The sequence below is a fragment of the Bidens hawaiensis genome, unplaced genomic scaffold (genome assembly GCF_021521415.1).
Source record: "Bidens hawaiensis isolate Kalapana, Puna unplaced genomic scaffold, B.hawaiensis_p1.1 tig00006258_1, whole genome shotgun sequence".
In the NCBI taxonomy this organism is placed as follows: domain Eukaryota; kingdom Viridiplantae; phylum Streptophyta; class Magnoliopsida; order Asterales; family Asteraceae; genus Bidens; species Bidens hawaiensis.
This window is the reverse complement of record NW_027491415.1, coordinates 602197-733664: the sequence shown is the minus strand read 5'-3', so window position 1 is coordinate 733664 and position 131468 is coordinate 602197. Positions and strand designations below refer to the sequence as shown.

The window sequence follows — 131468 nt, the reverse complement described above, 5'->3', positions numbered from 1 at the left end:
TTTTATTGTTTTAAAAGTAGTGATTTAATTATTATTTCACATTTCTGTTCACTGATTGGTTTGTATTTTATTTACTGGTTTAGGTTTAGGGTTTCTGCAAACAGAAAGAAAAAACCCTCTTAACTTGAAAATGTTTTGGAAACGAGGGTTTTCAAGAATCATGTATTTTTTAATTAATTTTTTTTAGTTTTATTGGAATTTAATATTGTTTATTAAACGTTTCCTCATATACATTATTAAATTATATTTTGATTGTTAAGTCTAACCATTTAGAATCCTTGAATCTTCAAGCCGACATATATAAAATCACGTTTAAGTGTTTTAACTTATATTTGGAGTAAAATAGTTTATTAATGTGTTTGAATTGTCTTTGTTAATGTTGTATATGTTGGTGTCAAGATTTTTATGACTTAGAATATAATTTATATTGATTTGTGTCCCTCCATTTGAATTGACATTAATAATACTAATGAAAAAAATGGCACAGTTAATTTATTATAAGTTTCTTTTTCTTTTTTATTTTATAAAAAATCTTGACACCAACATATTTCATTAACAAAGACAATTCAAACACATGAATAAACTATTTATTTACTCCAAATATAAGTTAAACGTCCTGTTATATATGTTGGCTTGAAGATTAAATATAACTAGCATACATGATAATCCTGTTTCATGCAATGGTTTAAGTTACCATTACAGTAAAGCTGTTTGATTAGCTCAGCTAAGTGAATAGTATTTTAATTTGATTGGTAATTTGGAGGTTTATGAATTACTTAATTAATTAGATTGATTTAGAATATTTGGTCACATTCAATTTTCTTATGTAGTCAATTTTGGGATTGATAATAGAGAGCTTTCTTCAGTCCATTCAAAGGTAGGTAGAGGGTACGGATTTGCTGTCGGCTCATTCATCCAAACACGATAGACGTGCTGTCGTTTGAACTATTGTGGCTGTATCAATGATTCGAGAGATAATCTTATCCTTTTCTATATGTGGTTGGACTGAAGGGAGCTCCCTTCTTAATAATATCCAAAGGAACATTACTTGAAAAAGAGATGTTTTTCTATAACTGAATTCCTTTTGAACATCAAGTTTGCATTTTGAACATCAAGAACGTCATTTCAAGTATTAATCTCTACCTTTTGCCGTCTAACTAAAAAGTATGTTTGTTCTTGACCGTCTAAAGAGTATTCACATCCCTTCCATCTTTTTCTATCCTATAATTTAACTAAAAATAAATCAAACTCTTCAAAATATCTCTCATTTAAATTTTTTTCCATATCTTAGTCACCATTTTTATCTTTATTTTATTTATTTTACTCATAAACACTTTTATTATATTTCTTATTTTTACCTCTCATATATGAAAAGCTACTATATCAACTTTTTATAATTTAGGGTTAGAGAAATGAAACGGTGAAAGATACAGAGTGTACTGCTTAATTTTAGAAGATTTTTTATATACTTTAAAGATTTTGGAGGGTTTGATGGGTGGGCTGTGAATCTTGTTGTATTGTTTTCTTATCTCTCCTTTGGTTTGTGAATTGTGAAAACTCTTCTGAGTTGTATTTGAAAAATGGTGTTATATATATTACCGCACCACTTATAGAAGTTTTCGATCAGTATATGCATACTCACAGGTAGTGAAGAGGCTATAGATTTGTTGTGGGCTCATTCATGGAACTCAACTTAAGCATCATGGTTTGAACAAAAGTGGCAGTATGAATAGTCTTGTTTTTATACGTTTCTAAGTAGCATCATAGTTTTATAATAAGAGATGATAGTTTTGAACCTCGTGCTTGTTGTGCGCGCATATAATGTATATATGTATGAACCCTCGGGTGGGCAAAAGTGAAATTGCATTAATTTTGACGTTATTTTACTAATCTCGTGAAAATAATATTAAAAGTGGCGGAATGTTAATCATGCATCATGTGGTGGCGTTGATAGCCGAAAGACAAGGGTACATACACCAATCGGTGGTGTCCCGATGGTTGAGTGTTATGCGTCTTATGTCCAAGGCTTGATGCAAAACTACTATCGAGCTGGGGTCTTACCGGAAGCAGTCTCTCTATTCCTAAAGGGTAAAGGTAAGACTGTCTACATTTTACTTATCTCAGACCCTACCATAGCTTTGATATTGGTGAGATATACTGAGTTCGATGATGATGAATGAGAAGTGACTTTGATTTTTTCTTGTTTTATATATAATAGAAAGATGATTGCTTTTGAATAAAATACATGTACTTCATCAATCTGCATTTCTTTTCTTCCTTTTAATTAGTCATTTTTCTTTACTTTGCATGGTTTGAATATTCTGTTCTTGAATGCTCCTTGCTGTTTGTTTGTGAAAGCTCTTAAAATTCTATTTATTTGAAAATAGGGTTACGTATTATATTTTATTTGAAAATGAAATAACAGGAAAACTTCTACATCATTAGGTAATTTCTTGCATCCAAATGCATTAGTAAGATATGTTTATTCAATTATTCCTCATGAACACATTTGACACTTGGTAACATGACAACATGCACAGCTTAATATGGCACTCCTAATTTTGTTCCATACATGGTTTTTGTACCTCAAAACATAGTAGACTCGAAACTAATCAATGAAAGTTTGGATCTAAAACATGTGAAAACAAAACCTCTTTATTGTACAAAACGTATGTTTAATTTCACAAACACGGTAGCACAAATTCATGAAAAATAGTTCATGTTTCTGCTTCAAAGTGTATTCTCGTCTTCAACTTCCATCATATACTCATATATTCCTAATTATTTGTCAATAATAACGCAAGTGTCTATATATTCGGTTTGTACGCTCTAATAAAAGCTCAACCATGCAATCCCACAAAATAATCATAGTTGATATCATTGAAATATAGTCAAAATCAAACTCAAATGCAGATAGTAGATTCACATTTGAATTCAGATGCTTAAAATGAAATCCGTAGCAAAAGGACCAATGACTAATATAAGAAGAAACTTAAAACAGGTATAGTATTGCTAAGCATGAATTTCTGTATAGAGATCATCATTATTATTATTATTATTATTATTATTATTACAAGATATGGTATGCTTACATCTCACCATTTCAATAGCTTTATTATGGGTGAAATTTCATTAGGTTTGATTGATTGATATTTTTATGATTACGAACATTTTGTCATAAATGTTTACAAAATTATATATGGTACGCGACCAATTGATGATTGTGTAATTACCCTTGATTGTGAATCCTAGTTTTGGCTTTGTGTAATTGGTTAACAGGTGCTTGTGTGATTTGTGTACAACGTCATGCTATGATAAACTACAAATTTGTTGCGTAATTACTCGTTTGTGCTTCGGTAATTAATACATATATATGTTGAGCAATTCCAGTTAGACAATAATCACACATGTTTCAGGTTTGCTGAATTCCATTTTTACATGTATCATAAAAATTACGCGTGTTGAATTTGTGTTAGAGAAATGGGATTTGGTTAGATCTTGAACTATAAATGAGGAGTTCACCTAGCAATCTATGTGAAACAATCAATGTATTGATTGGAGAACAAACAACTTGTGTTAGAGAAATGGGATTTGGTTCAATCTTGAACCCTGGATATAGAAAACATTCCAATAGGTTTAGGTTATTGGTTGCTTGTGAACTACAATCATCATCTTAAGGGGTATTTTTAAAATGTAATACATCTCAACAATTCACTTGATATATCACATAGGCCATTGGGTCAGATAGAAAATGTTGTTTTACACAATATCATCCGTGCTACTAGTCTACTATAGGTTACATAAAAACTCATATCATCATTTTCTTCTCAAATGTTATATGATATATTCATACTGTACTAAAATACTTTTTTGTTATGCAAAAGAAATTGAAAAAATAGGTGATTTGTATATAACGTCTCTTATTAATAAGAAAAACTATTTAGACGTTTATATACTTATATTAGGAAAAAAATTGACGTCCATTGGTGAAGCCAAATCCAGTGGTTAATTAAATATGGGCTAGCTTGTACTTTGCGTTATAGATCGATGCAGATTCTAAAGTGGCCATCAAATCAAGTTGTGCCTTTGTTCCGATCGAGATCCCAAAGTACATGTTTTATGGGTTTTTTATATTTCTCCATATGTCAATGTCTTTAAAGTGTACACGCATACACACACACACACACATATATATATATATATAGAGAGAGAAGGGAAAGGGGGGGGGGGATGAGAAAACCACAAAGTTATGAGAAAAATAAGGTTAGTACAATAAAAAAAATAGTAGCGTGCAAAGTTACAAATATGTAGCTTATGAGTTATATGAATCTCTTTAATTACACCTAATTTTATATTTAAAATTTTTTGACAAAAATTAAAAGTGGCTTTCTTAAAGTTTGCTCGTATCTTATAAGTTTTCTCATAATCCATTTAGTGTGTGTAGTTTAATTGTGTTGTAAACGTAATAATTATTACAACAAAATTTAGTAGACTGATAACAATTACGCTAATTATTATTTTGTTGTGGTGCGATAATTAGAGAAATCTGCATTTTGTCTTCCTGGTTTATAGTCACATTCGATGGGTTTACCCCTGATAAAGAATTTGCGAAGTTTGGGCCCTGTGTTTCTCTAGCGGGTTCCTCTGACTCCTACCGTCAGTTGACCCGTCGTTGACCGTTAATATCGAAGGGTAATATAGTCTATTCCCTATTTACACATCCCTGATTCAATAAAACCCCCGATTTAGGGTTTTTTCCCCAAACACCTAAATACAAACCAACCGTTCGAACATTGAACCCCTAATTTTCCGATCACCGTTAAAATCAAACGTCAACTGCACACATCGCAATGTCGACCTCGTATTCTATTAGGCCGGACAGTGAGTATTGTGACCCGTACGATCTATATGGTAAGGTGTTACTGTGTGTTCAAAATTTTTGTTTTATTTACTTGTCTGTTGTTAACGGGTTGAATGTACTGTTGTTATAGGTGAAAATTATTCAAATGCGTTTACCATAAAACTTTTCCATGGAGGGTCTTTCGCTACCGAGGGGCAGCGAAGATACGAAGGGGGGAAGATCACTTACGTTGATGAAGTTCAAGTTTCTGAATTTTGTAAAAGTATGTTGCTTGGAATACTTTGTAAGTTACAATATGGTTGTGGTACAACTTGTTGTTTTCATTACAAACATCCGTGTATTAGTCTGGACTTGGATTTAAAGCCGTTGGTTGAAGATTATCATTTTCAAGATATTTGTAATATGATTAGAGGTAGTGGTATTATAGGTACTCACATTGTTGAGATTTTTGTAGAACATGGCAGGACTAGTGGTACTAAAATTGTGGTGTATGAATCTGGATTTGTACATGGTTTTGGTTTTGAAAGTGTTCATGAAGTGAGTGGTCAAAGTGTCCATGAAGTGAGTGGTGAAAGTGTCCATGAAGTGGGTGGTGAAAGTGTTGATGAAGAGAGTGCTGAAAGTGTTGATGAAGAGAGTGCTGAAAATAGTTATAGTGAGGAAGATGATGACAATTATGATAGTGATCGATCACATGAAAGTGATCCTGAGTATACGGCTGCCTTTCAAACACCCTTGGAGGATGTAGAAGTTGACATGAGGTTGTATAAAGCTATTGTAGATTTTGATGTGGTAGAAGCAGCAACTGATCATATTAGTGATGATGATGGTTTAAATCCTTGCATGGATACCTATGAGAGCTCTGATGATGAGCGCTTGAGTGTCTTGAATAGTATGCTAAGAAAGTTCAAGGGTAAGGAAAGGAATGATGATGATGAGTGTCCATTTTATGTTGGTCGGTTAATACCATTAAAGAAAACATTGAATGAAATGGTTAAGAGTTATGCTATTCATGCTAGAAGAGATTTGTATATCAAGAAGAATGATCCTTTAAGGTTTAGGGTGATTTGTTTGGGGACCAATCCTAATTTGGTTGCTGGTGAGGGGTCAAATGTGTCAAGTCAGGAAAAGTTGAAGGTAAAAAAAAGGGAAATGAAACCCACTTGCCCTTGGACGCTGCACATTTCTAGACAAAATGTTGAGGATAATTGGTGTGTGAAGGTCATTCCCAGAAAACACGAATGTCTAAGAAGTACAACAATTGGTTTGTACATGATGTCTACTATTGCCAAAGAGATTGAGGTTGAGCTACAAACCACCCCCAACTTATCTGCCAAAGAATTGAAGGCCAAATTCCAGCAGATGCATCAAGTACAACTTTCTAAATCCAAGATGAGAAGAACAAAGACAATAGCCTTGCAAAGGAAGGACGGTGACCACACCAAACAATACACCCACCTCAGATCCTATATTGATGAGCTTCTTAAAGCAAACCCAGGTAGTACCATTAAATTAGATGTTGAACCATGTGCTAACCCTAACCTTAAAACAAGGCAATTTAGAAGGATATATGTGTGTTATGCGGCTTTGGTTAAAGGATTTAAATTGCTTGGTAGAGAACTTCTTGGGTTGGATGGTTGTTTTTATGAAAGGGAAATACCCCGGATAGATTTTGACTGCTGTCGGGACGGACGGTAACAATTGCTTGTATCCTGTTGCCTTTGCAATAGTGGAAGCCGAATGCACAGACTCATGGAAATGGTTCTTAGATCTCCTTGGAGATGATCTTGACTTGCCTCATGATGCCAATTTTACTTTCATAAGTGACCGAAAAAAGGTATGTACACGTAGGATATATTTGTAATAGGCTAACTCATGTACACTAATTATGGTGATTTGACTGTTGTAGGGACTTATTCAAGCAGTTGAGAGTCTTTTCCCTAGGGCAGAGCATCGGTTTTGTTGTAGACACATCCATGAGAACTTGAGGCAAACCTGGAGGGGAGATTTGTATAAAGGTTTGTTTTATAGGGCAGCATCGGCCACTTCTGTCCCCTACTTCAACATGGCAATGGAGGAGATTAAGAAAACAAATCTTGATATGTTTCTCTGGCTTAGTGAGATCCCGGCAGCAAGATGGTCAAGATCACATTTTTCAGGAAGGGTAAAAAGTGATATGTTGCTGAACAACCTTTGTGAATCTTTCAACAAGCAACTTGTTGGAGCAAGAGACAAGCCGATCATTATATGCTTGGAGTATATTAGAGAGTATATGACCATGAGGATTGTGGCTGTGAAGAAGATGCAAGCCACTGCAAGGGGCCCATTAACACCGCAAGCAACAAAAGCATGGGATGAAATCCAAACAGAAGCAAGCAAATTGTCGGTTATGATGGTTGATGATGTGACTTACTAGGTATGAAAGCAAATTGACTATGATATTACAATCAATCTTTTGTTAATATGCAAATATGTTCATAGGTTAAAAGTCTGAGAAGCCAATGTGTGGTGAATGTGGGGGATAGAACTTGCACGTGCAGGAGATGGGACTTGACAGGTATGCCATGCAAACATGCTGTGGCAGCCCTATATAACATGATAGAAAACAAGATGTATGTCGGTCCATTGGAGAAGTGGGTTTATGAAGCTTACTGGTTAGACACTTGGAAGAATGTGTATAATCACCAAATCAGGCCCATACTAGGCCCTGATATGTGGACACCATCAAATTGCCCAACAATACTAACTCCTCCAAAAACATCATACCCAGATTGGCAGACCGAAGAAGAGCAGGAAGAAGGCACTAGGTGAGAAGAAGAAATTGACAGCTAGCAAGAACAGGAAGAGGAAGATTGAAGAGGTTCAGAAAGTGTCTGCAGGAGGAAGACTTACCAGGTTGGGGCACGAAAAAAGTTGTGGAAGATGTGAAGGTTACAGACACATCAAAACTTGCAGGGCACCAATTCAACGATAATGATGTCATCCATAAAGTTGTGTTTGAGTTAGATTGATGGTGTGTGTTTGAGACTATTTAAGACTTTTGTTTTGAACTTTTTGGTACCATGTCATGGTTTGTGTTTGAAACAATCTAAGACTTGTAGCATGTGTGTTTGATTTGGGACATGATAGTTTGTATGCTATGTTTGACAGTATTTTGGTTAATGCTTTTAAAACTAGTAGCATGTAGGCAAATAATGCAAACATTACAATAGATTTAATCATGTCAAATTAAAGTACAATTCAAATGCAAACAATACTAGAAGCCAACTACAATGTTACTTCCAATGACAATTATCGTTTGACCAGTCAGAGTCCCACACTGGATCGTCTTCATATGGATCATGATAGTAATCTTCTTCCGGCTCACTGGTGTACTTGAAAGCTGCTTTCACAACCTCGGGGTCATAATCATCACCAGGATCCATTTCATGTTCTTCACTTATTCTAAATAAGTCATATTCTTGCACTAAATAAGCCACCAACTCATCTTCACCCAATTGATATTCCTTGTCTTCCATTTGACTTTTGTCTTGGTCAAACTGAACATTCTGATCATCCTTCCCTAACTCAACATTATGATCATCCTTCCCTAACTCAACATTCTCATCATCCTTCCCTAACTCAAACATTCTCAGTTTCATCATGGCTGCAACATGACTGATAATGTGGAACACAAATTTAAAGTAAATATATGAAACAAGAAACTCTAAACATTTAACAAAAACTACAATAACAACAACAAAGATTACATTATACAATACTAAAAATACAATGTTAACAACTAATCAATAAACCCAAACATAAACAAAGAACAAAAACCAACTAATTGCTAGCAACATCTTCAAGCTTGTTACTTCTTTGGTTTTCATTCTTGCAAAATCATCTTTCTTGGTCATCATCTTCACCATTGCTTGAATTACCTTTTCACAACTAGGGCATGTGGGATCATCAGCCCATTTTAGCCATCCACGACTCCCCTTCTGTAACGGACTAAATATATCAACAAACAAACAACCCTAATTACATTCACAATTCACAGATTACCAAATCATCATCATCATCGATTAACAGATTAACAAACAAACAACCCTAAAATTGACCTAAGCAACACAACATACCAAATCATCATCGATTAACATACTAGAACCCTAATTCGTGAGTTATTAAAGCTTACACAACACAAGAATCGACGCCCCGGGTTTGCATCGGTCCTGGATATCTGGTAACATGTCGCGGCACCACATGAACATCTCACACAAAGCTCATCTGCACGGCAAGGCTTGGAAGGTGAACCCGAGGAGAATTGACTTGACTTGGATTGAGACATCCGTCAATCGGGTCGCCGGATAATGCCGTTCAATTATAGGTTGAGAGAATCGCCGGAGATGGTAACGAATCAGGGAAAGACGGTAGCTCGAGTTGTTATAAACGAATCAGGGGTAATAAAGTAATTTCCTTTTTTTTAACGGGTCAACGACGGGTCAACTGACGGTAGGAGTCAGAGGAACCCGCCGGAGAAACACAGGGGCCCAAACTTCGCAAATTCTTTATCAGGGGTAAACCCATCGAATGTAACTATAAACCAGGGAGACAAAATGCAGATTTCTCCGATAATTATTACACTACAACAAAACCGTACTAGAGTAACAATAATAACACTACTTGTAAGTGTAATGTTAGAGTTACTACAAAAATGCCACTTCATTGACTTTCTTCACTTCGTATGTTTCACACATTTAAGGCTAGATATATACATATATGTTTTGTCATTTGTTATATATAATTTATTGAGTATTACTTAATGATTGTTTTGTCATTTGTTATGTATAATTTATTTAATCACGTACATATATGTAAAATGTTTATTACACATACCTAATTTGTTTACTCAGTAAACTTGTGATCACATATATGTAATCACTATATTAGATATACTAAATGAAAATGTGTGGCATGCAGAGTTTGACAGAATTGCATCGAAATAGGCTCTTGCTAGCCGACGGGTAATTTTGTCCAACCGTTTATTTTTAACTGTGGGATGGTGCAAGAATCAACATACCATTACCACCTTCTGATCTCGTGTATGTATGCAAAGACCATTAGATGGTAGATTTGTTTATGGTTAAATATTCATGTATCCCTTCATGCAAAGATTTGTTTTATGGTTTAACCAAAATTATGAATAGTAGTATTTTTAATTCTTACAACACATTAATTTAATTACTTCACATCCAAAACCCTACTAATTGCCTGTTTTTGCAACAATACAAGTTTCTGAGCTTTAATTTTCGTTAAAGAATGCCTTTCCTCCCCTCAAATATAGACCTTATTTTGTGACACAATCGATGGCTATACGAATATGAGAAAAAAAGACCCGGCCCGTTTAATTTACTGGGCTCCATCACTTTATTTATCATCAATGGCTATAACTCTATAAGAAGCCGTTCTGATGTCGTCACCAAGTTAATCAATCAATGGTGCTATTTTGCTGTGACCAGAGCTGCGCATATCGACCAGCATTCAACAAAAGAACTTCATGAGGACCTTGTTCTACAACCATTCCACCTTCCATAACTATAATCTAATAACCAACACAAATATTTATTTATAACTCCAACCGAAAACTTTACAAAATATATTTATATATAACTAATTTAACTGAGCCAAACAAAGAATCTATGGCTCTGTTAACAATTTTCAAAATATCTGAATTTGATGATTCAATTTCGGTTATGGTTTGTCAACTGAATAACCGAACAATATATTATGGTTTTGTTTGAATGTTTAATTTTGGTGTAAGCATTGTTGTTAAAAAAAATCTTTTTAACTAATGGTAAAGTCAGGCCTAAATATATGTTAAATTTATTTAAATCATTTATGTTCATAAAGCCAAATCTATATTAACCAACAAACCAAAAAATGGAGCCAATGGTCCACAATTTCACCTAATCAGTTTGCATATTAACCGATGCCTTATAACCGAAAAAGAAACTAAGTGAACCGACTTATAACCGAAACTGTTAGTCCGTAAGTAGTTTATCAATCTCAGGCTCGGCTCGGCTCGTTTATAATTTATTAATAACTATTTTAATCATATTTATACTTATTTTTATATATGTTTTAATTATAATTGTTATATATAAAATAATATATATTATATACTTATTTTTGTCATAATTTTATTATAGTATATATATATATTTAATATATTAAATAAAAATTATATAAACAATAGGCTCTTTTAGGCTCGCGAGCTGGCTCAAGCTCTACAAGTGAGGCTCGAGCTCTTTAAAGCTCACAGCTCAGATCGAGCTTTTAGTGAGCCGATCTGGAGTAGCTCAGGAGTGGCTTAGCTCGTGTGCATCCCCTGGCCATGAGGTAAAACTGAACCGCAATGTACGCACTCGTATCAATAGGAGAATATTAATATTTTAAGAGAAAAAGGGGCTTGCCTCATCACACTGCATTGCAGTTGTAAGTCTATGAGCAACAAAGACAGATGTTCTGTTATTAGCAAGTGACCTTAATGCACTTAGTATCTCTGCTTCTGTTGTGCTATCTAGAGCACTTGTTGCTTCATCACACAACCTGAAAGAAGTTGATGTTGCATGATCTAAACTTCAAAGCTTTTATAATTAGCATACTATAATCCACTTACAAAATTGGAGGTGCTTTCAAGAATGCGCGAGCTAATGCAACTCGTTGTTTTTCACCACCGCTAAGCTGCAATGAGTAAAAATAAATCAGGAAAATGAAGATAGTAAAAAAACAAAATAAAGAAAATAATAATTTATTCTTTAACCTTAAGGCCTCGCTCGCCTACAAGTGTGGAATACTGTTGAGGGAATTTCATAATAGTGTCATGAATTGCTGCTTTTCAGGCAGCATCATATACCTATAACAAACATATTAATTAGTGAAAAGAAGGCATTAAGTAATGTTAATATATATGTAAATCGCATATTGCAAATGAAAAAACCTCTTCAGGGGTAGATGAGAGACAACCATACTGAATGTTGTGGAATATTGTGTTGTTAAATAATACCTGCTCATAAACAACACTTTGCATAAATCATACAAATGCCACCTTAAAAGGGAGCATAAAATGGATAATATGAATAATATTTATAAAACTTACTGTATCTTGCGGAACAACACCTATATGTTTTCTAAGGCTTTCGAGTGTCACCTTGCGTATGTCCTGACCATCTATCCTCACCTACAACAATTAAGTGTTTGCAATCATATCTTCATAGCATACCAATTATTTATTTACCCAAATCAGAATCAGGTCAGAAATTAACAGATAATAGTTACCGTGCCAGATTGGGTGTCAAAGAATCTGAAGATCATCCTAAGGATTGTTGATTTCCCTGCGCGTAAAATTAATCTAACAAGAATTAGAACTCAAACTGTATGATCAGGAAATATGATATTATGGATTGAGTAGAATAGAAAGCTCACCACTGCCACTAGTTCCAACAATAGCCACACTTTTGCCAGCTGGCACAACAAAAGATATCCCATCCAGAATCTTTCGTTCTGTCAGATAACTAAACCCGAGCAACAAAATCAACAAAGCCATCGTATCTTATATTATACAATGATGCGAGTACTAGGGCAATTGATTTGGTCAGCGATCACAAACTCACAATTGAAATTTAACCAGCTTGATAAGTGAAAATTTCACCTGAAATGAACATTTTCAAATTCAATGCTGCCACCATCTAACTTCAGGGGCTTTGCATCATCTCCATCTTTAATTTCTGCTTTCTCCTGACAAAACAATAAAATAAAACACAAATTAACTAAAGTTAATAATTAGAGGCAGCACGATGAGGGTGTTCGGTAGCGGGTCAAAATAGGTTTGGCTTGCAACACACAATTTTCTTATAAATGTCAAAACGGGCCCACAAACACTTCTTGTCCATCTTTTACAAAAGTTAAATAAAGAAGGTGCTAACTATTATTACAAAAAGATAATTATACAATATTTGTGTAAAAAGTAGGCCAGTTAGCGAACCAAACTTTCAGTGAACCGTTCAACTGAACGGGAAGTTTGTATATGTTTGTTTACTTAATAAATGAACGAAACTGAACAATTTTTTTGTTCATTTAGTTTAATAAACGAACATGAACACATGCCTGGTTCTTCATTTATGTTTGTGAACATTCGTTAACTTTTGATCATTTACGTTGGTTTATATATTTACTTAATCTTTTAGAACCATTATAATTTAGTCTAATTTATGAACTTAAGATATCACCCATTACAGTTTAGTGAACTTTTATTAAATTTTGGACCCAGATGTTCAGTTTATTCTAACTGGTGTTTAACCAATTATGGGACCCAGATGTTCAGCTTATTCTAACTGGTGTTTAACCAATTATGTTCGTTCATCTATGTTCAGTTATGTTTGTTCGTTACGTTCGTGAACTGTTCACTTATCCTATTAACGAACAAAAATAAACAAATACGGACATGTTCATTTCTTAACAAACAAACACGAACAAGAAAACTCAGTTCGTTTAATGTCCGCGTTCGGCTAAAGTTAAATGAACGAACACAAACATGCTTCGTTCGTGTTCATTTGGTTCTTTTACAAGCCTAGTAATAAAATTATGTTGTCCAATAGATTTTTAAGCTACTTTCAACATGTTTGACCTGATCAACGTACTCCATTTTTAGCTAAATTTTCTATATAACCCATTTTGAGATGAAACACAACCGAATTCAACCCGCCCAAAAGTATATCAATTGAAATTGCCACCTCCTTTATATATTTCAACTATATTCCAAGCTTACCTCAAGCAGCTGAAACATCGATTTCATGTCGATAAGACTCTGAACAGTTTCACGATATACACTACAGAGGAAGTTGAGTGGAAGAGACAGCTGGAATAGGAGCCCATTAACCATAACCTGTAAATATCTTAAATAGCTTATATGACCATAATTAAATCATATATCTTTTATTAATGTAAGCTGCATATGAATATAAAGACGGTTTACCAAATCACCAACCGTCGCGACACCATTCATAATACCATTTGAACTCAATACCATTGCTGCTGTGAGAGCTACACTGAATATCAGAGATTGGCCAAAATTAAGTAATGCAAGACTGTGCTGTGTATTCAAGGCAGCATCTTCATAACCTGAGATCAAATGCTATTGAAGCTTATGTTTTATAGATAATTAATGTGCTAATTATGATTACAAATAAAGTATTATTACATTCATACCCTAAATCTCTGAATAAAATGATTAAGGAGGTTGTACGCTACGATAATAGAATTCAGAAGACTTTCAACGTGCTCAGTTCATTCCTAGGTGGCTAGGCCTGTAAATGAACCGAACAAACACGAAAGGGGCATGTTCGCGTTTGTTCATTTAACTTTAACTTAACAAATGATCGAAGGCCAACAGTTAAACGACTCAAGGTTTTCTTGTTCGTGTTCGTTCATTAAGAAACTGAACGTGGTCTGTGTTTGTTCGTTAATAGTATAAACAAGCGGCGATAACTTACATAGATGAACAAAGATAACATATTAAAAGTAAAGAGTGAACATCAATGAGCTAAAAAAGTTAATAAAACCAGACTTAATTTTATCAGGTGATATTAATTACATATAAAGAAGAGTAAGCTGTAATAGGCATAAAAAGTTAAATGAATATAAACAAACGAACTTAAACAAACGTAACTAATGAACGTAAATGAACGCAAATGAAGATATAAAGACGGTTTACCAAATCACCAACCGTCGCGACACCATTCATAATACCATTTGAACTCAATACCATTGCTGCTGTGAGAGCTACACTGAATATCAGAGATTGGCCAAAATTAAGTAATGCAAGACTGTGCTGTGTATTCAAGGCAGCATCTTCATAACCTGAGATCAAATGCTATTGAAGCTTATGTTTTATAGATAATTAATGTGCTAATTATGATTACAAATAAAGTATTATTACATTCATACCCTAAATCTCTGAATAAAATGATTAAGGAGGTTGTACGCTACGATAATAGAATTCAGAAGACTTTCAACGTGCTCAGTTCATTCCTAGGTGGCTAGGCCTGTAAATGAACCGAACAAACACGAAAGGGGCATGTTCGCGTTTGTTCATTTAACTTTAACTTAACAAATGATCGAAGGCCAACAGTTAAACGACTCAAGGTTTTCTTGTTCGTGTTCGTTCATTAAGAAACTGAACGTGGTCTGTGTTTGTTCGTTAATAGTATAAACAAGCGGCGATAACTTACATAGATGAACAAAGATAACATATTAAAAGTAAAGAGTGAACATCAATGAGCTAAAAAAGTTAATAAAACCAGACTTAATTTTATCAGGTGATATTAATTACATATAAAGAAGAGTAAGCTGTAATAGGCATAAAAAGTTAAATGAATATAAACAAACGAACTTAAACAAACGTAAACTAATGAACGTAAATGAACGCAAATGAAGATAAATGGAAAACCAAAAATTAGAAAAGAGATACGTTTCAAATATTTATCATACTCATCAACTTCGAACTGCTCATTATTGAAGTACTTTACGGTCTGGCAAAAAAAAGTTACAAAAGTCAGTGCAAAAAAGAAAAAGGTAAAACAAAAATAAGAAAAGAGAAGACGATTTTACTAATCATCATTACATATAGAAGCAAGATATACATATAACTGCATTAATAAAGTGCTGACTCCTTACCTCATAATTAATAAGTGAATCTATTGCCCGTGTACTCGCATCATTATCGGCTTTGTTCATATCTGTTCTAAATTTAGTCCTCCACTGCAAAAGACAAAATCAGAGTAAAGTATAAAAAGGGAAAACAGAACTGATTCATGGGAGAAAAATAAATAAATAGTTAACTAAAAGGAAAATAGGTACTTGTGTCACAGTCAACGTGAAGGCAACATAAGCAGCAACTGACAAAGAAGTAATCCATGCAAATGGTGCTCCAAAATTGTATGCAAGAATACCTGACACCAAAGAAATCTACAAGAGCACATGCTAAGTCAGCTGACTTGAAATATGCACACAGGATGAAAATAAGTGAAATTGCAATTATAAAAATTAGTAAGAGGACAAACTTTACCTCCAATATAGTTGGTACAACATTAAATACCATGGCTGAGAGGATGAAGTTAATAGCTCGGCTACCACGGTCAATAATTCGATTTAGAGCACCTGTTTCTCGGCTGCAAATAGAAAAGAAACAAAAGGAAATGAAATACGTGTGTTGATGGTTATAGAAACTATATGAAATGGCTGTTTTGATACAAGCAAGACAAAAAAAAGCACTAATTCCAATAACATGCTGACAGTGGATTAAGTAAATCAAGCAAATATGTTAACAATATAAATTATACTCCCACTAAACCTGAAGATAACAAATATACCTAAGATGATACCGCAGATCGAGCTGGTGCAAATGTGTAAACACCTGTATAACACACATAAACCATGAACTTTATGCTTTTCCAAGTTATACCAACATCTCAAATAAAAAAAAAGTAAGCTAAACTGGAAACAGATTTGTAACACTAAGACTTGATCATACCTTTCTTGAAACCGACCTAATAGTCCGCAACGCAACTGTGGAAAACAATGCAGTTCGCAACTCTATAACAACACAAATAAACACAATGAGTCCAACCGATTGTTCTTTCTTTGTGCGTTGGGGCCCGCATTGGCAATATTAGAGGCTAAAACTTGTGTCATTATAAAACTTGAATTCAAATACACAGTATCAAAACAAGCACCAGCAATTACTTCATAATGAAGTACCATTGAAAGCAGAAGCCCCTGTTCTTGCAACTCCATAACCAATCAACACAGCAGCAGGACTCACAAAAACAGCTAAAGCTATAGAATTAGCAGCTGCAAACTCAGAAAGTGAACTAGGGTTTCCTGTTGCTGTTGTTAACCAATCAACAGCTAGCTTGAACAAATATGGAACTTGAACATTCAATACCTGATACAAAGAAAACAACAACCTCTTTAAACATGTTACAAACATAACAGAAATCTTAATTTGAACATTCACTCACCTTGGCTCCAACCAAAAATCCCATAGCCGTGAGCACTCTTAATCTGAACTCAGTGTTATCTTTCATCCACAAGTACTTCGCTAGTGTACTGAGAATTTTAGCATCATTAATTTTCTCTCCTTTTGTAACAAGATTTGTTACCTCCTTTTCATTTATCTTCTTACCTTTTGCATCATTGGTACTGGATGTTGTCAATGAAGCATATCCATTAGGTATAGAACCCTGATTATTACAATCATATAAGCATATCATAAATGTATTGATTTGGAATCTCAATTGGCTGTCTAAACTTAAAGCAATCATACAAAGAAGCAACGGATAACTATAATCATATATGACATGCCATAAATGTATTGATTAACAAACTCAATCGCCTATCTAAACTTACAGTAATCATACAAAGATTAAAAGGATATTACAATCATATATGCCATGTCATAAATGTATCGATTAACAAACTCAATTGGCTGTCTAAACCTAAAGTAATCATATAAAGATGAGAAGGAATGAAGGATAATTACAATCATATAAACATGTCATAAAAGTACTGATTAACAAACTCGATAGTCTGTCTAAATTTGAAGCAATCACAGAAAGATGCAATGGATAATTACAATCATATAAACATATCATAAATGCATTAAATAACAAACTCAATGCTCTGTCTCAACTTACAGTGATCATACAAAGATGCAATGCATAATTACAATCATATAACATATCCTATCATTAATGTAATGATTAACAAACTCAATCATCTGTCTAAACTTGAAGCAATCATACAAAAATTCAATTGATAATTACAAATTTACAATCATATATGACATGTCATAAATGTATTGATTAGCAAACTCAATTGTCTGTCTAATGTCTAAACTTACAGTAATCATACAAAGATGCAATGGATAATTACAATCATATAAACATGTCACACATGTATTGATTAACAAACTCAATTGTCTGTCTCAACTTACAGTATATATACACAGATGCAATGCATAATTACAATCATATAAACATATCATAAATGTATTGATTAACAAACTCAATTGGCTGTCTAATGTCTAAACTTACAGTAATCATACAAAGATGCAATGGATAATTACAATCATATAAACATGTCACACATGTATTGATTAACAAACTCAATTGTCTGTCTCAACTTACAGTATATATACAAAGATGCAATGCATAATTACAATCATATAAACATATCATAAATGTATTGATTAACAAACTCAATTGGCTGTCTAATGTCTAAACTTACCGTAATCATATAAACATGTCACAAATGTATTGATTAACAAACTCAATTGGCTGTCTAAACTTACCGTAATTATAAAAACATGTCACAAATGTATTGATTAACAAACTCAAATGGCTGTCTAAACTTACCGTAATTATATAAACATGTCATAAATGTCATAAACAAACTCAATTGGCTGTCTAAACTTAAAGTAATCATACAAAGATGTCATAAAATGTATTGATTAACAAACTCAATTGGCTGTCTGAAGTCTAAACTTACAGCAATCACACAAATATGCAATGCATAATTACAATCATATATCACATTTCATTAATGCATTCAGTTATTCATTAACAAACTCAATCATCTGTCTAATTCTCTAAACCTAAAGCAATCACACAAACAAGCAACAGATTCAATAGCATCGTTAAACCTAACATGCACTTACAGGTCTATTAAGCGGAGTATTCGAGAAATCCGATACAAACGCATTCAATTGTCCGAAAAAACGCGTCGTAACATCCCACGGCATACGCCGACGACCGGAGAATTGGCGAGTAATAATATGACTACCGGAGCTGCGTGAAACTAACGGTTGAGAATAATAATAACTATAACACGCGATCGTTCGTCGGAGATGAATCTGAAGAGCATTACGGCACCGTGTGCCGATTATTGAATGCATGTTTGTTGCTGAATTTGAAGGCTTATATGAGTTATAGCATTGAAGTAATTGAGTAAGATGTGAAATGCTGTTGTTATTGTTGGTGTAATTTGGAGCCCTAATTGTGCGTAGGATAGAAGATCTGATGATAATAATAATAATAATAATCGGAGAATGTTAATTGTTAAAGAATGGAATGGTGAACACCGGCGAGCTAAAAGGTGTCGTTGTTGGATTTGTTTCTTCGTTGGGTCATGATATTCGATTGCTGGTTTGACTTTTTTTATGAACGATTGATTTTGACTTTTTTTATTATTTTCTTTTTGTTGGAAATTGTAAAACTTAAAACCCCGCGATGAAGTCGTTTATGAAGGTTATGTTGTAGAAGGTTAAGATGGAAAATGAATTCATATATACTTGGCCTAGACGTGCATAAATCGGGTTTTTCAAATACCCGGTTCCGGATATGGAACCAGGTATTGAAAAATCGGGTACTGGCAATAACCAAGTCAGGTTCAGGTCTGAGTTTGGGCATTGTCTTTAAAAACATTTTCCTATGCATCGGTTCGTGTCGGGTATAAACCAGATGTTATAAAACCGGGTATTTGAATACCCTAGCTTCGGGTATTGAAAAAACCTTATTTTTTGGGTTTTTCGATCTTATTCCGGGTATTTTTCAGATATAGATTGGGTTTTTTTTAAAAGGGTTGCACTTTTTAGGGGCATTTATGGGTCTTTTCAAGTATAGATAGGGTATTTGATCTACCCAGTTTCGTGTATGGTTCCGGTTTCTGGATACCAAATACAAATCGGGTCCGACTCCGGGGGGTTTTGGTACTAAAATGCATACCCTATCCGTACCCTACGGGTAGGGTCGGATACGGGTTCGGGTATTAAAAACCCGGATATAAAAAAACCGGTTCCAGGTTTTTTCCCGGGTCCGGTTCCGGAATTGGGTTTTTTTGCACATCTAATGTCTTGGCCTATATTGATTGGTTTACAAGTTTGTGAATCGAATGTTCAGGTAAATTTTTGACGTAAAGTTTGTTTATGTTTGTTCAATTGAATGATGAAGAAACATGAAGATAGAAGAAATAAGGTTTAAGGAAATTTAGCGGAGAAAGGATGCACACTACCACCTTAGAGATGGTTAGGGGGGAAAAATAAGGAAAAACTGATGTGGAGAAGAGAGAGTTCAATGATGGTTAGATAGATAATGTAGCTTTGATGTTGAGGAGAGACTCAACAAATGGAACAGAGAAAGAATGATGCCTCCGCACTAATTCACATACTTTCATTACTAGTTGATTAAACAATTAAGTGTTTAATCGATCCTAACAAGTGGTTTAAGTTTACGAATTAATTGACCTGACTAATGTAGCAAACATGCTATAATAAGTTAACGACATTCAAGCTAACATCTTATTAATATAGTTTTACATTCATTTACGGCTTATAAAACTCATCTAACCCGAAACTTCAAACTCGTTGCGGTGTCAAATTGTCCAATTACACATGGTCCCTAAATTCATATACAGATTATAGCACATGCTCTAAACCTTAATTAATTAGTTAAGACAAATCTACAAGATTTATCATATGCTTCTACAACATAACAGATAATACATGAAAAGTCGAAACTACCCTCGTCGGGTCACACGTTTGCCAATATCTACATCCATTAGCCTTGATGAGGGTCTTGGTGCAGATGATGATAATCCAACGGATTCGGGAATGTCAAGGTCGACTTTCATTGAAGGCCCTGCCATCGCACGCTTTATATCGGTGTCGTTTAGTCTTCTGACTTGAAATTTTGACTTTTCAATCTGTTCATGAAATTACAAAGTATAAATTATATTGGCTTTGCATAATATAAATAAGTATAATTAGTGTTGACTGTGTGATAGTAAAAGAATTAATAGCAAATATTGTTGGAAGGGATAAACTTACTAGTTCAACATGATGAGCGGATGCATAGGCTTTTGAAAGTCTTTTTTGCAATTCGTCCGCCTTTTTCTTCTCGTATTCCCGATTAGCTGTTTCGTTCGCCTTTTCATCTACTTGCTCATACAATGCTGCAAAGAATAATAATTAAAATATAGTAATATCAATGATAATAAAAAAAAACTGCATCAAAAGCTTGTGAAACATATAATAAATTAAAAAGAAAAAACTCAAAAAACGTTATATTACTGGAAACGGGCTTACATATCATTAAAATTACGAATCTATACTAAAACATTAGTAAAATTGCAAATCTACACCAAAAGTATAAGTATTTTATTAAATCATTTGTCATCTGGTTTTTAAATCAAGTCCGACCAGTCTGGTGGCAATTATTAAATACTCTAAAACAAAGAAATGTACCATAGTTGATAAAATCAATATGTTGTAACAATTTATATGAAAAATTATAATCATTTTAGATTAAGCTTTGCATTGTAACGATCTAGAGGTGGTAATTTAGACCCATTTACTTCCAAAGATCAAGATTATTGTTTTTATAATCATAATCGATAAATCAATTATAGATAGATACATTTTAAAATGAACAAAAATTGCCGTATCAATCCAGCCCGTAATTACACCTCTAAAACAAACAATACATACCGGTGAGGTTTGAAAGGACCCAAATCTGAGTTGGAATATCATAAAGCTTCTTTGCCAATGTTAGTGAAGACCTCAAGATCTCTCGGGCTTGACTCGTATCATGAAGAGCCAGTGCGAGGTTTCCAAGAACCGTTAGATATTGTGACACCAATTGCAGATTTCCTATAGTCGTGTGTGTCGTCTGCAACCCACTTGCCAATCGAACCCTGCGATTACACAATTCTAATAGTGATCTAAAACTTTTTAATTTGGTGATTTTATAGGGGTTTTATGCATTTAAATACACAGCGTGACTTTTAGCCCATTTAACGTGTATCTCCTTCAATTCTTTTAACTTAAAACTATTTCATCGGTTAAGAGATCAAATACAACCCAAATCAGCCTATTTATATATTAGGGCCAAAATCACAACCGTTGTTTCCAGTAAGGGCATTTATCGGTTCAGATGTTGGTTTATTCGGTTTTGAATTTTTTCTGGCCCTAACCGCAAACTAAACCGAATTAGAAATGTGTCTAAAACCGTTTTATTTGGTTCGGTTATCTGATTGAACCGGGTATTATTCGCTTTATATGATTTGAATTCGGGTTAGTTATCCAAATAAGCAAGATTTGTGGAGCTTATAACCAGACCAAAAAACCAAATTCACAACTCGATATGTTTTTTCTGTCTACAGATACGGTTCGGTTTTCACATCCCTACTTTCTAGGCTCATCTATCTTTAACAGGTCAAACAGCTTTAATGAAAAGATTAAACCCGACGGCTCTCATGGGTCGAGTGGGTAGACATTCGCGCAAAATGCATACATGATATAACATCCTAAATCATTATACTCAAACAAAAAGTAGATTATTAAATATATTTTTGTAATCATATTTGTCACACTAATCGTTTATAAGTTCACCAATTTTAGACAATTGTGTTTCGGGTCGACCAACCAAACTCTACCCACTTTAAACTACACCAAAATACCCATTTAGATCCATTAAAAATAATTAAACATTTGATTTTAAGTATCACTAACAATTAAAAACGAGATATTTACCGTGCTTCTTGTAGATTCTCCTGCCTCATTAAAAGAAACCCATACGCTAAAAGAGCAGACGTTTTCTCACGTACACCAACAAATGAATCAATTGTTCTGTAAATCGGTCCAACCAACTCCAAAACCTGCATTTGCAAGAAATTAGTCTAAGTCAAACAATATGTGAAGAAAATAATATAAGTCAAACAATAACAGAACACCATGTTGACCTTTGCATAGGAATCTGCATCACCAATGCATATGTAAGACACAGCTGCATAAATTTCACACATGGCTTGTGCTGATTTGCTCTCAGTTAACTGCAGGTAAATGATATTTATCATTAATAATACAAAAAAATATAAACATAACAAAATGTACAGTATAATGATTAGGTGTATGATACCTTCGATGCCTCAACAAAATGATAAGCAGCTTCACTGTAACAAGCAACACAGTGTGCATATTGCCCTCTTAGCATCTCTATAATGCTTTCGCATGCTTGTAAAATTGTGGGAAAACGGTTAAACCAACTCTTCATCTCCAATAACGCCTGTAAACAGACCCAACTTTTAGTAAACAGTTCGTGAACCGTTTGTTGATTCTCGTTCATTTACATCATGTATCTTCGTTTGTTTAGGTTCGTCCGTTTATGTTTGTTAATGTATTGATTTAATATTTTTTTCACCAATTAAAAATTAGTCAAGTTTTATAACCTATTAGATCCTAAGACATTACTTTTAACCTATTAGATCCTCATTTATATTCATTCATCTTATCATCTACGTTCATTTATGTTCGTTCGTTTAAGTTTGTAAACCGTTATTTTATACTGTCAATGAACGGACAAAAACGAACACAAACATATTTATTTTCTTAACGAATGTACACGATCAAGAAAACCCTGTGTTTAACTGTTCGTGTACGATCATTTGTTCGGTTAAAGTTAAACAAACAAACACGAACAAGAAAAACCATGGTCGTTCAACTGTTTGTGTTCGATTGTTTGTTCTGTTAAACTTAGGCGAACAAACACAAACAGAGTTTGGTTCAGTTTACAAGCCTGTATAATGTTAATGTTTCAGTTCCCAAATTCTTTCTCCCTACACACGCGCACACATGTATATAATGTGTTACAAAACAAACCTCTTGTGCTTCAACAAATTCTGAACGAGTGAGTTCCATGGCTACTTTATTCTCAAGAAACTGCATTAAGATCATCAGGTACACACCAGCCATCCAGATGGCAGAGTGCTGCAAATCCACTTCTGCTTGATATGAAAAAAAAAATCATGTTTAACTATTAATTGAATTTTAGATTGTTAAATTAAAAGAATAACCAAAATAAGGATATCTTGTTAATTACTTTACATTAAGACACATTTACAAAAGACTTACCTGATGTACCATCAGTTATTCCATATTTCACCAGCTCCGCTGCATGCAACAAGTACTTTATTCAGTTTTTAAAAAGGGCAAAACTGTAAGATAGTTTTTCATGTCAATACCAATTACACAGAAAAAATATATATATTTTACAAACATTCCATTTTTCTCTTAAGAGTATTTTAGTCATTTCACATGCATTTAACTGAAAAAAATAACACCCGTCCATTCTAAGGACCATACGTGTAATTTTCAAACTTAACGACCAAACTTGCAATATGATCATAATAACAATATAAACAAAAATAACTACCTCGAATAGTATTAACCCCAGTCTGAATTCTCTTTGCACAGTCTTTAAACAGTCCTTTTGGTCGTCCAAGAATAACAACCATAAGATCAACTAACGAATAAACCGCACTTTTCGGTAACCACTCACCATCAATCGGATGCGGTGCCAACTCAAGCCTATCTCCCAATTCACGTTTAACGTTACCAAAATAAGCGGGTTCCAACACTTCTTGACCCATTGACTCAGGGCCCACCAAACTACTGATTTCAACTTCAAGTTGAATTCGCCTAGTACTTAAAGTTTGTCTGTCTCTATGAGGTAGATCAGATTGTCTAAGACCTTCGTTGACTATGTTGAGTTCTTTTGCAAGCTCGCGCGCGTGTTGCAGTTTTTCTAAATCGGTTTTCATCGCGGCATCTAATTTGTCAATGTGTTGACCTGCGTTTTTGTACTCACATATACGCAGAAGGTAGAATATGTGGAGTAACTCATTGTAGAAGAATAAACCGACACACTGTTCTCTCTACATTTCACAAAAGTAAATGTTACAAAAGTTAATAAACGAATGAACATGATGAGAAGTTTTTGTTCATCTGATTGAACGAACGAACACACATGCCCTGTTTGTTCATTTATGTTCGTTAACGTTTAAAGTTTAAACATTCGTTTATATAAGATTGTTTGCATTTAATTATGTTTGTTACTTTACGTTTGTTTAAGTTCATCCATTAATATGCTCATTTAAATTATTTAGGGCCATTACAACTTAGTCTAGTTTTAATAATTTTTAGATCCAACACTCTACTGTTCACATTTACTTTTAATTGATTTTAGCTCAATTATGTTCGTTCTACATTCGTGAACCGTTCATTTATATTGAACAAACAAACACAAACGAACACAAGCATGTTCATTTCTTAACGAACAAACACAAACAAGAAAACCCTGTTTGTTTAGTTGTACGTGTTCGATCGCTTGTTCGGTTAAACTTAATACTTGTCAGAAGACATATTGTTCGCTTATGTGGTACTTTATGTCAAATTTAAACTTGTCTAAAGACATATTGTAATAAAGATACAAATACACTACGTCGTAAACAAGAACCCGACATTCAGTGAACCGTTTGGTGGAAAGTTCATTAATTCAAAAAATGAAGAAACATGAACAAAAATTTATGATCATTTAGTTAAGGGGTCTTTGGGATTTTGCTTATTTAAGTTAAAGAGAACTTTCTGTCAAATGAACTTAACAATTTATGACTTTTCTAAAAGAAGTTTCTAAAAAGTGTTTGGATAAGCTTTTGTGGTGGGGGAAAGCCAAATGACCAAAAAGAACATTCTTTTCTAAAAAGTAGTTGGGTTTTGAGGTTTGAGGGGTGTACTAGTGATTACCAGTAATAAGTTATAAGATGGTTCAAAAAGTCACCATCTCCTAACTTATCAAAATCAACTTATTTACACTTATTTCATAAGTTAAAATAAAAGGTAATTATGATTTTGCCAAAACACTTATCAGCTAAAAAGTTAATAAGTTATAATGAGGTAAAATAAGCAATCCCAAACATGAACACATGTAACGTTCATTCATTTATGTTCGTGAACGTTCATTTACGTTTGTTCATTATTTTTGTTTATGCTTGCTCATTTATATTCATTTGTGTTTGGTACTTTATGTGTGTTTAAGTTCGTTCCTTAATGTATTCATCTAAATATTTTTAGGCCCATTACAATTTAGTCTAATTTTAATAACTTTTAGGCCGAACACATTGCTGTTCACGTTAACTTTTAATTGATTTTAGCTCAGTATGTTCGTTCGTGGACCATTCGTTTATATTGTTAACAAATAAACATTAATGAAAACGAACATGTTCGTATTTTTACCAACAAACACAATAAGAAAACCTTGTTCTTTTAGTTGTTCGTATTCGGATGTTTGTCAGTTAAAAAAATGAACGAACACGAACATGCTCCATTCGTATTCATTTACATGCACTTACCCTGTCTAAGTCAATAGATTCCCAAACTTCATTGCATCTACTTACGGCACTTTCAACTAAGCTCCCATCATCCCACTGCATGAGATGTACATGCAATACTGAAGTTGCAAAAAACATCTGCCCACAAAACCATATAAATTACACAAATGCCACAGGAATCACAATACACTTTTGCCGCTGATTTGTAACCAAAATAACCAAACTGAACCAACAGGTTAGTTTTATGGTTTAGAAAAACTGTATTTACGGTTCGGATTCAGTTTTGTGTGTAATTAAAACGAAAACTGAACTGAATTTATAGATTTTCATATTTTGAACGTTAATTTATAAGAATTTAATACATGGTGTTACCCAAATACTTGAGCCCAAATGTATAACAATAAATTAATTACTAATAAACAAAAAGAATAGGCCCAGTTTCATTATTTGGTCCAATTTTTCTTACCCAAATGGTAAAACCCCAAAATCAAAACAAAAACGAACCGAAACCAAAACCCAAAAAAACTGAAAGTGGGCGGTTTTCAAAAACTTAAAAACCGAATTTGATAATTATGCTTTTTTCAATCCATTTCGATAATTATAAGCTTTCAGAAAGGCCTAATTTGACAATTATAGGATAAAAAGTTATAACCAGAAACAAAATACTTTACCAAACAGGGACAAGAAGCACTTTAATTGCCAAATTAGGCCATTTCAAAACTAATAATGACCAAAAACGGTCTGAAATATTAAAACAACCAAAAGGGACAAAACGAGTTGAAACTATATTGCCATTGTATGATAATTTCCCAAAGAATAAAGAGAATCAACTCTGAATTTTAGAACTTCATTGTGGATGCCAACAAATATTAAAAAATGAACAAAATATCAAATGTTCTGAATTCATAAATCATAATCATCAGTTGAAATGCGCACTTATTAGCTCACACAAACCTGTAACTCGGGATAATACATCTCACTAGCAGAAACATAACCCTGCTCCAAAGCAGAAACTGAACCCTGATAATCTCCTTCAATAATGAGAGCATTTGCAAGCTGCGAATTGAAGTTGCATGACCATAACTTACCAGAGAACCTTCCAATAAACAACAATAGCAATTAGTTCATACAAATTTACTGGATCCCTATCTTAAACAATGAGCAACAAAACTTTGAGCTAGAAAAAACAAGCATACTTATCCCCAAATGATGCAGTAAGTTCTAGACCCTTGTTTAATAGCTGTTTTTGAGAAGGAACAGCTCCAACAAGATGATAACATTGACTCAGTAAGCTGTAAGCTCTGCATTTCAACTCAAAGCATGAGGGAATTGACTTTAGAAGTAGTTGCTGCAAAAAAAAAAGTGATAATCTGTTTAGTGAACCCAATTTACATAGCTTAATCAATCAATCAATCATACCCAGTGAAGTCCCACCAACAGCAAAGCTATAAGTAGGGTCTGGGGAGGGTGGGATGTAGGCACACCCTCTATCCAAAGGGATAAAGAGGTGGCTTCCAGAGAGACCCTCAGCTCTAAAATACATATGTATGAGGCAATATAAAGAAAATCAAAGTTCAACAGTAATATAAATTTTTTTATAATAATATATATATGAAAAGAAAATACCATTATGGTGTGTAACCAAAATAAGATAAATAGAAGCCCTAAGATATTCCTTTCTCCCTAAAAATCCTTAACTTTAATTCTACTTCTCCAAAAATTCCTATCCTCAACCATGTCCTCGGAGAGGTTTAGGTCTATCAAATCATGCCTAATCCTCTCATCCCAAGTCAATTTAGGTCGTCCTCTACCCCCTCCTCTCCTCTATAGTAATGTTTTCTACGGATCTAACAGGATTCGTCGTCTGTCTTCTCTTCACATGTCCAAACCATCTCAATCTCCACTCTCTTATCTTGTCTGATATGTTAGCAACCCCTAATTTACATAGCTTAAGTCCCTCTTTAACATTATTGCCCAAAATTAGGCTTGTAACAGTTCGTGAAGCGTTCGACAGGAAGTTTGTTTATTTAATAAACAAAAGAACATGAACATAACATTTGTACATTTTGTTAAACAAACAAACATGAACACGTGTCTCATTCATTCATTCATGTCCGTGAGCGTTCGCTTAGGTTCTTCATTTAAGTTCATTTGTGCCCGTATATTCAATTGTGTTTGTTAGTTTACATGTGTTTAAGTTTATTCGTTTACATTCACTAATATATTCTTTCACATATTTTAGGCCTGTTATTATTTAGTGTAGTTTTAGAAAACAAAATATTACCTATTACAATTTAATATAGTGTTATAACTTTATTAATTTCTAAGGCCAAACATATTGTTATTCACATTTACCTCTCGTTCATGTTAGCTCAGTTATGTTCGTTCATTATAGAAAGTGGTTCAAAAATCTTGAATGGTATTTTTAAGCATAATAATACAAGCTCTTTTTTTTAAAAAAAAAGTTATTAATCGCAAAGTAGTTTATATGACTACATATATGCAGAATAATTTATTAAATGAGTGATCAGCTAAACTAATTTACCATCAATCACAGTTGTTGGTTTAAACCTACATGCTAACAATCTCACCGCATCAGACTTACACAACCAGATTTGAATTAGCTATTTAATGCATTATGTTGAACAATAACAACAGATTACTACAATTTCCAAAATATCCCTGTCTAAATTGTTCTCCATGCCAAACTTCATAAGGTAAACACAGCATAAGTGCATAATAAACAGTAACAAATTTGTGCATCTTCATCAGTTTTGTAAAATAGTAAGATTCGACTCGAATGAAATTGACACAAAAACGTATGAACCTCAACGAGCCTATTATTTATACAATTTTTATTCAATACATATTTTTTAAATAATTATTATATGTTTATATATACAAAAGTATGACAAAAATAACTAAATAATATATATTATGTTATATATAAAGTTATAACTGAAATATATGTATAAGAACTGACCGCATCAGAGTTACAGAACTAGATTTGACCTAGCTAATTAATGCATGATGTTAAATAATAACAAACAGTAACAAATCTGTGCATCTTCATCAGTTTCACAAACTTGTAAGACTCGATGACTTCGAGTAACAAATTTGTGCATATTCATCAATTTCATAATATTGCAAGACTCGGGTCAAACTGACGTAAAAAACATACCTAATTAAAGCTAAAGCAGTGCGTATTATATCAAATCAATCGAAAAAGGTAAACATCGATGATTTAGAGTAACAAATTTGTGCATCTTCATCAATTCCGTAAAAATTCAAGACTCGGATCAAAGTGACGACAGAAACGTAACTAGTTAAACATAAAGCCACTTGTGACTCGTGAGCAATTCGGGATCGGCTCGCTAAAAATTCAAATCAAGCCGAGCTTATCCAAGCTCAAGCTCGAGCCTAATATAAAGCCAGCACGCAAGCCTAAATTAGCCTATTATTTATATAAACTTTATTTAACAATATTGTAATTAATAAGTATTATATATATAAAATGCGATAAAAATAACTAAACATTATATAAATATAAAGTTACAATTAGAATATATGTATAGAAATTAACGACATCAGAGTTACAGAACTAGATTTTACCTAGCTCATTAATGCATTATGTGAAAAATAATAAAAACGGATTACTAAAAACAGTATAAGTGGACAACAAACAGTAACAAATCCGTGCATCTTCATCAATTTCATAAACCTCTAATACTCGAATCAAATTAACATCATAAACGTACTTAATTAAACCTAAACCAGTCATAATCATCAATTTCGTAACTCTCTAATACTCGTATCAAACTGACATCATAAACGTAACTACTTAAACCTAATTCAGCTAAAACAGTAACAATCGAATACTTACAGAGCGTTCGAGGTGAGATTTGGCGTGATTGACGATATTCGAATGCTTTAGAAGCAACGAAGCGATACGTAGACGAGTTTTGACTTCGATAACCGGAAGAAACGATACAGTGCTTTGACAAATGGCTTCGAGACACTTGACTGATTTGGCGATCTCGCCGTTCTTCTCGTGTAAATCGGCTAGCTCCCATAGTCCTTCAGCTACTCCGTCCATTGTTATTATTATTATTATTATTATCAGCAACTCCGGTGAGTTCGGTTAGGGTTTAGATCGTCCGTCATTCCAATTGCGTGTTTGCTTGCTTCGGTGTGGTTTCAGTTTCTGGTCAGAAGTCCAGTTTAGTCAATGAGTAATCAGCTCGTTGAATCGTTTCTTTCGGTAAGCCCATGGGCCTGTATGTGAGTGGGCCCACTTTAAGATAAAAAAATCTAACAGTCCACACTATACAGTATACACTAGATGATCAAGAAATGCGGGTCAGGTAGAAACCGGTTCCAAGTCAGGTCCGGAACTGAGTATTTTATGGACCTCTACTATACACACCACTAGCATGATATATGAGTTGTATGGTGTAAGAAAAATGTTCAAACGGGGTTGTATGCTAAACTAGTATATCATGCGAGTCATAATGTTTTATACGAGTCATATGTTTTATTCTACCCTCGGGCTCCGACCATAATATATTTAGAAAGACCCGCTTTGAAGATAAAATCGTCGAATTTGCTCTAGAAATATAGAATATTTTATGTCGTATTTTTTCCCGAACGTCGTTAAAATCACACATAAACCAAAATACCAGCTCTTCAAATGACAAATTTGATCTCAGAACAAAGATTTAGATTTTGAATCTTGGGGTGTATAAATATTAAAAATAAAGAAATCTTCGTATAATAAAGGATATTACCGCAGGTGAGAATATAATATTGGCTTTTCAAAGAGAAAACATCTTTGAAAACAGCATGGGTCCTGACAACTGAGCAAACCATATGACCTCACGTTTGCAACCTTGCATCCACGTAATCGAATTGAAAGACCGATTCTCCCCAATACGAATTAACATTAAGTCAATATTAACTGACAGAAAAATTGTCATTGAAACATAAAGTCGACTTCACTGTTGATTAGATTTTTCATGTCGTCGTATATGATCCATGTCTTTTGTAAAGAATTTAGGCATTTTAAGGTAAAGGGTCATACTAAATCAAACCCTAAAAAGGAATGTTAAACAAAATATTTCAAAACTTATGTGTATTATTCTTCACTTGTCTACTTGTCAATTACAAAAAAACTTTCATAACCGGATAATAACTAAATACTGATTGTATTTGGTGAGAGCTTTATTAATTTTTTTAGTCAAACCTGAGGGTGTTAATGAATATAAGATGTAATTAAAAAGGTGTTAAATTTTCTCTGTGACAAATAAATACAAAGATAGTTTAATAAATTGGTCCAACTGATGTAAATTTCATTTATGAATACTGTTGTAATCTTGTAATCTTTTTCGGCACGTCGCTTCTTTGTTTGTATATACAAAATCCGCCATTCAAACAAAAAAAGTAACCCACATAGGAAACAAAATATTTGCTTCGTTGTTGGTTTCAAAAAATCATGTTTGTTAATATGACTTTTACAACAAATAGTTTTAGTTCTGATTAAAAGATTATCAACTTTACTGTTAACCGCAGACAAAAATTGCATTATAAATTTTCAAACAACTTTGAATTATCTATCACATGTAATTACACACATAATTCATATATTGTATATTATTCTCTTATTGTTTTGTTAAATTGTCACAAATATACAATGGATTGGTTAAAAGGTGTTAATTGGACATGTTGAAAAGGTGTGGTACAATAAATATAAAGAGAATGAGAAACATGTTTAGCACATCTTTTAATTAAATATGGATTAAGCAGCCCAATTTAAAGATAACCTATAAGTATATTAGCTCAAATTGTTTTGCTTACACCATATGAAAGCTTTTAACACCACCAATGACATAAACAATTTATTGCATTGGAGCATGTTCCCCAGGCTCTTCTCCCATGCGATCCTTTACACAAACCCTCACAAATTCCATTATCACAATTAGGAGCACTCCAACCAACATACTCATCACATATGCGGATATTTATCTTCATCTCGTTCTCACCACCTTCACTAGTAAGCTCAGCACCTGAGAACCAATAACAATATTCCAAAATTTATATATGTAAACAATAAGAGCTTATAATATATTTAGAGATTGCAATTAATCTATGAAAACTTTTAAACAAAACATATATTTACTTGTTTGTGTTGGTACCATGATAACTAGTAAAAGGGCAAAAACCATGTTAATAGTAAGTTTCATAGCTTACACTGTTTTGCTTTAGATTATTAAAAAAATTAGCTTACATTGTTATGCTTTTATAGGATTTTTTTGAAGTTATATAACAGTAAATAAGGAGTTAACTACACGTTTAAATTATGGTTTGATCCTTAACTATGAGAAAGTATAGTAGTGCAATTAATGGACATTAACTTTTGATGTTATGTGAGTATGCATTGAACAAAATTAAAAGTTTTGACTCTAAACTCCTTTCGTATTTAATATATAGAATTAGTTATACAAATGATCCATGTTTGTTCATTTTGCATATTTAGTTAACTTCGAGAAATTACAGAGTTAATCAACTATTTAGAAGCGGGTAACACTTACATAGGTGGGATAGTTAACTTGCGAATAGTATATCTATCAAATTTTGTATGACGATTCTTTGTTATATGTTGCAAGCTTCTCGGTTTACAATCCCCATTGGTTAGGATTTGTTCTTTTTTTTCGATGATGAAATTTGAGTATTTTTTGTTTATACCCTATGATGCAATCTGAAATCAAGAAATTATAACTTATTGACTTTTGTAAGTTAAAAGAGTGTTTGGATAATGTGACTTTTTTAAGTTTTTAAAGAAGGAAAAATGAGTTTTGATAAGTTAGGATATTATAACTTATCAAAAACTCCTTAAATAAGTCAAAAGGAAGTGTAAATAAGGAATCCCAAACATGGCCGAATATTGAAAACAACTTTTGTATGATTCTTCCTTCTCGTCCAAATTTTCAAATCTTATAATTTTGCAACTTCTATTTTTTTTTATATGAACATTTTTTTTAACGACGAATTTCTTTTTTAGTTCTTGTCGTTTGTGAATCTTTTATTTCTTTTCCTTAAAAAGTTAAGACCACTTTAATGCTTTTTACTTAGTTCTGTTGTCTCATATTTAATTTTAAATTATTTAATAAAAAAATTAATTTTAATAATTCAAACTATTAACTATTAGATTAGTTATTACCAACAATTTAACTAGTGTCAAGCCTAACTTTTAATTTTGTTGTCAATAACACTCACAGATCGTTAACTCTGTTTATTTATGATGAGGTGACGTTTATTTCAGTTCTTTGGGTTAAACCCATTTAGGTGACATGTTGAGCGTAATATAAGTCAATACAAAAACTTAACCCACCCACTAACAATGTTTAAACCCTACCTCGAGTTATATTTAAAAACATTAAACTCGACTAGAAAAAGTTACAAACAACGTTAAACATTCTTACAACCTTAACATACAAAACGTCCTATCAAATTCTACAACACTCGTGTCAAAACCATATTATTTTCATACTTGAGCGATTGGTGGCAAGAAAGCCTCCCACCAGCCAAACTCATATTTGGGGTATGGAGCAACCCATTTATCGGGTTTCTCAAACTCCAAATCAACCGGATTAGAGGCCAATGCCTCTTCAACACTCTCGGCTTCAAAGCTTTCTTGTAAAACACGATCTAGTCTCAATTTCATAAACCTAGTTATAACATAAATATAGAATAAGATGTTATAATCAAATTATACATTCATATATATCCTTGCTTCGTATCTAGGCCTGTATACGAACCAAACGTTTCAGTGAACTGTATGTTTACATTCGTTTATTTAATAGTCGAACAAACATAAACAAACATCTTCTTTATTTAGTTAAATTAACATCTATGACTATGACCAAATATCTCATTCGTTCATTTATGTCTAGTTTACGTTTGTTTGTGTTCGTTCAATAATATTAACTAATAATTCATTTAAATTTTTAGACCAACTACATAAACATTTAGTTTAGTTTCATAACTATTTAGACCACTTATTGTTGTTCACATTTATACTATAAGTATTAAGGAACAAACATAAACAAACACGTTCAATTTCTTAACGAACGAACATGAACAAGAAAACCATGTTCGTCTAGTTGTTCGTGTTCGTTCAATTCGTTCACAGGCCTATTCAAATCAAACATTTTATAATTTGAGGATGTGGTGACGGGCTTACTTGATCCATGTGCCGTTAGTGGAAACCAAAGCAACCGCGGGTCTCTTGAGCCGCTTGGTGATGTCGGGAAACTTGTCCAAAAACTTGGGTTCGATCACAAGCCAAAAATCCTGTTCCATGTTTCGCTCTTTGAAAAGGCGGGCCCGTTCAAATAACTGTTCTTGAAAGTGTTCTTCATCATCCAACATGAATTTTGCATTTGCAACCACAAAATGGTATCTCTTGTTACTCTCTGTTTCCTGCATTTTGCAAAATGGTTTTTAATTTTTATTTTTTTTAATTCACATGTCACATATGGGCAATGACAAAATAGTTATGTGTACCCACATTTACTTAATTAGCCGCAAAATTAGGCCAATAAACAAACTGAATGTTCGATGTACAATTTTTGAACTGTTCGACAGCGAGTTTGTTTATGTTTGTTTATTCAATAAACAACGAACATAAAACAAAAATTGTGTTCATTTAGTTAAACAAACGAGCATTAGAATATGCTTCATTCGTTTGTTTATGTTTGTGAACTTATGTTTCCGTTCGTTCATTCAAAATTCGTTTATGTTCATTAGGCTAAGGGGTAAACACCCCTCAACATCATTCCCCTCATTCGTCACGTTTGTGCCACGTCAGCCTCCCTCCCATCATTCAACATCACTCTTCAACCAAGGAAATACATCATTCTCCACAATTCCATTATTTAATAATAAAAAGAAAAGAAAAATAAATAAATATAAGTTTGATTGGGTGACCATACTGAGCATGCTCACCAGAAAATTGTGTGTGTGGTGTGTGTGGGGGGGGGGGAGGGGGTGTGTTGTTCCAATGAGACCAGTAGTGTGAAGAGTGCCGTGTAGGCAGCCACCTAGGACTAGTGGGCATCCCCACCGGTGTATACCCATCAGCCTTGGTTTACGTTCGTTAATATATTAATTTATTTTTATGTCATTACAATATAGTTTTAATAACTCTTTAGGCCCCGCATACTTTTAACTCAGGGGAGGCTCGGAGGGTGTGCGAGCCGCACCATCGGCCGGGGCACATAAGTTTCGAGGGTACAAACTTTTTTATACATATTACATATATATGTTTTTCTGTGTTAAAAATAAGGTTCTTTGCAATGGTTTATGAGATGATTACATGCTCAGAATGGTTTCTGTTTATAACAAATCGGTCGATAAAAGTTTTATCCATGTACATTAGCGAATAAAATTTTCGATAAGACCTACGGGCATTTTTATTTTGGCTCGACCGAGGTATTAAAATTCTCGGAGACGGCCTATTTTAACTAATTTATGTAATGTGCGTTCATCTATGTTCAGTTTCTTAACCTTTTCAATTATTCGTGTTCGATCGTTTGTTCAGTTAAAAGATCAAATTATTGTTCTAATCTAATTACATTATCTATAAATTATCAATTACATTGAAAAATCTGTTCGAAATCGATCGAAAAACTCGAATTATAATCGAAACCAAACCTTTTCAACGGTTTCGGAAGAATCAACGGCGGCAATGGCGGTCCTGACGGAGGAGGTTGTTCTCCGGCTGACGGTGGCGGTGGTTAATTTGGGGAAATGATGTGGTGAAGATATGAATGTGAAGGAGTGTGTAGAGTGGTGGAGTTGGGTGGTGGTTACGGTGGCGGTAGGTACATTTACGACGGCGGAAGCACCGAGAGATTTCATCAGGCTCATGATTATTTGGTGTTTTGGATTAGAAACAGTTATGGAGGTTGAAGACAAGATGATCTTATTATATCTCGTATTGTTATCATCATGCAATCATAGAATCTTATCTAGTTGATATTGTAGTATGATGTTTTGTGAAGTCCCTTGTGTTTCGCTATTGTACAATTTTCACCCGGCCGATGGACTCGTCCATGTCATATTGGTCGTATGACATGTGAATAATGGTGAAGCTTGGAAGAAAACGACCGCTGGTCAGACTTAATACGTATAAAAAATTTCATGAAAACGAGTAAATTAACACTACATATAATGATTTTTAGACGAAAACGCATGAATTTACACTACTGAGAAAAAAAACGGGGGGTAACTGGAGCCATCCCGGGCCACAATACAAAATGCGTCAGTGGTTCGTGTGAGTGTTTGGATGAGGGGGTGTCTGTCATGTCACATGACTAGTATAATGTGTTTGACTGAAACTAAAATGAATTAAAATAGTTTATACCACTGGAAAAACTCATATCGTCTGTATGATACGGTTTGTATTATGATGTCATGAATGTCTGTGTAGCATCAACTGATGTATATATAGGTAATAGTAGGCCGTTACACCATGATAGTGGGTTATGGTTGTTGGTTTTAGAAAGTTAAATGACTAAATTACGATATTGGGAGAAATTTATATATGGGAAATGTGTAAGTTTATTTCCAATTCCAATAAAAAGTCGCAACAAGCATGGCAGATTCTAATAAATTATGTTAATGGGATTTGGTTGTAAGTAGAATTTATTTTCAAGATGGATCTAGGAGTCGTGAAGTTTATTAAACGATAGGATGGGCGGGCTTTGGTAAAGGGATGTGATATAAAGTTAAGATGAGAAATATATTTCCACAATCTCTTCAACAACAATATCGACTAGTATCACACTGGAAGAGGCGAGGAGAGCCTCTAGGAAGACGGGAAAGGCTTAGGCGGTTGGCCAGAACATCAAATTACAAACCTATTTTGATACTTTGGAATCCATTGTAAAACCTTTTGTTTTTACTAGCTTCTTGATTTAATCATAAAATTGAATTTAAGTTGGGGTTCAATTAGACTCAAAACTCACCAGTTACAGATGTTTTAACATCACACGCTGGAATATAGTATGCAAAATAAAACACAAAATATAAGACCACAATCTGGAAGTAGTAACTGAAGTTTTAACTTATGTTATTGATATGTTTCTTGACTAGTTAAAAGTGAGTTTTTTAAAATTACTATCCCATTTGTTTGCATTCCAACATTCCATTCTGTGTCTGTTGAAACTGTAATTAAAAATAATATAGTTGCTGAATGGAATAAAAAACTGCTGTAAAAGTAATTTAATAGAAGTTTACTGTGATTTCTTACTTGGCACTTGTTTTGTAAATGAAATCTACAGAAGTTAGTAAACAGAAAAAATAACCAGCACAGAACGTAAAAACCAAACCGTTTGGCCGCTACAACCAACCTAACCGGTTACAGTTGCTGCAAAAACCGAACCGTAACTGGTTATTAACAATAATCGGTTTTGATCATTTAGCCAATAACCAGTTAATCGGTATCCACTACAAGACATGTAGGGATAATTTGACACAAATAAAGGCTCATCCCGACTCAGCCACAAGGTCCGTGTCGAAGTGGACACAATGTGTTTAAATTTAGTTCTGAAAATACACTGCCCATAATGAAAATTCACATTTTAAACTCAATTAACTTCCTACAGTATATAAAAGTAAACCCAAAAAGTGGCATTCTGGTGAATGGGTAAACCGCTCAGCTTGAAACAAAAGAAAAAAATATTATAACCCACAAAAGGGCATTAAAATATCCAAAAATCCAATATTTCACCTCAAAAATTTGTGGGCATGAATAATAACAGATGGTCAACAAAAGTCAAAAGTCAAAACATGTCAACCAAAAGTCAAACCTCTTTATGTTAGTTCTTATGCACCAAATCCCGAGTCTCCAACTCCACACCAGCAAAATCATGTTTAGCTGTCGGGGGTGCATCCAAAGGCGACTTACACTTCTTCTGTAACTCCATAAATCTCCCAACATCAAAATTATGCTTTTTCATAAGTTTTCTTCTACGCGACAAAAACAATCTCTTCATGAAATCTTGATATGTCGGGTCCCGCGATGTAATAAGAAAATACGCGTACCCTACAATAATACCCGACGTCGTTGCAAAAAATGCAATGGGCTCCATAACATCCCAAGAGAACTCCCAAAAGGTTAAACGAAAGAAAAGCCCGATTTGAGCAAGTGAAAACCCGAGCCCGCTATAGAGGATCCACCGAACCTGCTTGTGGGCCAGCCTATCAATTTCTTCTTGTTTCACTTGTAAGGCTTTTAGTTCTTCTCGCCTAGGGTCATCTTCGGGTGTTAAGGCTAGTGGCACCGCCTTTCTAACCAAATCCACCACCTAAATAGTTTAATGTGCTAGCATTATTGTAGAAACAAATAATACAACAATAGTCTAGTCTACTTTTATAAATCACTTAGTATTTATAACACAATAGAACTTCTTGTATTCTATATAGCACAGTCATATTAACCTGACTCATAATTCCAATGTTGAAGATAATAAGCAACAAAAACAAAACTGTTTCAGTATGTGATTTCCAATATATAAATTGTTTTAGTTCTTAGTTTCTTACATACAGAGAATCCTGATTTGAAAAATTATTTGTGACACACACCATTCATGTTAAATGACTCAAGAATCAGTTTCGTGCTTGACAAACAAAACTGTCATGCAATTCGCATGTATCTTTCAAACTTAACCAAAAAATATCCAATGAAGCTATACACACTTAACATATCATACAGATATCAACAAAAAAAAACATGTTAGAAACAGAGTAAATAACTAAATATGCAGCTTGACTGCTTGAGTTAGTGACAAAGTAAAAACTCAATAGAAACTAAGAAGAATACAATCAATTAATCAAACAATAATCACAATCATCATGCAACTTAACATTATCAATAGATTAAAACCTAAAGAGGACTAACATCAGAAATATTCTTCCAATCAAATGCAAGTACCACCAGTTTTTTTTTTTTGAAAGGCCGATATCATTAAGACAACAAAAGAGGGCCACTTACAAAAAGCAAGAAGCCCGAAACATACAAAAACACAAACCGAACCTGAACCAACTTATAAAGGTAAACTCACAAAACTAAACTACACCATTTATCCCAATCCAAGGTCGAACGTTTGCTTCTATAAAATCTAGCTAAACTCAGAGCTAGAAATGAGAAATTTTACAATCATGATTTCTTTCACTTCTCAACCAAATTTGTTCTTTCTGATAAAAATAATATGAAATATTAATTATGTCCAAATCTAAGCAGTTAATGCGGAAAAATATCAAATATCGCTCAAGGACCAATATTTGAGATTCGGTTATCGCACTGGGATATCGATAATTTTAATATCATGCATAATTTATATATATGTGTGTGCGCGCGCGCGTGTGTGTAGCACTTTAACACTAACAATTCAATATATCTCCTAACAAACTATCCTTTTGCAACTTGCAAAAAACTAACAAATGTAGCAAGTAGTAGGAACTGATAACGAGAATCTCGATGAAATATTGGTCAATATCGCCAATGTTAACGGTACCGATATTCTGACCGCTATTTCACACGATGACAGACAACCGAGATCCACCAATATTGACTGCATATGTCCAAGTCTCTATTTCACATGCCCTAATCTATTTTAATCTAACTTAAACAAATAATGTGTCCCTAGCTAAGCAAAACTACAAATAAAATACATAAACATATAAATAAATATCATCAAATTATACCTTATCAGGATGAAGGTAAACCTTATCCCTAAAGATCAAAACAACTCCAGCTTCATCAAGCACACGCGCAAACGCCTTCGCCTCCTCGACCGATTTCGCAACGCCCGTACTCTCACACGCCTTCAACAATTCCGAATAACCTATCACCTCTTTTCCTTCCGTACCAAATTTCGTCTTCAACGCCTCCACATTCACCAACCTCATCAGCTTCTTCGTCTCCGCAATCGATATATCATCACCACCGTCACCGTCATCACCACTCCGCCGTACTCCTCCGCCGCCGGCCGTACTCAAAAACCTAAACCTAAATCCACCGCTTATGTAATCCGATGACCTAACAACTCGTTGTCGTAAGCCACACGTCACCGGTTTTGACCTAACAGTTCGTGACGATAATAATCCTTCTTTCAACAATAAAAACGATGATCTCCACATCATAAAATAATAATATGTATTGTATTAGTATGTATATTTGTGCATTACGCAGAGATCTGAATATGTAATGGTGATTAATAATATTATTATTATTATTGTTGTGTGTTAGTAACTGAAACATGAACGTTGCCGGAAGGCCGGTTTTAGAAAGAGAGGCATTGTAGAGAGAGAAGATGGGTGACGATCAGAATTTGACTGGCTAAATGGAGATTAATTTGATGGTTGAGATGGTGACACGTGGCGTGTAACGATGTTGGGATGCGTGTGTTGTTCACCGTGAGAATAGCGTTGTGCTTTTGATGAATTTTGATACACTGAATTTGATTAAAAAATTCAAAGATTTAGATATCATGTCGATTTTTAAAAACGCGTTGTAAGCTATGTAGTCTTCTAATTATATTATTACTGGTTTTTATTTCCTCGTACAGTGTTTTAAAAACCGATTGAACCGGATTTCACAATAGGCCGGTATTTTGAGTCCGATATTTTTGACCTGTTTGTTAGAACATTAGACCGGCGGTTTTTGTCTAATATACCGGTTTTACCGGCAAACCGGTTTTAAGCCCAAGAAATTTTTGATATTTGTGACCTATGTTTTTTCAAAATTACTTTTAACCCAACAATTAACATTCAAACGTGTAAACTTTATGACTATTTTTTTTTAAATTGAATGCTTTTGTATTATTTTTTAATATGAATTAACATTTGGATTACTTTTTGTTATAGAAATCATTTAGTTTTAGGTTATTTTAGGATTAAAGTTACATCTATAGACAATTATAAGGTAAACTATTCAACCGGTTGAACCTTCCGGTATAATCCGGTTCAACCGGTTGTACCATTTTTTAGTCCAATCCGGTACAAGTAAAATACCGGTTTTTAAAAAATTGCCCTCGTATTACGGGGATTGTTTTATATTATTTGTTTTTAATACTGTATTTAGTTATTTTTTGAATTTTAATATTTTTTATTGTATGAAAGTTAATTATATACTTATGGTTTGACGATAAATTATTTCACAAATAAATGAGATGTTATAACCCGGTTTAAAAGCTATATGGGTTTGATGAGACCCAAGACCCGTTTATTTTTTTACTATAAAATTTGACTTATTAATTATAAGTACTACATATCATTTTTAAATAAATCAGATATTAATTTTTAGTATATCCTTATTTTATATGATTTTTATATCAAATATTTAGTGTGATTAGTTTTTAATTTAAAGAGATATTATAACTCGTTTAAGAAATATTTAGGTTTGATGAGACCCATACTCGTGAATTCGGGTCAAATGCATGAGACACCTCCATTTAAAAATCAAGCAAATCCAGTGACTCTAAAAAAAGGGGGAGCGACCACATCGGGACACGTAGGATTTTTGAGTTCGTTTATATATTATAGATTTTTTAGAACAGTGGTTTTCTTGCATTTAGGCTACTACAATTTTTGAAATTGGAGAGCCCCGATGCCTCACTCTGGCCATACCATGTTGTCTTAATCGGGTTCACGCTGGCTTTAGAGTTTGGCTTTGGTGTTCCGCTAGGAAACTATACCGCCGACTGCATCTTCACAATCGTTGTGCCACCACAAGAGCATAACTATCTGGCGTAACACACGGTAGGATGAAAACTCAGGTGGGCTCTGGGTTCGAACTGACAACCTCTGCACAAGGCCTAACTCAAATTTTTCATTGTCAATATCCACCCAAATGTGACACATGTGGAATTCGAACTTGGGTCTCCACTGAAAATCCAAATTTCCTACCACTAGGCCACATGTGGGGGATTATTATTATTATTATTATTACCGCTACCACTACCATTGCCTCGTTATGTAGGATCTCGATAATTTGGCATAGTGGTACATGGTTTAAGTTATTCAATTGAGAGTCAAGTTCAATACCTACTTTTGTTAATTTTGATGTATTATGACAATGAATGATTTTTTGGTGGATTATGGTAATGAAGGATTTAAGCTATATTTTGTGAGGTTATCAGTTCGAATATCGAGCCCACCTGTGGAACGTCGAAGCCAAACTCCAAGGCCAGCGTGGGTCTCGGTTAAGACAACATAGTCTGGCTAGAGTAGAGCAACAAAACTATATAAATTTGGGGAGCGTGGTGAACTATCACACAAGAAAGTCAGCGTTCAAAAAAATATGGGATCTCTATGATGTTGTAGCCTTATATGGTGGTGTATTGGGTTGTGATGCGGGGTGACAATGATGATAGTTGTGTTTTGTTGAAAAAAAGCTTAACTTTTTTCTTATTTTTACTCGTGTTGGTTCTTTCTTTTATCTTTTGCATGCTAAAGAAGAAAAATAGCTCATAAAGACGTTTCCGTCACCATCTAAAACGCATAATTAACTTGATCTATGCTTGTAGCTCATTTATAACCTTTAATATATAATGTTTTATTTTTATAAGATTACAAATTAATATATTATAGACAGAATTACAAATTTTGTCCTTTAAACAAAGCCAATTTACGGTTTGTGTCCTTTTTTAGTTTCTTTGCAGGCGGTGTCCTTTAAACATTTTTTTCCTACACGTTATATCCTTTACGCTAACTGGGTTAGAAAAACTCAGTTAAATGCCCTAACGTGAGGCGCATGTGAGAGCGTTTTTGTCATTTCGTCTGTACCTACAAATTTATAACATCTTCCCCCTCCTTTTTCTTTTCTTTCTCTCTCTAAGCCACCACCATCACCATACCACAACCACTCCATTGCAGATTCCATTCCATTCAACCCACCAATCATCATCACTCCCAAATCCCTTGAAACCCTCACAAACGCCGCCGCCGTCAACCACCCATCTCCAACCGCCACCGTCAACCACCCATCTCCAACCGCCGCCGTCAACCACCCATCTCCAACCGCCGCCGTCCTCCTCCTCCCACTCCCCACCGCCGCCGTCCTCCTACTCCCACTCCCCACCGTCGCCGTCAACCACCCATCTCCAACCGTCGCCGTCCTCCTCCTCCCACTCCCCACCGTCGCCGTCAACCACCCATCTCCAACCGCCGCCGTCCTCCTCCCACTTCCGCTCACAAACGCAAACGATCCCCGCCACCGACCAAGATATACAAATAATGAGAGATCTTGTACCCGCGATGAGCACAATATCAAGGAACCTCAACACCGAAAGATTCGACGGAAAGGGTAAGGCTAATTCCACCGATTGAATGTCAATTTCGGTGACAAAATTGTTTATAGAACAAGTAATGTGAGACCAATTACATGGGTTCTGATCGGACAAATTCCAATTTGAGAAAGACGGGTGTGGTTGATTTGGGGTATTTGAGTAAACCCATTGTAACATCCTACTTTCGGTTATTATAATAAAAATAAATTTCGTTATTTCATAGTGGGTCGTTATCGGTGTAGATAAATAGAATACGAGTTAGGCCAGTGCTGGGTAAATGAATATGGGTTATGGACTTGGGTTAGGAAAGAAAGAAGGAAAGACCATGGGCTTAAGCCCATGATCCATAAATATATAAACCCTTAATATCCATTTAATCCTCATTCACACATATTCCATACACCACCCAAAACACACACTTAAGATTCCTCTCTAGTTCTTCCTTATCTCTAGCCGAAATCAAGAAGGAAACCGAGCACCTATCCGAGGTAACGATAGTTTAATATTGTATGAGCTTAACCCGTTAGATAAAGTTGCGAAACAACGAGCCGACACCGTTAAACCGTTTAAATCACGAGATCCGGGTGGAATCGGGTATAAACCGAACCTATGATGAGTTTAGGGATCACCCTAGCTCAAATCTGGATCGAACGGGGCGAAAAACGGTGAAAAACGAGTTAAAAATCGTTTTTCCGGTGAGTTCGCGTTTTTCCGGCGGCTTTCCGGCAATGACGGCGCCGGAAAAGTAATACGAGGTTAAGGGTATGTCCTGACCTAACCCTAGTTCACTAACGGGAATTTAGCGAATTAAGGGTGATTCGTTAAGTAGATTCGCTGAGGAAAGATAACGAACTAGCCTTAGTTCGTGTCCTGATTCGTTAAGGAAAAGATAACAAATTAGAAGGTCCAATTCGTTACTTGGACTAATTCGTTATATGGACTAATTCGTTATGTGGACTGATTCGCTAAGAGTTCAATTCGTCATAGGGTTCAATTCGCTAACTAGATCAAACGAATAAGGCATGATTCGTTATAAGGTAACGAATGGGTTCATTCGTTATGAACCCCATTCGTTAAAGGACTGGGACGAATTAGAAGTTTAACATAATGACAGAATGGTCCCTGAACTTAGAAAAGAATGATTTAATTACAAATAAGCCATTGAACTTTTAAGTAACATATTATTCAACGATCCAAAATTCTAATGGAAAATGTGTTAAGACAGTTAATGGAAATAACAGCTCGACCCCAGCCAGGGGCTCTGCCCCTTGGACCCTGCTAGGGGCTGCCGCCCCTATACCCCGCTGCCAGGGGCGCTGCCCCCGGACCCCCGTTCGTTGTGGGTAGTAGCTAAGACTAGAAAGATAATATGAGTGGTGATAGTTAATTGATACATGTAAATATTATACAGTTAGCCGTGCACAGCTCAAAAAGGGAATAACGATTAACGGAGAGCGTAACAGGATTCAGGTGAGTTTCTAGCCCCATTATGTGTTATGTTTTCGGGGCTATGTGCATACTCAATATGTTTGTTAATACGCTTATCCTAAGAGATAAGTGTATGCCTTATGTGAATAATGTGAATGTATGAATGATTGCTTGATGGTACGTGAACGATCTTCGAATATTGCACGTACTGTCAGGTTGTAACGCTATGTATAAGGTAAGTATGATACGTATGCTTATGTGTATGAACGTGATAAAGTTAGTAAAAGAAGGAAAGGAAGGTTGTATGGTTGTATGGTTACGAAAAGGGTACCGAGCCCTAATAATACTCGAGGTATGATGTATGGTTGTATGGTAACGAAGAGGGAATCGAACCCTACTAATATTCGAGGAAAGAGGGTGCCGAGCCCTAATAATACTCGAGGAAGGAGGGTACCGAGCCCTAATAATACTCGAGGAAGGAGGGTACCGAGCCCTAATAATACTCGAGGAAGGAGGGTACCGAGCCCTAATAATACTCGAGGAATGTAGGGCGTAATGCTCTTTATAACGTAAGATATGAAAGCAAGTTAGTACAAAAGAAAGTATGAAAGTATGAAAGTATGAATGAAAGAGTATAAGTTTGCGTGTATTGTATAATGTATGATTAACTAGAACTCACTCAGCGTAGCTGACTTTTAGTATGCACGCAGGTGAGTAGGATGAGGCAGCTCGCTTGAGGGGACGCGTGGCACTGAATAAGAGGCTGGCATCGGAAGACTCAAGACGTTTAAGTTTAATGTTTTGTTTATTTTGAAAGACAAGATGTTGCTTTAAGACAAGATGTGTTTTGCTATGAAATGTTTTACGAAAGCTTTTATATTCCGCGAATGTTTTAATTAACTCTGATATTTAGAACTGTGTTTATGAGTAAATCCAACACGAAAGTAGGGCTACCAGGAACGGGGCCTTACACCCATGAATACAATACACAGGTTTCATCGTTTGAACCATTAACGATGGAAATAATAATCGAAAACCTCAAAATTTTAGGGTTTGGAAACCATAATTCGGAAACTGGTGGTGAAAATTTTGGGGTTTTTGGTTTGGTCTGGGAGATGGAATTGGGTTTTGGAAGAGAAGTTGGTGGGCGGCGGCGGTGGTTGCTGGAGGTTGAATGGTGGTGTGAAAGTGGGTGTTGATGGTGGGTTTGGTGGTGGTGGATGAGTTCTGGAAGAAAGAGAGTGTTATTTAAACATTTTGCAGGTATAGACGAAAAGACAAAAATGCCCTCACATGCGCCTCACGTGAGGGTATTTAACTGAGTTTTTCTAACCCAGTTAGCGTAAAGGACTTAACGTGTAGGAAAAAAATGTTTAAAGGACACCGCCTGCAAAGAAACTAAAAAAAGGACACGAACCATAAATTGGCTTTGTTTAAAGGACAAAATTTGTAATTATGTCTATATTATATTGTAATATATTATATAATATTACATTATATTATATAATTGTAAATTATATAAATAATTAATCTATTATTAAACTAATAGACGAAAAGTTCTTAAAAGGAAAAGCCGACTCCATCACGCCTCCATTGAAGAGACATCAAACATTAATTTTATACGTATGTGATTTGATAATTAATTGGAATGATGTATCGCAATTTATTATAGTGGGTTTAAATTCATGCAAGTGGTAGCTCAAGGCTGGCCATGGCATATGGTAGGGTAGTCGACGGTCATAAGCGTGATTATGTAAGGCCCCGTTACCGGTAGCCCTATTTTAGCGTCGGATTTACTCATAAACACAGTTCTTGCAATCAGAGTTAATTAAAACTTTCGCGGAAATGTTTACTTGAAGCATTCGCTACAAAACATTCAATCTCTTTTCTGATACTATAAAACAAATCATTATATTTAAAACATATTTTCTTCCATCTTAAGATGCCAGCCGTTCAATCCATGCCATGTGCCATCCTCATGCTAGTTCTTTGGTCTGATCACCTGCGTGCATACTAAAAGTCAGCTACGCCGAGTGAGTTCTAGTTAATCAAGCAACTTATCATACAACCACTACATGCATCATATACGTATCCGCAGACACGTAGTCCACTATCTAACCTGCTTACCTCACCACTTAGCCTCTTATTTACACCTACCACCTTGCCACTTTGCCACTTTAATAACGTATAACGTTATGCCACTTTGCCACTTTGCCGCTTTAATAACGTAGTCACGTATAGGCTTACCCTACCACGTACTATCGTCGTGCCACTAACACTCTTACTACACTCTTGCCACTTCTAACACGCTCTACCTCTACTTGTCTACAACATGCTTCATATTATTTACATAATAAGCAAGTCACATCATAGCACTCATACACACTAATAACCACTTGGCAATCACTATCCTTGGCGATGCGTGCAATATCCGAAGATCGTTCACGCACCAACAAGTATTATATAATAGCTACCTCGTATAACATCTATAGCATACACTTACCACTTAAGGTAAGTGTGTTCACACTTCACATCGAGTATGCACACAGCCCCGAAAACATAACAAGGAAATGGGGCTAGAAACTCACCTGAACACGGTTACGTTCACCGTTAATCGTAATCCCTTTCTTCAGTTGTGCACGGCTGACTGTATAATAATTACACGTATCAATTAACTACTACTACTCATGTTGTATTTCTATCTTTATATGACCCACAACGAACGGGGGTCCGGGGGCAGCGCCCCTGGCAGCGGGGTCTAGGGGCGGCAGCCCCTAGCAGGGTCCAAGGGGCAGAGCCCCTGGCTGGGGTCGAGCTGCCAGGTTAGCTTGGAAAAATTTTATTTCCATTAACTGTCTTAACACATTTTTCATTAGGTTTTTAATTTATTTTCTAATCGAACTTAACTTTAGGCGAAGTTAAACCTTAGGCGAACTTAGCTTTAGGCGAAGTTAAACCTTAGGCGAACTTAGCTTTATGCGAAGTTAAACCTTAGGCGAACTTAGCTTTAGGCGAAGTTAAACCTTAAGCGAACTTAGCTTTAGGCGAAGTTGTCATCAGGCGAACTTAGCTTTAGGCGAAGTTCATCAGGCGAACTTAGCTTGCAGGCGAAGTTGTCGGCTGCAGCTACTGTTCGTCCTTAATCATCTTCGTTTCTTAACCAAATAACTCGATTTAGGTATCCACGGAATCGTCTGACCAGCGCCTACAAACCCCAACCATCAAATCGACCTAACATCGATGTTTAAAGGGTGCGATTTAGGCATATAGGTTACGGGTTCTTTTATCAATCGATTAACCCATCAAATCGTAACCATTTTCAGTAAGTTTAGCTTTGTTGGATTCGTTTTTACCATACAAACACAGATCTATCATTTCTATACTAATCCAAACCTAAACGAACAAGTTCTCGATATAAACGTACCGTAAATGAGTCGAACTACGAACACGAGCTGGTTTTGTTGCTTTGGTTCGTCACGACGATCTAGCACCAACGAGCTCGGGTCCTCGCCTTTGGATCTTGGTTCGGGTTGTGTGTTTTGGGGTGTGTAGAGATTAGGATGGATAAATGGATGGAATGGAAATGATTGGGGTTTAAGGGGGTATTTATACGCCCTTAAGCCCATGGACCGAAGGCCCATATTTCCTTTTGGTCCCTATCTAATCCCATCTAACTATCCTACTAAGTCTTCATATTTTGCTATTATTATTATTATCGTTCCACTAACTCGTTTATTTCACCCGACAAAATAATATATTAAATATTACTTTAGAAATTTCGGGATGTTACAGATTACCCGCTAGGCCTGGATATATATTCTTTTTTTAAATTATATGTATTTTGATGAAAAATTATATCTATACTTAATGTTTTAACACAATTATAAAAACAACTAACTTGATCTAGTGGGAAGGGGTATGACTCCCAACTAAAAGGTGGTGGGTTATAGCATAATTGGAAACATGTTTTAGCCTATATTTATACAAAAGTTTTTTAAACAACCCAAATAATAACCAAGGATGCTAATTTAACAATTAAATTGATTAAACCCAACAAAATACTCTTATTTACTTTAGGCCTAAAATATTTTTCGCCTTCGGCCCCAATTTTTTTTTCAATTCTCAAAGCCGGTCCTGTGGTAGCTAATGTGGAATTTTAGGTGTTCATAAAAAAGTTGTTATATAAAAGAAACTATCTAGTATGATCTATGATCATGGTACTTTGGTGGTCGCTTTTCAAAGATGATGATATCAAAAACGTTCTAAGACGAGTAATATGCAATCCGATATTTATCATTTAACTGGATTCATGAATCACTTGGGCTAGCTCAAGTGGCCAGCCAAATGATGGGTAAGAGTTTGATGCCGGTTGGCCTCTCAAGTTCGAATCTTGATGGCGACACGAGTTTTCTATTAGAGTGTCTCTTCCCAGAGAGCTTGTTCTTGTGGGCGGACAACTCCTGTCAAGTGGCAGGGGCCTTGAAATTTTCTCGTGGAACGCCTAGCCAAACTCGGATGCCAAGCGTGGGCTCGGTTAAGACAACATAGTCTTGGCCCGAGTGGGGCGGTTGGGGCTCTCTCCGAGAGCTGTGGCTGAATATTCAACCACTATGAAAGTCCACGTTCGAAAAAAAAAACTGGATTCATGACAAGTCGACAGATGTTCCAATGGGACCGGTTCAACATTGTTGTGTTGTGATTTGTGATGTTTGAAATTTGTTTGTGTTACGTGTGTGGTTTCTACTAGATCAATGTTGTTCTGTCCTTGTTATGGTTGGCTCTATACTGGTGAGTATTTTGTTTCATAGTGGGAGTGTTGGTCTTCTTGTTGGTTGGATGGTTTTAATTTTGCAATTTTATTCACTTTTAAATATTTTATATTGTTTGGTATTTTAAATACTTTAGTCCAAATCTACACATTTTTTTTACAACTACCAGACTTTAACCCTTATCTTGGGATGAGATCGATACCTTGTACTGATAAGAATTTATGCAAAAGTAGATACTGAATACCGTACCAATCTATCGGCATCGGTACTCATTACTAAATGTTCATCTCAATATGGTATTGGTAGTACCGAAGTTACCGATATCGAATTTATGGAAAAGTACCTAACACTTTTTTCATGTCAAGTATATGCATATTTGCACTAATTATTTTAAGAAAAAGTATTTTTCTAAATTACATCAACATACATGTTTAATGTTGAATCAATTTTAAGTGAAGAACAAGGAGAACTGTATAAACAATGACGCCTATGAAGTGAACTATAACCACTTATCTCGCAAATAAAGTCAACATTCTCTAATTGAAACTGTTTCTATATTAAATGACCTTACTTAACCAAATAAATTGGCAATGCCTTACGAAGTTAAGTAGGGTCGTTTAATACATCAAAACCGAAGCAATTAAGTAAGGTTTTGTTTCAATTTAATTATCCCTTTAACATTAAGATTAGTAACCATTTAACAATTTCTCTAACCCCAAATCATTCACTCTAGTATACTTCAACTTCTGTTACATTTCATTTTTACTAAAATACAATAACTGAAAAATAAGAATGAAACATAATCAACTACTATGATTATGCTCTTTCATGTTGGTTAGAGTTTTAACCATTCCTTTGGCAATCTTCCAAAACCAAAACAAGTTCATCAAAGCCAGCGCGGACGGTATCATTACCGTGCTGTAAAATCCCATCGGATAAATATGCTTAATCTGAAACAACACACATAAATTGTTGTCAGGGGCGGTGATGATGGAAGCAGTGATGGCGAGCCGTGGCTGCATCCCTATAATAATCAATGTGGGATTGAACAATCTACCTGATACATATGTGCATACATGTGGGAGAAAAAGAAAATAAACAAGAGGACCCTTGCAACCTGCAGGAACAACTAACAATCATATTACAATAATGATAATGATACAAGAAAGAAATTAAAAAAAAAAATTAATTATACAGTTGGTCCCGCAGTTTACCCTATTTAGGATTTGATACATTGTTTTTGAAATTACACGTGTAGTGTTCCGATTTTTGCTTATGTTAAGTGTGTGTAAAATGACCAAGTTACCCTTATGTTAAACAAACTATATTTGTTGGTCCCGCCTTATCTTAAAAAAATAATAATACTTAACCAAATCATTTAGTGGCCTATATCGGTGAGGGGGGGGGGGTGAGGTTTAGGTTTTCTAATGGGGCTACTAGACGATTTGGTTATGTATTAGTTTTATAATAATAAGTAGGTGGGGCCAGTTAAATATAGTTTTATTTGTTTATTTTATAACAGAAGAATATTTTGGTCATTTCACATACGCCTAACAGAAAAAGATAACCTACTTAAAGCAACGGACCGACCAATTTGACTTTGAGGAATTGACAAATTAATGATTTTAGACTTTTTGTAAATCAAAGCAACTATAACAATATTTAAGATTCGACAGACGTTACCAACCACCCGACAAACAATGCAACGCCATTTAACATATAAAGTGTCGAGTTCTTCTTCCCGGCAACATCAAGATACCTGCATATTCATATTTAGTTATTGACTCTTCCGGTTGACCGTGAAAAAATCAAGTTGTTGGATTGATATACCATCTTAAGTTCACCAAGGGTGTTGTGATCTCTGTGAAAAGTACAAAGAGGATGTAAAACTGAACAAGGCCACTTAAAAGGGATTGACCAATGGCTAACAAAGAGAGTCCATGGTGCAAAAACTGTCAAGGCAAAAGAGATCAAAATCAATAAACTTAGGCTATGTGTAGTGGAGGGGCTACAAAATGGGGCGTTTTGTGCCATGTGACGCCCAGTCAGCAAAGTATGGTTTTTATTTTAGGAGTGTAGTGGTGTTGTAACCCAATATACATATACATATATCACACACACACACAACAATAAAATAATACTCCCTCCGTCCCGTTATAAGTATCCATATTTCCTTTTTTATTGGTCTCATTACAAGTGTCCACTTCCAAAATTTATTAGCCAATTTCCAAATTTACCCTTAAACACACACAACTAACATTAATAAACAATATTGATTGACCCACTTTTTAAGGGCATTAATATTATTTGGTAAGAAAAAAAAATAATCATTTAGTCCACCTTAAACTTTGTGTTTTTCAAATATGGACACTTATAATGGGACAGAGAGAGTAATACTTTACAAACCCTCGCATGCGACAAATAACACTCCCCCCCCAAACCAATCGCCGGGGGGGGGGGGGGTGTTCCTCTCCAAAATCGCCCCTGTCGCCCCTTTTAATCGCCCCACTACGGATAGCCTTAGAGAAAATGTTTGGTCAAATTGTCAAAATGTAAAACAGGGTCCGGCCAACCAACACATCTTTGTCCATATTTTGAATTTTGTAAATTGTTTTTATATAATTAAAAAAAATATATTATTGGAGTAGCAGTCGAGTTTTTTTTAAAATAAAATGATTTAGGACGTCCTAAGCATTTGAATAAACATTTGGCGGCATCTGACCCGTTTAAACCCGTTTTGGTCATTTCACATACACCCAACAGAAGAGTATTTTAGTCATTTCACATAAACCTTAAACCCTTAAAAGAAACCCATAGGAAAGCGGGCAGCCCGAGGACTAAGAATACTTACATACTCGGAACCACCTAAAGTTGGATAGGTCCAAATAATCATCACCAAGTCTGTCAAGAAATAACCAACTGATATCTGCAACAATCCAAAACAAATACATACATATTAGCATATACCACTTTCACCATTCTTTATTGGCAAAAAGTCAAAAAAAAAAAAGTTTGGTTGATTGATAACAATATGATTATAAATTATTTACACATGTTTGCCACATTAACATTAAAATAAGCCCACAAGAACTTGTTTTCGCTTAAAGTTACATTGTGAAAAAAATAGTCATACCCCAAGTATAGCATCCGACAATGCAGATGTTCGGTTAATGATCCACTCTTCCCGTACATGTTCATCAAAAAGATCCGAAATCACTAAAAGATATGCAGCACCAATGGCTACAAAAATAGCATGGATTGTTGAAAAGCCCCTGCATTAGTTTATAAATACTACCTTAGCTATGATAATGAAATGATAAAATGTAAATTAATATTAAGAAGTTAGCTGATTGATAACCGGTTTTTCCATTCAAGTTTCTTCGCATTCTCGAGTTTTATAAAACCTTGGAAGATCAAAGGGCTACTTATTCCTGTCAATTCATAAACCTTCAAAAACAAAACATAACCATTGGAAGGAAAATTCAGATTACGGTCAAGTCTCGGATCGATAATCAAACACGATGTAAACAAATAACTCTTGTTTATTAATCAGAAAATATAACTCTAAAAACTGATTATAACTCTGTCAAACCCTAACTCGGTTTGACTCTTGATGAACCCTAACTCGGTTACATCTCGTGTGTGCCTCTTAGATGAACCCTAACTCGGTTGCATCTCACACCACCACCTATAATTTCTAACCATTACTTGGTTTATATAGATTAACCATAACTTGCTAGCCAAGACATTACCAAATATAATAAAACCTAGTTACAACCCCATAAACCCATTACATAATAATGAATCCCACGGGCCCAATAGGTCCAACTCGGTCACCTACACGTGACGGGGCTATTAAGTTGGAAATTACTTCCAACATACGGGCCTGGTAATGTAACTGTAAACCTTAAACTAAAAATAATATTGGCTCATAAGTCAATCAGAAACGAAAATATTCAGGTTATGGGTTAGCCGTTAGCGTGTCTAATTTCGTTAATAAGCAGGTCGTGTTTGGGTTGACATGTATAACAAATTTAGTTAAACCGTTTAAAACTAGAATAACTGATGAAAAATATATCTTTTATAAGGTACATTATTTTAATTTTATTCAGGTTATGATTCGTATTTGGCACAAATAAATATACGTGTCATGTTCCGGTTCATTCGTTAGGCACATTGGATATTATAACATGACTAGAATTCCACAGTTAAGCGCACTGATAGACAGAACAATCCCATAACTAGTAACCTTCTAAACGTCTCACCCGAGCCAAAAAAATAATTCATCATCTTCCTATGGATAAAACAGACAATATTACTTGTCACATGCCCATGTATTAAGAAGTAGCTAATTTCACCATATAATATAAGAACCATAGATAATAATATCATATTATCATATATGATACAAGAAGAGGAGTCAAAACTTACAATTTTACACATGAAAATGCCCCCAAATACTGAATACAACCACAAGCTTGGGTTGCTTGAACTTGCATGAGCAGCAATGGTGCTATATCCAGATGGAGCCATGAGTTTATTATTATTATTATTATTATTATTATTATTATTATTATTATTATTATTATTATTATTATTCAAACTGCAGCAAAAACTTAGCATAAATTATATTTAAAAAAAACAATTGTATAACTTACAACTTATTAACTTACTGGGTTTTATGAAATGTTATGGATAGATAGTTGGCTTATGTGTAGTTGGGGAATTGATTGCATTTGGAGATAACAATATTGTTTTTTTTGTGAGACAAATCCAGCCTGGTGACTATATATAGTGAAGAAGAGTACACAAGACTTTGTAATATTAAAAACTCCAACTAAAGTAGTTGTGTTTAATATTTATAAAAATCATGAGGTTAGATGACTGGTTTAAACAAATAATTAATTTTAATTGTGACAATAGTATAAAGATACATATGTTTACTATTTATATGGTGATACATAGAACCGGTATTGGAGGCGGAGTGGACCCGTGAAGAAGCCGAGGAAATGGTGAGAAAAACGGAGCCAGCCGGGAATACCATTCTCCCAGTTTGTCTTGGCTTTTCTTTCCACGGAAATCGTGGATTACTTCACGGTTTACCCGGATTCTATTTTTTAGGGATTTGGGGAAGAAATGAGAAAATGTGGGATGACATGTGATTTTTGGGAAAAAAATTAAAAGAAACCGGAAAACATGGAAAAAGTTGATGTAGCATGCGGGATAATATAGGAAAAATAGAATGAATGTGAGAGGACTCCTTTTGCATACCCATCTACTCATAATAACACAAGTAATATATCACATGCCAGAATTTGAACCATAGTCTTCTTCACAATAGACAAACCCAAGCTGAAATGACATGTACACGTATGTAAACGGTTATTTAGTTAACACTAGGATACCCATAGAGTATATTGTTTTCCATTAAGCATAGTATACATTATTTTACCTGTCACAGTCTCACTTAAATATGTACTTGTATTATATCCTATTAAATCATAAAAATAACTAGAAATACTTTATTATTAATTTCAGAATTTAATCGAAATAGTTGCAAAAACAAATTAACCGCACACATTTTTAACCGAGTGACCATAATCTACATGTATCTTATAAAATAATCTAAAATGTCGTAAGAGTCCATAATTCAGCTGTAAAGTTAATAAATAAAATCTCTTATTTACGTGTAAAAAAGGTAAAAGCCCGTAAGGCTACTTGTTGTGGTGGGACTTTAAAGTTTAAACATCAAATTAAAGCACCGCATCACTGTCATCAAATTAAAGTCTCGTTACCACGTTAAAATCCCACCATTTTCTTGTTAAAACATTTGAGCCTACATTTTTTCTCCATTGTCTCCTTTGTTGCCCCGTAATGTGCTAAAGCCCCACCCTTTGCCGCCCGGGCCTTAACACCCCAGCACGGTGTTTGCAGCGTTAAGGTCGGGCCACATCAACTTCTGGCGCCCCCTTAAAGCCCCGCAACTACTGGACTTAAGACAAATGGTTTTGAAGTTTGTTATACTTTGTGAAGTTTTATAAACTTTATAAAATCTAGTGATGATGCTTTCAAATAAACTTGTTTCTCAAAAAGAGAAAGTAGCACACATACGTTTACTTTCTTTTTTTTTTTATAAATAGTATAGGGTATTAAAAGAGATCGGAACGTTTGAAGACCTTGGTAGGGGACTCTAGTTTAAATATTGCACCTCTCACATCTAAATAAAAGAGTTTTTTTACTTTTTACTTGCCTTTTAGTCCATTAGCATGAGAATAATGATTAAAGTTTGAGTCTTAAGGTTTTAGGTTTAAAACCTGATTTAACGGGGCTTTCTCATAGTGATGGTGTTTCCCCTTGATGGTGCTCATAGGTGAGTCGGGTCTAGAACGTCAAAATCAATATTGACGATTGACATCATGTCTCAGGAAAACTCACTCATGTAATTGGGGTAGTTCCAGACGTGGTTAAAAAAACATTAGTTTTTTTAAGGGTTGTGGCTAAGGGTGAGAGGTTAGATGAGTCCCAATGGTCTAGGTTTGAGTTTGATTAGGCTATGTGTGGCCAATTCATGTTTTTTTCGGATGTTGATGTGTTGTTTTGTTATGGCTTCTTGTTAGTTCGGGTTTTTATTGAAATGTCGTCTGTCAACAAAAAAACAAAAGTTTTTTTATAGAAAAAACTAGAAGTTAAGTCTAAATAGTTATGTGGTCCATTTATGTATTTTCTGGATGTTGTGTTATAATAAAATGATATTTTCAATCAAAGGTTGTTTGTTCACATTGATATTACAAACAATATATACACATTTAGAATCCTATATTACGGAATGAGATTACAACAAAATAGGAATGATATCACAAAATGATTTTATCTATAAATAACAAACTCTAATATAAACTGAAGATATTATTCCTTTGGAGGGAAATCTCTAACATGGCCCCGCAAGATGGACGATCGAGAGAGTAGTCCAATGTTGGATAATAGACTGTGAAAACGTGGCTTTAGCAGCGGTTTAGTGAGAGCGTCAACGAGTTGATCATCACCGGAAATATGAGCTACATGTATCGTTCCTTGTTGGACCTTCTCTCGAACAAAATGGAAATCTAGAGCAAGATGCTTCATGCGTGAATGAAAAATCGGATTGGCTGAATAGTGTGTAGCACTTAAATTGTCACAATAAATAGCGGGTATATTAGTAGATCTATGTCCAGGTTCGGACAACAACGATATTATCCATTGAACTTCAGTGGTAGTGGATGCAATAGCTCGAAATTCTGCCTCAGTGGAAGACCTTGCTAAGGTTGGTTGTCGTTTGGAACTCCAAGCTACCGGGTTTGATCCGAGATAAACAATATAACCAGTGGTACTTCTATATGTTGACTTATCACTAGCCCAATCCGCATCAGTAAAGGCATGAAGATGAAGTGGAGAATTGTGTTTGAAAAGTAACCCGTGATGCAATGTGCCATGGAGGTAACGTAACAATCTTTTGAGAGCAGCCCAATGTAAGTTGGTTGGAGAATGCATGAACTGTGAGAGTTTGTTTACCGCAAAAGCAACATCGGGTCTCGTAAGAGAAAGGTATTGCAACGCCCCAACAAAGGCATGGTATTGAGTTGGGGATGAAAGAGGTGTGCCTTCTGTAACGGTAAGACGGTCTGAAAAAGACATGGGAGTGGACGCCGGCTTGCAATCACTCATGTGTGCTCTAGTTAGCAAATCAAGTATGTATTTGGATTGAGATAAAAAGAGACCATCGGTGTGAGGGATAACTTCAACACCTAAAAAGTAGGATAAAGAACCGAGATCTTTTAAGGAGAACCGAGAGGCAAAAGATGAGATGAAGTCGTTTACCAGTAAAGAGTCGGGACCGGTAAGAATAATGTCGTCTACATAGACGAGGAGATACATGGGGGATTTAGTGAGGTGATTTACAAAGAGAGAAGGATCAGAAATAGTCGGTTTGAAGCCAACCGAAATGAGGTATGATTTAAGTTCATCATACCATGCACGGGATGCTTGACGAAGGCCGTATATGGCCTTGTTTAATTTGCAAACATGATTTGGAAAGGATGGATCGACGAAACCGGGTGGTTGAGTCATGAAGACATCCTCGGCTAAAGTGCCTTGAAGAAAGGCATTATTGATGTCGAGTTGACAAAGACACCAATTTTGAGAGGTCGAAAGAGAAAGGATGAGGCATAGGGTGGCGGGTTTTATAACTGGGCTAAAAGTTTCAACATAGTCGAGGCCCGGACGTTGGTGGAAACCTTTAGCGACTAATCGAGCCTTGAGTCGATCGACTGTTCCATCTGGTTTAAATTTGGTTCGGAAAACCCACTTGCAACCAATAAGATTGGGTGCGGATTCCGGTGGAACAAGAGACCAAGTTGAGTTACGGTGTAGGGCGTCAAACTCATCTTGCATTGATTTGCGCCAAAGGGGACTTTTTAGAGCTTGAGTGATTGTCAAGGGTTCTTTTGGGTGAGTAGAAGTAACATTATAAAGGACGAAATTGTCATTGTGATATTTGGGATTTGGTTTACGATTGGTACGAGTATGAGGCGGAGAAATGGGAGGATTGTCAAGATGTTGAGCTGGGCTTTGGTGAAAATTATTTTGATTATTAACTGGAGCGGTGGATGATTGGGTGGAGTTTGAATCTGGGCTAGGGGTTGTGCTGTGTGGGCTGGAATTTGGATCGATATTAGGTGTAGTTTGGGCTTGAATATCAGAATTGTTGATTGGGCCGATTGGAATAAAGGATGAGGAAGTGTGCTGGTCGTATATGTTTTGAGTATTAGATGAGGTGGTCTGATTGTTTGTTGTTGTAACAGGTGGGATATTAGAAGTGTACTTAGGATGAAATTGGATGCTAAAGGGGATCCAATCATCGGGGTTGGGTGGAGGGGGGGTTGACCGATTGATTAAGGTCTCATAGGGAAATTGATTTTCAACGAAATTTACATGACGAGAAGTGTAGACTTTTTCTGTTATGGGATCTAGAAGGTAGTATGCACTTTGAGTGGAAGAGTAACCCACAAAAATACATGGTTTAGATTTAGGGAGAAGCTTGTGGGTAGAATAAGGGCGCAACCAAGGGTATGAAAGGCAACCAAAACGACGCAGTTTGTCATAGTTTGGTAATTTTTGAAATAATCGAAGGAGCGGGGAGTCATTGTTTAGAGTGGAAGTGGGTAGTCGGTTGATTAAGTATGTTGCGGTGACAAAAGCAAAGGGGCCAAAATTTGAGTGGCATTTTGGCATGGAATAGGAGGCTAAGACCGGTTTCAACTATGTGTCGATGTCGACGTTCGGCATAGCCATTGTGCTCTGGTGTATGTGGTGGAGAGGTTAGATGAGAAATACCACATGAGGCAAGATGTGATGCAAGATTAATATATTCTCCACCGTTATCGGAGAATAATTGTTTAATTTTGCATTGAAAATAATTTTCAACTAGCCGTTGGAAGCTAATGAAAATATTTAAAGAGTCGGATTTCTTTTTGAGCGGGTATATCCAAGTATACTTAGTATAGTGATCAACAAAAATTATATAATATTTGTAGCCATCATAAGATATAATAGGGGAGGACCAAACATCAGAAAATAAGAGTTGTAAGGGTGCATTTGAAGTAATAGAAGAGACATGAAATGGAAGCTTGTGGCTTTTATTAACGCAACAAGAATTACAAGATTCATTAAAATGAGAAACAGACGAAATAATTGAAGATAGATGTTTCAACACTTGTGAATGTGGGTGTCCGAGACGGTGATGCCACAAGGTTGATTTATTCTGAACATGAAAAGCAGAAGGTGGTGATTTAGGTCGGAGTTCATAGATTCCATGTTTAGCTTGTCCCCGAAGAAGTGGGAGGTGGGAGTGGCAATCCTTGATAACAAAATGAAGAGAAAAAAATTTGATTAGTATATTGTTATCTAGGCATAAGCGTGAGATTGATATGATATTACGAGAGATAGATGGAACACATAAAACGTTATGCAAAACAAATGAAGTAGAGCCAAAATGAAGAGTTAATGAGCCGACATGAGTGATATTAAGAGATGAACCATCACCGATGACAAGTTCTTCAGTGCTGTCATATGGAGCATGAAGTGATAGGGCATTGAGGTCATTAGTGATGTGGTGGGAAGCACCACTGTCAAATAACCAAGGGCGATTTCCAACCGTGGTAGCATCCGTAGCGGTAATCATGTGTGCCTGTGGTGGATTGTTTCGGTTGCTTTTCGGTAAGGGTGGTAAACCTATTTGGGGGTACATCCTTTTAAAGGCAAGGCACGAAGTAAGAGAGTGACCTTTGTAAAACAAAACTGACATTTACCCAAAAATTGGCGGCCTGTGGCGTTTGGGTTGGTGGTGGCTGGAGGTGTTTGGGGAGTAGGTAAGAGTCCACTGGTTTGTGAAGTATGCTTGTTATGCCAAGTTTTGTGTGTTGGGCGAGTGTGAGCAGCAAAAACAATGGTGGGATTATGCAAGTTGGAAGCAGGGGATGGTTTTTGAGCCAATGTCAACTCTTGGTTAATAAGTTTCTCATGGAGCTCATGAAATGATATAGGAGTGTCCCTTGCATGAACCCCTTCTATGATATTTTTGTATGAGGACTGATCTAAACCATTCAAGATGACATCAGTGAAATCTTCCGGATCTGGGGTTTTGCCGAGAATTGAGAGTTCATCGGCGATGGTTTTAACCGATTGCATATACTCGGTAATAGTTTGGTTCTGGCTTTTAGAAGATTGTTTAAGTCGATGTTGGAGTTGTTTTATATGCCCACGAGAGGTTGAGGCGTAGGTATCGGAAAGAATTTTCCACGCCTCAAAAGAGGATTTGGCATTAGTGATTAACGAAACGAGGGGAGGGGAAAGGCTACCAACAAGTGCTCCGAACAATAAATGATCTTGACGGTACCAAGCGGTATATTCGGGGTTAGGGGTAGATTTACCGTTGGTATCGATGGCGGGTGTAGGTGCAGGTAGAGTACCGTCAATATACTTGAAAAGATCGAGGCCATATAATAAGGCTTCGATTTGTGTCTTCCAGCTTAGATAGTTCGTGGCAGTGAGTTTGAGGGATGGTGGGAAGGAGACGAGGGTGAGAGATGAAGGAGTTTGAAGGGGTATTGTGCCGATGGTGGAAGAAGTGGGAGAGCTGGTTGTGGACATGGTGGCCGGAAAAATATTAGCGATTGATTGAAATGTGGTTACTGGCTTGATACCATATAATAAAATGATATTTTCAATCAAAGGTTGTTTGTTCACATTGATATTACAAACAATATATACACATTTAGAATCCTATATTACGGAATGAGATTACAACAAAATAGGAATGATATAACAAAATGATTTTATCTATAAATAACAAACTCTAATATAAACTGAAGATATTATTCCTTTGGAGGAAAATCTCTAACAGTTTTGTTCTAGCTTCTTGTAAGTTTGGGTTTTTTAATGAAATACTGTCTGTCAATAAAAAAAACATAAGTCTTTTATAGAAAAAATTAGAAGTGAAGTCTAAAAAGCTCTTTTATAGCGCAACTAAATTTACCGTTCAGTTAACATATCTATAAAAAGTTAAAAACACGAAATCTAGATCTTGAAGACTACGAGTTAAATTTAGAAGCATAATATTTTTATAAAAATAATGTTGAACTTCTACATATTAAATAATTATTTTTGGGTGACATACAAACTTTATACATATAAAAGCCTTTCAACTACCCATTTGTTTGTATTTAGTGTAACCTAAGTTTGAATTGCAATAATTGTACCGGACTCTATAATGAATGTAAGGCAATAAATGTGTACCACTTTAAACAGTTTCTACTATTTTTTTAGCAGAAAATCAAAGAAAACATGTTTTGGTGACTAGAGACCTAGAGTAATGATATGGAAAAAGAGAACGTTATTAAAATATAAATATTTCAACTTTAAACATGTATCATTCAAGTCTTAGGGATGAGACGCCAGGCAAGGACCTATGAAACTCGTGGCTAGCCCGCTCCCATGGACTACGCAACAGTTTCCCAAAGGAGGAGTTTAGCGGTATAACAAAATCATAATTTTTGGTATTACTTTACAACAGTAAAAGAAATTACAACATCTAGCTACATTGACACGAAATACCAGAATTTTAACATCTAAATAACACTTTATCGAAATTTAAATTACTCTAATGTGGTAACGTCAAGGAATGTAACTATGCTCTATTTTTCACCCTAAGGAAACCGATTAACTTAATCTTTTCAGTTATCCGAGGAACCGATATGGCTCTGTTGGACCCGATATTGTCATTCCTGATTTTCCAAAGCACCCAACACGATGTTAAAACGATTGAATCACCAAAATTACTTATGTAACGCTAGATTATTGTTGTAACATAACATGTAGTAATAATATATGTAATACAACCATCCAACCTGCTTAGTTTGACACCTATTCAGTAGCTCACATAAGCAATAAATTAGAACACGATTCGGTTATTATTAATGATAGATGGTAAGATTGGCCCGACGTGTTATGTGCAAAAAAATAAACACAACCATGAACCATCAATGGTTAGCTTGAATCAAAAACCGAACCAAACTAATATGTTTTTACACTTATGATCATAACAAATTCTTCCAAAACGATACCAATATTCAGTTATTCACAATCTTAGTCTAACAAGATAAAACAAAACATTAAACTTGGCCATCAACCAATCTGCTTCCAGAAACTCAAACCGTCGTCTCGGGCATATTGCTTACGCTTCTGCAATCATAAACCGAATTAACAAATTTCATAAATTTTTTTCAATGAAAGTAAACATGACAAGAAAATTAAAGTAGCTTACAAAGAGTTCATAACTTACTCATTTACAAGTGTATCAATGTTCTTTATCATTTGGTAAGTAAGATTAGTCAGTCCATGCCCCTGCAACACAAAAAAAATTCAACCATAGCATAGATGGCCAAACGGGCGGGTTAGAAATTTATCACAAAAATTATATTTTTTTATAACATATGTAGTTTTATTTACCGTAAAAGTAGTAATATTTGCATCAAAATGATTCATGGCCTGATTAATTTGCTCGAGAAGATGCACCGCAGTACCACCAATAGCTGCAGCAATCACATATCTTGTTTCTTGCAACTTGTATTACCAAAAAAGTTAAAAACTAATAAACGGATTACACACAAACCTTTGTAAGATTCATCATCATCAGTATCGTCATCATTGTCTATCGAGCTTGATAACGGGGCATGATCAAGACCATTGGAATGATTTGAAGCATCAGAAGATGGCTTCACTTGTTGACACACAGCTTTTCCCTAAATCAAATGTAACACAGAAAAAAATCGAAACATGAGGATAATTCTTGCATTCACTTGTTTTTAAAATAATAATAATAATAATAATAATATTAATAAATAAAAAAATCTTGCATTCGCGTAAAACAAAAAAGATATTATGTCTTCTGAAACATGATGTGATTATTGCAGTTTAAGGAACTCATAATGTAGAAAGCGTATCTTGATGCATATAAATACGCTTTCAACTCGTAATATAAAGGTTGAAAGTCAATATGATTTAGGAAGTTATATGCATCAAAATACGCTTTCGACTTTCAAACTGCTGGCCCGTTTTCTGTTAAGATAACTCTTTATATTACGAGTTGGACCCAACCGATATAAGCATCGAACTAGCAAAGAAAAACTTAATAAATGTAGTTTTATTTATTTATTTACCTTTAAAGCAGAACCATTTGCAGAAACTTTATTCTTGACCTGATCATTCTGCTCAACAATAGCTGCTGCAGCAACCATATTTTTTTTTAAATATAAAAAAGGCCATTTAACAGATATATAATGAAAAGGGTCATTATACACCAACCTTTGTAACATATTTCTTTTTCACTGGTTGATAACTGACCATTTGAATGATTTTTAGCATCAGAAGATGGCTTCACTTGGTGACTTGCAGCTTTTTCCTGAATAATTATTAATGGCTAAATGAGCAGGTCATTCGAGTCGGGTCAACCCGCAAATAATTAATGTTTAAAATAAAAATCAGAAAAGGGATATTGACCAAAATATCCATTTGACTAATCAACATCAAAAGAACGTCCATTTGACCAGCATTGTCCCAAAATGTCAATGCTAAAACCCGCTCACTTATTAACTCAACAGAATTTTTAGCCAACCACATTCCGCCACTTGTACAAAATAATCTCGTCGGAAGTCAAAATAGCTTCAGGAGCCAAAATAATCTCGTCTAAAGCCAAAATATAATATTGTCGGATGCCAAACGAATCTCGTCAAACCGACCGTTTTAGAACAAGTGGCTGAATCTTGTTGCCTAATATCCCGTCAACGATTAAAAGTCAGCAGGTCGATATGATTTAACATAGACATTTTAGATAGAGGTTAGTCAAATGAAGATTCTTTTGATGTTGACTAGTAAAATGGACATTGTCCATTTAAAAACATATCAACATAATTATCTAAGTTTATATAAATAGTTTATGAATTTTAACACTTTATGCATAGTGAACAAAATATTAAGTTTAATTACCAACATGAATATGTTTGCATGTTTTGATCATATGTAACGTAATTATTAATAAGATAAAGATCATAAGCAATTCTTTCTTTGGTGTGACGGTAAGACGGTTAAGGTGTGAATTTGGTACAATATATTTAGCTGTTAAAAAAAATAATAATAAAGATCATACGTTCATCCATCTAACACGTAATGCCACGTCATATATTGTTTTCTCCCCATGCAACTTCACCGCAATTTTGGCATACCGCTGGACCAAATTATACGAAGCATATCTGCATATAATAATAATAATAATAATAATAATAATAATAAACTATTATTAATTCAAGATTCAACGAATATTGAAGAAGTACCATACCTGGGTAGGAGTTTTTCTAACAGGGATTGTTCTTCAGGAGACCAATACACTGACCGACCAATGTATCGATTACGATCGGAAGTAGCCGCCGCCGTTGATTTCTCCGGCACGGCGGCGGCGGTGGTGGTGATGGTGGCTTCGCCATTACTTGTTGAGCTGGCGAATCCCACCATTGAACACGATGTTTGTTTGTTTGTTTAATTATGATTGGAATAAATATATATGTGGGTGTTATAAAAGGAAAAAGTAGGGTTAATAGGAATTATAATTATTTTTGTTGGATAATAATGAGTTGATTTTATTAAGTTTAGATCGTGTGTGGATTAATTAATTTTTAATTATCTTAAATAAGTCAAAGTCAACTTGTTATGGGTGTTTGGGATTGCTTATTTTTTTTCCAACTTATAACTTATAAACTTTTTAAAAAATAATAAAGTGTTTGGGATTGTTTATATTGTGAGATGAAAAGTTTCATAAATTACAATATTATAACTTATTAACTTAATAAAAAGTCATAAGAATGCAAATTAAGGAATCCCAACCACCCCTTAATCTAGGTCTTCTTAAATTTGTTGACGCATGACGGATTAAAGCAAATAGCCAAATAATAACTATTATAGGACATGTTAAATTATAACGGTCCAAATGAGGTAGCACTATCTATGACTATGGTACGTTTCTATCACCTACTTGGCTGACACCTCCATCATCAATAGTACCATTGTCACACGTTGTTGCATCGACAACCCATATCGTTACCTCCACCACCATCGCCACCTCCGTCTATGTCACCTCCACCTCTAACACCACCGCGTAGTCATCCATAATGTCATCGCCACCACTAGCAACCATAAGATAATATAACAGGTGATTTGGTACTATATGTGTAATATACATATTGATAATAGTGATTTTTCAGGGAAAAAAATACAATCTTGAAATAAAATGATCTGAAACTAGTGAGGTCACCCATCTGACAATCAGCCCAAAGACCACGAACATGTCTGACCCTCATGCTTGGGCCCAATCCAAGTTGCCACTTTATGCTTTAGTCTAGAAGCCAAAAAACCGTTAATGTTTTTGAAAAAGGGTAACAGGGGAAAACCTGAGCATTAATAAGACGCATCAGAGAAGACATCAATCCCATCGCAAAGAATTAACTCACAACGGGCGATGACATTAAATGCTAAGATCTATTTTGCCCATTCCCACGATCCTTAAACCAGATCTTTTAAGAAAAGTACTTTGAGAGCCTGACGATACAGTGAAAGCAATCATGTCCAAAGACAACACCTTTGAAGATGTCACATCAAAAAAAGGACACCGGAACCCTGTCACTTTTGATATACAATAGACAAAGGGAAAATAGAGGAAACACATTGAATACTTGAAGCATATACTCGCATACTCATACAAATAGTTACTCTCCAGTCATAACCCTTGATAACTTTATTCATAACACAAGAAGCTCACCTTCAAGAGCATGAAATCTGAAGAAATCTCAATACTCATTTATATCAATGCTTCTTAAAAATACCATAACCCAATGATTTAGCAGTATGACGTTTAGTCCTTATAAAAGTGACATGAGTTTAAATTCTTGCAACATGTAATCGTAAACACGATCGGATGTAAAGGGGTCGAGGAGGTTTCCTAATCCATTACGCTTTTTCTTTTTTTGTTTCGTTCTATGTATTCAGATACCTCTAAACAATATTATAATACACGTCACCGTTGTAAAATACTCAAAAAGAAAATGCAACATAGATCCAAACCACCCCCATCCCATGACCAAACCTTTATTCACTTTCACTCCAAAACCAAACTCATTTCAAACCACCTTCTCCTCACATACACCACCTGCACATTGTAATATACCGAAAATTCGAAACAATAAAATAATAAATGTCGATTGTTAGAATATTAATAAACCGATAAAACGTTAACAAACCATGATTTAAATATATAATAATAATATTAATAATAATAATAAAAGTAAAAGTAATGATAAATGAAGGGCTATTCTTGCCAATTAATGAAAGAAAATTTGAAAACCATGCAATCTTCTTCTTCCTGACTTTTTTGACGATGTGATCGACTCAACAACAAACAATACGACTATATCAGGATTTGATTTTGTTTCAAACTCGTTTAATATATATATACGATAACATTCCAACGATTTTCATTGATCCAAAAACCTAAAATCTTAACCTTTTCTCTCTACCACATAAACCACCGCCGCCTCCCTGCAACTAGCCGGAGAAACCGCTAACGGTTGTAGCTTGAGGCAACCACCGTTGCTGCATACGGATCTATGTTAGCAAGAAATCACCAACATCCTCGTTTCCTGCTCTTTCGAGTTACGCCACCCACAACGGAATCACGAGTGCCGGAACACGGCGCCACCACCACCTGTCGTTCGAACACCACCGGCATCGTCACGCTGCTTGCTGCCGCCACCGCTTCCAGTTATCACCGGAGAAAAACATCGCCACCGCCGCTACCGGTTCGGATTTGTTGTAACTTGTATGTGTAAACAGTTAGAGGTAAAAACCTTGATTCTCTTCTAATCTTTTAATACAAACTTAAGGTTTGTTGCTTGTTGAGTATCAACGTTTGATTCCGGCGACAAAACTCTTTGACAACCATAAGTTATTTTTGAAAGGTTTTAGAACACACACTTAGTTTTCTTACAACTCTGGTTGTTGCTTTGTTTTTCTTTTTATGATATTGTTCTTGAAAACGTTTACTTCATGGTCCACCTACTTCCAAAATATATATAAGAGGAAGAACATGAACTGGTACAGTAGGTATTTTTGAAGCCTTAATAGTGTTATTCTTGTTCACTAATTCATCTATTTTTCTTTTATACACGGTTTAATAGAGTTAAATCCATGAGATCATTCTCATATTTATTGTAAAACAACTTGTCTAATTAGCTAAAAAAAATGTTATGGTGAAAGGTTTTAAAAGTTAACTATTAATTGTTTCTGTACAAGGCAATTTTGAACCCTAAACGATGATGGAAAGATATAAGTTAAAACGTAAAGGTCACTGTCACCGGAACATTTATAAACCAAGGAATGAGACAACTTAACGTAAGCTAAGTAAATCTTATATATTTGAGATGATTATAATGTAGGTGCTAGTACGACTTAGCGTGACATGAATTTATTTGCTTATGCTTTATGGTTAAGGTACGGTTTCTGGTTTCCTTCACTCATAGTATTAATTATATTCCGTTACTTCGTAGTACGGATTCTGGTTTCTGTCACTCATAGTATAAATTATATTCTGTTACTTCGTAGTACGGTTTCCTGTTTTTGCTATTTTTAGTATTAATTATAGTCCGCTACTTTGTTGTACGGATTCTGGTTTCTGTCACTCATAGTATAAATTATATTCTGTTACTTCGTAGTACGGTTTCCTGTTTTTGCTATTTTTAGTATTAATTATAGTCCGCTACTTTGTTGTACGGATTCTGGTTTCTGTCACTCATAGTATAAATTATATTCTGTTACTTCGTAGTACGGTTTCCTGTTTTTGCTATTTTTAGTATTAATTATAGTCCGTTAGTTTGTTGTACGGATTCTGTTTTTCTTCATTCATAGTATTGGTTCTAGTCCATTTTATATTCGATGTCCGTCACTTCGTAGTGCGGATTTTTGTTATCTAGTTCGATTTATTCGTATGATATGGTTATATTAATTTTATAGCATGCAATAGGTTATATATATTTTGAATTCATTATTGCATGTTCCTGTTTAAATATCTTTTAGTTATACGACTTTAGTTCAGTACTCTGTTACCCGAGCATTTATGACTTGTCGTTGGGGCGTCAACGACATGGCACTTATCGTGACAGTGCGTAATCAAAGTTCACGGCGTCTCTGAAAGTACTCATGTAGTACCTTGGCCACTTAGAGGCGTATAGATCGATCTTAGCTCCGACTCCTGACTCCTGACTCCTGACTTCTGTTTGAGATGGAACAATGTGTGCACGCCACCCACACCGTCTCCTTGGTGCATGGACTAGCTAGCTGTGTACCCCTCTGTTTAGGCTCTGGGTGCTTCCGTATTACACGACCTATTTATTTTAACATCATCGTCGTGTATTTTAGTAATTATATTTTGTTTCGCTATATTTCTGGTCCGTTTTGATATGTGTATACGCATTTGGTTAAATTTGAGTATATTCAGATTACGTCCCGATCGTGTATCGGATTATGTTTCGCGTCTAATTCTAGTTCGGTCTAAAACGTGGTTTTATATCCGCAATAGTTTCAGTTTTATTTCAGCATGTGTTTTGTCTTATGTATGCCTTTACCTGTACTATTGTTCTCTCCGTTACTGGGCAATTTTTGGCTCAACCGTATTTTCTTGTTTGTGTCTGTCTTATTTGCTAACAGGTAATTCGGGAAATCGGGGAGATCAGTGATGAGAGTAAAATGAAGCTCAAGAATAAGGACTTGATTTAATTTTCTTTAAGCATTTAATAAATTTGACTTATAATTTCTTTCAGTGTTTTTAATTCTTTTGGTTGCCATGGGATTTTTTTCATTTCATTTAAATGGTTTTTGTTTGGTCTATGATATCTATAATAGTGACACGTCAGCCTGCTCCGGGTTGGGGTGTTACAGTTATGGTATCAGAGCTTAGGCTCTTTCCTGTCGAAACTTAAAAATATTTTTATTTTAAAACCTAAATAAATATGACATGTGAGGATTGGGTTGACGTTGGGCTAGGATTTCCTCTCTTGTTTCTATTCATCCGATTCGTTTCATGAACTATTCATTCTGATATGAAGACGTTCTAATACTCTATGTATATTTTTCTTTTATTCCTAACAATCGTGACCTGCATGTGCTCATTGATTCTAGTTTCGTTTAGTTGTTCGTGTCTCAGTAGTTATCGATACACTAGGTGGTACTCTTTCTAGACTGGTTTGTTTTCTTTAACTAATGTGCCTTATACGTGCTAACTGATGTGCCTTATATGTGCTAGTTGATGTCGGGGTAACCCACTCCGTGTTCTCGCAATTTCTGTCAAACTTCTTAAAATATGTGCCTCCTTAACTCTTTGACTTTTAGTTGTTGTTACCTCTCTGTCAAACGTAACTGTCTATCTACTGTATAATATGGTTCCTTATTTTAGTAATCTTAAATTTCGAGGCCGATGTTTTTTTTAGGAGGTAAAGGGTTGAAATACCCGATAGTAATGTAACGTATAGAGTTAATTTCGAGGACGAAATTCTTTTAAGGGAGGTAGAATTGTAATATACCGAAAATTCGAAACAATAAAATAATAAATGTCGATTGTTAGAATATTAATAAACCGATAAAACGTTAACAAACCATGATTTAAATATATAATAATAATATTAATAATAATAATAAAAGTAAAAGTAATGATAAATGAAGGGCTATTCTTGCCAATTAATGAAAGAAAATTTGAAAACCATGCAATCTTCTTCTTCCTGACTTTTTTGACGATGTGATCGACTCAACAACAAACAATACGACTATATCAGGATTTGATTTTGTTTCAAACTCGTTTAATATATATATACGATAACATTCCAACGATTTTCATTGATCCAAAAACCTAAAATCTTAACCTTTTCTCTCTACCACATAAACCACCGCCGCCTCCCTGCAACTAGCCGGAGAAACCGCTAACGGTTGTAGCTTGAGGCAACCACCGTTGCTGCATACGGATCTATGTTAGCAAGAAATCACCAACATCCTCGTTTCCTGCTCTTTCGAGTTACGCCACCCACAACGGAATCACGAGTGCCGGAACACGGCGCCACCACCACCTGTCGTTCGAACACCACCGGCATCGTCACGCTGCTTGCTGCCGCCACCGCTTCCAGTTATCACCGGAGAAAAACATCGCCACCGCCGCTACCGGTTCGGATTTGTTGTAACTTGTATGTGTAAACAGTTAGAGGTAAAAACCTTGATTCTCTTCTAATCTTTTAATACAAACTTAAGGTTTGTTGCTTGTTGAGTATCAACGTTTGATTCCGGCGACAAAACTCTTTGACAACCATAAGTTATTTTTGAAAGGTTTTAGAACACACACTTAGTTTTCTTACAACTCTGGTTGTTGCTTTGTTTTTCTTTTTATGATATTGTTCTTGAAAACGTTTACTTCATGGTCCACCTACTTCCAAAATATATATAAGAGGAAGAACATGAACTGGTACAGTAGGTATTTTTGAAGCCTTAATAGTGTTATTCTTGTTCACTAATTCATCTATTTTTCTTTTATACACGGTTTAATAGAGTTAAATCCATGAGATCATTCTCATATTTATTGTAAAACAACTTGTCTAATTAGCTAAAAAAAATGTTATGGTGAAAGGTTTTAAAAGTTAACTATTAATTGTTTCTGTACAAGGCAATTTTGAACCCTAAACGATGATGGAAAGATATAAGTTAAAACGTAAAGGTCACTGTCACCGGAACATTTATGAACCAAGGAATGAGACAACTTAACGTAAGCTAAGTAAATCTTATATATTTGAGATGATTATAATGTAGGTGCTAGTACGACTTAGCGTGACATGAATTTATTTGCTTATGCTTTATGGTTAAGGTACGGTTTCTGGTTTCCTTCACTCATAGTATTAATTATATTCCGTTACTTCGTAGTACGGATTCTGGTTTCTGTCACTCATAGTATAAATTATATTCTGTTACTTCGTAGTACGGTTTCCTGTTTTTGCTATTTTTAGTATTAATTATAGTCCGCTACTTTGTTGTACGGATTCTGGTTTCTGTCACTCATAGTATAAATTATATTCTGTTACTTCGTAGTACGGTTTCCTGTTTTTGCTATTTTTAGTATTAATTATAGTCCGCTACTTTGTTGTACGGATTCTGGTTTCTGTCACTCATAGTATAAATTATATTCTGTTACTTCGTAGTACGGTTTCCTGTTTTTGCTATTTTTAGTATTAATTATAGTCCGTTAGTTTGTTGTACGGATTCTGTTTTTCTTCATTCATAGTATTGGTTCTAGTCCATTTTATATTCGATGTCCGTCACTTCGTAGTGCGGATTTTTGTTATCTAGTTCGATTTATTCGTATGATATGGTTATATTAATTTTATAGCATGCAATAGGTTATATATATTTTGAATTCATTATTGCATGTTCCTGTTTAAATATCTTTTAGTTATACGACTTTAGTTCAGTACTCTGTTACCCGAGCATTTATGACTTGTCGTTGGGGCGTCAACGACATGGCACTTATCGTGACAGTGCGTAATCAAAGTTCACGGCGTCTCTGAAAGTACTCATGTAGTACCTTGGCCACTTAGAGGCGTATAGATCGATCTTAGCTCCGACTCCTGACTCCTGACTCCTGACTTCTGTTTGAGATGGAACAATGTGTGCACGCCACCCACACCGTCTCCTTGGTGCATGGACTAGCTAGCTGTGTACCCCTCTGTTTAGGCTCTGGGTGCTTCCGTATTACACGACCTATTTATTTTAACATCATCGTCGTGTATTTTAGTAATTATATTTTGTTTCGCTATATTTCTGGTCCGTTTTGATATGTGTATACGCATTTGGTTAAATTTGAGTATATTCAGATTACGTCCCGATCGTGTATCGGATTATGTTTCGCGTCTAATTCTAGTTCGGTCTAAAACGTGGTTTTATATCCGCAATAGTTTCAGTTTTATTTCAGCATGTGTTTTGTCTTATGTATGCCTTTACCTGTACTATTGTTCTCTCCGTTACTGGGCAATTTTTGGCTCAACCGTATTTTCTTGTTTGTGTCTGTCTTATTTGCTAACAGGTAATTCGGGAAATCGGGGAGATCAGTGATGAGAGTAAAATGAAGCTCAAGAATAAGGACTTGATTTAATTTTCTTTAAGCATTTAATAAATTTGACTTATAATTTCTTTCAGTGTTTTTAATTCTTTTGGTTGCCATGGGATTCTTTTCATTTCATTTAAATGGTTTTTGTTTGGTCTATGATATCTATAATAGTGACACGTCAGCCTGCTCCGGGTTGGGGTGTTACATCATGGAACACCAAGCTCCAAGAACTAACCAAACACGGCAACTACCACCAATCACTTACTCTCTACCGCCAAATGCTCCGATCAAACACCACCCCAAACGCCTTCACTTTCCCAGTCGTACTCAAATCATGCGCCGTATTAACCCTCCCAATTTCCGGCACACAGCTTCATTCCCACGTAATCAAAACTGGGTGTCACTCAGAACCCTTCGTACAAACTGGGTTAATCTCGTTTTACTCCAAATGTTGTTCAGTTAAAGATGCACACCAACTGTTCGACGAAATGCCTCACTCGCAAAATCTCACTGTTTGTTACAATGCACTTGTTTCCGGGTACACCCGGAATAATGAGTTTATACCCGCGTATGAATTGTTCACCTGCATGCGGGTTTCGGGTGTTCGGGTTGATTCGGTTACTATGCTCGGTTTAATTCCGGGCTGCACTGGCCCGGAACGGTTAGCGGAATGTTTACATGGGTTTGTAGTGAAATTAGGTTTGGATAATAATTTTCGTGTTGCGAATTGTTTGCTTACGATGTATGTTCGGTGCGGGTCGAAAGAGGTTTCGAGGAAGTTTTTTGATTTTATGGAGGTTAAGGAGTTGGTTACTTGGAATGCTATGATATCCGGGTATGCGCAAAACGGGTATGCGGTTGACGCGTTGGAGCTTTATCGGGAGCTCGAGCTATCGGGTTTGGAACCTGACCCGATAACGTTAGTTGGCGTGTTGTCGTCTTGCGCTCGCCTCGGTGCGCAAAAGATTGGTTTGGAAGTAGAATATAAGATACAAAGTAGTAGCTTTAAACATAACATGTTTTTGAATAATGCTTTGATTAACATGTATGCTAGATGTGGTAATATTAAAAAAGCCCAAGAGATATTTGATAATATGATAGAAAAGAATTTAGTGTCGTGGACCGCGATTATAGGTGGGTACGGTATGCACGGGGAAGGTGAGACCGCGGTCCGCTATTTTGACGAAATGTTACGGGCCAACGTTAGGCCCGACAGGCCGGTTTTTGTTAGTGTGTTGTCTGCGTGTAGTCATGCAGGGTTAACTGATACCGGGTTGGGTTATTTTAATTCAATGAAGTCGGTATACGGGTTGAATCCCGGCCAAGAGCATTACTCGTGTGTTGTGGATCTTTTGGGTCGGGCGGGTCGGCTTGATGAGGCCCGAAAGATTATTAGCACAATGCCAATGGAACCGGATGGGCCGGTTTGGGGGGCGCTTTTGGGTGCGTGTAAGATTCATAAAAAAGTTGAGTTAGCCGAATATGCGTTTAAACGTGTGGTTAAACTTGAACCCACGAATATCGGTTATTATGTTTTGTTATCGAATTTATACACGGAAGTAAACGATACGAAGGGTATTTTATGGGTCCGGGTTATGATGAAAGAGAAAGGGTTAAATAAGGATCCGGGTTACAGTTACGTTGAATATAAAGGAATAAATCATCTTTTCGTAGCGGGTGATCATAACCATCCGCAAACGGATGAGATTTATGCATTGCTGAGTCGACTCGATGAGTTGATAAATGTTGATAGTGGTAATATGGTTCATAGTGAAAGATTAGCTATTGCGTTTGCGCTTTTGGTAACTGAAGTCGGGGAAGATATTATTGTGATAAAGAATTTGCGGGTGTGTGGAGAGTGTCATGTGTTTATAAAGTTGGTTAGTAAAGTTGTAGACCGCCGGTTTATTATTAGAGATCCGACCCGTTTTCACCATTTCAAAGATGGAATTTGTTCATGTAAAGATTATTGGTGATTGAATTGATTATTTGTTGTTGAAGTTTTTGTTTTAAATGGGTTGCTTATGAGTAGTCAGGTCGGGCCAAGTTGGCCCGTAACCACTTCCGGTTCAATGACAATGCGATAATCTAACTAGGGGTGTTCATCTATTCAGTTTTTTTTGGCCGAAACTGAAAGTTGAATTCGAATTCAGTTTGGTTTTCGACCGAATAAACTCAGCTCCATCTCGTTAAGCCCACAAGTCCAATCCAGCAGCTTCCTCGGCTAAGCCCAATCAGATCCTCCGGTCCAGCGATCCGGTCCAAGAATAGAGCAGCCCACCTGCCCACCGCAATCCTTTATCATAAAAACACATAAAACACTAATTAAAGCAAATATTTTTTATTTATTTTTAACTTAAATTTCATATTAAATAAAATGATCCAATTACAATAGAGATGTGGATAAGCAGGAAAACATATATCTTTCAGAATTTGCGAGACGGGCTCGAGCTTTACCCATGTTAAAACAAGCCAAACTTAAGGTCTTAAGCTATAGATCATCTAATTAGTTAAATGAGCCCTGTTTTGAGTGTTTGACTAGTGATAGAACTTGTCCTCGTTAACAACTAAACATGTTTTGTTAAAATTTTGTTCATATTTATTTTTATTGTAAATAATATAAGATAGCCGTTTTATTGATTTTGATCAATGCTAACAGTTTTATTTATCTTTTTTATATTTGTATGTTTACTTTTAAGTCATTACATATTAACAAAATTTTATTATATATATCAAGCAAAGATTCATATATCCATTAATCCATATTGTAAATTTGTAATTTGGGAAATTTGAGTTAGTTATTAATTTGTGTAACATGATATTATTATACATATATTTTTAAGAATATTAAAAAGACATTAATTTTTTGTTATTATTGCATGATTCTACTTATTTACAAATTAAATATAGTAAGCGCATGTGTTTTGGATTGCTTTTAAACTTTTAAATTAATTATTACCATATTTAAAACTAAGAGTTCCATTATGTGAATCCATAAAAGTAATATACACGGTAAGTCGGTAAGTATGTTACCGGTAATTAATTACCCTCCTATAGTTTCTAGGGTTTATAGTTAAAATCTTAAAACTTGCTCAACAAGGAAAATATACATAATTTTTTTAATATCTTTTATTATCTTACTCAAACTCTCCCATAAACCATATCTATATATAAGCACGTAAGGGTCATTATATGTTCATGCAAGAATTCATTCTCTAAATAATTGTTTTCTAGCTTCTAAATCAACTCTTTGTTTTGAACAATGGGCGTTCCAAGGAAAACTGCTAACGAAGTCGAAAATCACACAAGTTTGAGTATCCTTAGACATGGAAAGAAACTAGTCGGCAAACCTGTTAACCGATCAACAAGGAACGTCAGATCGCTTCCACAAGAACTGTTAGTTGATGTTCTTGCCCGGGTTGCATCAGCTTCGTTTACGGATCTTTTTAATGCTAAACTAAGGTATGTTACAGTTAGTATGATAATTTCCTGATTAATAATTTTTTGTACTAAGTTTAAGTAACGTTTTCTTTATGAAAAAATTAATTTAAAGCTTCTTTTGTGCTTGTTCATATAAAGAAATCCAAACGTATTGACATTCGACACCACTTTCGTTATATCTAAGTTAATTTGATTACCGTAGTTAGTTTAATCGATTTATTCTAATCGAGTTTTTTTTATTATATAGTTGCAAGGAATTTATGGATTCAACAACGGACGATTATATCTCTCAATGCATCTCCATTGACAAATTTCCAATAATGCAATGGTTACCACCGAGTACAAGAGCACATTCTTTCTTAACCGACTGCTTCAACAAAGGAAACCCCGAATCATTATTCAGACATGGAATGGTAAGAATAACTTACACATGTATTACACTTTTCTTTATTCTAAAAGTCTATTATCATTCAAGAGTTTAACTAACAACAACGATGGTTCTGTTTTACAGTTCGATTATTTCAAGGAAGCTGATATCGAATCTGGACTAGAATATTTGAAAAGAGCGGTTGACAAGGGACACCCGGAGGCAATATATGTGTATGGCATGATTCTTCTTTCAAGGGGGGATCAATCGAGTCAATGCGGGTTACATCTTCTTAATTCCATGAATTTCTCAAGATCATACTCTTGGAATGTGCAAGATTGTAGAAGTAAAGTTCGTTCAATACTCGGTCAAATGTGGATTAACAATCCGGTTACTCTAGAAAAAGTTAACACTAAATGCCGAAAACAAGATCATATTATTCGTTTTGAAAGAAGGGGTTGGAGTTTAGATGAAGATGAAGAAATTGCAAGTTGTGATACGTGTTTATGGTATCGGGAGCTTATTTACTTTTGTAAGACGATGAATGTTATTGTTTGAAAGTTTTGGCAACATAAACATTAATATTTTGTGCTATGTAGTTTGAAATTGCAATTTTGTAATAACCTAGAGCTTAAATCGATATAAATCTATTACTATCTTATTGTTTGTAGTTTAATTTTCAATGGTGACAATCTCGTTTGGAATTAATTAATCACATTTTTTTAAATAACTAATAATATTATATTATTGCAAAAAGTATGTTCCAAAATTAGTTACCTTAGTAAATAGTAATTAACTTTGGTTTGTATAATACGAAACTAATGGGCTATCTTAGCCATACTAAGGCCCAAACAAAAGCCCAAGATTATCCCTAGACGTTCTGCTAATTGAATTTTGAAGCCTTTATCCTATTTTTTACTGCTATATATATGAAATTTTGAACGCATTTATTCTCTCCCTAGGGTTTCTGCTCTTTGAAGATTACCGATGGTATTGCTCTAAAATCTATTTTTTATTTATTTATGAATCAGTAAAGATCTGTTTATGAGAAAATATTTTGATGCTTTGTGTTTAACTTGTTAGCATCGATGTTAGGTTCATCTTTGATATGTACAAGTACGGTTGATATGTACCAATCTTATTAAGTTATTATCTACAGGGCCGGCTGTAAGGGAGGGCCGGGTGGTTGACGGACCCCGGCCCGACTCCCCGATAGGCCCAGATTTTTTTTTAAAAAGAAAGTATATATATATTTTTTATGAAAAACAATATGTATATATAATGTTTAAACTTAAATACAAAACCACTAGCTTGGTTTAGTGGTAAAGAGGTATGAAAAAAAATGTTTTTCACACAACCAAATCATAAGACCCAAAAAATTAAGGCTCATTTATAAATTAAATTGTTACCCAACAAGATACCCCTTTTTATTAAGGCCCAAAATAAATTTCGCCTTCGGTCTAATTTTTATTTACCGTTCTCGGAGCCAGGCCTGATTATCTAATGTTGATAACTAGATACACGGACGGTTTTAGAAGAAAAGTTGCATGTGGGGTGGTGTGGGCTTAAAAAAATTATTCATGGTAGGCGATACATAAAATGAAATTTTTATAAGTTCATTCATGCATAAAATAAATAACTAGAGCATCCACGACCATGTGCATGGGTTGAATGTACATGCAGTACGTAATTACGTATGTATCTTCTATTCATGAATTATATTGCTTTTCCTAGAGGCTTGTATATTCCACTAGTTTCTTCTGATTTTGACTTTTTGAAGTGATTTGAGCCACTTATCTGGAGGCCTAAAACTAACAAAAATATGTGGTCTCTTTTTATATTATGAAATATGGATACTATGTAGTAATACTAGACATGGGGTCTTCTTTCTTAATTTGTGGCCCATAATACATAGCCCCCATTTTAAATAAAGTACATATGAAACTGGCTAAAGCATTGACTTGATTGGCTGATTTAGTCAATTTATTACCTATTTAAAGGAGTCAATATGATTTTCTTTATGATGATTTTATTGTAATTATTTAAAAAAATTATGAATGAATGCTTATTTTTTACAAACAAGAAAGCATGTTGATTAATTATGTCGTCAAATGACTAATTTTTTACTTTTTCATGCATTTTGTTTAAAAAATGCTTATTATTTATATTCCAACTTATTTTGTTACTTTTTTTTCTTGAAGACTTTTGTGTGCAAAATGAACACAATCCGGTCTGCTTTGAAGCCATCTGCGATCACAGCCATCAACAAGACTTTCCCGTCGTCGATCACTGCTATCCACAAAAATTCGTTTACCGTTTCAATGAAGATCGCAAGTATAGCTACACAACTTCCACGTTTTCGGAGAATCAACAACAAATGCTGAACGAAAATTTGAAGAAAACCACAGAAATGATACAGGCCTTAAATGGCGGTCCCGAAAAGTCGGATCCACGATTGTGTATAGAGGCTTCGAGCTGAGTGAGCTTGCACAATACATCCCTCTTCATCCGCTGGGACGAAAGCCCTAAACCGTAGATGTTCTTGCCAAGTTCAAGTGGTGTTTGAATGTTTATATGATTTGAATTGTTTTTGCTTTCAAGTTTCAAAGGATTTTCATGGTTTCTTTTTGTACTGGTTGGTCTTTTGCTTTGGATAAAATGAAATGGAATGCAATCTATATTTGTGATTTAAGGGGTGTGTGAAGTCGGGTTGGTTATGGAATATTGCTTAGCCATAACCAAATTATCGGATAACCGTGATTCATTAACCATCCATGATGGGTCGGTTTCGCGGTTGAGTTGATTGTCCCAATAATATATTTTTTCTTTTTCTTATATGTTTTTTTAATTGGCCATAATTACGTCGGGCAAGTAACTAAAACTGTTGTTCATAATACAATAAATAAAATTTAAAGAAAAAAAGTTAATCGAAATTGTGGTTGGTAAATTGGCTAAGGTTTCGGGGAAATTCCCCAAACCATTCCATCAGTCTTCATCCTTTTTTCTTTTTAAGGTAATTATCATGTATATAAGAATACTTATTTTTATATATGTTTCAATGCATGTTTTGTTCAAAACGTAGTTGTTTGATAATGTACAAGTAATTGAAGCATAGACAAACAAGCCATCAAATATTTTTTTCATTTTTTTATTATATTTAACTAATTATCTTTTAAATGATTTAATGTTTTAATTAATTATAATGCTAAATCTTGGTGTGCAACGGTTTTACACGGTTTTATCTTTTGATTAAACGAATTTTGAAGGTTCACATTTGTATCTTATGTTTATAACTACGTATTTTAGCTTTTCCTTTTGTTTCTTCTTTTATTTGCTTTTCTTGTTAATTACACACGCGAAGTGTATGCTTTGCCATTTAAAATGACAACTTAGTATGATTCTCTTTATGCACTTGATCGTGAAACGCAAACCTTATTTACTAGTATGTATATAAAAGGTAGGGCTCATTACATAAACTAAATTATAGCCAAAACAAAAATGACATACCTAAATCGTTGATTTTTTGAATTAATAGTTTATATATTTTTTTTTTGAATTTTTCATTTTCACATACAATGCTTATGTTATATACCTATAAATCCATTAAACTAGTATGTTTGTAAATTTATATAATTTTAATTTAAAACATGTATCTACGCGTAAGTAACGTAGTTTGTTGTCTATATCTATAGTCGAGGATAGGTTTGCTCACGAGTTGATTGAGCCGAGCCAAGGCAAGCTCGAGCTCAAACTCGAATTTATACGAACCAACCTTGATCAGCTCATTTATTTTAACGAGTTGAATATCAAGCTCACAGAAAGTGCAAGCCTGCTCGTGGCTCATCGAGCTTACTTGTTATTTTATATTGACATACTAGGGTATAGCCCGTGTTACACACGGGTGGAAAACACATGTCAACAAACGTAATAAATTTAAACAACAAATTCAAGCAACACAAAACTTCTTCAAACTTTCGGACCAAAACGTTAACCATTTACATTGTCTATATATTAAAAGTTAAAAGTTACAATAAGTTAATGTACATCGAACAACCAAAAAAATCAACAAAAGACCTAAACATGTTCTTTCATATTAAAACACCATCAACTTCTTCAAAAATCCTATCAAAAAAACTCATTTTGCTTCACCACCTGAAAATATAACAAAACAATAGCATCCAAGTTAAATATACATAATAACATATTTAATAATGAGTAACATTTGAACATTATGAAAGTTAATTTTTTTTAAATTGTTGTTTTTATTAAAATAAAATAACATATAACAACAAAAAAGAAACACGTGTTAAATTATAATAAACATAATAAATTTAAACAACACAAAACCTATTTAACTTTTGGACCAAAATGTTAACCATTTATAATGTCTAGATATTAAAAGTTTAAAGTTCAATAAGTTAGTGTACACCAAACCACCAAAAAACATCAATCTGTAGCAAAATGGGTGTTTGATACGAAAAAGTCTATTTTAACGAAAAACAAAAATCAAAATTAGACATTCTCAATTTTGACCCTACCTATGAGTTTGAAAATATAATTTTCAACCAAGCTATGAGTTATCATTTTCCCGATTCTAAACCAATTATGCCCCCATTGTACATTTTTGGTCTTCATGATTCCTCATTTAACTCTTTTTTCCCTTGTTGTTCCTTCATAATTCCTTCCAATGCAAAGCAAAATAGTGGACTGCATGTAAAATAAAAACACACATCATGTAATTTTTTATAACTTCCATGAGTGTAATGGACTAATGGCCTTACTAAAATATATGTTAATATTAGCAAGCCCAACATCCTTTATTAACAACTTAGTAATAAGACTTATCTAGACATTAGTGTGACTTCCCCATGATGTTGACGAACCAGACTTTGTTCATTCATACATACTTGGACCAAAATAAAGTTAACCCATATGATTTGTACCTATGTCTAGTTCAATATCTTGACAATAACCATCACCACACCAGTTTTGAGCCAATTCTACATGTTAAATACCCCGGATCCTGATAAATGAGAAACTTGCATGGCTAAAAATGATCACATCATCTCCTAACTGCATAGTTCTTGTTTTGAACCTATTACTATTTGAAAAAAGGAATAATATTCAGAAAACAAAGAATGGAAGCTTAATTAGTACAACATAATAATTAATAATTAGTAAATGAAACATACAAAATAATGATCTATGCATAACGTTAGCGAGCTATGAGATTGCATACACATGTATTGCATCGTACTGACTAAATCCACCACACAGATATGCAGAAGAAACGATATGAATCATTAAAAAATAATTGTATTATTTAATCTTCAACCTTCAAACAGTTCACAACATTACACATGCATTTAACCCAAAAAGATTTAAAAATATGACAGTTTCAACTGCTTTAAAATCTTTAATTTCAATTAAAGTCGCCAAGAAAAATTATGAAAATCCAAAGCAAAAAAAAAAAAACGCAGACAGAGAGAGAAAAGAAATTACAAAATCATAAGTAAAAAGTTTACCAAGGACCTATTGAGGCGTTATGCCAAGCGATGCAAGTGAATGTGGCTGTATAATATGACCTGTAAGTAAAAGAGCATATGGCTTCAATGATTAGAATCACAATTAACAAAAATGATAATATAAAAACTATTTATTATGTCATTTTATACACCAAATCCAACTCTTAATGATAAGGAGACACCACTATTAAATTGCCTTGTTTCCACTAATAACATGCTTAGAGGATTATTGGAGATTTAATCGTTTAGGTTTAGCTTAAATTTGGTAGTTTAAAACTTAAAATTGAAAAACGTTTAAGAAATAATAAGTTTTGATTGTGTTAATGTTAGAAGTTATGGTCTTATTTATAATTAATTTACAAAACTTCAAATTTAAGTTAGATTTGGAAGTTTTTAAATTTTAAAATGAAAATCGTTGACAAAAATAAACAACGTAATAAATGTAAACACAATCAATTACTTGATCACCGTGTAACTGTAAACATGATATGCATGTAAATATAGAAAGATAATAAAACATATTAAAACACGTATGTTGACTATTGAAATTGGTGATATAGGGTGTATATGGAAAATCAAATTTGGAATTTATCATAAAAGTTTTTTTTTAATAAAGATAATAACAATAATAAAAAAATCATAAATTCTTTACTTAATTATTGTTATTATTGTGAATTTTAAAATTATTTTTTTGTTTTAAAAAATCACAATTATGATTTACAAAGCTTACTAAATTTATAATCTTAACAAAATTAAAAGTTTATGTTTTTTGTTTAAACTAAAAATAAACTGGCCGGAAAAATAAATTGAACGAAAATTAGCCGGAAATCAAAATATAAAGATTTGCATAACAAAACTATAACAACAGGTTAGCCCGAAAAAAATAATAATTGGACAAAGAAAACAATTATAAATTTAACAGAAATATATCATGAAATTGGTTGGATATAAAATACTTAAAATTCAATAAAAAACAATAAAAAAACGGCCGGAAAAATAAATTGAACGGAAATTAGCCGAAAGTTATAATATCAAGATTTGAAGAACAAAACTATAAGAATAGGTTAGCCAGAAAATTTTAATACTTGGATAAATAAAACAATTATAAATTTAACTGAAATATATCCAAAAATCGGTCAGATATAAAGTACTTAAAACTCAATAAACAAAATAATAAAAAAATTGCCAGAAAAAAAAAATACTTACAGAACAAAACAATGAAAAAAGGTTAGCCGGAAAAATTGAGAATTGGAGAAAAAAACAAAAAAAAAATTGAAGGATTATTAGTTAACTTCTTAAAATTCAATAAACAAAACAATAAAAGGTTTCTGAAATATATCCAGAGATTGGTAGGATATATACTTTTTAAAATTTAATAAACAAAACAATAAATAATTGACCGGAAAACTTAGTAAACATAAAATATGCGTATAACAGATTGGCCGGAAAGATTCATTGAATTTGTAAAATAAACTAATTGTATTTGCAAGTTGCAACAATGGATTGTTAGTTACCTTGAATATAATCATCGGAGAATCAATTCCAAGGATTTTGATGTATCCAATCGCTTCGAATCCGAACAGCGAAATTAGGGCTCGTATTGTTGGTAAACACTATAGAGGTTCGATGGTGGATCTGAACGACGGATGTAGGATTCGTATATTCATCGGGAAGTTACACCGAAAATCAGTGGTGGAATTGATTGCAGATCTCATCGGCGGAATTAGGGTTCGTATAATCATCGGGAGATTAGAGAGAGAATCAGTGGTGGAACTCAATATTGTTTGTGAAAAATAAACAGGGTTTTGTTATTTTGGGTGTTTGGAGAACATGACATGTGGCACAATATTAGACATTCTGAGAATGGTAACTTGATGACTGGATTGCACATGTGGACAGCCTAGATGAAGGCCATGTGTTCACATTGTATTGCTTTAATAGTATTTAAAGATACTCCATAAAAGTTATTTTTTTAACATACACATAATACAAATTTTATAAACAAGAGACTTTAATAAATTACATGCATAATAATTAGTTTTGTTTTTTAAGAAGCGGGAGGCGTATTCTCTGTATTATTTTTGTTTTCTTTTCATATTTTTCTATGCTATTGTTGTTGTTGTTGTTGTTTTTGTTGTTGAAGCTGCTGGTGCTACATATACAAAAATTTAAACGAGCCAATCAAACAAGCCCACGGGCCTTTTGAACCGATGGATTTTTTTTTACGCAAATTTCAAACAAGTCACGAGCCATGAACTTTTTGAAAGTATCTGGTTAGAGGTGCACAAATCGGGTTTTTTTTTACCCGGAACTGTGTACGAACCGGTTCCGGGTACGGTTAACAAAAGTCAAAACCAGGTCGGGTAGGAATCGGTTCCGGGTATAGTCGGATATTTTACCGGGTTTTCTGGGTTCCGGGTATGGTAGGGTCGGGTTTTGACCGTGTATTTCCGGTTCCGGTTCCAGGTACAGGTAGGAACCCGTTTCAGGCCGGGTCCGGAACCGGGTATTATGCGCAAAAGGAAAATGTTAATGGGCTGAATCTGGTATGGTTTTAATAGAAAACTTATGGTCCATATCTGATGTCACCATAGTAAAGCCCAAACAAAAGCCCATTAATATCCCTAGGGTTTGTATTATATCAACGCCTTCATTCATTCTTCACAGCCTCCGTATCCTCTCTCTAGGGTTTCTGCTGCTTGAGGATTACTGATGGTAATGCTCTAACCTCTCTTCTAATTAATCAATCAGTTAAGATCTGTTTATGTTAGAAATGATTTTGATGCTTCGTTTTCAATCTGTTAGCCGTGTGATAGGTTGATTTAGATTTAATATTAATCGTTAGGTTTAATTGATGTTTGTATACGTTAATTTGTTACTTATTTAGAGGATTTAAAATTATTTTGTGTAAAATGATTGCTGTTTTTTAATATTAAATGATTTAGGTTGTATTTGTTACATTATGTCAAAATGTTGTTGGAATTTTTTATTTTATTTGTTTAAGTTGTTACTTGCTTAAGAGGAGTTAAAATGATTTTTTGTAGATAAATTTTGAGCTATTTGAAAGTTTTTGAGACTGAATTGAGCTGTTTTGAGTTATTTGTTTCTGCATTTTGCATTCTAGTGTTGAATGTAAACTGTTTTTTTTGCTGTTTGAGTGTATATTGATGTTTATTTTATTAATGTATTAGATTTTGAGCTATTTAAAAGCAATCAGAGTCACTTCAGCTGATAATTTAGTTGTTTCTATCTTTTTGGTTGATTTTATTTTGATTTAATATGTTACATTTGGTTTTAAGAGAAATCAAAACATGTTAATGTAAATGGGTTCTGTTTGAATATTATTTTCATGAAGAATTAATGATTTTTAACCGTGTTGATATTTTGATGCTTTTATTATGCATTTTGTTGCAATTAATAATGATTTCAGAAAAAAATGGTGTTGAATTTTTTATATTCTAACCTTATTTATTAATTTTCTTTTTTTGAAGGCTTTTGTCAAAGCTCAGAAGTCAAGATCTTACTTCAAAAGGTTTCAAGTGAAGTTTAAGAGAAGGAGAGGTATGAAGCTATCATTAGTTTTCTTTATAGCATCTAATTTTTAGTGGTGTTTTTATTTTAATTAATATTTGTTTGTTTATGCAGAGGGAAAGACTGATTACCGTGCTAGGGTGCGGTTGATCAACCAGGACAAAAACAAGTACAACACACCTAAGTATCGATACGTTGTGCGCATTGTATGTCTTTTTAGACACAACTTTTTACAAAATCTTTCGTTGCTATATCACTATTTTTCTTATTATATTATTTTCAATGATTGTTTTAGTCCAACAAGGATATTACTGCCCAAGTCATTTCAGCAACCATTGCTGGGGATATCGTGCTTGCATCAGCTTACGCACATGAACTTCCTAACTATGGTCTCAAAGTTGGCCTCACAAACTATGCTGCAGGTTTTTTTCTCGTTTTGATGCTCATATATACATTTTGTTGCATGTTATTATATAGTAATTTTTTATTTTTGTTTTTTTGTATCATACGTAGCATACTGCACTGGGCTTCTTTTGGCTCGTAGGGTGTTGAAAAAGCTTGAAATGGACGAAGAGTACCAAGGGAACGTTGAGGTATTTTTTACGTGTATTTTTAATTAGTTCTGATTTCTATGATATTCCTTTGTTGTTGCATTTTATTAAAGGGTTGGTTTTATAGGCAACTGGAGAAGACTACTCTGTTGAGCCTGCAGAAAGCAGGAGGCCATTCCGTGCACTTCTTGATGTTGGTCTAGTGAGAACCACAACTGGAAACCGTGTTTTTGGTGCCCTTAAGGTATATTTCAGTAGACTTCTAAACTATGTAGTTGCTTTTTTAGTTATTTTTTAATATAGCTAATCTAATTTAAACCAATATAGGGAGCTTTGGATGGTGGTCTAGATATCCCACACAGTGAAAAACGTTTCGCTGGTTTTAACAAAGATGGAAAGAGTCTTGATGCTGATGTCCACCGCAAGTACATTTATGGTGGGCATGTTGCTAGCTACATGAACGTAAGTTTAGCTACAACTAATTTTTCACTATCTTTACTTAAGCAGTTTTAAAAATCAGTGCATATGAACGCATGTTGCTAGCTACAACTAATTTTTCACTATTTGCTTGTTATAGACTTTAATGGAAGACGAACCAGAGAAGTACCAGACTCACTTCTCTGACTACATCAAGGAGGGCGTTGAACCCGATAACTTGGAAGAGCTTTACAAAAAGGTTCATGCTGCTATTCGTGCCAACCCGATCCTCGAAAAGTCAAAGAAACAACCACCAAAGGAGCACAAGAGGTAAAAATATTATAAACATTATTTTTTAACTAATGACATTTTGGTCATTGCTATTGTTTTGTTAATGGGTTTGCATTTTGTTTGTTTAGGTACAACCTTAAGAAGCTGACTTATGATGAGAGGAAGCAAAAGCTTATTGAGAGGTTGAATGCTTTGAATGCTGCTGCCGGAGCAAATGATGATGATGATTCGGATGAAGATGACGAGTGAGGAATGATTTCCATGTTTTTGTTTTTTAAGGAATGTATTGTTGCAAGTTGTTTGGTTGGGATCTGTTCTAGTATTTTTGTTAGACTTGAATTATGGATTTTTATAGTTACTTCTAATGTTCTTGTCAAAGTTTTTTATTCTCATATTTTTGTTCTCGTATGTTCTTTAGTTTTCATTGGGTTTTCTGTATTTTTAGTTTACAATTTTTTTTACACAAAACATGTCATTGCTAAGTAATTTTTTCTACACCTATAAACTTTTTTTGGGTTGCATTTCATTGTAAATATATTGCATATTAATAAAATCTTTTGTAGTTGACATTCATTTATATTCAAATGTCAACGCACATCACACATGTGCCAAGAACACCTAGCTTCTTGTTGCATAACTTTTTTTTAACAGCGTTTGGACTTTGGAACCCCTCCCTAGACGTGCACAAAATCGGGTATTTTTTAAACCCAGAACTGGGTTGGAATCGGTCCTGGTAATGGTCAACAAAAGTCAATCGGGTTCGGGTAGAAACCGGTTCCGGGCATAGTCGGGTATTTGACCGGGTTTTGACCGGTTCCACCGGGTTTTTTTCGGGTTTTGACCAGATATTTCCGGTTCCGGGTACGGCTCCGGGGAGAAATCCTATACATGGTCCTACCCACGGGTAGGGTATGGGTAGGAAACGGTTCCGGGTCGGGTCCAGAACCAGTTATTTTGTGCACCTCTACCCTCCCTCAAATACATGGATGAGTCTACCGTTTTTGAGACGTAATGTCAAGCGTCCATTTTTACGCTTCAGGTCTGACTCATCCAAGAAAACGATCAAGGAGGAAACCCACGATTGTGGGAAGCTCTCTTGAGTCAGGTTTTAAACATGTGACCTTAAGATCTCAAACCTTAACCATCACCCTCATGCCATTAGACCAGAAGGCCAACTGCTTGTTGCATAACCGAAGCATCACAAACTTGTATACAAGTGTTTTACCAACTTATAAATTAAATGTCAACCACGGGTCAAATTTATTAAGAGGCCTTTGACAATCAATTGATCAAACCTTCTTTTAACATAGATGTAACTTTCATTCAACGTGGATGCGTTAGAGACAGTTTAATACCCGATGAATTTCAAAAGTGCGTTAACAACTAAGTTTCAAATCTCGATTTAATGGTCACACAAGTATAACTAACAAAGACAGGATCCACTTAAATCATATGGGTACAAAGATGATCAAATGTCACATGACACCAAATCGAGAAACCTTATTTAGTATTTTGTCTTCTTTCTTGCAAGAAACCGCTCTTTTGCAGCAGCCAAAGCATCCTGGGTTCGTTTATGATGATCGGTTTGAGGTTTAGCTTTGGTTCCAGACTTTTCTTGATTCTCGGACTCTTTCAAAACTTCTTGTTTTTGAGAAGTACCAACAACAGGTTTTGGTTCCATGATTTCAGATTCTTTCTTGGATGTTTCACCAATGTTTTCTTCTTGGACACTTTCTGGCTGTTTTGATGGTTGACTTTGACTCTTTGACTCCTCTTTATGCTTGTTGACCTTTGTTGACTCACCATCTTGGGCTCCGAACGCCACATTTTGTGACAAGTGGAAGTAGAACTCGGTCATATCACCACCTTTCTTAGTAATCTGTTGCACCAAAAGATTAAATTTAGAAAAAAAAAACTAGTTATATAAAACATAAACATGCAGGTTTTTAGACGAACTGTTTGTGTTCTTTCGTTAAACTTTAATTTGAACAAACAACCGAACACGAACAAACAAACAAACAAACAAACAGACAAACAGACAAATTTTCTTGTTCGTGTTCGTTTTTTAAGAAAATGATCGTGTTAATGCGTTAACAATATAAACAAACGGTTCACGAACGAACATAACTTAGCTACAACCAAGTAAAACTAAATGTGAACAATGTTAAGCCTAAAAAGTAACTAAACGAATATATAAAAATACGTAAAAGCACAACCTCAAATAAACGTAAAATAACGGGCATAAATGAACATAAAGAAACAAACACGAACGAGTTTAGATGAATAACAGAGACACATGTCCCAATCCGTTCATTTAACTAAATGAACAAAAGTTTTTGTTCACGTTCATTTATCAAATAAACGAACATAAACTAACTTGTTGCCGAACGGTTCACTGAACGTTCGGTTCGTTTATAGTCCTAAAAATATGAGATAAAAAAACTTACATCTTCTTTTTCCTCACGAAGTTGACGCAACCGTTCTTCCTCCAGCCACTTGGCTTGTTCTGCAAGTTTCCTTTTGTAAGCACCCGTAACAAATTTGTCCTTATCTGCAAAAAGATGGTCTTCTTTGCTCCTCTCTTTCGCAAGCTTTCTCTCATATATTATCTCATGTTCACGCTCACGCAATTTTGATTTGTCTATCAATGCTTGAATATACCTTGGCTATAAAACAAAATAAAGTATTTAGTAATTACAAATTTTTAAATACGACATTCAATATTATTGTAAAAAGGACAAAAACTATAAAGAAATTTTTTTTCTGTAAAAGTCCCTTAACAGATTTTTGCACATAAAAACAACATACTTTCTGTTTTACCGAAAATGTCCCTAATATGTTAGATTTAAAAAAAATATTATCTCTTAAAAAATCTATTAACTATATCATTTTATCTAAAGTTCAAAATATATTCAGATAATAATACTTATTAGATAAAAACTATAATAAAAATAACTAAACAACATATTATGTCAAATATAATAAAATGGAAATTAAAAATATATAAAAATGTATACAAACTCATTATGGAATAAAAAACGAGTCCAGCCCGTTACGAGCTTGAGATTAAAACAATGTCTCACAAGTCGAGCCCAAAACAAGCCGATCTTGAACTCTCGGGTTGGGCTCAGCTCCGCTCGTTTACAACCCTATTAATAAATAAATAAATAAAAATCGCATTTTTGGTTCAAATTTAACATGTGAACGGACTTTAATGTGCACAAAATTGTTTAGTGACTCTTATGAGAAACAAAATATTTAACTTTTAAGTGCAAAAAATATTAAGGGACTATTATGACAAAATACATAAATTATGTTGTTTTTTGACAGTATTTGCCTTTGTATAGAATATATATGATACCTTTCTTTCTTGCCGATCTTGTGCGATTGGCTGGACTGCTTTTTGCTTCAATTCATCATATACGCCATCATAATCAAACACTAATGGATCTTCTTCTAATGCTTTCTTATGTTGTTCTTCTACCTAAGACCAAACAAAAAAAAGGATCAGATTTATAATATAAGGAAAAGTGAAACGAAATTTATGTTTTCATGACTCACTTACATCCTTACGAGCCTTGTTCGTAGTGGCTTGTCGAGAAATATCATTCCCAACATCAGTATCATCGTCAACACCAAAACCGAGTGCAGTAGGGCGAGTAAGTTGTTTTTTTTGTTTAGATGACGGTGCTCTTAAGTTTAATCCGTATTTCATTTTCAACTTGTAGTCCTGTGATTAACAACAAAGTACACGTAAGCGAGCATGGTTTTCTTGTTAGTTAAGAAAATGTGTGTGTTCATGAACGTAAACGAACACAGACGAACAAACATAACTGAGCAAACAATATTAAAAGTTAGCGTGAAACATCAAAAACTGTTGGGCCTATAAAGTTCATCAAACTAGACTATTTGCAATAGGTGATGAACGTAAACGAACAAACTTAGACAAACGTAAGCTAAAGAACATAAATGAACGAACGAGATTTGTGTTCATGTTTGTTCGTCTACTAAATAAACGAGCGTAACCAAACTTATGATGCTAGCACAACTCAGTGATATTAATATTATCATAGAAAAACAAATGTTTGAAACAATTAATCAGAATCACCATCGGTCAAAGACCGAAACACGTACTCCTCGACTTCTAATGCGAACAAGATTTCATTACAACTCCACAGTAGTTACAAATGAAGTTCAAAATAACAAAAAAAGATGCATAATTTTAACTCTTGAACAATTACTATAGCAGATATGATAAATGATAAACCCTCAATAAAACTATTGGCTCTTTTGGTGATGATTCGTAGGCTATATAACACGAATTACTCAAATCAACGATTAACTATAATATCAATTTCATATATTCTAATGCGAAGAGTATAATGAATCAATCAAGACCAATAATTTAATTCCTTAGGGTTATTCTAATTACTATTATTATTGATAAAAGACAAAGCCTCTAGATTTAAACATTGAAAGAAACGAATTGGGTAAAAAGCAAAATTAGGGTTCGAATAATAATAACATACTCAAAAGCTCGGATTCAATGGCGGATTATAAGATGAAGAAAAAAAATTACCTTTGTTACGGACGTTTGAGAAGACGATGGGCACACCGGAGGAGAAGCAGCCTCTGTATTCGATATACGCCGATGGGAGTCGGTGGCGTAAGGGCGTTTTAGGGGTGTTTGGATTCCTTATTTTTAATCCTTATTAAAAAAACTCAAGAACACAACATAGGTTTTTAATGAAGAAAAAAGGAGTTTTGATAAGTTAAAAAGTGTAACTTATCAAAAACTCCTTATTTTAGTCAAAAGATGGTGTAAATAAGAAATCCCAAACATGGCCTTATTATAGATTTCGACTTAATGTGTTTAACAAAAGTATCATGATGGTTATATAAGTTGTTTTATTTAATTAAATAGTTTTAAGTTTGCGGTTTCAGCTCATGTAGTTTTATTTCATTTGCAATTAAATCCGACCTCACTAACTTCGTTAAGTCTGATCGTTAAACCGATCAACATGCCCCTCACGTGAGGGATAGTTTTGTCTTTTTTCTCTCAAATAAACTCTAAACCTAGTTCGCAAGTCCCCTCACGTGAAGGGCTGATGTGTATTGGGGGGGGGGCAAAATTACCCTTCACGTGAGGGGCATGCTGATGGGTTTAACGATCAGACATAAGGGAGTTAGTGGGGCCGGGTTTGATTTGCAAGTGAAATGAAACCACAGAGACGAAAATCGCAGATTTGAAACTATTGGACTTAAACCGCGGATTTAGACAAACTGCAACGTGAATGTAACTCGTTTAACCATTTTATATGTGATGACTGTAAGACAGTTTTAAGTTTCATGTACCAATATAGAATTTGATGAAGCTTAGGATACTAATTCCAATTATACAAATATAATTAAAAAAATCAGATGTCGTGTTTTTTAATTAACATGTCCTATCGTTTATTAAAAAAATGCTCAAATGATAAAATTGACAACAGTGATGAATCCATGATCGGTTTTAACTTTTAAGCATTGAAGAAATTTTCATTTTTAAATAAGTGTATACATAATACCAAATTAATATTAAAGAAAACGAAGATTTGAAAGTGTACAAAAATGAAGAGGATTTTTGATGTGAACACTAGTAATACTTTGTTTAAACATAGTAATAAAACTGGAACCAAGTAGAAAGTGGATAAATAGTTCTCAATACTCGGTGAAGGATGAAAAATGTTGAGCGCTTGAAACGTGTCTAAGATCATGAAATGAGAGTGTGGGATCGTGAGATGAGAATGTGGAAGTGGATGCTTGAATCTAAAATGCTTCCCTATGTGTATAAGCAAGATTTTTCCCAAGCATGGTCGTGCAAATAGAGGAGCGCAATTATGTCATTATCGATATGTTTTGTCAGTGTTGGTCTAGCACGGACGTGCTCTTTAGAAAGTATGATTGTAGATCATTAGAGTTTTGTCAACCCACCCGTGTTGATTAGGCAAGCATGATCATGACATGGGTAAATCATGTTGGCTCAACCATGCAAGTTTGGAGGTAGGATTGTGGCTTATTTGACTTGATGTCGACCTAACCTTGCTTTTGTTCAACATGAGCAGGTGTCTTTTTGTCCGCTTAGGCGTGCTATATATGGAACACAATTGCGCCTCAAAGATTGGTTGTGTTTGATAAGGGCACGACACGTGCGACATGTGCTTCGCCTTTTAATTTAGGTATCTTGGAATGGCATAGCCGATCATGAATGCTTGCACGATCATGTCTGGCCATGCTCGGTAGATTTCTCTGGATTTTCTCCAGTTTTAGCTTATTTTATACCAAAAGCTTCTAATTACCCATACAAACTCACAAATAAGTAGATTGGGGGTCTAGTCCCTTTAAAATGCTACGGAAATGGTGAAATATGGTGAATATTATGCATTAAGAGTGTAAAACGTGTATTATCAATTCACTATCGGGTTTCTTCGTTTTTTGTAATTGTATTACTATGACGGATTTTTGGCTTTAATAATAATAACTTCCGTTGCGTTTTATAAGTAAAGTATGATGAGAAATCCCATCACAATATGATCACAATATTAATACCCAAGGACACCCAAGCTGATAAAAAAACAATTAAGAACATAATGCATATTCGAAAATCGTAAAATCAAATGGTTATCAGTAAAACAACAAGTAGCCACTCTTGGTTTACTTTACAATCTAAGCATTAGCAAATAAATTCTATAAAATCCAAAAGATATGACTATCACATTCGTAATTACACAAATAATTACCAAATATAAAAAAGTAACAACAACTTCATCACCTTTTTATTTTCTTCACCAGTACTCCGATTGATAACAATTACTCATTGATAGAAGTTATTCTTAGGAACTTTACTCACCTATTTTTGACAACATCCGTTTGTCGTACTGTCAATGTGTATATACACCTACTAAAAATCACCATATTTTTTCCTCATGTTTTAATTCAATAAAATTATTTTTAAACTTCTATTATTATTTTCTCTACTCTACTCAAAAGTCAAAACCACTTTCATAAAATATTAAAAAATTAAACGGTGTGAACAGTGTAACACTAATTTAACTTTCTTATATAACATTTTCCCGTTACTCTATTCACCATTATTTTCAGAAAATATTAAAAAATTACACCGTGTGAAAAGTGTAACATCAAATTTAACTTTATCATATATTTATCCATCCTATACTCACAACCACTTATAACAATACCATATAACTTACAAAATTCACTCACATAATTATAGGGCACAAACCAAGAATGCTATAAGTTACCTATAGTTTTATGGTTTTCATAATACCATGAAAATACGTTAATGGGTTGTACATGTTAGAGGTCATTATGTTACAATGCTTGTTTACTTCATAAATAGATTCTCACCCGTATACTAAAAAGTTTGCCAAGAAGACAATCAATAGTAGGATTGACAAATCGTAGGCGATATCCATGCGGTAGATCCATTATTTCTTTATCAACACTACATACTTTAAACGTAGTTGAATATCATGAAAATACGTTAATGGACCGTACATGTTAGAGGTCATTATGTTACAATGTTATTTTACTTCAGAAGTAGATTCTCACTCGTATACTACAAAGTTCGTCAAGAACATAAGCAATAGTATAGGATTGACAAGTTGTAGGCGATATCCATGTGATAGATCCATTATTTCTTTATTAACACTACATACTTTAAACATAAGTGAATATCAAACCGCGATAGAATGACCATAATTAGCACAATAACACCTAAGTTCACTCTTCTTATTGTAAGACAACTAAACCCATATATAAATAACATTTTTAAAATACTAGATATTATTTTATTTTGTTTAGTTAAAAAAAATACTAAATATTAATTTGATTTAGTGATAAAAGGCTTGCCCTCATTAGGAGAGACGAATCAAGACTTTAATTCACAGTTTGAACTTGATAAGGGGCGACGGTTTACGAATTTCATCAGTTCCCACGCATAAGGGCATACGGTTCACGGAGTCATGATAGTCAATGATAGGTTTACACGTGAGATCCTCAGCCGTTAAAAAATGTTAAATTAATTAATTAATTTTTTTGTTGTTTTCGACTTTTCGTAACATAAAGTATCTAAGCAATTCTGTTTGTTGGACGATAAAAAAGAAATAAATAATAAAAAATACCTCGTTATTTATAGAAATATTAGTTAAAATAAAAAACTTTAAAACAAAAATAAAATAATATTAATGACGGTTTTGCCCTTCGAAGACTAGTCATCCGATTATAAATAGTCCATCGTCAGCAGCTTGACAGAACATCATCTCTCTCGAACACAAATTAGGGTTTATTCGATACAAACCCCCCAAATCACCATTAATTAATTCGATAACCCACACTACAATTAACCTCAATCCAATCCAAATTCAACCTCCACACATTCCGAATCAGGTACCTTTAACCTCTCCGCATTACTCGATTCTTCAATTTCAGTCTATTGTTACGATTACATGATTCTACTTAAATTCTAAGTTTTATTGCAATTAAGTGGTTGTTAGTGCCGAATCGGGTCCTCAATTGAGTCAATTTGAATGTGATTTGAGTTTTGGTTGAGTTAGTGCAGATTATTGGAGATTTGGGTGATTGAATATTGGGAATTAGAAAATTTTGATTTTGGGTTTGTTTTGTTTAAGTTGATAGATTGTAAGATTCGAAAAATTGGGTTTTTTTTAAAAAAAAAAAATTGATTTTTTTTCTTTATTTGGGGATTTTGGAAAGTGTGGTTTATTATTTGTTTAGTTATTTTTGTGTGACTTGACTTATGACTTGTGATAGCATGAGTTATGTGTGTATTTTTTTTGCTAGGTACTATTTTAGATGCGTTAAAATGTTCATTAAAGAGTTATATTTTAGTTTTTTTTTATCTAGGGTTGTAAACAAGCCGAAAGCGACATGAATAGCTAGCCGAACGGAGTTTTTTGTTTGTGTTCGGTTTACTAGTTAATGTTTTGGTTGATTGAATATTGGGAATTAGAAAAATTTGATTTTGAAAAATTGTTTTTTTTTTTTTATTTTTTTTTTATTTTTTTTCTTTATTTGGGATTTGGAAAAGTGTGGCTTAATGTTTCTTTAGTTATTTTTGTGTGACTTGACTTATGACTTATGAGAGCATGAGTTATGTGTGCTTTTTTTTTTGCTAGGTAGTATTTTAGATGCATTAAAGAGTTATATTTTTTTTATCTAGGGTTGTAAACATTCCGAAAAGAGACATGATAGCTAGCCGAACGGAATTTTTTGTTCGTGTTCGGTTTACTAGTTAATGTTTAGGAATTATTTGTTTTGTTATCGGATCTTTAGTTTTGTCACACATTTGACGTTTTTCTTGGTCATACAGTTTAAGTTGATGTTTTTGTAATTTGTTCGTTTCATGAGTAAGTTTATTTTGTTTTACATATTGTTTGTTATTCATTTTGTGAAGTACTGGTTTGTTTGAATTAAACAGTAAATGATCTGTAGTTCTAAACGATTATGGATTTTTAATGCGGAATCTTACAAGTTCATGTAATAATGGTGAAATCAACAATAATAAATCAAGAACAAATGATGTAAAGAATCTCTTGCATTTATTGTATTTAATGAAATTTGCATGAAATGTTTACAATGAAGATCCACACCCTCACTACAATTATGTAGCTTTATTTATAGTCCCGAATACAAGAAAGGATTTAGGATTTAATTACATTTATGCCTCTCCTGGCTCTCGTGTGCAATACCAGCTGTCAACTACAATTACACCGGCAACATTCATACATTCGTGTGGAATGTCACACGAAACCCTTTACGCGAAACCTTGATACTTCCGTTTAAGGGTTTCGTGTAAATAAACTTTCGCGTGCACTTGATATTGTGAAACTGTGTCTGAGATACACGGATATATGAATGTTGCGGGTGGAGTTATAGCTGCGGGTTAGTATTGCATACCCTTTCTTCACGCGAAACCTTGATACTTTTGTGTAAATAAAATTTTGCATTCACTTGAATCTTGATCGTGCTAAACCGTGTTTGATACGCAGTGATCTCAAATCTAGGTCCTTGCACATTCTATCCATTCTCAGGTGATAATGGTATAACATTCTCACTTGTGATAGTGATTGATGGATCCAGAAACAAAGAATTTTGGAAAAGGTATGTTGTCATGTAATAAAAATAAGTTTTGAATTAAATGATTTAAAAGGTTTTATGTATCTTTTTTTCTGACTATTTGTTGGTGTTGATAATGTAGGGCTGAGGGAGTTGACAGGTGCTGTGGATCTCTTAAGTTATTATAAATTGTTACCTCATTATGAGTTCTTCTGCAAGAAGTCACTTCCTGTGTCGATTTCAGATACACATTACCTTCATGATATTGTTGGAGACACAGATATTAGAAAAGGCGAAGGGATGCAGTTAGATCAGCTTATTAACAGCACATCTGTATCTAGAGATACAACAAACATTCGTATACAGCCGTTTGACCTAAGCACTTTGAACGAAGCCTTTCATCTTAAGGAGACCACGCCTGTTGACCTCCCATCTGTAAGATATTCCTTTATGTTTGCTGCTTTCTAACGTGTTAAATATGATTTTTCAAGACTGGCTTAATTTTGGTTCGTTTCGATTTTGCATGTAATTAAAAGAATTGAAAAAACCGAAGCGACCTAATGTATTTATTTCCATCTTCATATTTGAATGTACTTTATAAGAATTGAATAAGTAGTGTAATCCAAATATTTTAGCCCAAAGGTATAATAATCAGTTAATCATTATTTAACAAAAATATTTATTCCCATGTTAATTATTTTGGACCAAATATACGTCAGTCCAAAAATTTAAAGCCCAAATGAAATTTTGAATTTTTTGTTCGGTTTGACCCAAAACGGACCCGTGCACACCCGTAAGTTGGTTTCATAAGCAAAATCTGTCTTTTTTGTGCGGGCGAATACCAGCTGGGCTGTGCTGATCTGCAAATAAGTTTTGCTCAATTTAAATTAATATTTAATGTGTTTGTTATGATTCCGAAAACAATAATAATGTGTGTTGTTTTATAGTCCGAGAAAGGAATGCCTACTATAGCTGGAAAATCAAGAAGTGAATCAAAGGATAAGGATAAGAAGCATAAAAAACACAAGGACAAAGACCGAGAAAAGGACAAAGAGCACAAAAAACATAAGCATCGACATAAAGACCGAAGTAAAGATAAGGACAAAGAAAAAAAGAAGGATAAAAGCAGTCATCATGACAAGGTTAGATCAATGCTAATTTTGGTTAATAATAATTACAATAATATTCGAGAATCTAATGGTGTTACTTTATTCTAACGTTTCAGAAACGAAAGCATGATGGAAACGAAGATGTTAATGACATTCACAAGCAGAAGAAAAGTAAGGTACTTTGGAATCATTTATATTACATTTTATGATTTTTTCAAGTTCCTTGTTTTTATTATTAATAATTTTGCAGCACAGGAACTCAAATATTGATGAGATAGGAGCAATAAGGATAGCAGCTTAAAGTGGTGTATATTATTGTTTTTTCTATTATTTCAAAATGAGGTCCTTAGTTGCATGCTGTAGCCAAATTAATTGAGGTACTAAAGTGTTTACTTATTTTATGGGGACCCAATATGAAATATGAATATTATTATTTCTTTTTGCAGAATAGTTTCAGGACTAATTAAAGGTGTTCAAGGAGGTGGATTCACCTTTTAAATTAGATTTATTCAAGGTATATTTTGTTGGAAATGAGACTTGTTTGTTGTTTGTTTCATAGTTGGGCTTTCATATAATATAAGACAGTGGTTTAAACTTTTTTTGTTTGGTATATCTAGTCTGATCATTTTTTAAAAAAACGTGTAAGATATTTTTCTGTTTTTCACTAGGAGGCAAGCTTTTTTTGTAAAATATTAGTGAGGTAAGAAGATTAATTATATTGGTATCTAGAGTAATTAGTAAATATAGGTCAATACTCTTTTAAATATGTAACATTCTTTTCTATACGCGGTTCAAGTAGGTCTTGCTTTTGTTTATCAAGATGTGTCGTGTTAAAAAACAGCTAAGAAAATACGCATGTCAAAAGCAATTTTGACGAATTGCGAATGTATGGTGCGTTGGTGAGATTTTTCGTCTATAGGTAGAAGTTATTCTCATGTCATACTTAACACGTATTTCAGAATTACCACATATAGCATGCAAAAAGTGATGCACATAAATGAGCTAACTAGCTTGTCATAATAATATAACCATAAGGTGTAACACATCTAGTATGTTTCTATAAGGTTTTGCAAGTACTACTGGCCTACCAAAAAGGCACAAAAGTGACAAATTTATCTACTGTTGTGTACTTATATTTTGAAGATCCACTAACTCATCTTAATAGATCTAGGGTTATAATATCGTCATGAAAATCACGAACATATGTTTAAAACATGGCTCTTTTAAAGTTCTGTTAATCACAAAGGAAGTAAGGAAATTTTTAAGAGTCAGTAATGTATAATGCATAGGTGAGATTTTTCTCTCATTTTCATGACTTGGAATATATTTCACAATCACCAAATATAGCACACAAATAAGGTGCACATTAATGAGCCAACTTGCAACATGATCAGTAAAGACTTGTTAATATGACTTAGAAGGCAAAAACATCATGTGTTGTAACACATGGTGGTCGTTTTTGTTTAAGATTTTGCAATACTACATAAAGTGACAAATCTTTGTACTTTGTTGTGTACTTAAGTTTTGTAAGAGTAATGAGTTACCAGATCTAGTATCATAATAGCTTAAAATACTTTCGGTGTCCAAAAGCCTATTTAGGGCATTCGTAGTGATGGGTAGAACTAAACTCGTTTCTTCTGCCACGTAGGCAGTGATATATTTTCAGTGAGACGTTAGTAAATATCTTTATTATTATGTTTCCATTGTGCGCGTACGTACGAAGTGCATGTGTGTAACGTTTGATGGTTACAAGCCTAGAGCGAAGAAATCTGTGATAAGTGACAACTTTGTTTTTGTGCGGACAACTTTGTTCAAAAGACAAGTTTCAATACAACACTAAAAGTTATAAAGTCTCATATTTCTTGAAAGCTTTGGGACAAACTCCTTGAATATTACTTTCATATATAAACCATTGTGCATATCATATAAGTAAGATACATGATCATAGTAATAACAGGGCTCAAACAACTACATCATTTTAACCAAATATTCCTACTTTTTATGTTAAATAATTTTTTTTTTTAGATTTTTAGTTTCATCAAAAGTTCATCACATAGCTTCTTAATAATTATATTATGAAGCTACCTTTGAATCAAGTACATGTAAGTTTTAGAAACACGCCTATCGATTTAGAGACTACATCTTAATCGGTTAAGCCTCTTAATGACTCAGCAAAATGTTAAGGAAAAGTCACCGATACCATTCAGCTGATACATTATAAAATCAAATATTGTTTTTAACATTTTTTAAAAAGACTTGAATAATAGAATAATAATAATAGTTGCATATTATTGTTGAAGTGATGTTTTATGAGACTTCATCCTAAGAAACAAATTTCAAACAGAACTTGGTACCATACTTGTCTGCCATTGCCAATCACCTAAATCTTAGCTGCCAACACACCACTTTGGCACTTTAACCTTCTCCTCAAAAAATTAATACAAACTCATTCATATGATCATCTTCTTCAATCCAATCTAAATTTGAAGAATGTATAACCTCCAAACCATGAAAATTTATTACTCCTTAGCTTTCATATTCCAATGTACAAACTCTGATGACACCGCGGTACACAATCGCAGGACGCTGCATCAATCATTCTTCCCATTTGACTCACCCGCGGCCACCCCGTCGTCTTTTTCGTCGTCATTTGATATTCCATTTACCCCGCCTGCCGAGCAACCGTTTTTCCCCAAAATTCCAACTCCGCCTCGTCCTCCTCCTCCTTCGCCCGCTTCTTTCCCTTCTAACATTCCTTCCACCAATCTTCCGAATTCCCCGAAACCAGCAAAACCAGTTTCGGGCAAATTAACTGCGACTGCGGCCACTCTGGCTATTTTTGCCTCAATTGTGGCCGCAGTCGCAGTTGTTGTCTTTTTAAGAATTCGGAAGCGGAGAAGGCATGATCATAATGCGAAAACTCATGATCAACAACTTGATGCCACGGAAACAATCATTCAAGATTCCAATTTTCATAAACTGGATTCTCCTGAGCTCCGTCCTCTGCCTCTGATACTATTAGTAATAATAGTATTGAAGAAGACTTATCCAGTTCCAGACCGGCATTTGTTGCAGTGCCGGCGGATAACTATGAACCCGAAAGAATAAACGGTTTGGATTATTCGTCTTGTTCATCGAGTTCAGGCCCGGGTTGTCCCGCGAGGTCTATATCGTTAAGTACTTCGCCACGGGCTAGTTTGAGTTCTATAACATCTAGCCCGAACTCGCCCGACCTTGTTACAATCCAAACCGCTCCTACACCACCGCTGCCGCCACCACCACCGGTTCGGTCACCGGTTGAAATGCTTAAGGAAAATGAAAAAGTTGGAACCTCAAAACCGAAGTTGAAACCACTTCATTGGGATAAAGTAAGAGCAAGTTCTGATAGAGAAACGGTGTGGGATCAAATCAAATCCAGCTCCTTTGAGTAAGAAACCAAACCGATTTAACGAGCGTGGGCTCGTTAAGGCTTGAGCTAGGCTCGTTTTAACTTAAAAGGGATCGAGCTCATCTCGTTTAGAATTCTATTTTATATGCTCGTGCTCGACTTATTAATAGTTATTTAAGTCGAAGCTTGAGCTCGGACTCCGCTCATTTATTATTCAGGAACTTTTTTAACTATTTATACATAGTATTTATAGAATTACAATTTTAGTTTACAATAAGTATTACTTTTTTATAATTATCATAATGTTATATATAATAATAACATCTATTATATAAATATATTAAATAAAACTTACATAAACAAAAAGCTAGTTTAGGTTCGTAAGTCCACTCGAGCTCGATATATGAGGCCCGGGCACGAGCTTGATATTTGAAGCTCAGGCTTGAGCGGCTTGAGCTCATCTACTAAATGAGCCTGAATAAAAGCTCGGGCTCGATTCGAGTTTTTAACTAACCAATCTCAAGTAATTCACGTGCGGCTTGGCTCGTTTACACTGCTATTTTTGACTACAGGTTAAATGAAGAAATAATCGAGACATTATTCATCGTAAAGACACCAAAATCACCCACCACGAACCGCCCAATTCCACCATGGCCACGAGCTAGCCAAGAAAACCGAGTTCTTGATCCAAAAAAGTCTCAAAACATTGCAATTTTACTTAAGGCACTCCATGTAACAATTGAAGAAGTTTGTGATGCACTTTTGGAAGGTAATTTGCTTGAAATATTCATTCAAATATTCATCTTTTTATTATGAATTTTGTACTTTTGCTTATTTTCACGCGTTTTTTTATATATTTGATAACTAGTGTTTTACCCGACGCGTTATGTCGGGACATGTCGATAAAATCCGGGTGATGGTAAAACCCAAGCCTTGTCGAATTCGGTTGGTTTCGTTTACGCGTGTTATTGTACCGGAACTAAAACCAAAATAATAAAAAAATAACAATATTGGGTGGCGTCGGCCGATAAACTCGGGTGTTGGTAAAATCTGACCGTTGTCGATCGGACGTTGAGGCGGAGAGTATACGCAAATTGGATTTGTTTCTGTCAAGTCCGTTACATCACCAAAACTAACATAAAAGAAAAAAAAAACAAAACAAAATCAGCATTCGGTCGGTTTTTGTCATGTTTGTTATGGTACTGGAACTAAAACAAAAAACATTGAGTCTACTCGAATTCGGTCGGTTCTCATCACTTTTGTTATGGCACTAGAACTAAAACAAGACAAAGCAAAATACAAAATTGACATTCGGTCGAACCACAACTAAAACAAACCAAAAAAGACCAAATAAGATGCCGTAAAGTGGCCCAATCGAGACTTACGTAAACAAAATCGAAAAAAAAATCAAAATTGAAGTGGCTATACAGGATTGGTGCCACGTGGACCAATCGAGATCCAACGACACCAAACCCCTTAATTGTTATATATAATAATAATTGTATTCGTATAGGCAATGCGGATATGCTTGGGATGGAGCTTCTTGAGAGTTTATTGAAGATGGCTCCAACTAAAGAAGAAGAATGGAAGCTAAAACAATGTAAAGACGATATGCCTGTTAAGCTCGGCCCTGCAGAGAAGTTTCTAAAGGCGGTTTATGATGTACCATTTGCATTTAAACAAGTTGGTGCAATGCTTTATGTATCAAATTTTAAGTCAGAAGTCGAGTACCTTAAACGATCGTTTCAAACTCTTGAGGTATAATTCTTTGCTATAGCTTTATTTTTATTGGTTGTTTTCGTGTTAGGAGGGTTAAGTAACGTGTTAGAACATGTTTAACTTGTTTTCCACGTTTTTCGGTTAGCTTTAGCTATAAAAACACTACTAGAAAAAGAGAGATGTTTTTCTACAACTAAATTTGTAGGAAATTTTTTGAAAAATCCAGTTTCTAATAGTTTTGCAACAAAAATTTACGTTGGAAAAACACATGCTTGAAAATCGTTTTCAACAATTTTCCAACAAATTTTCTTACAAAATTGCTACAAAAACATGTGGTTGTAAACTGCCTACAACTTTCCTACAAAAACTATTTTGACTTGCATAATGTTTATTGGATACTATTGTAGCAAAGTTGGAACTTTTCTTTTAGTTGGAAATCTGTTGTTGAGACTACTTGTCGTAGGAAATTTGTAGGAAATTTATGTGGGAAAATAACTTGTTTTCTAGTAGTGAAAAACAACCAAAATTAAGTTCGCTAAAATTTATTTTTATTTGTATTTTGTATTCTCGTTTTTAGCTATAAAATACCAATGTGGGGATACCTACTCTGTAGAGGTGCATGCCTATTAAAGAATAGCATCATGCCAAACACATGCAAGGCAGTATTTTTAGAATTATTGGTGTAACGTAGAGCAGAAGTAACATTTTATTTGTTCAAACAAAAATTTATTACAGGTTGCATGCGAAGAGCCTAGAAACAACCGTATGTTTCTAAAAATCCTAGAAGCCGTTTTGAAAACCGGAAACCGCATGAACATGGAACAAACCGTGGTGATGCGCACGCATTCAAGCTCGACGCCCTCCTTAAACTCATTGATGTCAAAGGCACCGATGGAAAAACAACGCTTTTACACTTTGTCGTTCAAGAAATCATCAAAAGTGAAGGCGCTCGCATCTCTACTCCTGAAACCAACGACACCAAGTGTCGCAAACTCGGTCTCCATCTCGTCACTAATATTAGTTCGGAACTCTTAAATGTCAAAAAAGCCGCAACCATAGATTCCGAGGTCCTTCATAGTGACGTCACGAAACTATCCAAGGGCATTTTCGACATTTCACAGGTGGCCAATTTTTTTTCTTTCCTTTTGTTCTTTTTTCAACTACGTTTCCAAGGTCTGAACACTCACCATTATTTGGTTAACACAGCTGGTCAGATTAATCGACACAACTTCAGACAGACAAAGATTCTCGGAATCTATGAACATGTTTATGAAAACTGCGGACAAGGAGATTATCCGGATTGAAACACAAGAAAGTGTGGTGTTTTCGTTAGTTAAAGAGGCTATGGAATATTTTCATGGGAATTCGGCTAAGGAAGAAGCTCATCCTTTCAGAATATTCATGGTGGTCCGAGATTTCCTAAATGTTCTTGATCGTGTTTGCAAAGAAATTGGTTCGATGACTGGATTATGATCAGTTCGGCTCATAAGTGTCTGCTTCTAGTGAACCGGACACAACCCAAGGGTTTTTCGTCGTTGTAGGTTATAAGCGCATTCTAGCTTGTTTGTTTATGTATATATGCATCATGAATTTAGAAGATTTTGAACGTTAGTATGTAATAGATATAAATATATATGAAACGTTTCATGAATTTAGAAGATTTTCGTGTCAAACCGAAGATTTTGAACGTTAGTATGCTTTGAACTTCAAATACGCACATTTCAGGCTATGAAATGAGTTGCGTGATCCTTAATATATGAAATTTTATTACTCTACCTCATTTTGTTGTAGAGTGATTGTTATTAAGATACAATAATTGTACAAGTAGAGTAAATATTATTATGCTACACTGTACAAGTAGAGGAATTATTTTTCCGTAAGTTGAGCTAGAGTCAAAATTTTCAAATAAGCTTCTTATATGCCAGACTACACCAATGTTTAGTCATTCTCAAGGAAATGTTCTCATAGGGTTGATCGTGTATGGTGTGTATAGTAACGAAATAACCAATATTTTGATTTATGTGTAACATGATCGACGATAGGAGCAACATAGAAGAATAACCAATGTTTTTTTAAACCCTCTTGGTTAACATTTAGATTTATCAAAAGTTAGGGTCGTGGACTAAAAAGAAAAAGAAAGATAAATTGAAGATTGGGGGACCATATTTGCAAGTTTCTAAAGATCACGGACCAAATTCAAGATTTAGATGACATCACATGGACCAACGGTAAAACTTACTTTCAAATTTTCAAATTTAGACCGTTTTATAATAAATTATATTTAAGAATGTCTTTTTCTGTTGGTAACAACATTTAAAATTAAAATAAAGCACCTAATGACGTTTGTGTAACGGACCAAAATTCAAAATTATTATTGTGTAAGTCAAAAATATTTTGAAAAATGAACGTTGTAGAACGGTCATACAAAAGTTCTACATATAAGTGAGTTTTTCTAACTTAGACGTATTCAGTGTCGTTAAACCTATCTCTCTTTCCTCTCTTACTTTTCTTAGCGTCTTGTTTTACATCGTTATCTTTGTCTAAAGATATATATTTCAAGAAAAAAGTTTTTATCATGTATTCGTTATCTTTGTCTAAAGATATATATTTCAAGAAAAAAGTTTTTATCATGTATTTCAAGTTTTACCATTTTGCTCCAAGCATAACTAGGAAGCATGATCAATCTTCCAACAATATTTCACATTGTTCTTGGCCAAAAAAGTCTTTAAAGAAAATGCATGCTCCTTTCCATGTACGTGATCATACTCAACGTGATGCTACTTTCGCCCACGGTGGTAATGGCAGACAAGTACGGTGTTACTGTAAGATGGGGTTTCTGGCGGAGCTAAGGAGTGAAAAGGCGCAGAATGAGTTTGTGTTTGTAGCGGCTAGGGTTGAGGAGTTGTTTAATAACCCCGGTTTGGTTTTAGGGAAGCCCGAAACGGTGCAGGTGCGTGAACCAAAAGTCGGGGCGATGGACCAATTATATACACTTACAAAAAATCTCTAATCATCACCTATTATATGTTGTTTATTCCATTTTTCATATTTTGGTTACACTTATAAAAAGATTGGTTATTTGTAAAAGAAAGTAGCTTGTTGAATAATAGATGGAATAATAATACTAGTTGTATAGACTATAGATTCTTGTTGAAGTGATGGTTTATGAGTCTTCATCCTAACAAACAAATTTCAAACAAGAATTTGGTACCATACTTGTCTGTCATTGCCAATCACCTAAATCTTAGCTGCCAACACACCACTTTGACACTTTAACCTAATACAAACTCATTCATATGATGATCTTCTTCAAGCCAATCTAAATTTGAAGAATGTGTAACCTCCAAACCATGAAAATTTATTACTTCTTAGCTTTCATATTCCCATTTACAAACTCGGGTGACACCACGGCACACAACCTCAGGGCGCTGCACCAACCATTCTTCCCATTCGTAGTTGTTATTGTCGTCGTCCGATATTCCATTTAACCCGCCTGCCTGCTGAGAAACCGTTTTCCCCCAAAATTCCAACTCCTTCGCCTGCTTCTTTTGTTGTAGAGTGATCATTATTACGCTACAATAATTGTACAAGTAGAGTAAGTATTATTACGCTACACTTTACAAGTAGAGTAATTATTATTTCATAAGCTAAGATAGAGTCAAAAATTTCAAATAATCTTCTTATATGCCAGACCACACCAGTGTCTAGTCGTTCTCTAAGGAACTGTTCTCGTTAGGGGTGTTCAAATTTTGATTCAAATTCGAAACATTCGAAACTCGACTCGATTCGAATTCGATTCGTATTCGAGTGTAGTAATCAGATACAAATCGAATACGTATTCATGATTCTTTTTAGTTGATTCGATTCGAATTCAAATTATATAATATATTAACACATATTTAATTTATTAATTTTAGTTAAATTCGTAAATAATAAATGTCCAAAATATAATAATTAATCCCAATAATCCATACTAATGTTTCTTAATTTTGCCAATGTGAATGTTGAACTTATTATCATGTGGTATTTTAACTACTTTAAACTTATATTTATGTGTTTACATCGATGATTTTGGTTTTTGAAGTTTTTGACATAGGTAAACTCGAATCAATTCGAATTCGAGTTTCAAATACGAATAGAATCGAATTTCGAATATGGGATATAATACGAATCGAATAATCCAACTCTTAAACAAATATGATCTGAATACAAATACCAACAAAATAGTAAACTATTCGAATTATTCGATTCGATTAACTTGGAAATTCGTTATTCGATTTGATGATCACCCCTAGTTCTCGTAGGGTTGATCGTGTATGGTGTGTATATTATCGAAATAACCAATATTTTGATTTATGTGTAACACGATTGATGATAGGAGCAATGGAGATGAATAAACCTATAAAACAAATGTTTTTTTTTTGTTTTTTTAAATACCCCTTTGTTAACATTTAGAGTTAACAAAAGTTAGGGTCTTTGACTCTTGGACTGAAAGAAGAAAGAAAGACAGATTGAAGATTGGGGACTATATTTACAAGTTTTAAGGATCATGGACCAAATCCAAGAATTAGATGAAATTACATGGACCGAACGCAAAAGTTAATTCAATTTTTCAAAATTTTAACCGTTTTACAATAAATGGTATTTATATTTAAGAATGTTTTTTTCTGTTGATAACAACATTTTTTTAAGTTAAAATTAAGCACCCAATGACATTTGTGTAACGGACCAAAATTCAAAATTATTAGTTAATATTGTTGAGAAAGTCAAAAATATTTTGAAAAATGAACGTTAGTGAACGGTCATAAAAAAGTTCTACTTATAAGTGAGTTTTTCTAACTTAGATTCAGTGTCGCTAAACCTATATCTCTTTCCGATCTCACTTCTCTTAGTTTCTTGTTTTGCATGATTTTCTTTGTCTGAAGATTGATATTTCAAAAAAAAAAAAGTTTTGATCATGTATTTCAAGTTTTACCATTTTGCTTCAAGTATAACTACGAAGCATGATCAGTCTTCCAACAATATTTTACATTGTTCTTGGCCAAAAAAGTCTTTAAAGAAATGTGTGCTCTTTTTTCAAAAGAGCCATCCCCAGATCAACGAACCATGTTTGTGACCTTTTCAAAAGGTTGCCTACTCTCTGCCGATGAACGAACCATCTTCCATTTCATTATTTTCCGGTGAGAAAATTGGGGAGAAGCTTATTGGTTTACGGAGGGACGCAAACTGTCTGGCAGAAAACCACATGGACTCAATCGGTTCATTCTAAGTTTGAGGGATTCGAAGTACCTCCGCCAACAAACCACAGAGACGCAAACGAGAATTCTCTATTTTCATTATGTAATTCAGAGACGCAAACGAGAATTCTCTATTTTCATTATGTAATTCACTTGATTCTGCTTAGCTAATTTCCTTTATTTAGTGATACTTTGTATATATATTAAGTTCATTACACATTAGCTCATCTGTATTAGTATCCATAAGCACGGAAAAAAAAACAATATAATAAAAAAATTGTGTAATTACTAGTTTTTTAAATTTGTTATAATAAACGACTTGATTGAGGAACATGTTTAATTAATTAAACAGATTGACTAAGCGACATGTTTAGTTAAACGGGTTAACAAGTCAACATGTTTAATCAGATAAATCACTCTGACATGACATGGTCATTCATATTTTTACAAATCAATATACAACCATTTATACATATCAGTTAAACGAGTTAAACATATAACGAATACTACAACCAAAAATTTGATAATTTTCGATACATATCGATTTACAACAATGCATATATAACTTTTCGCCCCTAGTCATTCATATGCTATTACAAACTTTATAAAATAAGATGTATATAAAGCAATTGATTTTTATTATGAATAAATCAATAACTATCAAACAAAATACAAGGAAAATAATTACATTTTATTATATTTTTATGGCCTTATTTTTTAACTTCAATTCTGATATGTCTTAACCTCTTATGGTTATTTGATGTTGTTAACGTAGTTTAAACTCTAATTATCAGTTTCCTTTGACTGCAAGGATTCGGCATCAATGCGCTCCAGGATTCTGCGGGCTTCCTCTTCTGTGGCTGGAACCACCTTACGAATTCTAAACCCGTTACTACTGGCTTTCGCCTCTGGACGAATAGTAAACGTGAAGTAGAACGTGTTTGAAACCTGCATGGCACCAAGCTTCATTATTTTTATAGCTCGTAAGTCGCCTCGCGCGCAAGCTTCATTATTTTTATAGCTCGTAAGCTGCCTCGCGCGCAAGTTGCATTACATTATTATTGAGATGCGCACTTTATCTTTTATCATGCCCCGCGCCACTATTGTTATGATGCGTGCTATATCTTATTCATGCCAGTGCACCATTATTATCAAAAGGATCACAACATGTCACCATCATGGAGAAAACCTCTCAAAACTCAAAGACAATAAAGACAAGGCCGAAGAAAGGGGAAAAAACCGCCTCATATCCTAACACACCTTATGAAGTCCAGCGCTCCACCTAAACGCTTGCACGCCTAGGAGCAACACTGGACTTGGGGGGCTTGTAGGGGTATGGTACTAAACCCGGCTTACGACCTTAATTTATTATGTCTGGCTTATTTTATTATATGGACTAATACAATATTATTGGGCTGAGGGGGTTTTGTGGAGGTAACCCTAACTGGGCTAGGCCCATTAGGGTACCATGATGGTGGCCATGAGGCTCCCTATATAAGGAGGTCTCCACCTCCTTATTAAGGGTTGTTGTTCTCAATAAGAGCCACCACCATAACTATTTTTGTGTCGGTAAACAAGAGATCCTTGAGATTTCTTAGCAGTCACCTCCACACCCCCAAAAACCATTGCAGATCTTAAGCTACCGGAGAAGAAGATCGAGTCGTGGTTCGTTCATCTCGAAGACCGGGGAACATCGTCATGGATCAGGTCAGATTCATTTCATGTTTCTACAGTTTCAAATTTGCGATTTTCGTCCATGTTGTTTCATTTCACTTGCAAATTAGCCCGACTTCACTAACCCCGTTAGGTCTAGTCATTAAACTCATCAGCAAATAGAATGAAACTACAACGACGAAAATTGCAAATTTGAAACTATTGAACTAAAACCGCATATTTGGACAAACCACAGGGACGAAAACCACAGGCTACTCTTTTGAATAAAAACGAGTTAGCAGATTGTATGTATTAACATACACTTTGAGCAACTTTTGACCCGTTTCGTTTCCTTTCGTTTTTAAGCTAATTTTAGAAAAAAGGTGAAGTTTAAGAATAAAACAGACCTCACTAGACCTCATTTCAGGTCTTGTAACATGTGCAACAACTTCAACATTGATCAAAGGTTGTTCAGCATGTTCGAATTCGGTAAACAGGACACACGATTTAAATCGTAGGAAATTACCAACGTCCACCTGAAAAACATAACCCAAATCAACCCGTTCATAAGTAAACTGCAATTCATCAGATGACATTGTTTAAAAAGTTTAGGCAATAAGGTACTCACCGGTCTACGAAAGTCAACATGGTCAACTTCAAGAAAAAAAGGCATAAATCCAGCAAAAGTGTAAGCAGTCGAAAACGCCAATTCAAACGCCCGATGCATCAAAAACCCTCCAAATATCCGCCCATGTATATTACGTTGTTGGGGCTGGCAAATTAACGAGTTTTCAAGACGCGTGTCTTTAAGAAGAATGCTGTCTCTATCTGCCAGTGCAGGCATATCACTGAAAATGCATGCTTCGGCTAATAATGTATCAACCCGAGTTTTTTCTATACTTTCAACCCCTTGTCTTTCTGCTAACTTTAACTTTCTTAACTTGCTTCGTGCATCTGCTTCTTCGTAAGCTAATGTTTCTGTCTCGGTTTGAGGTGTTAGGTGGTTCACGGCAGCTGCTTTACCGGTTTTGGAATCGCGTGCCACAAATATAAAGTTAGCTGTTAAAGCTACTGTTTCTGAGCCATCTGCAAAACCAATATTGCCATGTCAGCTCGGGTTTTTCTTTAAAGTTTGAGTCAGGTAACGAGTCAAAACAGTTAACTGAAAAATCAGTTTTGAGAAACAAACAGTGTGTCAAAAAAGATTTCAAAATAATGTAAACTTTTTAATAAAATAACTTCAGAGGTTTTATCAGTTAAAAAGTACATTTTGGGAGATTTATGACCTCTTTCAACTCAAGCTATATTATTAATTTTATCTGTTTGGCCCGTTATAGATAAAACCAAAGTTGAAACTGGTAGGCCTGTAAACGTACCGAACGTTCGGTGAACTGTTCGTGAATTGTTTGGCGGGAAGTTTGTTTATGTTCGTTTATATAACGAACAAACATGAACAAAAAGTTTGTGTTCGTTTAATTAAACGAACGAACATGAACACATGTTCCGTTCGTTCATTTGTGTTCATGAACGTTTGTTTATGTTCGTTTATTTATGTCCGTTTCTGTCTGTTTATTTATGTTTGTTTATGTATTAATAAAAAATAATTAAATATTATTTGGATGAGTCGTCTACTTAAAGTTTTATATTTGTTAATTTGTATTCATTTAAGTGTTTTCGTTTATGTTTGTTTGTGTTCATTTAAGTGTTTTCGTTTATTTGTTTGTGTTCATATCTGTTCATTTTTCTTTGTTCAGTTATATTCGTTTAGATTTTAAACAAACGAACACAAATGTTCATCTTTTAAATAAACGAACATGAACATAAATATTTGTTCGATTAAGTGTTCGTTTTCGTTTAAAGTTAAATGAACGAACACGAACATGCCCTTGATCGTGTTCGTTCAATTCGTTTACATGCTTTCATTATTCACATTGATGAATACATCGGTTTTAAGCTCTAGGCTTTGCCGATTTTATTTGTGTTTGTGAACACATTAATTTCCTTAATGAACGAACACGAACATAAAACCTCATTCGGTAAGTGTTTGTGAACCGTTCGTGAACACATTATTTCCTTAACGAACGAACACGAACAGGGTTCGTTTACAGCCCTAGAAACGGGTCAGGAATTGTCATAAAAAAATATTTTAAAATATAGTTAATTAATTTCTTTGGGGTGTGAAGAATGATTAAAAAAACAATAATAATACTTATTTACTAGGAGAATTCTATATGAAGACTTCATACCAAAATAGTTGCAGTTACAAAAAATAATTGATTATTATTCATTCCTTGAGATTATGATAATCTGACTCAAGATTGGAAACTGACTATTGAGATAAAACAATGAAGTTGTCTTAAGAAAAGTGAATGTGAGATACATGCAAACATAGGTAACAATAAGCACTTTGATTATTGACATGTACCTACTTACCGCTGGCCAACTGCGTGACTTCAAGTTGAACATCGATGGAGGAGAAGCCAACCCATATAACCTCACCAGCCATTTTGAGATCAGCATCAACACTAATTGTTTTCTTGAGGACCATTTTGTCAACAGATGCAGTAACCAACAATAGGGGCCTTGTCATACTATCATGATCAGAGCAATGCTACATTCACAAACAAACAAATAAAAAAATATGAAGCATAGATATCCACACAAGTACACAACAAGATAAGTTATGTAACAAAAAACCGCATCAAGTATAATCTCACTCATAGCAGAGCTATGGTAGGCTACAATTTGAAGCATATTAATGCATATGGCATAAAATGCAACTACGAGAAATCGGAGCAAACAACCATACAAAAAGTACAAATAATGGAAGTTACAAACTACCACTATTATACGGTGACATATAAAATAAAGAACGCGGGTACAGATAAAAGAACAAGGAGACAGAAACAAGAAGCACTAACTAGTGATGAGTAAACAAGAAAAGTTATATTTTCACAATAAAAACAAGGTATATTGGTTTTTATTAATCCTAACTACTGTCTTTTGGTCACTACCGGTCGTAACTAACGAATTAACCACTGACGGTCCCAACTTTTAACATATATGTTCCTAACGGTCCGCAGCTAACAGAATCCTAACACTGTTAGTTGTAGGTCGCCGGAAAAACGTTTTTGGCCGGAAAACTCACATTTTTCTCCAAAAACTCAACATTTTCGTCCCAAACATCTTGGTAACTTTGTATCAGACCTTTAGGAACCTTTTTCTAGTAAAAACCCCAATTATTGAGGTCGTCGGAACCCTAGAACCATCATCGGAATCGTTAGGAACAAATACGATTGGTGGTGATGGCAATGTTCAAGTCGGAACCCTAGAACCATCATCGGAATCGTTAGGAACAAATACGATTGGTGGTGATGGCAATGTTCAAGTTGGAACCCTAGAACCATCGTCGGAATCGTTAGGAACAAATACGATTGGTGGTGATGGCAATGTTCAAGTGGTATTTTCCGGCAAAAAAATGTGACTTTTCTGGCCAAAAACTTTTTCCAGATAACCTGAAACTAACGCTGTTAGGTAACTGTTAACCGCGGACCGTTAGGAACAAATACGTAAAAAGTTGGGACCGTCAGCAACTAATTCGTTAGTTGGGACCGGCAGTGACCAAAAGACGATAGTTGAAATTAATAAAAACCAATATAACTAAAAACAAATACATAGGTGAATAAGCCAGTTTTACTAAGCCACACATTGTAGCTCACGTTTTTGGCACCGGTCGGGTTTTACGGTTGGACCATTGTACTAATATACTTTTTATACATACAATAAATAGAGCATAAATGAGTGACTAATTAAAATGAAATGTATGGTGATAAGGCCACAATATTATTGAGTTTTATTGGGTGACTTGTTTGTGTTTATGAAGGTTTTTGCATCTTCTAGTTGTGCATGGCAGCATTGTATATTATGTATAATACCCAACTCTCTAAAGTGAAAACACAAAACCAAGATTCCTTAAACACACATCATAAACCCAACATGCAAGTGCTTAGTTCTTCTAAATGGGTCCCACACAATCTTGATTAACAATGAAACAATATACAACATGTTATTTAACATAAACAAAACAAACAACAAACATGAAAACTAACTAATACCTTAACCGAAATGGTGCTAGCAAGGGCATCAAGATCTTCAAGCAATTTCCCAATCCTAACCTCATTCCAAGGGTCCCTATACTGTTCCCTCAATATATAATCAGTTGAGAAATTATAAATAATTGTCGTGCGGCTTTGGGACGGGGTTTTGGTTAACAATTCGGTTTGTGGGGGTGCTTCTTTTGGTGAATCAAGAAGTCTTTCAAATATTTTGGTTCTTGTTTCCCACAAAGCAGCTGTCACCGGAGAATGATACATGCCTGGCCATAAACTAAGTGGTTTTCGGAACGGAGAGTTATCGTCATCTGATCTCGGTGAGTTCTCGAATGGAGATTTGAAAGTTGAATAGATTTTGATTGTGTTGAATTCCATTAATATATAGGGTTTGTTGGTACAAGATATATATATAGGCTTGGTAATTTGGTTTTCATGCAAAATTTAATGTTAATGGGAATTTGGGATCAATGATATTATTATATCATTAGGGATTCTTGTTTCAAATTATGGTGTTGGTAATTTGTTGGTTTGCTCATGGGAAAGATTGAAAATGGGTTCGTGTTTACGAGACTCGTGTAAGTTTTGATTACATGAATTTCATGGTGACTTATTATCTTAGAGACGGAGAAAAAAATATTAAATTTTGAGACAAATGGGATTGGTTGTAAGATTGGAATGGGATAAGAAAAATAATTTGGACCAAAAGAAAAAGGTTTGGATTGGGTTGAGATTGTGGTGGTCCGATCCTAGAAGACCTACACCACATAAAGAAATTTTTTGGGTTGTTTTGTTTGAACACTTAACCGCAGGGTTGTCTTATTTGAAGAACTAAGTGGCCACCGGGTGCGCTACGTATACGTCTATACACGTCATATAGGCATCAACTTCAAAAGTCAAAGTCAATGTTGAATGTATGTACGTCAAATCTTGTCGGGCGGCTAGGGTGTTAAAAAAATCTAAATCCGCATCCAAAAATCCCGGATATTCGAATTTTCGGATATTTCTGATATCTAAATTATACGAAATATTCTTTTTCAATTATTAAATAATAAATATTATTTACAAATTTCAGTTATTTCGGATAATTTTCGGATATTTCGCATAACTTTCGGATATTTCGATTTATTTTTAGGATACTTTGTATAATATTCGAATATCTGAAGTATTTTTTAAAATATTATAAAAAAATTATAATTATTTTTTTTCAAAATTCGGATATTCGAATATAAAAAATTTCTGATGTGGATTCAGATAGTGATATCAACTATATGGAAAATTTAGATATCCAAATCTTCGGATATCCGGATTTGAACACCCCAACTGACGAATTACAACAGAGTGTGGACCTATACACCCCCTAATCCCCTATACGTGAAGGTTGCTCTCCCACCCGTACTCCAAGTGGCTTTGTTTCTTGTACCAAGGTGAAGGTCAACCCCGTACACATACTTCGGATTTCTTTGTTTCACTTACCAAGGGTGACCACCAAAGACAAAGTCGTTATTGGGTTGTGACTGGTAGTAGTGTTCACGGTCAAAGACGAACTCCTAAAACAACGTAATGGTTAGCCTTTAGTAAAGCTAACGACTAATAATTAGAGAGGCACTTTGCCTCACACAAATCTAGCACCCAATCTTTTAAGGAAAATGAATGTTGGAACCATCCAGAAATAACGGTACGATAAGTGTTTTAAATACAAAACAACAAAATAAGTGAATAAATGTTATACCGGATTGTTTTTTGGCACCATCCATTCGTTAGAATATTTGGCAATGACATAGTTGTCGTCCGAATGCGACATTGCTAAAGAAAATTGGAATGTAGAGAATTGAAAATTGAACTCAATCGTTATGAAAATTGAAAAAATCTTGATTGTTTTACTCATGAAACTATATTGATTGCCAATATATAGAAAAAATATGTAGAATCTCACATCAAGTCAAATAATGTGAAAATTAAACCATGCGCCTTGTACTACATATACCACACTTCACTTCATTTTAAGAAACATATAATTTAGTGTTTGTAATAATAATAATAATAAGATGATGTGTAACATCCTACACAAATTCCCCATTTCCGTGAACTACTTATACTCCGACTTTTAAATCACCAACGTATTTTGGGCTTAATGGTAGTGAACGAGAGGAGAGCTTCACAATGCTCAGGTGAAAGTAGTAGCAGGATGGGTGACCAGAGCTGGCCATGAGGGGAGGCAGGGTAATCAACGGCCATAGGTCCGACACCCCGCTAGGCCCGAAATTTTTTTTAAAAAAAAATATATATATTTTTATGAAAAAAAATATGTATAACCAATGTTTCAACACAATTACATAACAACTAGCTTGGTCTAGTGGCAAAGAAGTATGACATCTAACAAAGAGGTTGTGGTATCTATTCTTATTTGAGACATTTTTAAGTTTATTTTTATACAAAAACTTTTAAAACAACTTAAATCATAATCAAGTAGGCCCATTTAAAATTAAATTGTTTAGACCCGATAAAATGTTCCTTTCATTTAAAGCCCAAAAAAAATTCCGCATTTGTCCTGAAAAAATTTCGCCTTCTCGGAGTCGGCCCTGTGGGTGACCTTTTGGGAAATCTCCATCTGAACACCCAAAAACAAATTCATGAACTATTAGTGGACAAGTCAGGCAATATTATTATTGGTAGTGCGAAGGGCCGGCCGGATGTTATATTATATGGATTGGGTTGGATTGGATTGATATTGTTAGTTTTGGGCCTTTTTTTCCCGGGAAAATAATACCTAACAGTAACAGTAACACAATTAGCTTAGCTGGCAAACACACAAGTCATCATCTCATTGTCAGAACCCTCGTTACTTTCCTCTTTCTTTCTTTCTTTATCTTCCACATGCATTGATCGGACTCCACAATTAATCGCCGCCGCCGCCGCCGCCGTTGATCACTGTCAGTTCGCCTCCTACTTCCGTAAGTTCAATCATCTCTTTTACTTTGTTTCCGCCAATCATATTGTAACGGCAACGGTAATATTATTCAGATCCAATTTCCTTACTATTACTATATGATACTTTTAATTTCTTATGAATTTTGTATAAATGTATTGTTTATTTTGTAATTAACTAATTACAAATGTAATCAGAGTCTATTGGTTGATCTGTAGATTACTACTTACATAAATAAATAAATATCTATATATATACTGCTTTTTTATAAAATATTTAATTAGGTTGGAGATGATGATGAATTTTTTTGTAGTAGCTTAATTTTGTTCATTTTCGTGTTTTATTTCTAATAATGCTTTAGTTTTTGAACCCTAATTTCAGCTGGTTTAACTAGCTAATGGTAGTTTGTTTGTTAGTTACTTCAGTTAATTTGTTGAGTGGTTGATTAGTTATTTGATTAGCTAGTTGCATATATCAACCACTGAAAATATCTAGTTAAGTTTTGTTATATCAGTTGGTCCTTTGGTTTTAAGTTTTAACCCGTTAACTTGACCTTTTAAGTATCGATAAAGACCTGTTCAAGTTTTAAGCAACAAAAGATGATCAAATGAGGGCTCAAAAAGCAACAAAAAATGATCAAACGAGCGTTCAAATAAGTTCAATGTGTGTGTGTGTGTGTGTGTGTAAGTTTGAATAGTTACATATAAATTTCCAATACTTTTAATGCCCAACTAGCACCTGGTATTTTTACAACACCAAAAACTGTAAAACATAATCACAATTTTCACATTTCTGATTCTCCTTTCATTCTTCTTATATTTAGATTATATTGGATTTCTAATATAGTGTTTGTTTTGACTGTATTTTAAGGTTTATAAGGCTTAGTTGCAATGGAAGATACGGATTCGGTTGCTACGCTCTTGGAATCCACAACCTCCAAAATCCAACAGCTTCAGAAAGCATTTGCAGAGCTAGAATGTCACCGAGCAGTAACCCTAAACCTGAAATGGAAACAAATTGAAAAACATTTTCATGGGCTTGAGAAATCCTTGAAAAGGCGTTTTACCGAGCTCGAAGACCAAGAAAAAGAGTTTGAAATGAAAACCACTCAAGCCCAAAAAGAGCTCGAGAAGCGTCGTGCTGCGGTTTTGGCTAAAGAAGAAGCTTCATTGGCTAGACTTCAAGAGAAAAGAGATGCTGCAGTTGTTGCAATCTCTAATGCTTTCAAGAAAAACAAAAACACACATTGTGTGGGAACAGAATCTGAATGTGAATCTAAATCTGTATCTGTTAATACTGAGATACTTGTTGTGGACAATAAACCAGCTGATTCGCATGTCAAACTGCTATCAAATCCGCAACTTGTTAAATTTTGTGAGGAGATGGATGCAGCGGGACTTCATAAGTTCATATCTGATAACCGAAAGAATATTGCTTCTATAAAAGAGGAAATACCAATTGCATTGAAAGGTATAAGTGACCCCGGTGGTCTGGTTTTGGATTCACTTATCGGTTTCTACGTCTCAGAGGGGTCAAATTTAGATGGGAAAAAAGACAGAAAAAGATTCAAATCTTTTAGGTTTGAGGCGAACGTGTATTATGTTAATGGAATGTTTGAGTGTTATGCTTGCTAATTTAGATGAGAGTATGGTTTGTAAGGTGATTTCTGAGGATGTGAAGAACCGAGCAAAGATTATTGCACAAGAATGGAAGCCTAAGTTAGATGATCTTGATTTGGATGCTAGTAATGGGAACTCATTGGAAGCTCATGCTTTCTTACAACTTGTTGCTACTTTTGGGATTGATTCTGATTTTGATCATGAAGATTTGGCCAAGTAGATACCGATGGTCTCTCGCCGACACCAGGCAGCCGACCTTTGCCGCTTCCTTGGGTTGTCTGACAAGATGCCAGGTTGTTATTATTAATATTTTCTTGTTGCTTCCTAGCTCTTAATATTAGAGGTAACATTTTGATCCACTTGCTTATTGGAAGAGGCTTATTACAGAAGACTAATTTATTGCGAGAACATAAAGAGCAAACCTAAATCGTCTAATTTTTCTCAGATTTTTTTTTTTAAATTTACTTGTTACATATAAATGTCTGTGTTATATACATAAAAGAACTATTAACTAACTTGTTCATATGATTTTTTAGTCACTTTTAAATGTTTACCTGCACATGTGTAGGTATGTGTAAGTTATGTATAGGAAATATACCTACTCATGCTACACATAACCTACACGTGTAGTGTATTCTGTGTAGGACCCTCCCCTTGCTTATTAATGGGTCAACTGAGCTATGTTTTATCTTAAAGGGGTCATAGAAATGCTAACAGTATGTGGCAAAAAGGTTGATTTTTGTTCGAAGTTTAATGTTAATGCATACATTCTCCTAAATCATTATATATAAAGAAGACTTTTGTTATGTACACAAAATTGATCGGGTCAATCTGGCTCGACCCATTTCAACAATAACCCATTTGACATCTCTGCTTTATTCTGCCCATGAAAACTGTAACTTCTTACATGGAGATGGTTTCGTGAATTTGTTTAAATACTTATGTAATATCAAAAATATCCACTATTTCGTTAATAGAAATAGAGAGCACTTGTGGACCGTGATTCATTACAGTGAATTATTCCTGGTGATTAAATAAGTGCATTGACATGAAACATAAGCAAGAAATGTTGCAGTTTTCATGGGTATTTTTGTCCAAAAGTTTGCAAATATATTGCAGAAAATCACATCCTGTGTTTGCATATAATTTACAGGTGTAATTGAAGTGCTGGTTAACAATGGAAGACATATTGACGCAGTCAACCTAGCATTTGCATTTGAACTCACACACCAGTTTTCTCCTGTTACACTACTCAAATCCTATGTGGCAGAGGCAACTAAAGCTGGAACTCAGGTATGAAAACTTAAGAACTCATAAGTTTGACCCGTGGTCAACTGGATGCTTCTGCCATACTTTATGTTTTAATTTTCAAATTTCAGAATGATGTCAGTGAAAGAGAATTATCTGCACTAAAAGCCGTCACAAAGTGCATTGAAGAACACAAGCTTGAAAACGAGTACCCGTTAGACCCGCTTCAGAAACGGATCCTTGAGTTGGAAAAGGTCAAAGCAGACAAAAAACAGGAAGTGGCTAAACCTCAATCCAAAAGACCTCGAGCTAGTGCTGTGGTGGCAGGATATGGGGCCCACAACAGTGCCAGGTATGCACCGCCAGTTCAGCAATACATGTATTACCCTGGCCCACCCGAAAACCATGTTCACTCATTTGCTTACAACATGGGCCCGAACCATGGGGCGTACTTTGGGAATGGTTTTCAGTACCAAGCTGCATACCTTCACTAAGAAGTAAGAACACTTTGACTTTTAGGTGTTGACTGATGAAAAAAAAAACTGGTTTTGTAATTTGTTTGTTGTATAAGTTGACATTGTAACCTTTTAATATATGTACATTTATGTTGTTGACCTTTAGATCGTCTTTGTGGTCAACAGGTGCGGTTGACTTATAATTATGGCAAACACGATCGACTTTTGTTTAGTTTGACTGTTGACTGAATCATGTGGTATGCATAGATTTTGAATTTATGATAAAATATGGATATTTTACATGAATCATTAATTAATCATGTAGTTTCTCACATTCAATAAAAGTATATAAAAACTAAAATGTCAAAAAATGTATTTGAAAATCACAACGGAAAGTTTTTATGCAACTAACGTTGTACCCGACAAATACTTGACGAGTATGTCATGTTTGTGGCCTTCTGAAAGAGGATGCATGGATATGACCAAATGAATTGACTAATTTAGAGGTCTATATTTTATGTTTAATGGATGTTCTTGTTAAGACTATGATTTTGTAACAAAAGAATCCTCAAATTGCTTTACAGACCAGTTTTCGAGTTATCAATAAAAATCCGTATTTGTGATGGCAATGGGTTAGGTTTGGAACCGATTTACGGTAATCACCCAGCTGTTTCGGGTACACTTGTTTGTCTACAAAAATTCCTGTTGGTAAACATGGCCCAAAACCCCTCATGTATCGATCGTGTAACTATTAGTTATCGAGTAATCCGGTCGAGTAAACAATCATTTCACCAAATTACATGCATATCTCTTACCTAGCATAAATTTTACAAAATAATCCCATATCCGATTACCCGACCCTATACGAATCCTAGATGTTTCGGGTTGCCTACCGAATTTGGGTTTTGTTGTCATTTCTAATCCTTAACCATAGTGTATACCCGGAAATGACTCCCTATTTTCATAGGTGAAATGCAATGTCTACATATTTCTATCTATGGTAAAACTTCCATGCCCAAAACCAAGAAACTATTTACTTAAAAGTAAAAACAAATCACATTTCTTACAAATTACTTACAACTTACACCACATTTTCATTGAGTAGAGACATAATATTCAATGCAAAAACGCATAAACAGCAGTCGAAATATAAACCACAAGAGCAGAACTCACCAGCACGATCATCGAAGCAACAGCATTAACCGTGGCCCGACTCCCACAGCTCAACAACCCCAACCGAATCTCAATCACACTCACCATCGAAAGCATTAAAAAGAAACACCCCATAACCGATCCAACAGCCGATCCCAGCATCCCAAACCGCAACGCCTTCACATTAATATGCGCCTTGAAAGCATCATCAACTTCCTTACTATTTAACAAATTAATAGCTAGTTTCAAACCCTGCGCTACCAACGACGAAAACAGGAAGAAACTGAACGATACGACTTCGAATACTAGTAGCTTTTTGGCAACTGATATGTCCGCGTCGCATGCGGACCGATTCTCCAGGCTGCGTTGGCCTGGGGTGGTTAAGGAGAGCCCTACGAAGACTGCAATTGTGAAGAGTGAGTTCACGTTTACTAGGCCGTCGAGTGCGGTTACGTGAATGCTGGTTGTTGATGATGATGATGATGATGACATTCTGGTTGTGTATTGTTGTTGATCATGGTGGTTGTATTGATCAGATCTGTAATTAATTTGAATTAGGATTAATGATTAATAATAATAATAATAATAATAATAATAATAATAATAATAATAATAATAATAATAATGGAAATATGAGTAATTGAGATGGAAATTGAGAGCTTACTCTGCCATGGATGAAGCTTGAAAGCTTAGATTTGATAATGGAGGATTGATTTTGAGGGTTTTGTTGGTATCTTGGAGTGTAAGGGAAAGCAAAAGTTATTTTAGAGTCTTAAAAGGATGAGCTAAATAAAGACAAACAAGTTCGAGACCCTGGCTCGAACTTGATTCGCAAAGGAATTTACCGTCTTTATTGGTTACCTTGTTAGAAACACGAAAGAATGCAAATATCAGTGTGTAGCCACGAGAATGTGGCTAGAACTTGGTTGGTATCGATTGATTCGGTTCGTTCCAGTACTATTGAAAATAAAATATGTTGTGACAAAAGTTGAAAGTTTGGTGGCTAAATGATTAGTTAAGTGTGACAAATATCTAGGTTATTTAAATAAAATAGAACTTTAGGGGTTTTTGGTAGAACATTACAAAAGACGAGTGGTGTTTAGTCAAAAACCAGTGTTGTTAAATTTGGACTTGAACCGAGCCTATACGGTACGGTTCACATGAGTTGGGTTGCTAATGGGTGATTTGGTTGAGATCATTTTTTTATTTTGGCCTTGAGGATAGAATTAGGCTAAACAATGTGGTTAAGAGAACGTTTTAAAAAGAGGAAATTAAATGAAATTAAACATAAAATTTAAGGAAAACCTTATAGAACAGTAATAAAATTTCGGTATTCTTAATTAGAACACTCAAACTCTTAATGTTTCTCTAACGTTCTAATTCTAGGATTTTTATGTATTTAATTAAGGACGACAAATTCGGAATTGGTAATGGTAATCGTGGTCCTATAAATTTGTGTCCAATATCCAGCTAAATACCTGTCAAATATCTTTTGTAAAATGGAAAATGTCATAGAATAATAACCAAATTTCAAAAGTGCTTCAATTAGGTCATCCATGCAAATTTTTCCCAACTCGTGTCACTACATCTTCAAATCGAGTCTCACCGATTTTTTTATGCATAAAGAAAGAAGTGGAAGATAAGATGTGAAGGGCGGAATTTGCAATATATGTAGTTAAATTTTAAAAATAAAAAAAAACGTTACTTAAGTTAAATTTAAAAATAAAATTCACGTCATCACTTAACGTTAACATAAAAAAATGATAAAAAGATTTTCTATATAAAACAAAAAAAAATACCATAAAAACATGTTAAAACCTTTGGTTTAAGAAAATATGAAAGGGAGTTGTGATTTTTAATTAGAAAACTATTTTTTTTAGAGTAAAGTGTCATTTTCGTTCTTATGGTTTGGCAAATAATGTGAATTTAGTCCAAAAAGTTTATTTTTTGCCTACAGACCCTCCACGTTTCCCAATTATTGCCAATTACGTCCAAATTACTAACCCCGTTAAATTTTATCGTTAAGTCAGGGATAGACATGTCTTTTCACTCTTTCTTTATCTAAGTGAATTGCGGTTTTCGTCCCTCTGGTTTGTCCAAATCTGCAGTTTTAGTCCAATAGTTTCAAATTTGTAATTTTCTTCCCTACGGTTTTACTTCATTTGCAATTAAACTCGAATTTTTAACTTCGTTAAGTCTGGTCGTTAACCCATTTGCGTGCCCCTCATGTGACGATCAGTTTTGTCGTTTTCCTTCCCAAATAAACCTTAGTCCTAATTCCCAACCCTCCTCACGTGAGGGGTTGGGGTGTGTTTGGGGAAAAAGGAAAAAAAGAAGGAACAAAATTGCCCCTCACGTGAGGGGCACACTGATAAGTTTAACGACCAGACTTAACGAGATTAGGGAATTCAGGTTTAATTGCAAGTGAAATGAAACCATAGGGAAAAAATTGCAAATTTGAAACTATTGGACTAAAATTGCAGATTTGGACAAACCATAGGGACGAAAACCGCAGATCACTTAGATAAGTATTATAATAAAGAAATAGTGAAAAGACATGTCTACCCCTGACTTAACGATAAAATTTAACAGGATTAGTGATTTGGATGTAATTGGCAGGAACTGAGAAATGTGGAGGGTCCATATACAAAAAATATACTTTTTAGACTAAATTCGTATTACTGGCCAAACCACAAGGAAGAAAATGACACTTTACTTTTTTTTTAAACTATCGTGAGTTAATTATAATATTTTAAAAAACTTGTCTGTATCGGGTATTGGACACAAATTTGTTAAGAAATTTGGTCTGGTCCGCCGGTGAAATTGGTCTCCAAAATCCGGCGATCATCGGCAGTCGTGGCGGAGAAGATACAGCCCAATTAGGTCTTTTTATTCTTCTCTTACTAATTTCAATTACTAACTTATACCCTAACTTCACTCACTATAATAATAATAATAATAATAATAACACAATTTTGGGTGTTTGGATGCAGTTTCAACAAACTATCAGTTTGGCATTTAAACAACATCTTATCAATTATATTAGGGAGGGGTGTAAACAAGCCGAGCCGTGCCGCGTCTGAGCCCGAGTTCAAATGGGCCCGAGCTCGGCTCGTCTACAGAGCGCTTCAGCTCGGCTTGTTTCAAACTCTTTTTCTAAAGCTGGAGCTCAAATCATTAGTCGTTTTTTCAAGCTCAAGCTCGACCACGGCTCAACTCATATAATATTTGTTAACTAATTCATATACATATTTAATTATTTTTATATGTTTTGAGAAAAACCTTAACGAGCCTAAGCTCGGGTCGAGCTCGTGTGCAGTACCTTAAATGAGCCAAAGCTCAGTTGTGTAGTGTGAATTTAATACATATAAGTCTAAATGAGTTAAAAACAAAAAAATAAATTGGGCTCGCTAAGGCTCAACGAGCCTAAACGATCTTCTCGTACAAGGCTCGAGCCGAGGCTCGATAACTAAACGAGCTTTATTTGAGGCTCGGGGCGTTTCGAGCTCTTTAATGATCCTATCTCAAGTTGTTCGCGAGTGGCTCAGCTCGTTTACACCCCTAGTTGTATTTCTCTCCTATATAATGGAGGATTGTATTATATCAAATGAACTAGTAAATACATTTTACATTTCACAAAATATTTATATGCATATTAAGTTATTAACATTCATGAGGTAACATTGAAATTGTATCTAAGTGCACAATTGATAACAATACACAATCCTCCATTATAACAAATATGACCATGTTACCCTCAACATGCGCAATGTTTATAACAGTGGATGTTAATTTTAGCAGGCGGGTTAACAGCAAATTATGAAGAACCATTTGTGGGTATGGAGTTTGACTCAGAGGATGCTGCTAAGAAATATTATGATGAATATGCAAGACGCGTAGGATTTAAAATGCGAATTGATCAGTGCCGTCGATCTGAAGTTGATAAAAAGATAATATCTCGACGATTATCTTGTAACAAAGAGGGTTATTATACAAAATCCAGGAATCAGTTTGGGCAAATAAGGAAACAGCATACGAGTTCAAGACAAGGTTGCAATGCAATGATGCTTGTTCGGGTTAATCAGTTGGGAAAAGGGGTTGTTACTACATTTGAAAAAGAGCATACTCATCCGTTCGTGTTTTCGCCTTGTGGTTCTGTTGATAATGAAGGGGTAAGTTGGTCATTTTACCTGACATGAGTGTAGTTTTTTTTTTGTTAATTATTGGAATATATGCAGGATTGTAAAGAACGAAGGATTCAGGCATTGACTGAAGAGTTGAAGCATCAAGATGAACTAATTAAGTTTTATCAAGAGCATTTAAGCGCGTTGTTGGGAGACGTCGAGCAACAGACACAAGTTTTGTCAACGAAAATACAAGTAGCTGTTAATAATATAAGAGAGATTGAAACAACAACATATGAAAAATAGATGTTTTGTTTTTATCTAAATGTATATGTGAAAATCCATTCTTAATGCATACAACTTCCTAAATTGTAGATTATTGTTTCTTGCCAGTTACTGTATATCTATGTGCAAAAACAAATACCTGCGAATAGAAATGCAAATTGCTTGCAGCTAGCAGTGTAAACAAGCCGAGCCATTTGTGAACTACTCGAGAGCGGCTCATTAAAACTTGAATTGAGCCAAGCTTAAACAAGCTCGAGCTGAAGCATTTACTAAGGCTCATTTAATAAACAAGCTTGAGCTCTAAATGAACTTGGTCTTTTGAAATACAGATCTAAACAAGCCCTCTTAAATTAAACTGATCTGGGTTCGGACGACTCTTTTACACCCTAATTGCAGTTAGATCATAGAAGGAAACAGGTGACAGTTGGATTGTAAGATTATTAAAATCTTGAACTGAACTGGTTATTTGATTTTGCAGATTGGTTTTGTATTTTGATGTCATATATAAAGTCTTTGCTGCATAAAAAACTTAAGTCTTGAGTATTAGTGTAATTGCATTACATCTTGTTTAAAAAACTTGGAATTAGTTGTAAAGTTTAGAGATGTAAATATCAAGAAATAATACTAGGACTTTTAAAACAAAACTAGATTAGTTGCATGCTACCATTGTGCCACCTGTGCAAGAAAGCCTGTGTAAAGCCATAGTCAAAAGTTTCAATTTTGCAAAGCTAAAATATAAATCAAAATTGAACAATTTGAATGCATTTAGATTAATTTAGATTAGTATTAATATTCTTATCAAGTCAATTAACATTTCTAATATCATCTTCTCTTCTTTATAAGTGAAGCAGCTCTCAGAACAACTCGATCAACCTCATCAAATTCTAATTCTTTTTCCTTCTTCGAATTAGCTGATATCTGCCTCAAATGCTCCTCGAAATCATCTTCAACCTCGTTACTTTCTACATCAAACTTATCAAATTCGTTTAAATAAAGCGGTTTTTCATTATTATCTTCATCTGTTTCACAATCCGACTCAAAAATATCAGACAAATCTTCTGAATCCGAAACTAGTTCTGTGCCCGTCACATAATCATCATCTTGATAAGGTATCATTTTTAGCAATGACTTGTTCGAGTTTTTCTTTAGCTTCAAGTTGTATCTTTGAATATTCTTCAGGGTCAGCAACTTCAGTTTCGGATAACTGTTGAAGAAACGTGGATCGGCTCATTGGTAGACGATCAACTTTCCTCGGGTATGAGTATACTATTTCACCGATGGTTCTCCGGAGTATGAATTCTTCCACCTACAAAACGAGCAGCACCGTGAACTTACCCCTCAGAAAGGGACAGAGGGGTCCTCTTTGGGGTAACCCTCCGGTGTGAGAATAAGAGATTGTAGGAGAAGATAATAATAATCTGAGAGTGAGTAAGGAATTGGAATGTATTTTCTTGCTTACCTCCCCTTGTGGAGGTGGTGTGGTATTTATAGTGTTAGGGTTTCCAATGATTGGGCTCAGATCCCATTAGGGCCTTTTTGGCCTCCTCCTATTGCTTTGCGCCACGTGTCCTTAGGACACCTGGTGCTTTTTCATTGATTATTCTCTGACCCAGGTATTTCACCTGACCCATGTGCAATCACGTGGTAGCACATGGGTTTTGCTGAGTTGTCCACCTTTCATTGGCAGCTGTCAACATCAGCATATTCTTTATTCCTTAAAGGATACCTTCTGGAAGGTTGTCTGACGAGCACAATCAAGGTTGTCCTTATCCTGATTTGGATAAGGACGAGGTTGATTATGTGCATGTGTGATATGCGCCTATCCTGAGGATGCGCGAGGTCTTCTCTTTATTCTCACGCGCAGATGTTTCATGCGCAGATGTGATATGCGCAAGCATATGTAATATGCGCCACGCGCAGATGCGCCACGCGCAGATGTGATATGCGTGAGCATATATGATGCGTGAGCATGTGATATGCGCCACGCGCAGATGCGCCACGCGCAGATGTGATATGCGTGAGCATATATGGTGCGTGCGCATGTGATACGCGTGAGCATATGTGATATGCGTGAGCATATGTGATGCGTGAGCATATGTGATATGCGTGAGCATATGTGATATGCGCCATGCGCATAGGTTTTGGCTTTGTGCCTTCATGATATCTTGATTTCAACCCTCTTGTCTATATCTTGTGGGTTGACCCGCCCCGCTCGATGTTAAGGCGGGTACATACCTCTTCAAGCCCCCCCAGTCTAATGTGTGTCTTGTCTCGCGCGAGCGAGGTAAGATAGATATTAGACTTAATAATTTTCTCTTTTAATAGGGTTTGTCTTTTCCTTTTTTATTTCTCATCGTTGCGCGAAATTCTATCCTTTTGGTTGAAATGAATCGTCCATGTACGTGGTTGGTTGGTGCTGACATGCGTCAGAGATGGAGACATGTGTCAGACTTTTCGTGTGCTCGAGGTGCTACAGTTGCCTTTTCTGTCCCCTCACACAGTGTCAGGAACACGTGTCGCGCTCGTGTTGGCCTGCACCTGCGAGTGGGGGCGCGTGAACTCTGATCAGTACCTGTTTCGTTCCCTTTTATGTCCCCTCACACAGTGTCAGGAACACGTGTCGCGCTCGCGTTGGCCTGCACCTGCGAGTGGGGGCGCGTGAACTCTGATCAGTACCTGTTTCTCTCTCTCCTGGGCCTATAAAAGCAAGCCTTTTGAGTTGTTATTCTTCATCTTCATTGTTATTTCAGAGCTTTTTCTTTCCTTCCATTTTAATTCCGATTAAGAGCCTGTCTTTTGCTTCCAGATTTCCGTTCTTGAAGTAATTTCTGTTTGATTCACAGTTGTATGTCTGATAACCCAGACACCACAATCTCCCCCAGCAAACGCCGTGTAAAATCATTAGTCATGTCCACTTTGAAGAAGACCGGCAAGGGAAAACGGGCTGCCGAGGCCTCGTCGGAGGAGGTGGGGAAGGGCAAGACAGTGAAGAGGTGGGATGAGATTCCCTGCAAATTGAGACGGTCTGATTTCGACAGTCTCATCGCCTCTCAGGGTTTTCTCCCTGAGTACGGCTGTCTGATCCCGGCGGCCGGGCAAACGGCGGCAGATCCGCCCACCGGCTATATCTCCTTATACTGCCATTTTTTCACTCACTGCAACCTTCGTCTCCCGATGACAAGGTTTATGGGTGCGCTGCTTCAATTTCATGGGATTCACATATCCCACGTCCATCCTTTTGGACTTGTGCGCATGACTCATTTTGAGTTCATGTGCAAAGCTCAGCGCGAGGAGCCCACCCCTCGGCGCTTTCAATATTTTTATAAGTCAAAAATCCAAGATTCTTGGTTCTCGTTCATTCCTCGCAGTCAGAAGGTCAAGTGCTGCACTGTTTCCTTCAAAAGCCTTCATGACTGGTCTGAGAAATTTTTTTATATTAAGGCTGGTGTTATTCCCATCCGCATGACCATGCGCGCGATCACTTCTGCGCCTGCGGATGTGAATGTTCTTAAGAACCCAACTGGCGCATGGGTTAATAAGTTGACTGCTGAACCATCCCCCGCTAAGAATATTTGCGAGGAGGCGCTGGTGGGGGTTGGTATGAGCAGGAGGTGGACCGACAGCGCGACTGAGCCTGTTATCCAAGTTGATGGCTTATGTGAGTTATTAGCTCATTGCATTATTTCTGCGCGAATATAATTCGTTTTGCTGATATCATTTGTCTTGTTTTATTCAGTAAGCAAGGAGTACGTCCACGCCGCCTATGATGAGCATATGGAGGGTGGCTCTGTCGCGCTGGGCGCTGGGGAAGTTGGTTTCCCCGATCGCTTCGATGATATGTTCATCCCTGTTGATTTGGGATTTTGCTTTGACAGCGATGCGCCTGGTAGGCCTTTGTACTTATGCTTATGCCTTTAGAATACCAAATTTGGTTAACATTTCTGTTGCACGTATTGTAGATGCGCTCGAGAACTATGAGCTGGAGCTCGCGGAAGAAGAGGTGGAGGAGGAAGCTGAGGTGCCACAACTCAAGCGTAAAGCTAAAGGGAAAACTGGCGCAGGGGCCAGTAAAAAACAGAAGAAAAATGATGCCCCTGTTGCTCAGGATCCTCCTACTCAAGCGAAGGGACTTGAGAAAACCAAGGGGTTTACCTCCAAGTTTTCCTTGTCTTCTGTGCCTCAAGGTGTGGGCAGTCCTCCTGTCCACACGAGGTATGGTGCCGCCACCTCATCTCTTCGCGCGGCGGACAAGGGAAGCGGCGCTGCGCCTGCTGTTTCCTCTTCTTCAACAGGTATACTTTGTTTATATTTTGTGGTTTTATGAGCGTGATTCCGATAGAGTTATTAATGAATCTTTGCTCACTCAAATGTTTGTAGAGCCGGCGACCTTGATGGATCAACCTCAGGCGCAGCAAGGTACCGAGGCTGCGCCGAAGGTTGCTTTGAAGTCCCCTGTTTTACCCTCGAAAAGGGGGGAAAATGGACTTTATGGCGATGTTCAACTCGCGGACGGCGGTGCGCCAAGGTATATATTACGCTTTGATTTTCTGACTTTTTTCTTTTAGATCAAGTCATGAATCATTTCTCTTTGTTGGTTTTTTCATAGGAATTATAGCTGGCACACAAGCTGCTGGCGACACTGCTGGCGCCGGCGCCAGCGCCGTTGGTTCTGCTCCTGCTCCTACAAGCACTGAATCTCCCCTCATTGGGATTACTAAGGAGCAAGAGACTGTTTTACGCGCTGATCTAGCGGCGTCGAGACCTCCCTCACCTCCTCCTGCGCGCAGCCCTCCTCGCGAGACTGGTTTTGATTTTTCCAAGTCGCAGGAGAAAAGACCTGTTACAGAGGATGATGAGGAGGTCAATTTTGAAGACTCCGATGGCGGCCGCGCAAGCCCTGTAGCGCCACGAGATTTCGTGGCGCAGCCTTCTCGTGGGGCTGGCGCTGACTTTTCTGCTTGCTCTCCGCAGGTATAAGTTCGTTTTGCTCCGCTGCGCGGACTTCCATATTAGTGTTTAGATGACTAGAACGTTGCTTTGTGTTTGCAGGAAGCCGATCACATATACCGCCCGAGATGGAATATTACTGAGGATAGCTCATTTCAGTCCATGGGTGTGTGTGAAGACTTCTGGGCTCACTCTGTGCCTCCAGCTGAAAGGAGGTTTCAGGAGGACCGCGCTCGCGTGGACTTGCTCAATGAGCATCTTTTTGCTGGGTCTGCGTTCTTTGCTGCCTCCCAAGAGCTTCGCTATGATTATGTAAAGGTGCGTGATGCTCTTGCGGAGGCCAAGCAAGAGGCTAAGGTATCTGCTTGGAATCTTTCTGACGCTCGAGAGAGAGCTGAGAAACTCCAAGCAGAACTCAGCGAGAACCGAGCAAGTGCCAACGCTGCCTTCGTGAAGCGCGGGCATGAGCTGCAGGCTGCGCGGGAGAAGCTGCAGGCAGCAGAGGCGGATGCGGCCAAGTACGCGCGGCGAGTGCGCGATTTGGAGCTAGATGCAGAGGCGCGTGATCAAACTCTTGTGCAGGCTATCACTGACAAATCTTTATTAGAGAGTGAGGTTGCGCGCCTGAAGAAAGAGCTTGAGGCCGCGCGGGCAGAGAAGGATGAAGCCCTGGCGACGGTAGCGTCTGGCCAAGAAGAGCTCGATGCTGCGCGAGCGGAAAGGAATGAGGCCTTGGCGGCAGCAACGTCCGACAGAGAAGAGCTAAAACAGACCAAGGAAACTGTTGAGTTGTTAAACT

At 35.1% G+C, this 131468-nt stretch overlaps 14 protein-coding genes and 3 pseudogenes across 23 annotated transcripts; 7 read left to right on the top strand and 10 right to left on the bottom strand.

The window, feature by feature from the left end:
* Positions 1–8127: 8127 nt before the first annotated feature.
* Positions 8128–9205, bottom strand: LOC143631796 (uncharacterized). Its single transcript, XM_077100436.1, has 2 exons — positions 9036–9205; positions 8128–8841 (listed from the first exon to the last, which is right to left on the bottom strand). The coding sequence occupies exon 2, from the start codon at positions 8503–8505 to the stop codon at positions 8137–8139; it is 369 nt and encodes a 122-aa protein (XP_076956551.1). The 5' UTR covers positions 8506–8841; positions 9036–9205; the 3' UTR covers positions 8128–8136.
* Positions 9206–10059: 854 nt separating this feature from the next.
* LOC143631902 (ABC transporter B family member 25, mitochondrial-like) lies at positions 10060–19110 on the bottom strand (annotated as a pseudogene). The gene is made up of 20 exons (XR_013153447.1): positions 18618–19110; positions 16921–17142; positions 16658–16844; positions 16431–16492; positions 16270–16313; positions 15966–16068; positions 15758–15865; positions 15575–15658; positions 15369–15429; positions 14613–14758; positions 13668–13784; positions 12552–12637; positions 12326–12414; positions 12179–12234; positions 12000–12080; positions 11841–11906; positions 11664–11756; positions 11520–11584; positions 11314–11449; positions 10060–10442 (listed from the first exon to the last, which is right to left on the bottom strand). The product of XR_013153447.1 is annotated as an ABC transporter B family member 25, mitochondrial-like (transcript).
* A 1228-nt stretch (positions 19111–20338) lies between these two features.
* On the bottom strand, positions 20339–30361 carry LOC143631896 (sister chromatid cohesion protein SCC4). The gene is made up of 13 exons (XM_077100527.1): positions 30003–30361; positions 27316–27467; positions 27074–27215; positions 26141–26257; positions 24166–24667; positions 23865–23903; positions 23613–23734; positions 22873–23019; positions 22697–22786; positions 22488–22612; positions 21444–21649; positions 20784–20908; positions 20339–20659 (listed from the first exon to the last, which is right to left on the bottom strand). The coding sequence occupies exons 1-13, from the start codon at positions 30213–30215 to the stop codon at positions 20474–20476; spliced, it is 2166 nt and encodes a 721-aa protein (XP_076956642.1). The 5' UTR covers positions 30216–30361; the 3' UTR covers positions 20339–20473.
* Positions 30362–33536: 3175 nt separating this feature from the next.
* Positions 33537–36087, bottom strand: LOC143631795 (protein YCF54, chloroplastic-like). Its single transcript, XM_077100435.1, has 3 exons — positions 35831–36087; positions 34359–34597; positions 33537–33843 (listed from the first exon to the last, which is right to left on the bottom strand). Exons 1-3 carry the CDS (start codon positions 36044–36046, stop codon positions 33660–33662), a joined length of 639 nt encoding a protein of 212 aa, XP_076956550.1. The 5' UTR covers positions 36047–36087; the 3' UTR covers positions 33537–33659.
* Positions 36088–37368: 1281 nt separating this feature from the next.
* Positions 37369–40371, bottom strand: LOC143631895 (calcium uniporter protein 1, mitochondrial-like). The gene is made up of 2 exons (XM_077100526.1): positions 39887–40371; positions 37369–38487 (listed from the first exon to the last, which is right to left on the bottom strand). The coding sequence occupies exons 1-2, from the start codon at positions 40322–40324 to the stop codon at positions 37999–38001; spliced, it is 927 nt and encodes a 308-aa protein (XP_076956641.1). The 5' UTR covers positions 40325–40371; the 3' UTR covers positions 37369–37998.
* Positions 40372–50390: 10019 nt separating this feature from the next.
* LOC143631794 (uncharacterized) lies at positions 50391–54230 on the bottom strand. Its single transcript, XM_077100433.1, has 8 exons — positions 54099–54230; positions 53026–53114; positions 52801–52939; positions 52519–52593; positions 51498–51619; positions 51351–51426; positions 50725–50784; positions 50391–50617 (listed from the first exon to the last, which is right to left on the bottom strand). The coding sequence occupies exons 1-8, from the start codon at positions 54198–54200 to the stop codon at positions 50471–50473; spliced, it is 810 nt and encodes a 269-aa protein (XP_076956548.1). The 5' UTR covers positions 54201–54230; the 3' UTR covers positions 50391–50470.
* An 8391-nt stretch (positions 54231–62621) lies between these two features.
* LOC143631849 (uncharacterized) lies at positions 62622–64766 on the bottom strand. Its single transcript, XM_077100473.1, has 4 exons — positions 64594–64766; positions 64405–64507; positions 62872–63001; positions 62622–62791 (listed from the first exon to the last, which is right to left on the bottom strand). The coding sequence occupies exons 1-4, from the start codon at positions 64764–64766 to the stop codon at positions 62622–62624; spliced, it is 576 nt and encodes a 191-aa protein (XP_076956588.1).
* Positions 64767–72572: 7806 nt separating this feature from the next.
* Positions 72573–74708, top strand: LOC143631848 (putative pentatricopeptide repeat-containing protein At3g11460, mitochondrial pseudogene; annotated as a pseudogene).
* Positions 74709–75697: 989 nt separating this feature from the next.
* Positions 75698–76801, top strand: LOC143631847 (F-box protein At2g35280-like). Its single transcript, XM_077100472.1, has 3 exons — positions 75698–75897; positions 76124–76289; positions 76388–76801. The coding sequence occupies exons 1-3, from the start codon at positions 75698–75700 to the stop codon at positions 76799–76801; spliced, it is 780 nt and encodes a 259-aa protein (XP_076956587.1).
* A 7620-nt stretch (positions 76802–84421) lies between these two features.
* Positions 84422–86950, top strand: LOC143631894 (large ribosomal subunit protein uL18-like). The gene is made up of 9 exons (XM_077100525.1): positions 84422–84483; positions 85260–85329; positions 85414–85505; positions 85595–85721; positions 85813–85892; positions 85978–86094; positions 86178–86312; positions 86428–86597; positions 86687–86950. The coding sequence occupies exons 1-9, from the start codon at positions 84481–84483 to the stop codon at positions 86805–86807; spliced, it is 915 nt and encodes a 304-aa protein (XP_076956640.1). The 5' UTR covers positions 84422–84480; the 3' UTR covers positions 86808–86950.
* Positions 86951–87893: 943 nt separating this feature from the next.
* On the bottom strand, positions 87894–91232 carry LOC143631893 (uncharacterized). The gene is made up of 5 exons (XM_077100524.1): positions 91138–91232; positions 90124–90288; positions 89920–90042; positions 89006–89224; positions 87894–88437 (listed from the first exon to the last, which is right to left on the bottom strand). Exons 2-5 carry the CDS (start codon positions 90271–90273, stop codon positions 88063–88065), a joined length of 867 nt encoding a protein of 288 aa, XP_076956639.1. The 5' UTR covers positions 90274–90288; positions 91138–91232; the 3' UTR covers positions 87894–88062.
* A 3604-nt stretch (positions 91233–94836) lies between these two features.
* LOC143631891 (mediator of RNA polymerase II transcription subunit 19a-like) lies at positions 94837–98546 on the top strand. 8 transcript variants are annotated; one of them, XM_077100520.1, is made up of 7 exons: positions 94837–95006; positions 96629–96740; positions 96838–97130; positions 97643–97837; positions 97921–97975; positions 98060–98181; positions 98256–98546. In XM_077100520.1, the coding sequence occupies exons 2-6, from the start codon at positions 96710–96712 to the stop codon at positions 98080–98082; spliced, it is 597 nt and encodes a 198-aa protein (XP_076956635.1). In that variant the 5' UTR covers positions 94837–95006; positions 96629–96709; the 3' UTR covers positions 98083–98181; positions 98256–98546. The 8 variants fall into 8 exon arrangements, with proteins under 8 accessions (XP_076956635.1, XP_076956638.1, XP_076956634.1 ...); XM_077100523.1 differs by having other exon boundaries at positions 94838–95006; positions 98055–98181; positions 98256–98544; XM_077100519.1 differs by having other exon boundaries at positions 94838–95006; positions 98251–98530.
* A 1766-nt stretch (positions 98547–100312) lies between these two features.
* Positions 100313–103081, top strand: LOC143631846 (uncharacterized). The gene is made up of 4 exons (XM_077100471.1): positions 100313–100704; positions 100827–101231; positions 101765–101961; positions 102706–103081. The coding sequence occupies exons 1-4, from the start codon at positions 100313–100315 to the stop codon at positions 102954–102956; spliced, it is 1245 nt and encodes a 414-aa protein (XP_076956586.1). The 3' UTR covers positions 102957–103081.
* Positions 103082–108728: 5647 nt separating this feature from the next.
* Positions 108729–114755, bottom strand: LOC143631890 (acyl-coenzyme A thioesterase 2, chloroplastic-like). The gene is made up of 5 exons (XM_077100515.1): positions 113917–114755; positions 112235–112412; positions 110430–110887; positions 110209–110337; positions 108729–109096 (listed from the first exon to the last, which is right to left on the bottom strand). The coding sequence occupies exons 1-5, from the start codon at positions 114286–114288 to the stop codon at positions 108932–108934; spliced, it is 1302 nt and encodes a 433-aa protein (XP_076956630.1). The 5' UTR covers positions 114289–114755; the 3' UTR covers positions 108729–108931.
* Positions 114756–116709: 1954 nt separating this feature from the next.
* Positions 116710–120318, top strand: LOC143631889 (FRIGIDA-like protein 3; annotated as a pseudogene). The gene is made up of 4 exons (XR_013153444.1): positions 116710–116864; positions 117710–118751; positions 119612–119751; positions 119838–120318. The product of XR_013153444.1 is annotated as an FRIGIDA-like protein 3 (transcript).
* An 895-nt stretch (positions 120319–121213) lies between these two features.
* LOC143631793 (uncharacterized) lies at positions 121214–122090 on the bottom strand. Its single transcript, XM_077100432.1, has 2 exons — positions 121978–122090; positions 121214–121851 (listed from the first exon to the last, which is right to left on the bottom strand). Exons 1-2 carry the CDS (start codon positions 121983–121985, stop codon positions 121278–121280), a joined length of 582 nt encoding a protein of 193 aa, XP_076956547.1. The 5' UTR covers positions 121986–122090; the 3' UTR covers positions 121214–121277.
* A 1998-nt stretch (positions 122091–124088) lies between these two features.
* Positions 124089–125789, top strand: LOC143631792 (protein FAR1-RELATED SEQUENCE 5-like). Its single transcript, XM_077100431.1, has 3 exons — positions 124089–124196; positions 125115–125485; positions 125552–125789. Exons 2-3 carry the CDS (start codon positions 125153–125155, stop codon positions 125741–125743), a joined length of 525 nt encoding a protein of 174 aa, XP_076956546.1. The 5' UTR covers positions 124089–124196; positions 125115–125152; the 3' UTR covers positions 125744–125789.
* Positions 125790–131468: the final 5679 nt, after the last annotated feature.

Excerpts from the sequence above, each read along its gene's own strand:
- LOC143631891 (XM_077100518.1), top strand. The coding sequence starts at position 96,710 with ATGGATCCAGAAACAAAGAATTTTGGAAAAG. Across the intron at positions 97,131-97,642 it reads CGCCTGTTGACCTCCCATCT|TCCGAGAAAGGAATGCCTAC; the intron begins GTAAGATATTCC and ends GTTGTTTTATAG. Across the intron at positions 97,981-98,054 it reads ACAAGCAGAAGAAAAGTAAG|CACAGGAACTCAAATATTGA; the intron begins GTACTTTGGAAT and ends ATAATTTTGCAG.
- LOC143631896 (XM_077100527.1), bottom strand. The coding sequence starts at position 30,215 with ATGGACGGAGTAGCTGAAGGACTATGGGAGCTAGCCGATTTACACGAG. Across the intron at positions 27,468-30,002 it reads AATCTCACCTCGAACGCTCT|CAACTACTTCTAAAGTCAAT; the intron begins GTAAGTATTCGA and ends TTTTTTTTGCAG. Across the intron at positions 21,650-22,487 it reads GAGAATCTACAAGAAGCACG|GGTTCGATTGGCAAGTGGGT; the intron begins GTAAATATCTCG and ends GTGTAATCGCAG.
- LOC143631794 (XM_077100433.1), bottom strand. The coding sequence starts at position 54,200 with ATGGCTCCATCTGGATATAGCACCATTGCTGCTCATGCAAGTTCAAGC. Across the intron at positions 51,620-52,518 it reads CTTTAGGTGGTTCCGAGTAT|TTTTTGCACCATGGACTCTC; the intron begins GTAAGTATTCTT and ends TTGCCTTGACAG. Across the intron at positions 50,785-51,350 it reads CATTGTTTGTCGGGTGGTTG|GTTGCAAGGGTCCTCTTGTT; the intron begins GTAACGTCTGTC and ends TTGTTCCTGCAG.
- LOC143631796 (XM_077100436.1), bottom strand. The coding sequence starts at position 8,505 with ATGATGAAACTGAGAATGTTTGAGTTAGGGAAGGATGATGAGAATGTT.
- LOC143631849 (XM_077100473.1), bottom strand. The coding sequence starts at position 64,766 with ATGGTGGGATTCGCCAGCTCAACAAGTAATGGCGAAGCCACCATCACC. Across the intron at positions 63,002-64,404 it reads TACGTGTTAGATGGATGAAC|GGAAAAGCTGTGTGTCAACA; the intron begins GTATGATCTTTA and ends CATTTGATTTAG. Across the intron at positions 62,792-62,871 it reads TGATGATGAATCTTACAAAG|CTATTGGTGGTACTGCGGTG; the intron begins GTTTGTGTGTAA and ends TGATTGCTGCAG.
- LOC143631846 (XM_077100471.1), top strand. The coding sequence starts at position 100,313 with ATGAAAATTTATTACTCCTTAGCTTTCATATTCCAATGTACAAACTCT. Across the intron at positions 101,232-101,764 it reads ATCAAATCCAGCTCCTTTGA|GTTAAATGAAGAAATAATCG; the intron begins GTAAGAAACCAA and ends TTTTGACTACAG. Across the intron at positions 101,962-102,705 it reads TTGTGATGCACTTTTGGAAG|GCAATGCGGATATGCTTGGG; the intron begins GTAATTTGCTTG and ends GTATTCGTATAG.
- LOC143631894 (XM_077100525.1), top strand. Across the intron at positions 85,506-85,594 it reads ATCGATACGTTGTGCGCATT|TCCAACAAGGATATTACTGC; the intron begins GTATGTCTTTTT and ends TGATTGTTTTAG. Across the intron at positions 86,095-86,177 it reads GTGTTTTTGGTGCCCTTAAG|GGAGCTTTGGATGGTGGTCT; the intron begins GTATATTTCAGT and ends AAACCAATATAG.
- LOC143631847 (XM_077100472.1), top strand. The coding sequence starts at position 75,698 with ATGGGCGTTCCAAGGAAAACTGCTAACGAAGTCGAAAATCACACAAGT. Across the intron at positions 75,898-76,123 it reads CTTTTTAATGCTAAACTAAG|TTGCAAGGAATTTATGGATT; the intron begins GTATGTTACAGT and ends TTTATTATATAG. Across the intron at positions 76,290-76,387 it reads CATTATTCAGACATGGAATG|TTCGATTATTTCAAGGAAGC; the intron begins GTAAGAATAACT and ends TCTGTTTTACAG.
- LOC143631893 (XM_077100524.1), bottom strand. The coding sequence starts at position 90,273 with ATGAAATACGGATTAAACTTAAGAGCACCGTCATCTAAACAAAAAAAA. Across the intron at positions 90,043-90,123 it reads CGAACAAGGCTCGTAAGGAT|GTAGAAGAACAACATAAGAA; the intron begins GTAAGTGAGTCA and ends GTTTGGTCTTAG. Across the intron at positions 89,225-89,919 it reads AAGATCGGCAAGAAAGAAAG|CCAAGGTATATTCAAGCATT; the intron begins GTATCATATATA and ends TTTGTTTTATAG.
- LOC143631792 (XM_077100431.1), top strand. The coding sequence starts at position 125,153 with ATGGAGTTTGACTCAGAGGATGCTGCTAAGAAATATTATGATGAATAT. Across the intron at positions 125,486-125,551 it reads GTTCTGTTGATAATGAAGGG|GATTGTAAAGAACGAAGGAT; the intron begins GTAAGTTGGTCA and ends GAATATATGCAG.
- LOC143631795 (XM_077100435.1), bottom strand. The coding sequence starts at position 36,046 with ATGAGCCTGATGAAATCTCTCGGTGCTTCCGCCGTCGTAAATGTACCT. Across the intron at positions 34,598-35,830 it reads CTTCCGAAACCGTTGAAAAG|GAAACAGAGAGTAACAAGAG; the intron begins GTTTGGTTTCGA and ends TGCAAAATGCAG. Across the intron at positions 33,844-34,358 it reads ACTAACGGCACATGGATCAA|GTTTATGAAATTGAGACTAG; the intron begins GTAAGCCCGTCA and ends TGTTATAACTAG.
- LOC143631895 (XM_077100526.1), bottom strand. The coding sequence starts at position 40,324 with ATGATGTGGAGATCATCGTTTTTATTGTTGAAAGAAGGATTATTATCG. Across the intron at positions 38,488-39,886 it reads TTTACCTTCATCCTGATAAG|GTGGTGGATTTGGTTAGAAA; the intron begins GTATAATTTGAT and ends TAAACTATTTAG.
- LOC143631890 (XM_077100515.1), bottom strand. The coding sequence starts at position 114,288 with ATGGAATTCAACACAATCAAAATCTATTCAACTTTCAAATCTCCATTC. Across the intron at positions 112,413-113,916 it reads CTAGCACCATTTCGGTTAAG|CATTGCTCTGATCATGATAG; the intron begins GTATTAGTTAGT and ends TTGTGAATGTAG. Across the intron at positions 110,338-110,429 it reads ATGTTGACTTTCGTAGACCG|GTGGACGTTGGTAATTTCCT; the intron begins GTGAGTACCTTA and ends TATGTTTTTCAG.